This window comes from Notechis scutatus, chromosome 2, assembly GCF_049901735.1.
Source record: "Notechis scutatus isolate UNSWTSFEM ecotype Mainland chromosome 2, rNotScu1.2, whole genome shotgun sequence".
Classification (NCBI taxonomy): Eukaryota; Metazoa; Chordata; class Lepidosauria; order Squamata; family Elapidae; genus Notechis; species Notechis scutatus.
The window spans coordinates 78248134-78392312 of record NC_142010.1 but is presented as its reverse complement, the minus strand read 5'-3'; the positions used below and the strand labels follow the sequence as shown (position 1 = coordinate 78392312).

The 144179-nt window shown below is 37.2% G+C and overlaps 2 protein-coding genes across 8 annotated transcripts; both read right to left on the bottom strand.

Annotated features, from left to right (window-relative positions):
* Positions 1-50142: 50142 nt before the first annotated feature.
* Positions 50143-95456, bottom strand: MAPK9 (mitogen-activated protein kinase 9). 7 transcript variants are annotated; one of them, XM_087955247.1, is made up of 14 exons: positions 95315-95445; positions 85123-85237; positions 76330-76500; positions 74163-74292; positions 71922-71980; positions 69683-69821; positions 68212-68377; positions 66729-66800; positions 61930-62112; positions 61228-61352; positions 60583-60646; positions 60094-60165; positions 54717-58331; positions 50143-54363 (listed from the first exon to the last, which is right to left on the bottom strand). In XM_087955247.1, exons 3-13 carry the CDS (start codon positions 76449-76451, stop codon positions 58189-58191), a joined length of 1275 nt encoding a protein of 424 aa, XP_087811373.1. In that variant the 5' UTR covers positions 76452-76500; positions 85123-85237; positions 95315-95445; the 3' UTR covers positions 50143-54363; positions 54717-58188. The 7 variants fall into 7 exon arrangements, with proteins under 7 accessions (XP_087811373.1, XP_026542406.1, XP_087811369.1 ...); XM_026686621.2 differs by lacking the exon at positions 66729-66800 and adding an exon at positions 66318-66389 and having other exon boundaries at positions 54717-58336; positions 95315-95444; XM_087955243.1 differs by lacking the exon at positions 66729-66800 and adding an exon at positions 66318-66389 and having other exon boundaries at positions 95315-95444.
* A 5117-nt stretch (positions 95457-100573) lies between these two features.
* Positions 100574-127224, bottom strand: GFPT2 (glutamine--fructose-6-phosphate transaminase 2). The gene is made up of 19 exons (XM_026686602.2): positions 126986-127224; positions 120634-120741; positions 118325-118423; positions 116885-117010; positions 115993-116051; positions 115222-115356; positions 114547-114608; positions 114307-114386; positions 113831-113948; positions 113102-113265; positions 111622-111717; positions 111417-111514; positions 110251-110371; positions 109529-109686; positions 108780-108894; positions 108085-108212; positions 107395-107562; positions 103189-103350; positions 100574-102460 (listed from the first exon to the last, which is right to left on the bottom strand). Exons 1-19 carry the CDS (start codon positions 126990-126992, stop codon positions 102416-102418), a joined length of 2049 nt encoding a protein of 682 aa, XP_026542387.1. The 5' UTR covers positions 126993-127224; the 3' UTR covers positions 100574-102415.
* Between the last annotated feature and the right edge of the window lie 16955 nt (positions 127225-144179).

Sequence of the window (144179 nt, the reverse complement as noted above, 5' to 3'; positions counted from 1 at the left end):
CTTTGTGACATGGAACTGAGAGTGAGTATGTCAAGAAAAATGTAAAAAGAAGTTGAATGCAGTGGAAATGGGGCACTCAAGAATCATGTTTGGTTAAAACAAAGAGAGGATCCTGTTAGATTGGGTAGATCGGTTCCCACAGAGACGCGAGACCAAAAGTGATCATTCAGCTCTTTATTGAGTATAAAGTCCAGTACAAGACCTGCGAGCCGCGGCAACCCTTCATATAGGAATTGCTCGCGGCTCAGCGGCCAATGACAGGGCTTTGAATCTCCCGCGATCGGCTCGGCCAATCGCAGTTGATTCTTAGCGGGGCGGCCGTTTAGTTGTCCAATCAGGTTGTGGTCCGTGTGGACCAATCAGGATTCAGGGTTTGGAGTATGCTAATATAGAACAGATCCAGAATGTGTGCATGGCGAAAAGCTCTCAATTCAATTCAATTCAATTCAATAGCTAGCCACTATCTTGATTTTTCTGACACCCATGTTGCTGGATGGAAAAAGGATACAGGGGTTGAGAGAAAGGGGAAGACTGAAAAATCCATGGTAGGCTGCAATTAATGAGATCCTCCAAAAATGAGAGATAGGAAGTTTAAAGAACAAAAAACAAGGCATAAAAAAATGTACTGATGTGGTAGAAGCAATGGTGGTTTGTAAGTTTCGAAAGGATCCGAGAGATGCAGTGAATGTTGATATAAATTAGATTTAGCTCCAATTTCTATTTCTCTTCTTTGCTTCCCTTTGTTTTGTTCCCTGCCTTTTTTCCTGCAGTATTTCCACAGTATTATTTTAATTTTGTACGCAGCCCACAATCCATTGCAAGAAAGCCTCTTCTCCTTTACCAGCCACCCTCTTTTCCACCACCCCAAATTATCTATAAGGCCACATTTGATTTGCCTTTCCTAATTTTGCCTCTCCCAAGGTTATCTCTCTTAATTTCCTGGATACTTCCCCACCACTCCACCCCCAATTAGTGCCTGATTTTAAGGGTGAGTTTAGGCAGTTGTCAACACCCACTCCTTCTGAGTCCTTATCCCAGTCAACATTAAGAAGAGTGCTTTCCATCAGTTGGTGATATTGACTGGGAGGGGGAGGAGGAAAAAATTGAGGGAATTCCCTAATTCTTTCCCTTAACATACCCCACTCCAAAGAAAAATAACATCATTTGATGACATCATGAACCATGGCAGGACAGGAGGCAGAACCAGTGGTGGGATTCAAAAAATTTTTAAACTACCAGTTCTGTGGGCGTGGCTTGGTGGGCGTGGCAGGGGAAGGATACTGTAAAATCTCCAGTCAGAGGTGGTATTTGCCGGTTCTCTGAACTACTCAAAATTTCCGCTACTGGTTCTCCAGAACTGGTCAGAACCTGCTGAATACCACCTCTGGCAGAACATGTAGTTTTCAGCTGGTTCCAAGATCAACCTTGGAGAAGATTCTGTGGAAAATTAAAAGGCTGAAGAACTGTAGAATAAGCTTTAATTTTCTAATGTGGTGAAGAAGCTTTCTGTTACTAGCTGGTAGTTATTTTGGAATGGCTGAGCCCTCTCCCATCTGAGCCATTTTATGAGAGGCCTCATTGTCTAGAATTTGTAATTCTATTTTAGGGGGGTTAGGGTTAGTCTATATAGTAGATAAAGATATCCAGATATGGAATTAGATTTGTGCCAGCTGAGGAAAAAATTCCTGTACATCATAAGCAGCTCCAAAGAAGCATAAAATCAGACTCTCAAGTATTTCTTTTGCAAAGAAAAGAAAAAGATGTTTCTGATCTCAATATTTCCTGCTTCTTTATGCATTTCTCCTGTTTCTTTATGCATTCTTGTTTTTAAAATAGATGCAATAGTCCTATATTGATATTATTTGGTTAACCTATCCCTTTAAGGTAGTTTCAAATTGTATCCTATGAGACAACTCAGCTATTCACTTGAGCTGAGCAGGAAAGTTGAGTTAATGGGCTCTGTCGGTGTTCAGTGGTCCCTCTGATGGGAATTTTGCCTCAGGTGCCAGTCTGAATTAATATGAACAGAAATGGCTTAAATAGGTGATTACCCATTAATCTTTAGGTCATTAAATGAGGACCATCAATGACTGCCTTGGCTGCTGAATAGCCTGTGTCCTAAGGAGAAAAGGCTTAACAGGCATGGAATGTTTAACAGGAGTTTATAATATCAAGGAGAGAAGGAACATAACAGAGTCAGTCTTGTGCACCAGAATTCAGAAGAATGGATTTGGATGAATTCAGAATAAGATAGATTAGAGATAGATTGGAATCTTGAGAAAAGATGGGAAATATTGCAAACAAGATACTAAAGATGCTATCTCAAACAAGACTTGCTAGGAGGGAAAAATGTGAGATATGTAAAAAGACTAGTATGGATTAAAACAGTGGGAAAAGAAACATGTTTAAGAAATAGGAGGGTCCTATAACCAAAGAAGGATGGAAGGAAGTTGTCAGAATTTTTTTTCCTACAATCTAAAAATAGGGTTAGCAGAGAAATGTCCAAAGCAACTACAGCAACAAAAATCATTGTACATTATGGTCAAAAGGCAAAGGAAAGAGGCTGTAGGTCCATGGTGTGAGAAGAAGGCTGATTGATAGCAACTGCTGATGAGAAGACCAAAGTGTTTTAATTCACAAGTTAGGGCTGTCTTCTTTCTGGAAGGGATAGGAAGTTGTATCTGGCCAGCCTTATGCCACTTGTGCAAGTGCCATTTGTAAAAAAATAAAGTTGCAAGTGAAGAGAGTAAAAGAAGCACATAGCCAATTTAGAGCAAGCCAGGCCTCCAGGAACCTTTGAATAACATTTTAAGATACCAAAGAAGTATCACAAAAATGACCACTGTGTTCTTTGAGAAAACCAGGAGGGTTCCAGAAGTCTGGCATGTTGTTGTTATTTTTGGAAAAGGAAGGAGGAGGATCTGGCAAATTATAGCTTGATCTCTGTATTGGATAATATCCCTGAGCAGCGTATTAAACAGAATGTGTGTGACTGCTTGGATGGGAATGCAACAATTAACTAGTATCAGCATGGGTTTGTCACAAACAAATCATCCAGATTAACTTTATCTGCTTGTTTGACAAAAGTTCCTAGCTTAGCAGAACAGTGTATGGATATAGCATAGCTTCATCTCAGTAAAGCTTTCAACAAGGTGTCTCATGAGCTTCTGCTTAATGCAAATGTGGACCTGATGACAGAAGTATAAGATGGATTCATAGCCAGATAAATGACTGTATCTAGGGAGTGTTCACAAATTCATAAAGACCTGAAGGAATGGAAGATGGAGGAGGCCATGTTTGGCAATAATAAATGCAAAAGAAAGCTAAATAATCATAACTTAAAAACAGAACACATGTGATGCAGCTGCTAAAAAAATCAATTGCTTTTTCGGGCTGCATTAATAGCAATAGAGACCCCAAATTATGGGGAGTAATTGTCCCACTCTAGTCTGCCTTTGGAGGACACATTCTGTCTGGTTCGGGAGCCTGCTGTGTAAAAAGGACATTAACAAGCATGAGTTCAAAGTGGGGGGGACTGGAAAATCCTTAAGAAACAATTAAAGGAACTGGGTATGTTTAGCTTGCAGAAGAGAAGAGTGAAAGGAAATATAACATAAGTCTCCAGATATCAATAGATGAAGGAGTAGATTTGTCTTCAGTCATCCCAGAGGGGAGAAGAAGGATGAATGGGTTGAAACTACAGGGAAGCAGATTAGATTTTAGGAAGAATCTCCTGAGGATAAGGATTGTCAATGAATGAAAAAAATTGCTTCATGAAATGGTTAGTTCCCTTCACTGGAAGGAGGCTGGGTAGTCATCTGTTGAAAAGGTTTAGAGGTTTCTGCACTTAGAACAGGAGCTATAAAATATATCTCCATTTCTATGATTGTAAGTATCTGCCACCAGGGATTATTATAATAAGTCTAGTTTAGTATTTAGGACCATATTATGTACTATAATGTTTCAACCCTATAACTTAAGAGAGAACAAAAGCCAATTTTAAAGAAAAAAATAGTATGATGTTTTGGCAGAAGAAGGCTAAGACCAGATTTCATTTGTTTTCAAGTGCCGGATGCTAAATAATTATAAGGAGGCAGATTCTAAGGGAAAGTTAAGAGGAAGGGGAAAAAACCCCTTTATTTTAGTAAGACTATTATTAGAGGATATAATAAGATAAATTTATTGTCATTGTGCTCAGGAACCTGAGAACAACGAAATAAGGTGCTCTTTCAACTAAACAACACCAAACTAAACAACACCAAAAGATGTATACAAATAACAATATAAAACAAATTAAAACAAATAACAATTTAAAAACTGTACAACCAGGATATATGTGTTAAGACCACCAGATTCATAACTCTGCATTTAACCTGATCACAGCACTTGGGTAAAAGCTATGTTGAAATCTACTTGTATATAATACATATAATAATACCCTTACTAGAATGAAGGTATTTTTGATCATGGAACCAATTCCTCAGAAAGGCTTCCCATCTGCCTCAGATGCTTTACTTTGATTTCCTGTGCTAAGTAACAGTTTAATTTTATGATTACAGCGTCCATTTCTGTTTCTTGGGATTCCTAGAACCATGAATACCAAAGTGAATTGTGCAGAAGATAGAAAAGCCTTTTATCCACAAAGCAAAATGTAAATGTGGAGTGGCACACATTTATATATCATCTATCTATTAAATTTATATACCATCCACTTAGCTGTTTGGGATGATTCTGTTGGTTCCCCTTCCATGTCTTCTTACACAAGTGGGAGTCCTGAGCTACTGTGAGAAAAATAGAGTTTCCAGTAAAGTATCTTAAGTACAGAAAAAAAAGAGACAGTTCTTGTACATATTTCTACAATAGATGAGGCTTCAGTCCCTGGAATTTTCTTAACTTGTAAGTTTTTTGTAACTTGTAAGTTTAATATCAAGTCAGAGGCTGGCTTATCAATCATGCCCCGACATATATTTGTTAACCATAGTTTATTAATTTTAAAAAACTGTTTAATTGGCACCACACAACATCCCATGAAGAAAACAAATTTGGTTTGGGTGTGATATATAAATACAGTCACTAATTGGGCTTGCCTCACAATTATAGTTATAATTGTGGAATATGATACTCTCACCACACGTCTGAATGCTACAAATGACTACAGATACTGATTTCCAACATAAATGTGTGTAGCCTGCAATAGATTGGAAAGTAGATGCAAGGGAGATAATTATCATCTGCAGCAGCTTGCCTTTGGCAGCTTCCCTGGACTTGGAGTACATATTTGGTTCATTTAGGTCGCCATCTTTTTTGTGTTGATTCCTGGTGAGTGCCAGGACATGTCCTTGCAGTTTTCTTGGCAAGATTTCAGAAATGGTTTGCCATTCTTCCTTCCTAATGGTGAGAGAAAATGAATGTACAAAGTGCCCATTTCATGCCTAAGGTGGGACTAGAACTCACGGTCTCCCAGCTTCCAGCTTGATGCCTTAAAGACAATCCCAAAGTGGCTCTCTCAAGTGACCACCAAGCCATCATCAGTTCAGATGATGGCCATGCTATAATTAGATGTAAGTAGTTTCTTGCTAGCAGAGGTTCCTTCAGCAACCTGTGATAATGTACAATGACAACACTTTCACAATTATGTAATTAAATAATTGCCACAATTATAGACTTGGATCCTAATGGCATTTGTATGTTTCTCACACGTGTGTTTCACCATTTCTCTTTTCACAAACACTGTCTCCTCTTCCATGTTCACTGTTCTCTGTTAGATAATTGCTACAGAATAAAAGGCACCAGGGAGAGATTTAAAAAAAAACTATTACAGAATAGAGACTGTAAAAGTAATATTCATTTTGTTAGTAAAATGTTGGTTGGAATTTACATTTCCCCCCTGTTGCATTTATGCCTTAAATTTTTAATTGCCATTATAAACCATGGATTATTGTTATATCCAAGTCTTAGACTGCATTAATGCCCTTTAGAGCATATGTTTAAACCAAAGGGATTCATAGCTAAGCAAAACCTAAATACAGTATTTTTGTGTCTTTCATTGCCTGCTCTGAAATTTTACTCAAGCTACTTGTATTTTCCAAACAAAGATCAAAGAGTGGAGCAGAATCTGTAATTACCTGGACTATAATGAAAACTTTGGAAAAAGCTAAACATGGTTTTAATGATTGGAAAATATTAGGTAATAAAAAGAAAGAAATTTTTTGTAACCATAGAATAAAAAATAATTATGCAAATCGTATTTGCTGCAGAAGAACCTGGAAGCTTCCATTTATTTCTTTTTATATTTTCTTTTTGCACCTTTATTCTTTCTTTCCTTCCTATTTCTTTCTTTTCCTTCTTTACTTTGTATTAGTTTTTATTAGTTTATAACTTTTTAAAACTTTAATAAAATTAATACATGGCTATGATTAAGACTTTAATTCACCAGTCATTTGTGTAATTGACAGTAATTAATTGTAATAAATTAAATACTAATAAGAATGTCTGATTTTCTTTGAACTTGAAACAGATTTAAACTAACTTACTCAGGCATAAACTGCTTTTATTAGACATTTAGAATACTGTCCTATTTGATGTTTTTACTATATTGAATTCAGCGGAAGCCAAAATGTCTTACCTTTGGCTGGCATATAACTTTTAATTTTACATGTTATAATGCAGAAAATGTACTCTGTAAGAGACGCTTGTATGGATATATATGTGAAAATAAATGCTGTAATTCCAAACACAGGAAGTTTTCAGTTCACTGTCATTCATTAGAAGCAGTTGCTTGATGAACGAAACAGACTTTTAATTGTCCTACTCTTCAAATGGTTGCACAAAGTTTGAAAATCCTCTCTCAGCATGCCTCCATTTTGTTTTTCTGTGTTACAAAGTGTCATCAAGTTTTGCAATATGTTACCTCTCCCAGGAATATTTATTTTCAAAGCTCAAGGGGCTTCAGGATGTACTTCTTCATTAAAGGAGCTCATCAAATTCCAGTAGCGGCTACTTCTAAAAATTCTGCACATCATCCAGCCAAAATGATTAACATTTTCATTGGATTTTAGCATATGTTTAAATTCCTCTTACACTAAATCTAAAAGTGCTCAAATGTATCTGGATCCTACTCTCTCTTTCTGTTTATTTTATTTAAATTTGGGTTATGTATTCCACCATTTATAAACCAATAATTCTTTCTGATTTCAAACTAGGTGGGCTGCCGAAGGCAAATTTGGTATTTAATCGTCTGTGCACTGATTTGTGGGCACAACTTCTATTCTTCCATATTTCATATTTCATATATCTATATCTATATCATCTATATCTATCTATCTATCTATCTATCTATCTATCTATCTATCTATCTATCTATCTATCTATCTATCTATCTATCTAAAACACTTTTAGGAGTTTATCTAACCATGTTATCCAGAGGCCAAGGTCAGCCTGCCATGCAACCATCCATATCTACTAAAAGATTTGAAAACTTAGTCTTTCACACTAAGAAAGGGCTCTTCACAAGTGAATCAAAAAGATAGAAATTGAATTAATTTCTGTATAATCTATTTTATAGGAACATAATGGCTAGGTTTGTGGAACATACTTTATTTGCTTACTCAGTTAAGCTGTTTTCTTAGTTCACACTGTGCTCTGAAACACCCAAATCAAGATAAGCAAGCTTTGCATACTTTGTGATGCAGTTATGTCTTTAACACACTTGATTAAGTGTATTGTGTGAACCTAGCCATAAACTATTCATTTAAATATATACACTCTTCTCTATTGCTCTGAAATCTTGTTAAGCCCAAGGGATAGCTTGAAATATTTTCCTTATTACTAGTCATTATCTGCACCAGTGACCTGGAGTGGAAGAAAATCCATATCTGTCTTACCATTGCTCTGGTTTCCTTTGTATTGCTGAGGAGACACAGTTTTCTATTTAGGTTTTTTTTTAGTATTTAGTATTTATTTGATTTGTCAATCGCTTACAAGATACAGGTATAAGAATAAACATGGTTTTGAATACATGAGATAGATACTTATAAGAAAAATAAAAAGAAACAATAGGACAGGGACGGTAGGCACGTTGGTCCGCTTATTCACGCCCCCTACAGGCCTCTTAGGAAGGGAGTGAAGCCAATAGTAGACAATCTAAGGTTAAATTTTTTGGGGTTTGGGGAAGAAACCACAGAGTCAGGTAGAGTATTCCAGACATTGACCACTCTGTTGCTGAAGTCATATTTTCTGCAGTCAAGTTTGGTGCAGTTAACCTTGAGTTTGCATCTATTTTGTGCTCTTGTATTGTTATGGTTGAAGCTGAAGTATTCATTGACAGGTAGGACATTGCAATGTATGATTTTATATACTATATTTATGTGTATATATATATGTGTGTGTGTGGGTGGGTGGGTGTGGGTGTTTATATTTACTATGCTAACGTATGAAAACATGGATGAACAATAACATTTTCAAGGGCTTCATGTAACTGTTTTAAATTGTTGTAATTTATCTGTCTCTCTCTCTCCCTCCCTCCTCTCTCTCCCCCCCAATTGATTTTAAGGAAGAAAGATTTCATCCATGTAGATCTGGATGTCAAGCTTCTAAGCTGAAATCCAATGGTTTTAGATAGGAGACACTTCAAATTTACTCACAAGGCACTTATCAGAATAACAGAGTTGGAAGGGCCCTTGACAATCTCCTAGTCCAACTGCCTGTTCAACCAAGAGATCCTACACCATTTTAGACAAATGGTGTCCAGTCCCTTCTTAAAACCTCCAGTGTTGGAGTATCCACAACTTTTGAAGGGAAATTGTTCCATTGGTTGATTGTTCTTACTGTCAGGAAATTTCTCCTAAGTTGTAGGTTATATCTCTCTTTGTTCAGTTGTCATCCATTGCCTCTTGTCGTGCCTGCTGGTGCTTTGGAAAATAGGTTGACACCCACCCACCCCTTCTTTAGGGCAGCCTCTAAAATATTGGAACACTGCTATCATGTCACCACTAGTCCATTTTTTTCACTAGACTAGACATACCCAATTCCTGTGACCATTCTTCATATGTTTAATCTTCACACACACACACACACACACACACACACACACCAATTATTTTTGTCACTCTTCTATATACACTTTCATATATGGAGCTTCCTCACCATTTTTGATTAACCATTTCTCATTTGTGGGCATTTTCTTCCTAGCAGTACACAATTATGTAATTACACAATTATTAATATATGGAAAACCAAAGAAATTACAGATTGCTGGGGAGAGACTGGTAGAAAAAAAATCTTCTTACATACTTATTGGCATCTTTTAGTTTACAAGAACAGCACCTTCTCTCTTGATTTAGCAAAAAATTTCTTCTCCTTTGACAGGTATTTCTAAAACAAATTGAAATTGAATTGTTTTTGTAAATCCCAGATTTTTCTCCATGCCATAAGATAAACAGTCTGATGTTTGGTGGTTTTTTGTTTTGCTTTTTCTGGAATCATTCAAGTATTTTTACATGAAGAAATTTGCCGGAATGGCTGTGGAACTCCAAAATGCTCAAAAAAAGAGAGACGAATCAACAATTAAATAACACTGACTAGGTGTCTATACAGTTGTTACTTAAAATTGGATTTATTCAAAGCAATATCAAAATGTTCAATTTATGATGGAAGTTGAAATTGAATAAGCAACTTCCCACCTGGAAAGAAATGTAGACTTGACATTGATATAAGCTTGAGTCCAAAGATTTAAGCAAGCATCCTAAAGAAACTCAGAATAATCCTGCCTTGATTTTTTTTTTTTAAATTATAAGATGGAACAGAGAAACTTTCATGATTGTCCCAAAGTTGTGCTTTTTCATGATTGTGAACTTTCATGATTGTCCCAAAGTTGTGCTTTTTCCAAAGAACAACTGGACTTTCTTGGGGGAGTTCTTGAAAAGGTTTCAATTCTCATCCAAGAAGCTTCTTCAGTTAGAATTAAAGAAACTTCTTCGATGAGTAGCGAAATGTTTTCAAAGAAAAAAACCCAATAAATTCCAGTTTGCTTTTGGAAAAAGCACCTTGGGACAATCATGACCTAGATGATTGAGAATCTCCATAAATTTTCAGGATTCTGTTATTATAACATATCATAATAAAGCAGCGTTCCAGGAACCCCTTTAATATTGTGAGCTGCCCAGAGTTACCATGTGGCAAGATAAATAAATAATATAAAATAAATAAACCCCATGGTGGCTGCCCCGTGACCTAGTCTAACTCATTGTGCTGATACTATCCCTTGTTTACACAGATATCAATATACATGATCCATCAGTGTAAACCTCTCAGTGGCCCAGTTGGAATTTTAAACAAAATAAGCACGAAGCAAAGAAAGTTAGAATAACTAAACAGAATTCTCTCTCTCTTTTTTCTCCCTTATCCCCACAAGATACTGTTATTTTTTTTTAATGATCTAAACATTGTTTGGAAGCAACAAACACTGTGTGTATGTCTGTGCATCTGTATGTGTGTGTTTTAAATGCTTACCTTGTAATTTCAAACACTGTGATGAAAAGCATGCCTTGCACAAAAGAAGATTTATTATACCTTGCACTCCACATTATAGCTGCTCTGCTAACCATAATACACAGGCTATGAAAAGCAATCATGTAGATAACGCTAAGAAGGAGGTGGGGGATTCCTTCTTCCATTTTAACTATTTTCACTTCACTTGATACTGATGACATTCTTTCTATAAAATAATATTTCTGGTTGGATCTCTTGTTTTTGAACAGCTTATTAAAATAAGGGCACAGCACAAGCCAACCATATGCTTGTATTCAGGGGTAACTAGCCTTCCTTATATTGAGAATGGCCAATTTCCATTATGCCATCAGTATGTGATGGGATATTGATTTGCAAATGAATGCACTTAATCTCAAATTCCTGCCTTACCTTTGTGAAAAGGCTCAGAGTGCACGATGGACGATGGACGCTATGGCTACCGTGGCAAGATTTGCAGTGATCATGGCAGACATAACAAACGTGCTTTTAAATACAGATAGTCCTTGACTTATAGCCCTTCATTTAGTGACTGTTTGAACATGCAAAAGCACTGGAAAAAGTGTCTTATGAACAGTCCTTCCTTGCACTTACAACCATTGCCACATCGCCATGATCAAAATTTGGGCACTTGGCAACCAGCATATATTTATGCTGATGGGCAGCATATAAGTTTAATCTTAAAAATAAATAAAAATAAGTGTGATCACCATTTGCAACCTTCCTAATTGGCTTGTGACAAGCAAGATCGGTGGGAGAAGCTGGACCTTGTGATTCACTTAACAACTGCAGTGATTTGCTTAACAACTGTTAGGGTAATAAATACAGGAAAGAAATAAAAAATATTATAGAGAGAGAGTAGAGAGTTACTCTATAGGCATGTCTTATCTTGATGTTAGGCAGTTGTTTTCTTATATATGTAGTATTTATCTCTATAGGCATTTCTTATCTTGCTGTTGTAGAAAATATTTCTTTAACTTTTCACTGGTGTTGTAAAACTAATAATAATACATGCCTGCAATTAGTTACATCTTTCTCATATGAAGACACATGATTATCCCATCTAAATCAATCTGAATGGAACTACTCCCTGGGAACGTAACGCCCAACATCTGGAGCAATATACACCTTTTGAAGTATGTTGTTAATAGCCCTCTTAAATGGTCAGTTATGATCGATTAACAGACAATAGGAGAAAGGATACTGAAAAATAAACAAGTGCCAGGAGGACATTTGTCTTTTTGCAGGAAAGATGTAAATCTAACTTAGAGTGTTTTACAATGCAATTACTCTACTTCTAAAAGAATCTTAAGATATAAGAAGAGTTACTTTCGCCTATATGCTTTGTAACTTTCCTCACATATCTGTGTATATGAGAGGAGAGGTCTTACCCTTTTATTGATCAATAAAAGTTAGATTTTGTTCTTCAAAGCCTCTGCTTAAGTTCATTTTTGGCACAGCGTGATCTTAAGTTATAGCTGAACTTTACACAACCATGGTAAAAAAAAAAGTTTACCATAAGAGAATGACTTCCACCTTCTGGATTCATTGCACGACAGCAGGCACAGTGAAGCTTTGCTCCTTTGCCACTCCCTGTCACAGAACCTGATGATCCACTCTTAAAGTTTTCAATGGGGAGGAGAACATTTCTTCCTTCACTTCCTCCTCCCTTTCACCCAATCAACTGGAGAAAAGGTGCCCGCAATGAATTGTTGGAATTGCAAATTACAGAGGTTGAGGCAGCAGAGATGACCAGGAGGCTTTTGGAGGCTTTCTGTACATTACTTCATCTTTAACCTCCTCTAATTTTAGCTCTTCTCAAATATATTAATACATTTTTGCAATGTCAGACATGTGTTCACAAATGAAGAAAAGCATGGAGCACATTTTATTCTTTTTCTCTCTCAATAGAATAAAGGCATGCTGATTTAGTAACAGAAAGCCTGAAAAAATGATAAAAATGAATAAAATAAAAATAAAAATGAGAAGAGGAGGAGGAGGGGGAGTGAGAGGAGGAGTGAGAGGAGGAGGAGGGAAAGAAGAGGAGGGGAGGAGGAGGAGCAGGAGGGGGAAGGGGGAAGAGGAGAAGGAGAGGAAGACATCCTATATTTGGTTGGGATTGTCCTACTAAATATACTCAGCACTACTAGGCATCTTGTAAGGGACTAAGTGATCATTCTGTCACTTTTTTGTGTGAACAATTCACACAAAAATAATTTTGTGTGAATCAAGTGTGAATAATTTTTAAGTACTCTGGCCAGGCAGCCAATGGCTAAAGCAAAGAACTAAGCTAGAAATGCCCTTAATTGATTTCCACAGAGAGGAAGCATTTCAGCACCTTGGATATTAAACTAAAAGGACAAGTGGTCATTAAAAATAATTATGCTACAGTTAAAGAAAAAAAGAATCTAAGCAGCCACTTACTACTTTATTCTTATGAAGTGAGACCCTCCATATAAAAATTATTACTCTTTGGAAGCTGAATAGCTTTGTAAGAGTTTTATGTTTTATTTTATCACATATACAAAGGCATAACCAAGAAAAACATAGAAAAGGAAATGTAAAGGAGCAAAAAAGAAATAGAAAAGAATTCTTATTTCATTTTATACAAATGAATAATAATTTTCAAAGGATTATTAGATTAATACTGTGTATAAAGCTGTTCTACAATTAATTTAGTACTTGAACATCATTGTTAAAATCAAATCAATAATTAGCAAAAGATAGACAATATAATAAGAATCCTGAACCAGATTAAAAAAATTAAGAGGAGTTTCTATCTAAGCAGAGAAAATCTGCCCTTATTAAGACACTTGAAGCAAAATATGATATTTTAAAGTCTTGTGTTAAGAAAAACCTAATTTTTCAATGTGGCACAGTCCATAAATGGTTTCCAGGTTAAATTAAATTCAGGATCAGACCTTTTCATATTGAGACATGCTCCCACAGTTTAGGAAGGAATTATATTTCAAGTAAGTAATTTCAAGTAAGAAACATTAGGTATCCTAGCAACAATTAATATATACAGAGTCCACAATGCATACTGTAGAGGCATATGAGGTTTAGTGATGCTCAACAGAAAAACAGCAAGATGGAAAAGTCAATATTTGAAATTAGTTTCAATCTATGGAACTTCAGGAAACGAAGCAGCATACAAGATGCCTAGAGTGCCAGCGGAGGAAGATGAAGAGTGACTTTAATGGAGCACAAGTAAAGAGGCTTTATTGAGAGTACCTTGTGGCATAAAGGCAATAAAAAATGTTTATTTTTCCATTCTTATTGGGCCTTCCATTCTTATGACCCCTGGCATCTCTCTTTTGAATGACGATGTCCCTCCCTGGCATTCAAAAGAACCTTTGCAGATCTGCTGTGGGGATTATTCAAAGTATCTATTGGCTTTGGGTTCACTTAGAGTTAAACACCGGTTGTGCTGGTTTTATGATGTAATGGTATATGGGAAATGACCTTGGGAGTAAAACATAAATAAATTAAAACCAAGGATTAAAATCGAGGGACATGTGGGGAAGACGGGGATGGAATATGGGGAGGTGGGAACTGTTGTGACTTGATCAATCACCACCACTGGGTTGTCCCCTCAACCAACTGGCAAAGGAAAGTCTTTAGGCCAAGGATCTTCAAACTTGGCAAGTTTAAAACCTGTGAACTTCAACTCCCAGAATTCCTCAGGCAGCCATGCTGACTGTGGAATTCTGGGAGTTGAAGTCCACAAGCTTTAAAGTCACCAAATTTGGAGACCCTTGCTTTAGGCCAAGGGTCTTCAAACTTGGCAAGTTTAAGACTTGTGGACTTCAACTCCCAGAATTCCTGAGCTGACATGACTGGAGGAGGAATTCTGGGGAAGTCCACAAGTCTTAAAGCTGTCAAGTTTAAAGACCCCTGCTTTAGGCCCTTACAAAAGGATAGGAGAGTTATATATATTCTGTATTCATGCGAAAAAAATTCAAACTGCAATTCATCTTCTAAATTGTGAGCATAAAACCCATTCCAAATCATCAAAAGCTTTCTCCAGATCAAGAAATCATAGCTGTTTTCTTATTTTTCTATTACTATTATATTTTCAATAGCATTCAAGGTATATCCAATATTGTCCCTCATATATCTCTTTGTGACAAACCTGATCTGATCAGAATGAATTCGAGCAGCTAGAAAGCCATGTAACTTCCTTACAAGTATAGCTATAAAAAAGATTATAATCTACATTCAATAAAGGGATATGCCTTTATGATTCTGGACAAGTTGGAACATTCTCCTCTTTATAAATCAAAGCCAATAAAAGCCTTTTGCCACAAAGAAGGAAAGATTTGATATTGTTATATCTCATCTATTATCTGGGCCAACAGTTTTATCAGCATTTCTTTTAAAGTCTTATAATTTATTGCAGAAAAACCATTAAGGTCTGGGATTCATTCCATTTTACTTTTGTATTGTTTTTATTGTTTTATCTTTTGTAGCTGGCTTATTTAGAGCCTCCTTTTATTGATCTGTAAATTCCATATTCTGTGTTGCATTTGAATATTCTGTAATCTTCTACAGACTTGGTGTCTGTTTTCTGTATTGTTAAGAATAATATTTAACAACTTGAATCATTATTCTGGAGATAAGACTGAAATAATCCTTCCTTCCTTCTTTCCTCCCTCCCTCCCTCTGTTGGTAAGCTAACAATTTGTCTGATCTATTACTTTTCTCATTTTTTTCCTATTTCATGAAATTCATCTTCCTGATATACATTCATCTTTTTTCACTTGCTCCATTAAAACTGGAAGTGGTGTGAGTTTGAAACAAGCTCTTTAATTCAAATTGACACTTCAATTTAATATTAATATTATTAAAATAATAAGCAATTCAATCTCTACCTTTTTGAACTAAAGGGTCCCCAGTTCAGTCTTACAATTACTAATGGATTATGATCTGCATAAATAAGAGCTGCAACTTCCATATTTGTAAGAATAGTTAACAATGAGTTAGTTATCCAACACATGCCTATTGTGGAGCAAGAATTGTGAGCAGAAGAAAGGTATATTATTTTTCCAAAGGATATTTCAAACTTCATCTAAGGAGGAAAGTAATAATATACACTGTAGAACTGTATATTTGAAAGGCTTCAGAATTTCCTTTGTATAAACTACATTTGGTTGGGGTTGATTGACAGATTTGTTTTAATGCTGTAAACTGTCCAAAGTCATTTATGAGATGGGCAGCCATATAAATTATATAAATAAATTTATCGAGTTTTATGCACATTTGGAAAGTCAAGCAAAGATTGTCAGTTCCTCTGGGTCAGAGTTGCAAATGCTTATACAAGCAGAAGGCAATGACAACATGTCAGAAATCAGATGGTTGTCTTGAACAAGGAAATTTGGGTCAGGGTTGCCTCTTAAATCAGGCTGCAGCCAGCTGTCCTTAATTAAAGCAAGGACTCTCACTAAATGTCTTTGCTCTGGTCTCCAACCGACTTACTGAATCTGAGGTCTTGGTACATCATCATCTGACTGCTCCATCTGTTCTGACAGTGCCAGTGTTTGATTTCTGTCTTGGGGGTCTCCTGAGGTGGACATTCCACTAGTTCTCTAAAGCAATGAACAATGACACAGGGCATTACTTGGGTAACTCCTGGTGGAAATGTAGAACTGGGTATCATCTCCATAATGTTGGATGACCTTGGATCATGCTGTTGAATGATCTTAACCAGTGACTTTGTGTAGATGTTAAATAGGAGAGCTTCGTGCCTTGTTGGGACCCACAGAGTAGGGCCTTGGGCTAGATATTTTCCTCCAATCAACACCAATTGGGTGACTTTGAACCTATTTCAGACTAACTCATCTCACAGGACTGTTGCTGGGGAGAAAATAAGAGGAGGGAGGAGTATGAGGTATGTTTGCCACCTTCAATTATTTATAAAAAATAAAGGCAGAATAAGTAAGTCTAAAAAACATTATAAACTTATACCGGCTTAGATGAAGGTGAAGAATCAGTGTATAACTGTCAGTCCCACCCCAGAGCTGTTCCAGGATACCATGATTAATGGTATTAAAACTGCTGAGGAATCAGCGAGAACCAGGATGGATGAACCACTTCTATCCTGTTCCTGCCAAGGTCATCCGTAAGCACAATCAATGCCATTTCATTTTCCTATCCAGGTCTGAAAGCCAACTGAAAAGGTCCAGGTAATTTGTTTCCTTCAAGATTTTCTGAAGTTGCAGTGCAACTATCTTCTCAACAACTTTCCCTAAAAAGAGAAAGTTGGAGATGGGATAAAAATTATCCAGAATAGTTGGCTTCAGCAATGACTTCTTAAGGAGGAGGTAAAAATATCACCTTTTAAGCATTATAGAACCACCCTCTCTCTCAAAAATGAATTCGAGAGTCAGTCAAATATATGCTGCCCAGAGTCACTTTTGATAGCTAGAGGGGTGGTATATAAAATTAATAATAAAAAAATTAATAATAAAAATATTCTGGAAAGCCTTAACTAATCAGGAGAGATATGGGTCCAACATACAAATGGCTGAGCTAATAGTTCCAAGAATCCTGTGTACATCATTAGCACAAAGAGGATCAAATGCATCCCAGATCTCTGTAATCACCCTGGAATCTGCTTCAAGACTGTGGTCCAACTTAGACCAAGTTCAAGTGTTCTTCTCCAATATAAGTCTTGGCCAATCCCTTATAGGGGAGCTGGAATAAACACTTGCAACTCAACCTTTCCTAGAAAGAGTCAAGTCACTCCAAGCAGACCCACTCTACAGTTCTTTGCAGAAGGCAATAAAGGTGGAAAACTTTTGATGTTTCAGTGTTAACCATGGTTTTCATTCATGTTTGGTCAGGTTCACTTCCTTGTCATTTTCCAAAGGTGGTGTGGGTGTCTGCTTCATCTCCCTCAGGATATGCAAAAGAAGAAGGACTATATGGGAGCAATACAATCCATAGTCCCAGCCATCCTCTCATTCCAAACAGTGACAAAAGTTTTGGTCAGGTCATGGACCAGATTTTCATGAAGACCCCTAAGTTCCCTTTGAAACCCAGTGGAGTCCATCAGTTACCATCCCATTTTTCCAGGTTCAATTGCAAGTTTATGAAGTTTATGCTCCATTTTTTCTCTCTATCAGAGGCCAAATTATTTTACCTAAATGCATTCTAAAATGCTAGCCTAATCTTTTAAAATATATGTCTTCTGAATTATTTATTTGCATTTTCCCTTTTTTAATTTGAAAACGATCTTTTTCTTTTTCTAAATACAGTACCACATTTAGTCCATTAATGTTTGTTAAGAATATTCTGATTTGATCCAGGATGTCAGTTATCAATGTAATTTATGAAAAATAGAGCTGCTGTTTGATCTACTTTTGATCACCTGTCTTTTCTGGATCTTTTGGGGCTTGTTCTGTTGCTATCAATGATTCAAGCACTTTAATAGTGTCCTCTACTTTGCCACCATCCATAAAAACCTTGAGATGAAATGGAATGGCCCATGGGTATTTGATCTTTCTATCATGGAGACAAGATGTCAAAAATCTCACATCTCTTTGCTTTTAAAATATATCCAGAGGGGCCTCTGGCAAAATCTCTATTCTTCTATCTCCAAGCTGATCAGAATACATGCCTTTTTAATTGCAGTACGGAATTATTTGCCTTTAAATATTTAAACCTGACAAATAAGTTCTGTAGTAAGTTTCTTCTACTTGCTATCCAAGAGCTCACTCTGTAGTCAGTCCAAGCAGAATATTTTTGTTTTTCACTGAATCTAATTGAGTTTTCAAATTTTAAAGACGACCCAATTCAAGCAATGTGATTCTTGGCTGCCTACAACAAAAATAAACAGTAATGAAACAAACCCATCTCATTAAAGCAATCCTCCCAAATATAAAATGGTAAACCAAAGGGGATAATTGAAGAACTAAGAGGGACTTCCGTGCCTAAGGAAAAAGCCAAGTTTTAATAGCTTTTTCTACAGGCAAAGGTCCTGGGGGATCGCCGTGTATCAAGGATGGGTATTTAAAAAAATACACTACTTTGGCCCTGTAAGATGACAACGGTTAAATGAAAAAAAAAAAGTAACATGCTCTATCTGTGGAAGCATATGGTCTGAAAGATGTTCAAAAGAGAAGGTGGTACATTGAATAACCCAGGCGTATACCATGTAGGGCTTTAAAAGTGAATTATCTATTCTAAACAGTCTAGCTGTATTAATAAGTAATTTCCAAATGAGCTTATAAAATGAAGTATTCTTTTATAGGTATTGACCACAGTTGGAGCAAATGGCTATTCCCTCAACTCCCAGTGCACAAAACCCATTGAAGAGCACTGTAGTGCAGTCTTCTTGTGAGGAACAACTGCCTAGAGCAGTTGTGGGCGATCTCTGATCCTCTTTCATTCACCAGCTCTTTATTCTTCACCACAATCAACTACACTTTTCTTGGACCCATCTTCAGTTTGCCCTTTCTTCCTCCAGATAGTTTTTAAGGGCAGTTAGTTTTCCAGATAGTTTTCAGCATGTAGAACCTTGCTGTAATCCAATCAGGAGGGGACTAAAGTGTGAATGCTAATATGGAAGGCCTCCTGATCTGAGATTAGATGCAATTGGCATCTATAGTAGTACAAAGGATCCTTTGACCACTGTTGTCACCCTGCTGTTTAAGCATGGATTAAGTTCATAAGGACCTCCAGATTGTCCACCAAATCTGGACACTCTCTAGTTCCCTTATCCAGGGGACCTAAAACATGGACTTATTCTGTTCGCATGGAAATAAATCTCTAATCTTTTGACAGACCAACAAATGAATCAACTACTCTTTCTCCATTCTGCCATCTCTTACTCGTTTTTAACCAATGGCAAATTGAATATGTTGGCAAAAGATTTTATCCTTGGAAATGATGGCATATGATTTTAGCCTTGAAAAAAAAAGCCTTTTCTCTAAACAAGCTCAAAAAAGGTTATTAACTTGTTAAAAGCAAGGTAACCTTTAAGGATTCTACTTCATCATTTAATGCTCATTCCTTCACATCAAATATTTTTTTGGGGGGAAATAATCTTTTTATAATATAGTTGGATAGTTTCAAAGAGTTCTGCAATATTGATTTTAGTTAATGGAACATATTCATTATGAACTCAGGTATATGAAAGTCAAGACATAAATTCACTAGTCTGCATCTCACTGATTTGTCAGCATTTAATTAATTGGAGACCAACAGAGCAGATTATTTTAGTCCACCCCTCAAAAACTTATAGACAGAACATTAATTGGTGCCATAAATGCTCTAGTGCATTAGCATCATGCTGTTAGAATGTGGAAATGTGTGGCCACAGGGAACATAACAGAATGCAATTTGATGTTTCCTCCCTTTAGGTTTATTCCAGCCACATTTTATTATATAGTCATGTAACCTTTTCTTAGCTAGTGAAAGACTAGCCTAAGATAAGAGGGATGTGATTTTGTACCTAAGCTTTCCTAATCTTGAATACAATACAATAGAATTCTTTATTAGCCAAGTGTGATTGGACACACAAGGAATTTGTCTTGGTGCAAATGCTCTCAGTGTACATAAAAGAAAAGATACATTTGTCAAGAGTCAAGAATCATCAGGTACAACACTTAATAATAGTCATAGGGTACAATAAGCAATCAAATCATATTAGGAAACAATCCATATAAATCGTAAGGATACAAGCGACAAAGTTACAGTCCTACAATCACAGGTGGGTGGGGATGGGTAATAAGGAGTGATGAGAAGGTTAATAGTAATAGTAGTGCAGACTTTGTAAATAGTTGGACAGTGTTGAGGGAATTTGTTTAGCAGAGTGATGGCGTTCGGGGGGAAACTGTTGTTGTGTCTAGTTGTTCTGGTGTGCAGTGCTCTATAGCGTCATTTTGAGGGAAGGAGTTGAAACAATTTATGTCCAGGATGTGAGGGGTCTGTAAATATTTTCACAGCCCTCTTTTTGACTCGTGCAGTATACAGGTCCTCAATGGAAGGGAGGTTGGTAGTAATTGTTTTTTCTGCAGTCCTAATTATCCTCTGAAGACTGTGTCTGTCAGATAGCATATACCACTGAGGCTTTGGAAATATGTAAATATTTGCTTAGGAGTCGAGGAATGGGTGGGGTCACCGTAAACATCAGATAAAAATAAAAGAAAATTCCACAAAAAGTTGTTTCAAAGCATCTCTACAAGGCTTGGGGAACTACAGGTAGTCCTCGGCTTATAATAATTCTTTAGTGACCTTCAAAGTTACAATAGCGCTGAAAAATGTGATTTATGACTGTTTTTATACTTATGATCATTGCAGCTTTTCCGTGTCACATGGATCTTTTGGCAACTGGCATATATTTATGATGGCTGTCGTGTCCTGAGCTCATGGGATCACCTTTTTTTGGCCTTCTGACAAGTAAAGTAAATGGAAAAGCCAGATTCACTTAACAATTGTGTTACCAACTTAACAATTGCAGTGGTTCACTTAACTGCAGCGTGGCAAACATTGTAAAATTGTCAAATGGGGGCAAAATTCACCTAACAACTGTCTTTCTTAGCAACAGACATTTTGGGTTCAATTATGTTCCAAATCAAGGACTGCCTGTACTTCTTTACACAATAGGTAGGAATGTTTGCAGTCCATATTTTCAAAGAACCTGAATGACTTCATGGAAAATGGAGATAGTATCAACCAGATCTGCTGACATGTTGAATTGGAGATCTTCTGCTGTCAAAGAATAGCCAACTCACTGTGGGACAATTCAATGCTGTATTAATCATTCCATTCCGGTACTTTTATTATTGGTGACCACATTTTTGTCAAAATTATTGTAACTCCTGTATTTCTGGATTGACTTTCCTTATTTTATTATTATTGGCCACAGTTCTATCAAAATTAATTCAACTTTTGTATTTGTTGAATTGTCCCACAGCAAGTCGTCCCATGGTGAGTTGGCCATGGCGTGTTAGCTGTAGCGAGTTGTCCCATTCCCCCTTGAAGCACTGTCAACCCTATTCCATTGGTCATTAAAGAGAATCTGATAATACTGGCCAGGAAGTAAGAAAAATAACATTTCTTGCTGACTTGCTTAGATCCAATATTTTTTACCATCTGTTGTTTATCAGCTAGATTTGAACTTGTTAATTCCACCTGAGTCTCTAGCAGCCAAATAAATAATTCTACTATTGATAGGACAAGTGCTTTAAACCACAGCCTACATAACAGTTTTCCCATCTGGACATTTTTTTCCCTTTGAACTGTAAGACATCTTGAACAGACAAGCCACTAGTAGACAAAATTCATTTTAAGTAATAACAACAGAAGCTGTTTGTTTCTCTGCGGTACAAAAAGTTGACACTGACAATCAATTTATCTTGAGTTGATTTTCAGAATAACACTCTGGCTTTGGTACCAGATTAGTTGTGCAAAGGTCTGATTAAAGCCCACAACAAGATCGCATTTTAGTACCTACACAATGTGAGTCTTCACCACTTCATCACCCAGGTCATCCTCCTTTGACGGGAGATGGAGCATTTTTATGGTTGCCTGGCAACCTATCGTGCAAGAAAATCACTTGCTGGATTTCTATTCTTGCTGTACTATTGCTGGGCTGTTTCCCTTTGGTGTTCAGGATGAGATTTCTCCTGGGGGTTGAGCTTCTCTAGAAACAAGCAGTGGAGGGAGAAGACTTAATCAACCAAATATTGAACATCTGTTATAATCCCTTGCTCTCTACACCACTGTGCTAAGTCACTAAGTAAGGGAGAACAGTAACAAGGGGAGTAGGGGAAGCAGATGCTGATTAGGATGTGAAAAGATTTGAAAATAAAGTCTCACCAATCAAGCTGACTATATTACCACCTATATCCACATGGTTTTCCTGATTGTCCTGTATGTAGTTTCCTACTGCCTCCTTCTGGGTTGTTGTTTTTTTCCTTTGTCAACTGACTACCATCTGGTGTTTCCTCATTCAACTGCTAACTGAACCTTGAATTGAATCCAGAAGCAGACTGGCAACCAATGCAGGTAGTATAGCAGAAATGTAATGTGTGCATTCTAGGAGCATCAATAATTGCCCATACCATATTTTGCACCAATTGAAGCTTCCAGATACTCTTCAAGGGCAGCCTCGTGTAGATACACTCACCAAAACCTTTGATAGTTTCTCCTTTACAAATAGGGGTTTCTATTTAAAATCTGTTTGTAGATATATTTGTTTCCAAGAGCAGAAGGGGAAGGGATGAAAACTGAAAATATTTCTCCTTTGTCCCATGGAAAACTGAATTTACATTTCTGTTGGACATCACTTTCATATATCCAACAAAATTTAGCATTGTTCTCCTCCATTTTTCTGCTCAACCTGGCACCCTCTGGTTGTCTTGATTGCTTCACCCCAGAAAAAAAGAAGCTGGGTAGAAGACCAGTATGAGGTTTGAAAAATGCAAGTCAGAAGTGACATTTGTTGAGATTTTTAAAAACAAAATAAAGCTATGCGGACAGTTAGATTACATTACACTGATTCTCAAAAAGGCTTTATGGATATCATCATGTTGAAAGGTAGGAAAGTGGCAGAGCCTGATTAACTTTCTCTCATATTTGAATATTTATATGATCTTCCAGATTTGCTACTGTTCAAGAACCAACCAGTTCTTCCCTTTCCCTTAAAATGGGGTGGAGAGAGAGCAATACTTCATCCAAGATAGAGAAAACAAAATTAATCGTCCCACCATGTTCACTATTTCAGAAGAATGAATTAAAGTGCATACCTCATATGAGGGTGATGTATAAATTTGGCTTCTGTTGATGGAGGAAGAAACATGTTTAATCATTATCAAGAGGAATCATATGTTCATGAAAAATGATATTGGCATGGCTTATAAGCTTATTTGGGCAATTCTGTGAGATTAGACAATAGTATTTGTTATGTCTGCATGTCTGTGTGTGTATATGTGTGTGCCTGCGCACACGATACTCATAGCTCCCTTTGTGAGCCTTCATGGGGATTTTAAGATAGGTGTCTCCATGTCTCATACTGAGTTATTAATTTGACTCACTTTATGAAATGGCAGATGAATACAATGAAAGAAAAGCTAGTTTGCTAAGACTGAAAAGCATGGAGAAGAATGGTGAATGGTGTTGACTGTATTTAGCTACATTTCTTCCCTGTCTTCATCTTATTCCTTTGATTTATTTGGCTTGGTGATGAGCTGGCTCTCCATTATAGTGTGCATGCAATCAGACACCTAAACAAACTCTGTGTTAATTCTCTGTAATAGGCTTTGCTGATAAGGACTTGGAAATAAGATGACTGTTTAGATTCTCATGCAACATGATGTCCATCAGAGAAGGGAGGGGCAGCACAGAAGCAGAGTTGGCAAAAGAAGAGACATCTGACACTAGGATGGTGCTAGAAATCAAAGAAAATTCTGAAAAGGAGCAGGGGATGGAATGTAGCTAAAGGTGCTACCATGGCAACAGTGACCTGAGCCATTTCTAGTGGCTATGTTAAGCATAGCCTGTTGAGCTTAATCTGTAGAAGAAATGGTAGTGATCCCAAAATGAATTAAGCAGTTTTTTGTCCTTCTGAAGGCTCATTTGTTCATGTCTGGCATGAAGTCTATGATTTGCCTGAGGGTGAGACCAAGAAAACACCATGAGATCCATCGTAACAATGCAGATAGCATGGAGGCTGTGCCAAAAGACAGACAGGAAGAACATGGTCAAAGTTGTACCTGTCAGAAGGTTATTAATAAATTCCAAAACAACTGCTAATTCATCTGACTGAAAGATATGGAAAGTTTACCACTAAATTCTGTAAGCCTGTGTGTTAAATCTACAATATATAAGACTAGCTCTAGTATTTAGAAACCTAAAGAATTGTGTTGATCCTGGGTACATGCATAACATAACTTGCAAATATGAGCTTACTTAGAGTTGCTCCAAGGCTATAAGTGGTCTGGCACTTTTGTATTAGGCTGAGAGAGAAAAGCACTTCCAAAGGAATGCAAAATAATTAATGAATCAGAAAAGTGTCTTGACTAAGCCTGGAAATTGCTTTTTACTGTTTTTTAAGTAAATAAAAATGGGCCCCAAACAAGTAACAAAACTCCGGAAGTTATGTGGTCTCACCTCTTTCAATCAGATTTCCTGAATTTGTAGACATATCCCATTAGAGTATTATTTTTTCCTAATCCCTTTTCTGAGTTTTGTGTAATACTGAAAATCCTATAAAAGCAATTGTATGATGTGTATTTATGTATGCACAGTGTTACTTTAGAACACATGAAACATCTATTATCATTTAGTGTTTGTGAATTAATATACCATGGCTTGTTCCTGCTCTAAAAATTCCATCTTATTGCCACTTGTGAACCCAGCATTAAATGCTTAATTAATTCTTGGGTTTGTATGAGACTTATGTTCTGTCACAATTTTTACTCAAAGGTTAATCAGTCCAAACATGAACTAAGAACAGTGATTCCACCACCAGGGACATGACAAATTTTCCAATTCTTTACTTGGAAACAAAAGGAATTTGGTGTATGTATTCAGTGTTCATTTACGGTAATTAAAACACTTATATACCAATCCCTCTTAAAACAACTCTGGATAGGTTACAACCACTAAAACAATATGAAATAGTGTAAAATTAAGAGCAAACACCAACACCACCCCAAAACAGGAAAAAAACAGGAAAGAAACACCTGGTGCCACAGCCACACTAGGTATCCAATAAACTTAATGAACCTGGAAATCTCAGATATGCAAAAATTGAGGTGAAAGTGCATTCCTCTCCCTACTTCCCTAGCCTTTTTCTATTATCATCACATCATCTCTGAAAAAAAGGGGGAATCCATTGCAAGTTACAATTGGTCTAAGGTTTGGCAGGAGTATTACACAGAAGGCCACCAGGCCGATGTGATAGATTAAGAGTGCAGAAAACCAATGGTCTAGTTTTTTGGAAGTTCTTTGGAAGGTATAGCGCATAAGAGATGATCTTGGCAAAAATACGCAAGAACTGTTACAATAGGCAAAAGGGGGGTGAAGCATTAAAAAAAATAATCCAGAAAACTGAGTCAACATTCAGACATAGCTCAGGAAGATGTCATCCCAATTCACTTGTCTTTTTGGAAGCTGATACAGCATTGAAAATATTGTTCCAGGATACTATTTGTTGCTTCTCGCTATCAAACTGAGGGATGACAGATGGACTCTTAGATTTTGGATTAAAATTCTTCTGAACTGGGTAGTGAAGGCATGATCCTGAGACCAGATGTTCACGTAATCCATGAAGCCAAAGCAAATGACATAGGAACACTTGAGATGATTCTCTGATTGTGAATAACGACAAACAAGGAATGGAATGTACCAATTTTGAGAAGGTTTTGATGATCACCATGATTGTGGTTGCTCCCTTAGACTTGGATAGATAAGTAAGGGTGGTAGTGATTATAGTTTTTAACAATGGCAGCAGGAATCCTGAAAACTGAATCACTAGTATCAATCAATCAAAGTCACATTGATTGCCAGAAAATATTAGTAACTTCTCAACCAGGAAAGCTGTCTCAGCCTCCAAATGGCAAACCAAATGTCAAAATGTTTAATTCATCTGACCTCGAACTGAAAAACAATTTACACAGAGATTTTCACAATAAATGAATTGTTCATTCCTTAATTATTTTAATTGAAAACCACTAAGGAATGCAAACGACATTTCCTGAAAGTTAATTCGAATAGTATAAGGCATTGATGGCCAAGTGGAGTAAAAAGACTGACCTATTAAACCAGTACCTTCTATGGTTCTTGGAAGGTGGGTTTCAATGCATCTGAATTGACTTAAATTTTCTTGTTCAAGTCGTATGTTAGTATTCATTCCTTTTGCACTATCATGTTTGTTTATTTTTGTTTTTTTTTCAGATTTGGAGTCATTCGTTGTTCCTGTTCACTGATTCATTGTTTTAAATTTTTCTTTTGCATCTTATTTATACCTCCAACAGAATATCTATTGAAAACAAGGAATATGTAAAACGAAATAGACCTCATATAACTTTGAGCAATAATAACCTGAGCATATTGTTAGGTTACTATCATCAGTGTTATATTTCAACGCTGAATCCACAAAGCCAAAAGAAAAAAACAAAACCCAAACCCAAACCTAAATCCAAACCACATTATGGCTGAATACAAAGTGTGGGGAGGAGAGCTGGACAGGCATCTCAAGAGGAAGGGTTCCTTCAGGTCGGTAGCAATGACTTTTTTTGTTTAGCTCACGATAGGAATCAGGTTAACCACTATCTGCATGGAATTAATTCTTGAGCATTAAAAACAATATCCGCTTGTCCTCAAGTAGGGACGAGGGCAATAGTGGATGGAAGCAAATGTTACTACATGATAGCAAGGGAAGAAGCCGGCACATCAGGCTCATTTAGACCACTTTCAGTTAAAGGCATCTGGTCAGATTGTCCAGCCTATAGATCAGGTTGGTTAGACTATAATTCATGAGAAGAACAGCAGCATATATTCTTCATGGAATCAAATATTGTGGCCCTTTAAATGGTTTCTAGTTTAGACTGATAATACCTCATTCAGAGTAGCAGAATAACAAAGTTGGAAGGGACCTTAGAAGTCTTCTAGTCCAACCTGCTCAACCAGGAAGGCCTATACCATTTCAGACAAGAAACAAAACATACAAAACAAACCATGATCAAAACACTAAAAATTCAGAGCCACTTCAGTTACAGAAAATATTACTGGAATCTGATCAGCGTCTTCCAGTACTTAGAATGAGATCTTTCTTTAAGGACTCATTAAACTAATGGCACGTACAAGGCATTCAGAAAGTATTCAGACCCCTTTCACGTTTGTCAATTTTGTTATGCTGCAGGCATTTCTAAATTCCATTTTCACTTTGTCATTATGGGGTACTGAGCAGTGGTGGGATTCAAAAAAAATTATTACTGGTTCTGTGGGTGTGGCTTGGTGGGCGTAGCAGGGAAGGTTACTGCAAAATCCCCATCCCCACCCCACCCCACTAACCAGCTTTCCAGCTCCGTTCTCCTATGCAGGGCAACCAAAGGAGACCCAGCCGATCAACTGGGACTCGGGAGGCAGAGAATAGATGGGGGCGGGGCCAATCAGAGGTGGTATTTGTTGGTTCTCTGAACTACTCAAAATTTCCACTGCTGGTTCTCCAGAACTGGTCAGAACCTGCTGAATGCCACCTCTGGTACTGAGTGTAGATTAATGATGGCAAAAAATGAATTTCAACAACTGTAGACTCAGGTTTCAGCATAACAAAATTGATAACAAAATTGAAGGTGGTCTGAATACTTTCTGAATGCACTGTAGCTTCAGGAGTCTTAACAGAGCCTCTTTGCAATAGGGTTTTTTCTCCAACTACTCTTAAGTTTCCACTGATTCCATTCAGAATACTGATTGGAACAAAATAGCAAGAGAGATCATGAACCCCAGCTCAATACATTCAGTTTTGTGTGTTATTTGTTTAATCAGAATCAGTTTCACTGTTGATAGGACTTAGATGAAGCTCCAATTACACTGTAGATCCAACATGGTAAGATTATGGATAATTTTAAAGGGTTTCCATTTTTGTTTTCATTGCTGCATTTAATTTCAGTCCAACTGAGTCTGGCAACATTTATTTTTGAGTCTCTGTGCTGCCCTTATTTTATAACTGTTTTTTTTTTACATGTAGGTATTAATACAGTATTTTACAACAAGGTACCCCACCTCATAAATATATATTACTTGGAACAACTTGCCTCCAGAAGTTGTAAATGTTCCAACGCTGAAAGTTTTTAAGAAGAGATGGGATAACCATTTGTCTGAAGTGGTATAGCGTTTCCTGCCTAAGCAGGGGGTTAGACTAGAAGACCTCAAAGATCCCTTCAACTCTGCTATTTTAATTCTAATACTTGTAAAACTAATTCGATTTCTGTAAATGTCTAAAATTCACTACAACTCAGACTTGTAAGCTATGATCACTATCTACAACAGGGGTGTCAAACTGGTGGCCCGCATGCAGGCCACGTCCACCCCAGCTCTGTGAATGGGGAAAAGGTTTCGAAACATCATGGGATGGCAACGTGACGGGGCGAGTTTGACCCCTGTAATCTACAACTATAGGCAATACATTTCACAGGGAGATTTTTTTTTTCAAAAAATAGTTGTGGTAGTAATACTCTTTTCTTTATATGGAATAAATGGTCATATAATCCCTTTTTCTCAGTGCCGTTTTAACTTTAAATGGTCACTAAGTGAACTGTTGTAAGTCAAGGACTAGCTGTATTAAATACTATGGGTAAGCATACTTCTATGGCTACTCTCGTTATTGTTTGTTTATTTATTAAATTTGTATGCAGCCAAACCTTTTATACTTACAGTGGCTTGCAGTACCGTAGAAGCACGATGAAATAAATGTCCATTGTAAAATAATAATGGACTAAATTGGACTAAAATAACAAATGTGGACTACAATTTCACAAATCAACACAAAATAGATACAATGTATAATACCAAATAAATAACTGATTGATATAATTTTGTTCCAGATGGTGCATTCCCCCTTTAGACCTCCCAGAACAGCATGAAAGTCTATCGGTAAAACTGTTGTTTTCTCATTTTTTTAATGACCGAGATGAAGCACTTTTGAACTCCCGCTCTGACATCTGCTACATGAAGGTGATGGAAATGTAGCCTTTTCTCGGGTGATGCACTATTTAAATCAACTATTTTATTTCTCCAACACATTCAAGGTCTCTCCTTATTGCTGAAAAGATACTCAGATCATGCATTGTCTGGATGTGAATTATTCAGCAACGACTGCCAGCAAGATTAGAGCAGAAGCTCCACTAATTACAGATAAAAGAAAACAATTTTAAGTATTTGGTAAGTCTTTATAAGTAATTAACCTATTCACCTTGCCCCCTAATCTTCCCCTGAATGAGAAGTGTCAGCCTCTCTTTTCGGTATCACTAAGAGCTGCTTTGTAATGAAATCACTAGACATTCAATACTCTCTGTCCAAACTAATTAACCCAACAGGTCCAGAACAATGGAACTAAATCTATATTTTAAAAAAGAAATATTTCTTTCTATCCTTTGTCCTCCACATTTTTATCCACTTTATTGTTTATTATTGTTCACATCCTCGACTTTTTTCCTCTAATTTTAACTCTAACTAAATCACTGTGGATGCAATAAAGTTTAACTTAAATATTTTTATTTCCTATGGATTTCATTATTTTCCCCCTCCACTTAAATGAACAAATGTAGAAGAACCTAAATGTTTGTTTGTTGATGATGTTTCATATCTTCCCCACCTTTGTTTCCAGTACCTATATGTTGAAATCCCTCTTTTCTTTCCAGATCAATTCCAGATCAATTTCCCCACCACTTCTGGATTTTTTTCCAGATTCTAGCTGCTTCTTTTACTTGTCTGAAGAGTAGGGATGTCCACAGAGAAACCCTGGTTGTGGGATACTTGATGCTCTCTTGCTAACTGCTGCTGATGTTACCTAGTTTGATAATGAAATATCTGCAAGAAAACCACCAAGCGCAAAGCCCACTAAGGACCCCAAAGTTCAACTGTGAGTTATAAATATTCTCTTCTGCTGGAATACTTGGTTTCTTGATGTTTCACCAGTAACTGTGACTGGCACCTTCACCATCATTAAACTATGAAGTCCAACGCTGTCTGACCTGAGGTTTGGAGATGAGTTGATGAGCAGCACAATGGTGGACTCAAAATTCTAAACTATTATAAATTAGTTACTGTATTCTCTTAGATGTTTCTGAATTTGCTTTTTTCCTCATATGTTATTTGATACAATTTTTTATCATTTACTGCTGCTTTTTTATATTAGCTTCCTTTCTTTATAGTGACCCTGTCTGTGTATTATTTGAGTGTGTGTGTGAGAGAGAGGGGGGGAGAGAGGGAGGGAGAGAGAGAGACAGAGACAGAGACAGGGGAGAGGGAGAGAGAGAGACGGAGAGACACAGAGAGAGAGAGACAGACAGAGACAGAGACAGGGGGAGGGGAGGGAGAGGAGAGAGACAGAGACAGAGACAGGGGGAGAGGGAGAGGGAGAGAGGGAGGGAGGGAGAGAGGCAGAGACAGAGACAGGGGGAGGGGGAGAGGGAGAGAGGGAGGGAGAGAGAGAGACAGAGACAGAGACAGGGGGAGGGGGAGAGGGAGAGAGGGAGGGAGGGAGAGAGAAAAAGAGAGAGACAGAAACAGGGGGAGAGGGAGAGAGGGAGAACAAGATTTCCATATTCCGTATAGGTTTATTTATTTATAGCCACCTTTATTATTTTACAAATAACTCAAGGCAGCAAACATATCCAATAAACCTTACTTCTATTTTCTCTGCCACAACCCTGTGAGGTAGGCTGGGTAACTGGCCCAAGGTCACACAGCTGACTTTCATGGCTAAGGCAGGACTTGAACTCACAGTCTCCTGCTTTCTAGCCCATCGCCTTAACCACCAAACCAAATTGGGTCTCTCTCTCTATAGAAGGATTTTTCTTCTTTTCCATAACAAAAACATACCAATTATTACGTCATGGTGAAACTAGAAAAACACATTTAGCCAAGGCATATTCTACAAATAATTTTAAAAACTGTACTGTTGTTAGCAGTGGTGGGATTCAAAAAATTTTACTGCCGGTTCTGTGGGCATGGCTTGGTGGGCATGGCAGGGGAAGGATACTGCAAAATCCCCATTCCCTCCCCGCCCCACCAACCTGCTTTCCAGCTCCATTCTCCTGTACAGGGCAACAACAACAAAAAAAAAAGACCCAGCCAATCAGCTGTGACTCAGGAGGCAGAGAATAGATGGGGCGGAGCCAATCAGAGGTGGCATTTGCCAGTTCTCTGAACTACTCAAATTTCCGCTACCGGTTCTCCAGAACTGGTCAGAACCTTCTGAGTAACACCTCTGCCCTGATCACAGGGCTAGAAGCAGGGAGAACCTGGAATAGGACACCACAGGAATACAGACTGGAAGCTGAAGTGTAATTTCCAACAAGAAGCGGGATCTGGAGCACAGTCAAAACCCCTGCCCTGCTGCTGCTGCTGGGCCACTTTAACATTCTCCCAAGGACAGGCTACAACTCCTTACCTATTGGAGTTAGTCACCAATTGCACTAAGTCAATCACATCACTTGGAGGAGGTCGCTGACTGTCTGTTGCATCTTGAACTGCTGGTGGAGTCTGTTTGTTCTTCCTCTTCAGCATTGCAATCAGAGAAATCCCTAACAACCAGAGGTGGTATTCAGCAGGTTCTGACCAGTTCTGGAGAACCGGTAGGGGAAACTTTGAGTAGTTCGGAGAACTGGCAAATACCACCTCTGACTGGCCCCGCCCCCATCTATTCTCTACCTTCTGAATCCTGGCTGATTGGCTGGGTCTTTTTTTGTTGCCCTGCACGGGAGAACGGAACTGGAAAGCTGGTTAGTGGGGTGGGGAGGGAATGGGGATTTTGCAGTAACCTTCCCCTGCCACACCCACCAAGCCACACCCACCAAGCCACACCCACAGAACTGGTAGCAAAAAAAATTGAATTCCACCACTGCTAGCAACAGTACATTTTTTTAAAATTATTGTTAGAATATGCCTTGGCTAAATGTGTTTTTCTAGTTTACTGATTGGATCACAGCAGGGGTGGGATCCGACAGGGTTAACTATCAGTTCGGTGATTTACGAGGTTTGGTGATTTGCGATGTGCTTTCCTGCACTCTGCCAGCACGCACCTGTAAATCGTCATCAGCAAGCTGCCGTGCAGAGAAGCAGCCTTTGAAAAATATCTTTTTTCCTGCTTTTTAAACTGCAGCTGTGCCTTGCACAGCAGCTGAAGTTGAAAAAGCAGGAAATAAAAGTCAGGTAAGAGCCCGGGTGAGTGGATGGGCAAAAAGATCAGCAGACATAGAACCAGTTCTATGTCTGCTGCTCAGACATAGAACCAGTTCTATGTCTGCTGCTCTTCAGAGCTACTGGAACTTCCATTACTAAGTGATGCAGTCATTAAGTGAGTCGTGCCTAATTTTGCACCTTTTTTGTCATCATTGTTAAGTAAACCACTGTGTTCACCTTGCTTCTCCCATTGACCTTACTTGCCGGAAGACCCCTGGGAAGGTTTCAAATTGGGATGACATGACCCTGGGATGTTGCGACTGTAATAAATACATGCCGGTTGCCAAATTTTTATCGTATGATTGCCAGGACACTGCAATGATCATAAGTGTGAGGACCTTTTTCAATATTATCGTAACTTTGAACTATTTTTAAAGAAATGGTTGTAAGTAAGGACAACCTGTAAAATTACGTAGCCCAATTCACTACCCAGTGTTAACGCAAATGCGTTGGGTTAACGCAAAAACACAAAAGCTCTTGTCTTCTCTGAAACAAATTGCTTGTCTTTGGCTTCATCCAGCTGTCCAAGATAGTCACAAACTGGACGGCTTGCAATAGCAATAAGACTTATATACCACTTCACATTGTTTTACAGACCTCTCTAAGCGGTTTACAACAATCTGGATCCTCCTTTTACTGACCTCAGAAGGATGGAAGGCTGAGTCAATCTTGAACCATTCAGAATCAAACTCCTGGAGTGAACATTGAGTTAGCCTGAAATTCTGCATTCTAATCACTGCGCCACCACATCTCAATGGCAATAACTTGCTTTCTCTTGATCATCCAATCCAGGAAAGAAAGTTTGCCACTAGCCTTTTGCTGTTTATGTCATTGGGCACCAGCTCTCTTTTCTTTTTTTCTTTTTTTGTAAATTTTATTTGAGTTTTCACAAAGAGAAAAAAAATACAAATAAAACATCTTTTTTGAAAGCAGCATAATCCCGGGTTACATTTCTTTGTACAGACACAAATTCAGGTTCATGCTTATTTTTATATTCTATTCCATATCTTATTACTATTTTACATTTTCTGCATAGCTTCTCCCCTCTTTTAATTTTCTCAATTTTATTTTAATTATCTCATCTCAATTCAAATCATTGTATTTATATTTTTTGTCTGTCCTGTTTCAATTATCTATTATCTTTTTTCATTAAACACAATTTCTCCTGTAGTTACTGATTGGAGTATGACGCCTTTATATCTTTTCCCTAAAGTTGTAACATTCAATATAATACATAACTTCCATTCGGATTCTGCTTGGTACATTCTTAAAATACACACTGTATTCTTAAAAAAAGAAAAAAATTATAAATGTATATAATTAAAACAACATTCCATTCCAATTCAATTCTATCATTAATATTAATATTCATTAAAGTCTTAACATCTTTAACATTACTTTTCAATTAAATATCATACTTCTATGGGAACAATTATAAGCTTTCCATAATTAATTCCCACCCCCTCTTCACTTATATTTTATAAAACATTAACTAATTAAAAGGTTCCCATTCCTTCCTAATTCAATTTTCTCATTTATTTTATTTCACAAACATTTCACTAAATTACACTAACTATTTTATCCCTCATTTTAATCATACGTTGTTTCCAATTTTCTAAAGTTATTTCTATTACTAATATAACAATACAATCTTATGTACCTTTACAGAATCCCTTTTTCAGTTAGATTTTCACCCATTATCTCTAAATAGGTCCTGTTTCTCTATATCTTGCTCCGGTCCTTTGTAACTTCTTTTCCTTTCCTTCTTCCCTCTCTTCTTCTCTCTCCCCTTTTTACCCCCTTGTATCTCTACCTCTATTTCTCTCTTCTTTATTCCCCTTTTCTGTTGCTTTCCAGTATTATACTTATTTTTTGAATTATTTTTCTTTTCTTTTCTTTGGTTGTTTTTTAAGTCTTAAATTCTCCATTCTCTTTCCCCCCTTTCCTTTTTCTTCCCCACATAGAATTACTTGTTCATCAAAGATGGCTTCTTCTTTGTCCCAGTCTTCTTGTTTTCCCTTCTTGTGCATCTTCTTTGTACTTTTTAAGTTCCATTTTCAATTCATCCAGAAGTGGTGCCATTGTATAAATTTTTAAACAACCACCCGATTGATTTTAGTCATTCAAATATCATAACCAAAAATCCAAAAATCACCAAATAATCCAAATACACGCAAGCTGTTTCTTTTTTGCTCTTTTTTTTTCCACTTTCTCTTCCTGGGGTTACTATTTAGTTGCAAAGTTTCAGTTAAAATGTATCTTTTAGAAGTCTTGTTGAAGTTTTACTTTAGATTCTTTTTAATTCCAGGCAGTCTCCTCCCTCTCCCAGATCCTGTCCTTATTCTTTTTCTCTCCCCTCCTGCTTATGAAAAAGAAAATTTTTAATGTCCAGAAATCTTTATTATCCCTTTGGCATTTTGTTTTATTTTCAGCTTAATTGCCTATTGATGTCAAAGCGGATTTTTCCAAGTTCTTATTTAAGTCTCTTAGTTGTCAGTATAGGGAAGGAGAGAGAAGAAAAAAAAAACCAAACCTTTCCCTTTTCGCTTTCCTTCGCTGCTTCTGACTTTTCTTTGGGAGCGATGTTATTTTTTGTAAGTTTAAATTCCAGGGTACCTTGGTTGTTGCTTTTACAATTTAACCCAGTCAGCCAAAACTTTCACTTCTTATCTTCCTCCTGCACATTCTTTTCCGGTCGAGTTCTCCTTTGTGGTGGCCATTTCTGACCACCGCTGCAACCGCCTTTGGGAAAGGGAGTAATGGCCAGCTGAAGAGGAGAGATGCAGCTCTCCTCGACTCTGCTGGTGGTCTGCCCCCTCTTCACCACCTCTACAGGTTGGCTTAGCCCCGAAACCAGCCGGCTTGGGGCGCTCCAGCGGCGAGTCCAGGCAGAAACAGCGCACGATCGCAGATTTCTGTCTGTCGCCGAAGCCCTTCCAACCGGAAGCCCCCACCAGCTCTCTTTTCTTTAGTACTTTGAAACTTGCTAGGTTGTCACGGCAACCATGAAACCCTGCATTTCTTTAAGATAGAGCAGCAGATGTTGAAGTCCTTCAGGGCTATCACTGTGGGAATCTTCAACACTAAATCTGAGACAACCTTAAGCATGTCAGGCAACAAAACTCCTGGGCAGCAGAAGGAGCTGTAGAACCCCAGCCTGCCCTGAATTTCAAACACAAAGTATAAAACTTCCAAATTTGTATTTGTCCACACCAGCATCCAAGAGATGCCAGAAAAGAAGATGGAAATATTATGGATAGTAGTGACCTATATACCTGATTCAATATACCACCAATGTCCTAGGTCAGTGGTGGATAACCTTTTTCGGCTCCCATGCAAATAATTGCACGCTTGCTCACTTGTGCATGCTTGCGTGCCAGCGCCCAGAAGGCAATTGTCAGCTTCTGTTGAAATACAATGAAACTTTACCAATAAACCACTTTACTCACACCTGTCTCTTTCCTGGCATGGCCAGCTGGATGGAGTTCCGGCTTATCAGCTAATCAGCTTCGTGCCTTTCATTTTCGGGTTGTCGGCTCTCTTAGACTGGTGCTGGTGGTGCACACTGTGGGGTGGGGTGACACCTGGGGAATATTGTAAACAGGCCTGAAAGTCCAGTCAGCTGGCCGCGCTGAGAGGGAGAGAGAAAGACACTGTGCCTGGAACCGTCAACCTTCCCCGAAACCAGCTTGGCTCGAGATCGCCCAGACTGGACTGTTCGCCCATGGTATGAAAACGTGTTGGGCTTCACTTTGTCGCGCAGTGAAGCATTCATGGCAGCGCCAATGAAGCCCGATAGCAATGAATGCTGGCCCCTCCATGCCCCTGCGCATGCATGCAACCCCCCTCATACACTGTGCATCTGCGCATGTGTGCGTGACTCCCCCCTTGTGCACCATGCATCTTTGCGCATGTAAATGCGATTCTCCCTCGTGCATGTGTCTGTGCATGCACGCGCATCTCCTGCACAACTCCCTCTGCCCCCTGCGCATGCACGCCAGATACCTGACCATACCTGACCAGCTGTTGGGTGTCGGTGCAAGCGCACATGTGCAGTGGGGCTCTTCCGGGCGACCTCTCGCGTGCCGGGAAAAATGGCTCTGCGTGCCACTTCTGGCATGCGTGGTATAGGTTCGTCCTAGGTGCTTTTTGGGGTGCTGTGCACAGTTCTTTCTATCACATTCTCTCATGCATTTAAATCAACATTCAATTCTTATTCACCAGGGTATTTTTACCTAGTTATTTGCAGAGCAGTGACTGAATCCCTCTAATCTTTATTCATGCCATCATGCATATTTATTAAACCTAGAACTAAAAACAAGAGATAAATATATGTATATATAAATATAAATAAATATGCTAAATAAATAAAAAGAAAGATCCCCAAAGGTAAATTCTGACCAATATGAATGGACCAAATATGAATTAGATCTGCCTTGTGAAAGTGCCTAACTTAAAATATATCAGCTCAGTAGTTAAAATGAACTGTCTTGCTACCATATTTAACTTATGTCTTGGAAGAGTGCCATGGTATTTTATTGTTTTATTCTTTGCTGGTAAAAATATTTTGGAATTTAAATAGGGAATAGCAGTGAGAAAGACTTAAGTGATTCCAAAGCACACCTCTGCCAATTTGTATCCATTTTAACATGATCCTCTTCACTGAATAGATATAACTGCTCTGGAAAGGTGAGAAGAAATGAATAATTGTAATTATTGCACTATGTGCAGTGTATTGTAAATATCTTCATCGAAGAGGCAGTTTATCTGTGTTCTGGGCTGCAAATCCTGTTCAATTTTCCCTGCTCATATAAGAAGCAGGAGACATAGGACTTGCCTGGTGTTTTAAGGCTTTGGAAGTCCAGCGTAAGCAGATTTTTTACATCATCATAAAATCCCCAAACAACTGCATCTGTCAAAGAAGCAGTTGCTTTAAATCTCATCCTTACTGAAAAGAAATGATAGCTGACCTATTTGACTTTGAGTATTAAGCATATCCAAAGAATCCAAGTAGCAGTTTTGGAGTTTGATTTATGTAACATATGGAATATGAAATTATGTCCATCCAGTGCTGCATATTATACAAGTAGACTTTAAATTATGATTGAGCCTACCCATCACAACCATACTTATGAGGGTAATAAAATGGTCAATAGCTCAATTTTTCAACTTTTTTTTTTTTTGCAGTGGTCATTAAACAAACCAATGGTTTGGCTGAAAACTGGAAATAAAAGCTGGTTTTCAGCAAAAACATTGTAAAACACAGTCACATGACATATGCTCCAAAAGGCCGTAAATGCAGCCTGGTTGCCAAGTGCCCCAAGTGCAGTAATGTGTCTGTGTGGTAGAAACCAACAGAACTTCAAATGTGGGTCTACTTGGAAACCGTTTCTGGACTTTGTGCTTGAGGTGAAAAAAATTAAACTTTGATTTTGGAGTTTACAGATTAAATAGGTTTGTTGTTATAGAAATGGCTAGGTTATATTATTATGTAAAACTAAAAAGTTGAGGTTTGATGCTATTTTCTTATTCCACTGCTCCTTTTCTTCCTTTTTTCCTTTTGCCCTATACCAAGGGTCTTCAAACTTGGCAAGTTTAAAACTTGTGGACTTCAACTCCCAGAATTCCTGAGCTAACATGACCAGAGGAGAAATTCTGGGAGTTGAAGTCCACAAGTCTTAAAGCTGTCAAGTTTGAAGACCCCTGCCCATACTTTTCCCTTCCCATTTCCATCCTTTATTTTTCTACTATTTTCTTTTGTATTTTGTATTATAAACTATAAATAATAATATTAAAAAAGAACTTAAAATGTGGGTCATAAATACCTACCAAGTAGGTCTGTCAGGATATCAGTTACTAAGCAACCAGTTGTAAGTCAACGACTACCTGTATTGGAAGTTACAGCTGCTGAACATCATCATATTCTTTTAATGATCCCATAATGTCTTGCGGGATGGAGTCTGCGCAACTGAATGGAGCTGAGTGTTTACTGGCCGGCTGCCCTTCCTGTCACCAATGCGGAGCCTTGTTCAGCAGATATATTCTCATGGTGCCCAGAGACAGAAATATATGCCTCTACCTCTACTCCACTCGAAGTTACAAATTACAGATAGTCTAGTTAAAAATATAACACTATTGGAATCTAAGAAAACATTTATTTTCTTTACTTTGAGTTTAGGTTAACATTTCCTGAGTTCCCCCTCAACAATCTTTTAACTCACACATCAAATGTATTGGTATAAAACACAGACCAACAAAAGGAAAAAAATAACATTATAAGTACAGAAATTCTATTAAAAATATGCATGTCTTTCAGAAATAGTTGTCCATTGTGTTTGATCAAAAATTAGGAAGAGGCAAGATCCATTTTGGTCAGCCATTAGATGAGACCACTACCTACTGACCACTCCACTTAGATCAGTTGACATTTGGCATAGCTTTTCCTTTAGTAATCCCTTCTACCTCTGCTGAGGCCCTCACTGAAATCAGAGCACAAAGTGAATGGAGCTACAAACATTGCTCAGATTGTTTTTAAGGTGGGCAGCCAGATAAATCTTTAAAGAAATAAATGGGTGATTCAGCATGCAGACCCCATGGAGACATTCTCATACTAGAAGTAAGAGTAAATTCAGTTATGGAATAACTGGCATGTAACACTGATTGGAGAAAGAATTACAATATTAGTTTAAAAAGGTTAGCTTGGTTACAATCTGCCAGGCAGGTTAAAAATGTAAACAAATAAATGAGATTAAAACAGGCCACCCATTTTTGTTTTGTTTTGTTTTGGGCAGTGTGGATTTCAACTTCAATAGGTTCTCTCCAAAATATTGCATTAGAGCAGGGATCCCCAACCTTTTCGACGCCGCGGCCCGGTTCCGGCATCAGCTGGGCGCCGCGCCGGTGCCGGCGTCAACTGGGCGCCGCCATCTTTATGACGAAAAAGCGCTTACGGTGGCGTCACCGGAGCGCTTTTCATCAAAAGAGGCGGCGTAGCGCTTCGGTGAGCTTTTCGGGTAGAAATGGCTTTCTACCCGGAAAAGCTCACCGAAGCTAGCGCCGCCATCTTTTTGACGAAGCGCTTCCGGTGAGCTTTCTACCGGAAAAGCTCACCGGAAGCGCTTTTTACCAAAAAGATGGCGGCGCCCAGCAACCCAGCGGCCCGGTAAGGCCTGTTCTGCGGCCCGGTACCGGTCCGCGGACCGGCGGTTGGGGACCCCTGCATTAGAGCAACCCTACAAACTCATCATAATGAAAACTGTAAGCCCCAAAGGTGCATTTCCAAAAGACAATGAAAACTTGAAAACATTTTGCTTCTCATCCTAGAAGCTTCTTCAGATCTCAGCTTCTTGGATGAAAAGCAAAAAAAAAAAAAAAAAAAAAAAATCAAGGAAAAAAACCCCAAGAAAGTCCAGTTGCCTTTTGGAAAAGCACCTTTGGGACAACTATGACCTGGATGATTGAGAATCTCCGTAGACAAAACTGTAAGCCAGTGTTACTCTTAGACTTGCATATTTCATCCTGAATAATTTAATATTTAAGCTCTCACAATGGACAAGAATGTCTTTGCTAAATGTCGTAAGAGAAATCACACAGATGTTTATTCTGAAAATCCATAGGTTCAGGTCTCTCTAAGTTTCTCCTCAAGACCAAACCACTGAAATCTAGTAGTTAAATGCCAAGCACATCTTGCTCTAGGAAGGACATGGGCTAAGATTTTTACAGACCTCCAGTACATACAAAACAAGCCATCCATCTCAATATATATTGGGCGGATGTGCAAAAGGTGCTGCACAATTCAGGAAAGGAAGGATGGACCAGCATGGTTCAGGGAAAAGCACCGGAGAGCAATGGGAAAGGTACTTCATGGGATGGGGAAAGTGCTCAGACATGGCACAGGTTGAGGGAGCATGGGGGGTGGGGTGTGTGTGGCATGGGCCAGGAAGGGTACTTCCCTTCTCTCTCTCTTTCCTCTGAGTGGATTCCTAAAATAACTCTGTAATTAACTTTCCCTTTGTTGGCATTCTGTCTATGGACTCCATTTTGTGACATGCTGTAAATAGCAGAGATTCTCCTATTTGTTATTTGAATCTTTCTTCACTTCACTCTTGAGATCCTACCTTTGTTTCTGGATGGTAGAAATGGGACATTTTTGTTTACACATACATAACTAAAAGTGTCACAGATCAAGCTTTAAAGGGTTTAAGACAGAAAAGACCAAGTAATGATATGAAATGTTTTTTTTAATAAAGAGAGCAAGTATTGATTTCTTGTCCTTCAGTTTCAATTTTGAAAATAAACTCCAGTAGTGACACCTAGTGGCCACTCCCTAGCCATACAGTTTTCATAGGTTTTGATTTCAAGGTTTTAACAAATTGAAATGGCCGACAAATTGGTTCTTCTGGAGTTTTAGCTGAATGGCATGGTATGAAAGTGTACGTGCCTATTTCATGCTTCTCTGTTGACATTGCATTTCTAGGTTCTTCTTGCCATAAATTGCAAAGGTTTAACTGTGATTCATTTTGCAATAGGTTTCATGTACCATACATTTACAAGGGAGGGAGCAGGATTACATTTTGTGCTCTGCTGAATTCCTGTTTCCCCAGAGATTGAATGAAATGGACATATTTAGCCCTGGGAAGAGAAAAAACTGAGAGGGAAATGATAGCATTCTTCAAATATCTGAAAGAATGTCACACCAAACAAGGTCAAAACTTGTTCCCTATCATTCCAAAATACAAGCTATGGAATAAAAGCCAGGGTATTTAATTTTATAGGAAGACAGATTATAATTATAATTGAGTGTTAGGAGAAATATCCTAACAGTAAGAACAGTGAGTGAACTGATGTATGTGGCAAAATAGAGGCTAGAGGAGCTTTAATCTGGATTAATCTGCTAGGAGAGCTTTAATCTGGATTCTTCCATTAAGCAGAATATTGTGCATAGTAGTCTAATGTCTCCCTCCAACTTCTGTTATTCTATTTTATGTTGATGTATATTTTTCTCTCTGTTGGAGGGCCTATTTGAATCAATAAACAGAAATGTGTGAGGGAACCCAAGGTATTTAAATGATTTGTTGAATTATAGTTCAATCAAGACATCATTTCAATCATGTAACCCCTTTTTGTGAGTCTAAGTACATGTGTACATATACACCAGTGATGGGATTAAAAAAAAATTACTGCCGGTTCTGTGGGTGTGGCTTGGTGGGCGTGGTGTGGCTTGGTGAGCGTGGCAGAAGGATGCTGCAAAATCTCCATTCCCACCCTACTAACCTGCTTTCCAGCTCCATTCTCCTGTGCAGGGCAACAAAAGACCCAGCTGAGACTTGGGAGGCAGAGAATAGATGGGGGCAGAGGTGGTATTTGCCGTCAGTATATGTGTGTGGTATTTGCTCTCAGTATATGTGTGTGTATATCAGAGGTGGTATTTGCCGGTTCTCCGAACTACTCAAAATTTCCGCTACCGGTTCTCCAGAACCGGTCAGAACCTGCTGAATACCACTTCTGATATACACACACATAAACACACATTACCTGTATATATTAAATCTTCAACCTGTTTTTCCTTAAACAAAATACTATTTAGAGTTATTTAATTGGCAATGTAGCCACAGTGGATATTTTTGAGTGTGCTTTCCACAAGCTCTCAAATTTCCAAACATGTCCCTTGCTCAAAAAAGATGCTTCTCCTATTCTTGTCAGGAGCCCACCTATTGGTGCTAATAGACTACAGAAGTACTTTTGAAGGAAGTGATTATTTTTCAGTCTAATTATATTTTAATAGCTAGTTGATACTCCATTTCCTGAAGGTGAAGACTAGAACCTAGCTCCCTTGAGACACAATTCTGATGATCGTAGAAAGATTGGACAAAGTGAAAACCCAGCCATCTGTTTGACTTTGTAACATATTCATTCTATGCATCTGAGAGCACACTAATCTAAACGTTTTGGCCACTGCTCACACTCAGATTTACCCTAATTCCCTTCATCAGCAAGAACAAGAGAGGAAATGTATTATGCAGCACATTAATTTCATATTTCTAATATCTGAGTTAGGGATTATGACCTGGTAATATGCTGGTGTGTATTGCTCATGCACTTGTGCACAGATTCACAAGTTGATTCATAAATTGATGAGCTGAATTCCTCCCAAGCCTTTTGCCTCCAAAACTTTAATTCATTGTTGCCAGCCTGTGAGGATGATATGCCAAAGCCAAACTCTCTGAGTTTGAGGATACCAAATTCACTAAGGATCCAGGGAGTGGCTACCATTAATAATAATTAATAATTAAGTCCAGAAATATTTCACAAGAAGAGTTCTCCACTCTTCTACTCGTTGCAGAATACCTTATGCCACCAGACTTGAAATTCTAGAACTAGAAAACCTTGAATTACGCCGTCTTCGGTCTGACTTAAGCATGGTATATAAAATCATACATTGCAATGTCCTACCTGTCAATGAATACTTCAGCTTCAACCATAACAACACAAGAGCACACAATAGATACAAACTCAAAGTAAACCGCACCAAACTTGATTGCAGGAAATACGACTTCAGCAATAGAGTGGTCAATGTCTGAATCTCTACCCGACTCTGTAGTCTCTTCCCCAAACCCCAAAAACTTTAACCTTAGACTGTCTATTATTGACCTCACCCCTTTCCTAGAGAGGTCTGTGAGAATGATCATAAGCGCACCAACGTGCCTACCGGTCCCTGTCCTGTTGTTTCTTATTCTTTTATTTTTCTTATATGTACCCATTTCATGTATTCACAACTATGTATACACTTATACTTATTATCTTGTAAACAATTGGCAAATCAAATAAATAAATAAATAAATAAATAAATAAATTAACAGTATCAGAGATATAATACTGATTTCATTATATGTACAACTCTAGAATATGTTCAATCTTGTTCTTTATGTGGACAATATGGTTCTATTTCCTAATACCCCAAATATTGCAGTTGCCAGAAGGACGCCTATTCTGCTTGGTTCAAAAATGACATATTGCACATTTGTCTCTTTCAAGATTCAGTGGATAACATTCACCCATCATTGCATATACACAACAAGGGAAAGATAATAAAAGGACAGCCTCACTGCTGGTACAAATCATGATTGTTTGGTGTGTGGCTTCAGGACACAGAATTCATTTCAGGAGTACATTCCGATTCCACCTTCTTTGCATCTTTTAGGCTCCCAAAAAGCACAATACCCAAATAAGCTGAATGAGGTACTGATGCATTAATACAAATTGTTACATTTATGTACACATACCTGTCTGTGTGTACATCTCTGTGCACCCACATACACAAAACTCAGCAAACGTGAAGTTTACATTGGAGCCGGAAAATATTCACTGAAGAGTAAAAATAGGAGACCTCTTACATTTCTCTAGTTTCAATTCTTGATTGGCTGGTATAAGATTCTCCAGTTTTGTTCAAGTGGGAAAGGAAAGAATACTATAGTGAATGATTTACCATAATATTCCTGTTAGCTTGCTAATTACAGGAAAATATAACAAACCTATTTCTTCAATAAACGCTATTTTGCTTAAATGAGCAAAACACAGATGGCAAACCGGCAGGCAGGCATGGAACAGTAACAGGTATTTCTTGAGTTTGAAAAAAACACGTATCAAAGTACTTTATTTGTATTACTTGGTATTAAACAGATGAGTTATGTGAACTGAGTCTTCCAATAACTTAATAAAGAACAAACTTAATAAAAATAGTGAGAAACAAACTTCATCCTATCGTATATTGCTTTCCCTACCTTAATGACCTTTAATTGTATTCTCTAAATTTGTTTATCATCTCAACTACCCTGATGGGAATTGTCATGTAATGATGGCATCAGGTTAGAAATGTTGTGTTGATATCAGCCATTGTACTGACATCACTATCTCCCCCCCCCGCCCCCAGCATTATTTAGGTTGTTATACCAGTGAATCTAAAGCAGGCTAGATATATTTCTATTGCCTATGTAAAAGGCACAAGGGAACTTGTACACTCCAGTTGTGCTGCTGCTGCTTCACAGCCAAGAATAGCTTGGCAGATATCTGAACAGTAACAATTCATTAGAGTTCCACCCACCAATGTTGGTCACGCTGCATATGAGAAAACAGGGAGGGTAATAAAAGGGTGGTGGCAAATAGACTTAAGCCCTTATTGCAAGAGGATATGGGAAGCGTGGCAATGTGAGGTGTTTCCCACCCAATCCTAACCCTTATCCAGAACAAAGTCAGGAGTGAAACAAGATCCAGGACCCCATAAAAGTGGATTATTATTTCCAAGCATCTGAGAAGCTTCAGACAGCTGCAGCTGGGGTATGACTTCCATGTCCAGCGTCAAACCGGAAAACAGACAAAATTAAAGGCGACTTCTCACCTAGAAGAAAGCTTCTTGCACTTTTCAAAGAAGCTTAAAGACTATCAACAATATTGCTGAGATCTAATCAAATAATTACCTAGATGATACGAAGCTTGGATTAAAACTAAGGTTTTTGGGTTGTTTTTTTAACCAGGCATAAGCATAAAGAAGAATTTCCAGGGGCTAATAAGACAACAACAAACATTTGAGGGATTGTTGACAGCTTGGAACAAGGCCAGATGAACAACTGTAGCAAGTGCTCCATTTCACACAAAGATGTTTCCACATGTCAAAGTTTCTTGCGGTGCCACTTGGCCCATCTAAAGAAGCAGATGGCCCAACAGAGGGCAGAATATGAAGCTATTGTTTTAAGGTAAATATTCAAGTCCACAATACGTCAACAACTGGGGCTTGGCTTGTATTTATTTATTTATTACATTTATACGACTGCCCATCTCACACAAAACAATTCTCGGCAGCATACAGTAACATGCATTTGGATGGTTTGTGTGTTGCTATTGTCAGAAACGCAGCAAAAATATTGGTTTATGGGAACATTTATAGATTGGTTGGAACAAATAATGATAAATTAGATTAAAATTACCAATATTTGTCCCATATTTTATATACCTCTAGCAATGCATTTTGAAAGACCAGTTAATATGGTTGCTCTTTGCATAGTAAGCAGCAAGCTGCAAACAGAAAAATAAATCATGTATAATTTGTATGTATTGAGCGATCACCCTAATTCACATTTCACAGGGCAGTTTTGTTTTGTTTTGTTGCCATTTTATTGAACTACAAGTCTAATTGTCAGTACAATGCTTGGGCTATTAGTGTCAGATTCATTTTCTTCCAGTGAATTAGTGAAAATAGTGATTTCAACATATGAGAGTGATAAAGGAGACAAAGATGTGATTAATAGTCTGAGATGTTGTTTTTTAGACCAAATCATTACAAGAATGCCTGAGCATCCTTCTTTACCTTGTGGCTCTTGATTTGTATTACTGAGAGTCTGGTATAAAACCTTTCAAGTATTTTCTACTTTTGAAGTGAACATAACTCAGGATAAGCCAAGGAAATGAAGCACTTGTGAAATGCAAAACCACACTGTTTTTATGCCAACAGCCTGGAGCAACAGAATAAAGAAAGGGACATGGAAGTTAAGGATCTACATTCAAAATTGGATCAGCAACGGCAGTGGCATCGTTTAGTAGAAACTAAAATATGCAATGCAGAGAGGGCACGCAAGGATGCAGAGAGGAAAAATGAAACTCTTCAGAGAGAAATGGAAGAGTTTTTTTGTACTTTTGGAAAACTAACAAGCGAAGAAAAGCTGCCGGAGCAAATTCATCAAAGTTTTTAGATGCTATCTGATCCTAACTTCATCTGACGGGAAAAAAAACTACACATGAACTCATGCTCCAAGTACTTAAAAGGTAAAAATACAAATGAAGTTCCTCTCTGTTGTATTTTTTAAAATATTAAATGTTTAGTAAGGTTTTGTTGGAAGAGAATTACATTTTTAAAACCGGTCTGGAATGATTTAAGTACTGGAAGAATAATCTAGAGTATGCGTTTATTAAGAATAGAAAAAAGAATTTCTATAGCAAGCCCCATTCTTGCATCCACTGCAAGATAAAAAACGAAAGACTGAGAGTTGCTTTGAATTGGGGAATCCAGTTTGGGATCCTGCAATGAATCCAAACATCTCTCAAGATTCAACTGTGTTGTTAAAATTACTGTTAGACTATAATTATAGGTGGTTTGACTTCCATTCAAAAAGATAGAAACACCTTGGTGAAAGTAACAATAGATCTTAGTACAGGGCAACCAACACTTAGGAGGAGGAGGAGGAGGAGGAGGAGGAGGAGGAGGAGGAGGAGGAGGAGGAGGAGGAGGAGGAGGAGGAGGAGGAGGAGGAGGAGGAGGAGGAGGAGGAGGAGGAGGAAGAGGAGGAGGAGGAGGAGAAGAAGAAGAAGAAGAAGAAGAAGAAGAAGAAGAAGAAGAAGAAGAAGAAGAAGAAGAAGAAGAAGAAGAAGAAGAAGAAGAAGAAGAAGAAGAAGAAGAAGAAGAAGAAGAAGAAGTTGTTATTGAGAGGAGTTAGATTCAGAAAGAGGTCTACTAACATATTTTCTTTTATTCTAGTACTGAAAGTTAGATGTTTTAACGGGAGGATCCTCAAATTTGTACAATTTAGTTAATTTGATACACAAGATTCAATCAGCCATAGTTTTGCTGAAAAGTAGCTGGAAAGTTTGGCTGCTTTTTTGTGTGTAAGATATTTCCTCTCCCACCATGCATTTTACAAGTACAGTTATGGTATCTACTGCGTTATATATTTTGCATCTTGGTAAATGTCTTAAGAAATGTCAAGGTTCAAGGATCAAGACATTGAGGCTCACTCGTAGGAGTCATCATACAATCATGTGGAAAATTTTGAATGAGCCTATTTTTCCAGAACAATTTTCCATTTTGTAATAAAGTCCATCAGCTTGATGTCTTTGTAATAGGAAATCTTGGCATAGCAACAAAAAGAGGAAGAAAAAGAAATGTTCTTTTTCTATTATTATTTGAAATACAGATGTTTAATTTTAATGAACATTACCAAAAATATTTATTTTTGAAGTTTCTTTCTGTAGCTTCAGGCCAACAATGTACTTACCTTGGAATCTGTAAATGCATTAAAGTATGTAGATCAAACAGCGCATTCCTTGAAATCATGGAGATGCATGTCAATGTCCCTAATCAATAACCACACTACCAGGTGCTTGTTAACCTTAGCAACCTTAACAGATTGGTGCAATCTGTTTGAGGTTTTTATAATTTTTGTTTTAAGACCAAGGAAGTACTAATACCACTCTATAACGCCTTAGTAAGACCACTCCTAGAGTACTGCATCCAGTTTTGTTCACCACATTATAAAAAAGATGTTGGGACTCTAGAAAAAGTACAGAGAAGAGCAACCAGGATGATTAGGGGACTGGAGACTAAAACATATGAAGAACGGTTACAGGAACTGGGCCTGGCTAGTCTAGAGAAGAGAAGGACCAGGGGAGACAGGATAGCAGTCTTCCAGTATTTGAGGGGCTGCCATAGGGAGGAAGGGGTCAAGCTATTTTCTAAAGCACCTGTAGGCCAGACAAGGAATAATGGATGTAAACTGAACAAGGAGAGATTTAACCTGGAAACAAGGAGAAACTTTCTGACAGTGAGAACAATCAAGCAATGGAACAGCTTGCCCTTGGAAGTTGTGGGACCGTCATCACTTGAGACTTTCAAGGAGAGATTGGACTGCCATTTGTCAGAGATGGTGTAGGGTCTCCCGCTTGGGCGGGGGGTTGGACTAGACGACCTACAAGGTCCCTTCCAACTCTGATTATCTGTTAACAGATCTGTTAACATTTTTAATGCTGATTTTCATTTTTTAATGTTTTTATATATGTATTCATTTCTGATTATTCTGTATCATCCAGAGACATTTCTTGTGAGATGAGTGGCTATGTAAGTCTGATTAATAAATAGATTACAGCAAGAAGTGCATTGTATTATTAAATATAGTGTCTTGCTGTTTTGTAGGGGATGTGCTTTGAAAATTATTCAGGGGAGATATTTTGGAACATGTGGCTGCAATACCACTTTAAAAGAGTCCCATTTTTTCAAGATTCCATGAGATGTTGCAAAATGATGTGACTGTTTTAATAAGCCGCAGCAGACTCATTAAACCTGCAGAACCTTTTCTCAGACTAGAGCAGAAACCTGAAAAAGTATAGTAACACTTTACTGTAGAGTGAACGTTTTGCAGGTTCTGAAGCACCTTTTTCAAATTATTGTCAAAACATTCCCAACTCTAACAGAATGCCTTAGTCTGCTTTAATTTCCCTAGAAATAGAATAAAGGGTACAAATTTAAATAAAATAATGGAAAATAATTGTATGATCCCCACCCATTCCAACAATACAGGGTATTTATTTCAAGAGTCAGGGACAGATGATATGCATCTTTCATCAACACTTAATTTTTATAGTGGTTTTAAAATTGAATTGAATTCAGTGTGACAAGATTATGGGGAGTGGAGGCAGAAATCCAGTTTAAATATATATTACCAGCTAACAATTTGACGTCTTTGCCAAAAGTTGAGTTGTGCTTCATCCTTTTGAACTTACCAGAATTCACTTCATTTCTACTTCCCAGCAATTATTTCCTCTTGAAAAAAATCTCACCTAAACATTAAAATGTTTTATTTACCTGTTTCTATATAAAAGTATAGTGCAGTTTCCCATTGTAAGATATACTGTGAAAGAACCATTGCTCCCAATGTGCCCTGCAAGAGCAGTGACATGTGACCATTGGGTATATACTTCACCTTAAAGGAGAAAGAACTAAGGCTCTCCTTCATTTATATTTCAGTCTATGGCACACCATGCAACAGTAGGGTTCTATAAGCAAAATCATTTCTCTTAATTAAGAGAGCAAGATTATTAGCAATGATTAGAAGTAGCGCAATGGCTCAGAGGTTAAAGATGCCAAGCTTCTCAGCTGGAAAGTTGACAGCCTGGGTTTGAGGACAGAGTGCCGCTTGACAGGGTAAGCTCCTGTTACTTGCCTCAGCTCCTGCCCACCTGACAGTTCAAAAGCATGCAAATGCAATTAGATAAACAGGTACCACTTTGCTGGGAAGGCAACTATAAATAAAGTACACCATAAATAAATAAAATAATTATATATAGTATTATAGTGCACTATGTTTATATTATAAATACTAATGCTGGTGTCTTTAAATCTAAGCAGAAAGGTGCACTTAGGTCTCTCTGAAATCAACTTAACCAATCTTTAAGTGGAAATCGATTTCAAGAAAAAAAATACCTCACTCACAGAACTTTAAACATATGCATTTTTAAAGTTACTGCTCCACTCCTAGGCCGTAATTCTGAAGTCATAATGAAAAACTGAAAACTTAGTAATTTTCTAACTGAAGTTAGTGGAAAACAAATTCATTTTTTAAACTAGGACCTCATGTGACCACCATCCCGATCATGACCACGTGACCACAGAAATGCTACACTGACAGATAATCAGGATTACCATTCATTCAGCACCATCATGTTTGATCAGTCACTAAATGTGCAGTTGTTAAATGAGGACCAACTGTATGTGCAACCATATATAAATTCTGAAAATAAGGAAAATATGACTTTTATGCACAGGTGTCCGTAAGAACTGGGGCTATAGTTGTACTGCATCAATTGGATTGCATCAATTTAAACTGTAATATGCAAAATGGTATATATGTTTTATCAATAAAGACAAGAGGCATGGAAACACTGAGAAGAATTAACATGCTTAAATTTTTTAGAAAAATTACTGGAGTGCAAAAATTGAACAGTAGCATGACAACATGAACATTAAGATTTTAAATAACACAATGTAAACCTTAAACTCATTTTAAACATGTATTTCTTGGCGTTTGAAAGAATTCATTTCTTAATTTTAGAACCAATTAAACTTGGGGTTTAATTAAATGTTACTACTTTCAAAGCATTACTTTATTTTTTTTTTAAATTGTGTAAGTATTGAAATATAGGACCCAAGCTTATCTACAATATCCACAATGAGTTAGTGGCAGTGAAATTCACAATCAGAATTACAATTATAAAAATAAAATATAATTTTATAATTCAAAAATGAGAATGATTTTGTTTTGTTTTGTACATATAAGGAGTAGATGGCTTGCAATTCTTCAATACAAAGTTCTTATCATGAACAGTGCATATAACATGAGATTTGTTACATAATGGCATTAAAAAAGATTCTAAGCAAATTATTTAAATATTTGGCAAATTTTCATGTCCCAACATATAAAATACGACCTCAGAAGTATACATAATGGAAGAAAGACATAAAAAATCAGGGAGTCTTCTGAGATAAATTAATTTGGGGCTCAAGTACTAGACCTGGGAGTCTGTGAAACATATACGAGCTTCAATTAAGTTCCACAAATACATTCATCAACAGGAAGAAATTCCGCTCCAACAGAATTACTAAATGTATATGCCCTGATTAGTTTTATTACAAATTATTTATTTCAACCAGCTTTACAGGCACTATTGATTTTAGATTCATAAAATGTAATCAAGGTTCTTAACATACATTTCTTCACTTCTAGATTTTGTAGTTCGCCTATTATACATAGACCTCATTCCTGCAAAATGTATCTGCACTTGGAAAAAAGTATTTGGCCATTTTAGCAAATAAATAATTTTCAAACTAAAAGGGTCACCAATTCTGTTTTGAAATTGAGAATCTCTAGAGATTCAGACATCATTAACTTGGCAACTTGCAGTACAGCTAGCACGAATTTGTAGACTGCATACATGATTTCCTCCCCTAATTCATGGAGTGCTACATAATGGCCCAAAGATACAGATCAATACTATTATATCCTATTACTTTACCCTTAATCCAAAAAACCTTATACTTAATTCCATACATCAAAAGAGCTTTCAAAATAACTTCCCAAGTCCAGCAGTTAGCAAGCATCTTGTGAAGCTAACAGAGGTCAAAAAAGATATTTGTGATATGACCTGTGACCTGCCATTCAAAGGAAAAAGAGAGTCAAGGCACACTGGGCACATCCAGGCCTAAATTAGAAATATGATCTAAGCCCTTCTCTCTAAATTTATGTTTTTTTAAAATAAAAATAACCATGTAAACATGATGTAACAGCAACAAAAGACTTCAGCATACCGCGTTGCAGAAAAGGTTTGAGATAGAATGGATCAATGAAGGTGCTACAGGTGTTACAGTTTTTAAACCACCTCTGAACCATAATGTAAACAGACACAGAAGTCATCTGAAAAGTAAACATTTGGATGCATAAATATCCCCTTACAATTACATTTAATTAATGTAGTCTCAATTTCTGACAATTTAATCTAAACTAAAACAGCTTTCTTTAAGCCTTTGGCACCCATTACTGGAAGCAGCAGGAAGCACTACTGCCTTCACTTTTAAACCGTGCTGCAGTATTAACAAAAGGCCATTTCATCCATTTTCCTAGTAAGACACACTTTTTGCTTCCTTTGTTGCTGCATCATGAAATGTACCTCTTGGCTTTTTTAAAAAAAAAAAAAAAAGATCTGCACAGACATGTGCCTCTCTTCATATAATTTCATCATAAATATGCAAGTTTGTGTAAAGTCATTTCCTTAAAGCATTTTCCAAACAATCTAGACTCTAATGTTTCTGAACAAAGAAGAGGGCACATACAAAAATAACTTGTAAAACCATTCTATCTCTGCAATGCCATTCACTACTCAGTATATTTAAAATAATATGTAGAGGACAGAAATTGAACATTTACTAGCCAATTTGCTTCATTCTCCTTTTTTTTCAGGTGAGCAGTTAAGTACAGGAAGTACACACATTATGCCTATTAAAACATTTCACAGTAATGTCAGAGCATGCTATAGTAGACAAGTTCATGACAGGATTTTTACAAAAAGACTTGCACATTTACAAATACACACTTAGATTTTGGAAAAGTGACACTGAACTGATTTGAACACATCAAACTACAGGTGACCAAAAGTAGTAATTATATACTATTTGATCTAAATTAGTAAGAAATGACTCTACTGAAATGTAGGATTCACCATCAAAATTATAAGCAAAACACGGGAAACTATCCATGTAACATCCTACTTACATTCTTTTATAGAAAAAAAACCAGTTGTGCAAATGTATGCTTCAGGTTTAGAACTCTGTCTTTATACTTAAAATATTCACTAGTTTTATCTTTTCAACTCAATGAATAAATATTAGAACAGAGTCATACTTAGTCTGGTGATGATATAATGCTAGCCAAACATTAGTTAAGATATGGAAAATGGCCATTGAATCATAATGTCCAATTCATTGTTCCTTCCCTCTCATATTTGGAGTTGTCCATGCTTTTCTTAACAAATTAATGCCATACCCATTGCTCAAAACAATGTTATCAACTGATTTATAACATTATCTAGAGTGGCAGAAAATGTTGAATCCACCTTCATTTGCCATGTCCTCCAAACAGTTTATAATCTGTTATAAAGCTGTATTGAGCAATGTAGAAGAAAAATATAGCCAAGTGGGGTTAAATGTTTCTATCACTTAAATTGTGTGTGTGTGTGTATCATTAACAGGGCAGTGATTATTATTAATTCTATGCCATGATTTTTGCAAAGCGTGAAAGTAGCTCAACAATAACATTAATGTTTTATGGCTGCTATAAAAGTTGCACTTAACTGGTTGTCCCAGTGCAACTACAATATATGTACATACAACCACATTTTTCTGTCTCCTCAGATATATAAAACAAAAAAGCTATAACATATAATTAGAGCAAACATTGTTCCCTGTTAGATAATAATCCACTCATTTATGCTTTACCCTTTCTTTAGCACATTCTCTCCAAATAAGGATTTAGCCAATGATTATTCTCAGTTTAGTTATAGCCTAGATACTCACTATTCTAATGCCTTCAGAATTCAGAAACAGCTGAGTTGTTTCATGGGATATCGCTTTTCAAAAAAAAAAAAAAAAAGTTTTGAAGTGAAGAAAAATCAAAGGAAATTTTTCAAGATGGAAAGCATAGAAATTTGAGGACTAATTAATCTATCTAATCTGAACTGGCCTCAAACTATTACAGTACAAACGTTAAAGTCCTATGCATTCATACCATAGAAACAATGGGTATTTCAATTCCAAACCACTCTTTTCTTCTCTAAAAGGAAAATATCCTATATGTGATATGTCTATACCAGCGCTTAAGAAATAAGCATCATTATGTCAAGAGTGTGTAAATGCCATTTTTTACTGCTGCTGAACAATATATTGCAGAGGCAGACACATTTTTAATATTCAGTGTTCCTATAGATGATGAATACCCATATTTACAAAAAATAGTCCAAACACAGGATTATTTTCACAGTACTTCTGAAAGTACAATGCAAACTCTTAAAGAGTTGCATCATGTAACCTTACATTGTTTAGCTTTATTTAAAGTTACATAATTATTATACAATTTCATAATTTCAAACCGATTAAAGCTCTTTTTGAAGGAAAGTAATTTTACAGCAATACATAGGAAAAACCTATATTGTCAGGCATTTCAGCTTGACAGTTGAAAAGATGCACGAATGTATCACCTCTACCTCCTCCAATCCCATTGTGGAATGACAAAGGCTGCAGAGAAATTCTGATCATCCAGAGAACTTCAGCTAAACTCCCTAACCCCAAATAATTTTCTATGAATGATGTGGTAGTATTTTACATTTGCTGAAAATAGAAAAGGCTATGAAAACAAAGCAATTAGCATGAAGTACTAATAGCTGAAGGGGTCATGCCACACAGCCTGAATGTCTCAAGATTGTGTATGTGTCCCCTAGTCTTTCTTGGCAACATTTTGGAAATGGTTTACCACTGCCTGCTTCCTAGGGCTGAAAGTTAGTGCTGGCCCAAAGTCACTTAGCTGGCTTTGTACTTAAGCTGAAACTACCGTGTTTCTCATATAATAAGGCTGGGTCTTATTTATTTTTTTTGAGCCCCCAAAATGGCTAGGCCATCTTTTCAGGGGTGACTTAATTCCCCCCTGCATCTTCGGGTGGGCGGCGACGGCTTGGATGTTGACCTCGGTGTTGGTGGGGCACTTCAGATCGGGGTCAACGCAGGCAGCACCATATCTGGGTGTGCAACAAAAGTACTTCCTAATGGCAAGCCCCCACCATTCCCCCATTTCGCATGTTTTAATATAGGCCTTAATTTGGGGGAGGGGCTTAATTTCATTTCATGCCTATAAAACATGCTGGGACTTCCTATTGGGGAGGCCGTATTGTTGGAGAAACAGGGTAGAACTTACAGTCTCCTGATTTCTAGCCTAGTGCATTAACCACTACTATACCAACTGGCTTTCTTTATGAAAATTAGCTTGAATTTAAACATTTCAATTATAACTGACTTCTTCTTTCTTTTCTTTCCTTCTTTGTAACTCTTCCCACCAACCAATCTCTAATCATTTTGTTCCCATCCTTTCTCTTTTTTTTCCATTCTTACTTACTCCCTTCATCTTATTCTATATCCATCTTATTCTATTGTTGGCTTCTGATGGAATAAAAGGGAAAAATGCATCTGTATAGTTGGATGATTCTGCATGCAATGGGGGGCAGGTTGTATGGATCAGCGAATGTTGGTATATGAAGTTGGAGATCAATTAATGTTGTTAACGAGGAACCTAATTTTTACAGGCAATGAGTTTTCATTAGTAGTTATAACTTCAATCAATATACATTTATGTCTTGTCAAACTCCTATCCTTGTCTTCTTTTTGGTTAAATAAAGTACCAACTGGGATCTTGATCCCAAGTGAATTGCAGAGTTTAATCACCCCAACATAGCTTAAGAAAAACATAACCGTGGCTTTATGGTTGTTTGGCAGAATGGGATGAATTCAAAAGCAATCTATCTTTTTAAAATGGGCTAAATGTGATTAAGCCTACAGGGGAAAACTGATTGCTTTGGGGCACAATATTACATTTCAAAATAGATAGCATTTCCAAATTTCATGCAGGTAAATCAAATGGGTTTTGTGCAAAAGAAGGGGCTACAGAGTTATTTCAAAATAGTTTGATGGAATGCTTAACAACTTTATGAATTAAGCTTTGTTGGATATGTTCTTTGTTGGATATGTTCTTTCACTTCAGTCTTTCGTTTGTTTCCTATGTTTACTTTAATTAGCAATGAAATATGTTTTATTTTACTCATTAATATTGTCTTCTGAAATACCTTATTAGTGCAAATAATAGATTGTGTCTATACATCATACATTAAGGATAAATATGAACACGGATTATTCTGTTAATTGCTAACATATAAGCTCTCACAGGCATTTCATGTGATCTCATATCTCAAGCAGAATGTTTAAGGAAGGCAATTAATATGTTCAGTTGCAACTTAGTAATTAAATTTTATCAAGTGATAAAATTGTATGAATATCTTATAGCCAGAAGATCTGATAGCAAATTCTATCTGGAGAAATCAGGAGTGTGGGGCTCATTCTGATAGTGTGTTTTGAAGAACCTATTGCTAAAAAATGTTATTTTTAAAAACAATGAATTTATGCTGTGATCCTATATCACACTTATTAAACTTAATAGGACTTATTCCCAGTCATATGTTTGCCCTGCTAGTAAAGTGCTGGTGCCCAAAGAAAAAGGCAATAATACACAATAAGCCTTTCCCAATATCTTCTAAGGGAAACTCCCCTCCCACAGCCTGGAAATCTGTAATAACTGTAACATCTGGCTTTGATTCACAACTTTGTTCCATCCACCATACCTTCCCTAAAACACAATGCTCATCTGCCAACCCACCCACATAGTCACATAAATATTTTCCTGTTAAATCAACTTTGCTCATGTTCAGAGTAGGAAGAAATTGAAGCAAAGCAAATTTCACTCAAGATTGGGCATTTTTTTTTAAAAAACCCCCACCCTTACATATTTCATACATTACTATAAGTAGTCCTCACATAATGACTATTCAAGATTACACTGTCACTAAATGAATCATAATTATAGTGCAACGTTATGGCTGCTCTGGCACCCCGTCAACTCTGAAGCTGACCTGGTTGAAGCCATTTTCCTCCTGCCTCATACTTGCCGTAAACTTTGAAAGGGGGAAGGGAGGGAGGAAGTAGATAAACCAGCTACCCATCAAAACAAGAACCAAGATGACCTGTGGGAACCAAGGTCATCCCAGTAAATGGCAGAGGAGTGGCCTAGCAACCTCCCAGCTACCTTCATTGGATAATGTGACTGGTGACACCTGGGGAGGGAATATTTGCTCTTTTAATTAGGGGAAAAACCATAGGAACTTTTAGAGTTGGGTTTGACTAGCTGTGTCGATATGGTGTGTCCAATAAACATGTTCTTTGGGGAATCTACCTGCCTCGGAGTTCTGCATTACTCAGAACCCTGTCACCCCCCACAATCATGTGATCAAAATTCAGGCATTTGGCAGCCAACCACATTTATGACTGCACGGTGTCTTGTCAGCCGGAGGTGTCTTGTCAGCCGGAAGATGGCGGAGGTCAACCATGGGTCATGAGGAATAAGTGGCAGTGGTGGAATGCAAGACAGCCAAAAGAGCCTAGATAAGTGGGTGAGGGGAGTTGAAGCAGAGATTAGCATGGCAGGGCAGGAGAAGTGAGAATTCCTTGCCTAACACATGCAAGTGAGACTACCAGAACTGCCGTCACTAAATGGTGGAGCCATGTCATGTTTTGCCTAATGACTGCTTCCCTGACCAATGGAAAGCCCAGTCCCAGTTAGTGTTGCTAAGTGAGGATTATCTCTAATTCTTACCTCTGTGTTTTAGCTCTAAAAATGATTCCTTTCACTTTTTATAATGTATTTCAATTTTTCCCATATATGAATTTTTGAAAGTAATTATAAGCTATGTAGTGGTCCCTTAAAACATACCTAAAGCAACTAAAAGTGTTAAGAGGCTCAAAGTAACCTCCAATATGATGTCAACATCAGATTCTCCATGTTAATACCAGGAAAAGGCAATGAAGATAAAGGTCCTACAAGTGTTTAGTCACTTCTTAAAAACAGGTGCCAACGTTGCTATTTGAAAAAACAAACCCTAACTCTGATAAGTATTAAGACTTATCTTTACTTATCCCACCTACTCTTTAAAGAAAAGCACTGAAATAATACATTCAAAAACACATTTAGATGTAAAATGTGAAGCAAAAATTCACAAATTTGCTTCTTCTATGAGAAGGAGTACAATATTATTTGGTGATGGAGAGAAAAAGGCCTCAAGAAAAGAGTGCTATACAGAAAAACAATTGTGTCTATATTATACAGTATTGAGAATACCAGCAAGGTATATTAAGAATGGCATATGACTGCAATTGAATAGTTAAGAAACAGAATATACATTCAACAAGATTTACATCTTCCTTCTTTCCTTCCTTCCTTTCCTCCCCCCCTTTCTCAAACACACACACATTTCTTTTATAAACATGTTTTTCAAAGATATCTGTGAGAATGCCCATGGATTTGTTTGATCTTGTTATTTTAACTGCTCACCTGATATAGATCAAAACGTATTATATTAATGTTTATATTTCATTTGCCTTGACATACAAAGTTGCTTTCACTCTACAATATTAAGCAGACAGTTTTACTGCAACTGAGTAAAATCACAGGCATTATTTTAGAGGAACATGCAGAACATGAAGTTTTCTATTTGGCTCCATGAACTTACAAGCAAGAGGCCCAACAGAAGCAAAGATTCTTTGCTAATCTTAATCTTCAAAGCTGATCACCGACATCCTTCAAGTGTTCCTGTCAAAGCATCAAGGCTGCTGTCCGTGTCTGAAGCCAATGTTTGTTCTGTTGACATGGATGAAATGTCGTTGACTGATGATGACTGAGAAGGGCTGGTATTGCTATTCACTGCTGCATCTGTGCTAAGTAAACCAAGCATAAGAAAATCTGAGGCAAGACATGGTTGAAAGCATAGGTGTTTTATGTGGCATAAAGATATGCGCACCTAAAAACATATGCATGGAAAAGCAATGCCAATTTGAAAATTTTCCCCTTGAAGCTAGTCTGTAAGGTAACAAAACCAGGCAGAATGAAGGGAAGACACACAGTCAATACAGAAACTCATGCACTTTTAATAAATCTTTTGTGAAAGTTTAAAAAAATGAATTTTAAAACAGGTTCACTTATTATCTATATCCTGTCAAAAATCAGCTTTTACTGCCCCTGAAATTATTCCTAGCACTATCTTCTTGACAAGGGATGGTATTCACAGTCTTGAATACCTCAGATGTGTCCTTTCACCTGCATTTTCCCAAACCCTCTCTCCATATCTGCTCTTCCTAAAAATATAACTAGGAAGAGGGTGCCATTCTCTGATTAGCAGTTTCACGCCATGCAATTCCTGCATATACTGTATAATGCTTATTTATAGTAAATAAAACTAGAAGAGGTAGATTATGTGCAGAATGTGTGGAAAGAACAGATTTCAGTTCTGTACGAATAATAAACTTATTCTACAAGGAATGTTTTCAAATATCTAGTTTCATATTAACAGCTCCATTCTCTATGCTTAATTTTCACAAGAAAAATGAAGAGCTATAGCTATCTACAATGTTGCAAGAAAATCACATTTAGGGCAGTGGAGGGATTCAAATATTGTTGCCACCAGTTCGGTGGGCGTGGCTTGGTGGGCACGCTTTGTGCACGTGCACACACTTTGTGTACACGCACGTGCCAAACGCGCATTTTGCAGGTGCAGAGGGGTTTGCACAGGCACAGAGGTGTTCTAACTCGCCTCCTGCAAGCCTGCAAGATCCCGGTCGCTTCAGCAGCTGCCGCGCAGCACTATTGCGTGCCGCGCAAAGCAGCTGCGCTTCAAATTCAGCGGATAAAGGTGAGTATGGGAGCCTGGGCAGGCAGGTGGGCCCAACAGCAGAGGCAGCAGAGCAGCGGAGAGAACCGGTTTGGTCTCCGCTGCTCATCGCTCCTACCAGCTCTCCAGAACCAGGCAGAACCGGTTGAATACCACCACTGATTTAGCATCATGAATAGATAATACTTTTGGTAACACTGTCTGCCAGGACACAGGCCTGTGATTTTCTCAGGACAAGTAATAGCTTGGATAATAATAAGACTTTGCATTTCCAAAATTGATAGAAATAACTATTTTGATTTGTTCCTGAAAGCTAGGTGCAAACTGACACCGATAACACTTAACACCCTCCCTTGGAGTGCAAATCAGGCAGTGTTTTTATTCATCTCTGTCATATACTACAGTTAAGAGAGATTACAGTGGTAAACAGAAAGCAAAGTATTGTTTCCCATCAAAAGCAATGAATCTGCCCTTTCCCCCCAGGAAACTATTTCTGAATAAAGCAGAATTCCCAGCCACCAAGCATACATCAAGAAAAATTGTTTCAAAGAGAAATAATGTATCTCTCCATCCATATAAAAGTCTTTAACTCTTTACAGCCTTTTTTTTTTTTTTTTGGTAATCAAAAAGCTACTGTTCGTTGTCCATATGCTTTTTATCTTGTTTTTAGTCAAGTGTGCATATCATCCATTGCAAGATGTATAATTTATTTGGTACATATCCTTTATTAGCAACCATGGATAAAATAAACTACCATAAAAAATTGTAAATGAAAAAAAAACCCAATCTATTACATCAATGACTAACCTGAAGGCTGTTCTTTTACCAAACCATTCTTATTTCTTTCTTCCCAATCCATTACTTCCTTATATATTAACTCTGCATACAAAGAAGAGAAATATGGACATAAGATATAATAATACACTTGTTTCTTATATATCACCATCATTTTAGCCATTGTCTATCCACTGCAGGATGAAGGCCTCTTCTGCATGTTTCTAACCTACAGTATATGGTCCTGAGCTCTAGAGCTTGTGCAAAATCATTAAAGTTCTAAATTTTATTGCAGATGAAAATGTTTTCATTGTTGATGATGAAAATGACTTGTGACATTTAAATTAAAACAACCCAATCTTAAATATCAATACTGATTGAATAGAATATAAATTTGCTTAGCAGGAACAGACACTGATTTACACAAAAGGGTATATCACTTTATTTCTATTCCAGTTACTTAGGGGATATCTGCAAAATATTTTTATCAAAGTTCCTTAATATATTGCAAGTTTTACTTACCTTTCCATTCTTCAATGGCATGTTCTCTTTCTTCCAATTGTGCATCATAGATTTGGGGGGGTGGCTATAAACGAAAAAACAGTGCTGCTTTATCTTTTGATGAATACAACTGCAAATATTACAGTTAAAAATGAAACCATTGCTTATGGAGCTGGGAACAGTATTTTGGTGCACTCTTGAGGTAGTGGTAGTGACTGTGATGATGATATGCCTATATGTTGTCATCTGAACTGAAATCTATTAAATTTTCAAGTCCAATTCAAGTATTGGAATTAATATTTTTAACAGAGGACTGAAGTCTATCTATAAATGCCCTATATGCAGAACCCTTACCAAATGACTTATCAATGACTTATGAATGTGAAATGCAAGCATCATCTATTTTAATTGGCTTTTCCAATATTAAAATCTTGTAGTGAATTTTAAATTCTTAGCATGAATACTATCTTCAGATGATTTATATGTCATGTAAATTGTAGTAAAATGTTAAATTTATTTATTTGTTATTTTTATATACCGTATTTGCCGGCGTATAAGATGACTTTTTTGCCCTGAAAAAAGTGGAAATGTTGGAGGCGTCTTATCGCCGGGTCTACCCCCCATACCGGCTCATACAAAAAATAAAAGACCTTCAGGTATACTTACTGCTTCTGCTTCAGCTGGGTCATACCAAACTGTGATATAAGGATGTCGCAAAGCTTCATCTACTGAAATTCGTTTGTCTGGATCTACTACTAGCATTTTTGATAGTAAATCTCTAGCTTGACTTGCTGGAAAACAGGAATTAAAAAACATCTTATAATTAAAATTTTGATGCATAAAGATAAAATTCTGTCTGTCCATCTATCTAACATATTAAAGGCATTTCATTGTTAAAGTTAATTTATTCTTTGGTTTGTTTATTAATATAGGTAATAAGAAATATCAGAACTTGGAATATTCATAATATCACTGTGAATATTCACAATATTCACTGATATGAGCACTACTTGTAAATATAATCAGATAATTAAAACCAGATGACCACAATTTCTTACAGCAACTGGTTGAGATGTATCAACTAGAATAAGTAGTGTACTTTTCTTCAACACTTAAACTATCATTCAAAATGCTAAATTTCAAAGTTTGATCTTGGAGCTTGATACCTGAATTTCCATAATTAAATTAATTCATTGGAACTTCAGGCTGATTTAGTTGAAAAAAATGAAATAATAAACCAACAATCTCCATTATAAAATCAAATTAGTTTGTTAATTTTTTATTATAAACAAAAAAAAAAAAAATACAAAATGTAGCAACAGGACATAAATCCTAAATCTTTACTGAAACATATATACATAAACTTACTTTTTAGTTTATCACGGTCAGACTCTGATGGAAATATCCAGTCTGGAAAGAGTTCTTCAAATTTGATACCTGGATATTTCGGCCTGTTTTCTACATAATTTCGTACAGTGGGCTGTAGTTTTTTCATGAAATCTGCTGATGGTGTACCTAATTGTTCAATAACTTTATTCCACTGATCAATATCTGCAAAAATTTCATTTAGGAAAATAACATATTTTTTCCTCCAACTTTATATTGTAAATATGTGGAACTTTGCAAAAATTAGCTGCTATTTTAAAAAAATATCTTTATTTCACAAAATAGATTCTTACAGAAATTGTGATAACAAAACAAAATCTCAAGAACCATTAATTTGGAGGAACAAAGTTCACAAGACTGACTGTGAATAATGCTGCTAAAATTAATAGGGTAAATGAACTATGTTTCTTTTTAGTTTCTGTTTCACTCTGAACCCATGCTCTTCAATAGTAGTTCATGATACACTGAATATTTTTAAAACACCTGAAGATCAAACAGTTAAAGCAAACCAAATTATTTACACTCTCTGTCAACATTGAAATACATTTACAAAAATTTCTAACCTAACTGCATTTATTCACAGAATACAGCCTAGTGTTTTTAATAACTGAATAAGGGGTTAAGTATTTATAATGAGTGTTCTGAAATTAGTTCTCTTTTAAATACTTTTGTGAATAATCTCTAATTCACGTAACAAAATACTTCAAGAGTGCTGTGAAGTGGCTGAAGCATAGTTCTAACTATATGCACTTATGCATTTGCAGATACTTCCCTTGGCATCCAACACTCTTAATGTTCTACACTTATGATACAAAAATGATTTTAATTGGAACAAAATTAAATATAACAGGCAAATATAGGATTTTTTAAATCTTCCCAATACCTTTTTATACTTTCTAAAAGTAAATGGGTGGATATTTCAGGACTTCGCGTCCCTACCTTGAAAGAAGCTTTGTGTGAGTATCCACAGTCTGTTCCAAAATTCCAAATCTACCCCTCTACCCTTCATTATAGAGCCTCTTCTTTAAGCAGCACAGCCCAACTGACAAGGAGAACACAATAGCTTTCATGTGCAGTTTAATGTCACTATTTTGGAGAAAAATATATTGAGATTTGTATTTTCTAGAAGGAAAAGTACAGGTAGTCCTCACTTAACCATTCATTTAGTGGCTGTTAAAAGTTATGAGAGCAATGAAAAAAGTGGCAGAAGTTAACAGTTGGTCCTCACATTTATGACCATTGCAGTGACCCTATAGTCATATGATCTGGACGCTTGGCAACCAGCTGGTACTTGCAAAAGTTGCAGGATACTGCAGCATTCGTAATTGCTGTTTGTGATTTTCCTAGCCAGCTTTCAACAAGCAAAGTCAATGGGAAGCCGGAAGAAGATTGCAAGTTGCAGTCACATGACGTCTCACTTAATGACTACAAGTGATTCACTTGTGGCAAAAGGGCTGTAAAATTGGGCATCATCGTATGTTGCCTCACTTATCAACTGCACTCCTTAACAATAAATTTTCCACTCCCTGCTATGATCCTAAGTCAAGGACTACTTGTAAGACAATGCTGACAGCTACTTGAAAATTACAATACGCTGTGCCTTTTATATTTTTATATGTGTGTGTTTGTGTATGTGTGTGTATGTGTGTATTGGAGCTTTCAGTGCATTTGTACAACTAGCTTTACTAATGCTGTTAACTATTCTGATAATTTATTTAATATACTATCAGAGTGGCATATATGGTTTCTTCCATCTTCCCTTAAGCAGAAAGGTAGAGAGACAGATGTCATGCTTCCATGACTTTCAATCTCTTTGTTTTTCTCTAAAATTTCTCTATTTTCATATTTTATGACCCGGGTGGTATGTTCAGCCACACTGACCACCAGGAGGCAGTAGGTGACCAGTTTCATCCTTATTGGGAACTGTCAGATATAAGCAAGCAGATCTTTCTTTATGGGATTCAAACCTTCTACTGGGATCAGAATTCATAGCCCATTGCACTTTAGATGACTATATATACAAAGCATTAGCTTTAAAAGCTAGCCACATCCTATTTAGCACCAGTGTTTCAGAAAGAGATGGGTAGCTATTTAAATCAGCTAGAAAGCTAGACAGAAGATAAAAATATAGACTCTATCAGATTGGCATGTATAATTCACCTTCTCTGTAGCTATTAATATACTATATATAGGATAAGATCTGGCTACATACAACTGAAGATTCTTAGTAGGAATGAAACCAATTACATGTTGCCTCCTGGTAGTTAATATATTTCATATATTGTATATCCTTTCTGCCTCTAGCTACCCTAAACATGTGACAATTTTATAAATATAAGATTGTCAGCTTAACAGCTCAAAACGAAGGTTCCTTCTCTGACACATGGTCAGAGTCCCCTTTGGGGAAGGAGACAGGTGGCTATATATATTTTATAAACAAAACCTAGTACTATAAAATATCAAAACAATCAGATGCTAAATTATGCAAATAAAGACAGTTTTTCCTCTATAGGTAAATATTTTTATTAAAAAATTTGATCAGTCTGGAGCAAAAAATGTGTATTTGTGTGTATAAACATATTTAAAATATTAATACATTAATTCTTCATTTTCTTGGCTCTACCCAAGACTATAAAAAAGTTCTGTTCAATGATCAATATGAACATAGATACTCACCACTAACATAATTATATCAGCCCCTGCAAGGAATCAATAGGACAGGTAAGGAAATCATTACATCAACTGGACAACCCAACAGAGAAAAAGTACTTAGAAAGTATATTGAAGAAGCATGGATGCAGAGCAAGACGTATAAAGGGGAGGGGAATAAACACAATATAGCAGGCTCACATTATAAAGATAACAATTTTCAACATAAATATGGAAGGAAACTGTTGTATATTTCAAAGGTAATGCTAATTTTTAGAAATCTGTGCCTTTCATGCTGGAGATATGAAGTTATCAAGATAATCTTTCTGAGCTTTTATATTCCATCCATTGATGGGACTAATCCCATGCCTTTCTCTCTAGGAATAGTATTTCATGATACCTTGAATATTTTTAAAAACACCTGAAGTTTTTATACTTCTGAAGAACATCAGATTAGGGAATTAACAGCACAGTTAAAGTTAAATTGAAGATTCTTCTAGATGATAGGAAGGGGAAAGGACACAAATTTGGAGCCACTCTTCTGAATTTAGGTGAGCATTGTAACAATATACTTCCTAGGACAATATACATCCTTCCCCTGCCAAATATAACAAAGGCAAAAAAAAATCAGTCACACCTCTTTTAATGACATCACTGCATCCTCCATATATGACCCTCTCGATCAGGACTGTCAAACTCCTGGACCATGGCCAGATGCATCATGCGCTCACCATGCCCGGTTTAGCAAAGAGATAAAAAGTCCTGATATGTCACGTGATGCCGCCGTGACGACATGAGCTTGACACCCCTGCTCTAGATCAAGAAGGCTAAGTTACAGCCTCCACCCTAAAATGTTATCCACTCTTGACCTAAAACACTAACACATGAAGACCACTGCTTTCTCATCTGTTCCTGTTCAATCAAAAACAGAAACAACACTTCTGAAGAAACTGCAATTATTTCTGCAAATTACGTTCAATCCAATACAACTTCAGAAATACAAAGTAACAATATGGGTAATAGGTCAGCAAGATTCTCATAACTAAGATATATTTATTGCAGAGTTCTACTAAGCATGAAAGACACATATATGAAGACAGCAAATACGAAAATCAGCATTAACATGAAATCCACAGGAGACACAGCATTCATGAAGAATTGTGTTAGGTTGGTCATAAGGCTTTAGAGAATAAAAGAATACACAGGGTAGAAATTCAAAAAAATGAAAATCAATCTTCCTCTCTTTTATTGAGTTAATAGGTTAATACATAATCAACCATTAAAATACCTAAAATTAAGCATTTGTAATTATACTTTTCTAACCTTCATGCCTTCTTTAGGTATGTAGCAGAATAAGAAGTGACAAGACAAAACCATAGTTGAGTCCATTTCCATCGTGCAGAAAAATGAAAAAAGCAATCATTTAAATTTTGAGCAACAGTTTGCAGAATTTTCAGTTTAAATAAGTTTGTTGCGTTATTAAAACTGCAAAAATATAAAACTCCTGTAATGGACAACTAATGTTCAAAAATTAAAGTTAATGCAATCAATATGAAAATAAAAGTTTAGCTGTTTGTTAAAACAACAAATTTCACAAATTTGGTTCATACAAGAAAGAACTGTTCCACTGAGTATATGGGATTAGCATCTTTTACACCCATAAATCAAATAACTTGTTGCTAAATATGAATTAGGATTCAAAGATTATTAGGGAAGGATACGATCAGTGCCTTGGAATATCACACAACCTTTCACCAATTCTCCCATGATGCAACCAACTGACCAGATATCAACTGAAAGTAAAAGTGAAATGATAAAATTATGAAGTGTTATGAACTAAAGCAGAAAACGAAAAAACATTTTTACATTTAAAACATAACAATGCATAAAGTAAAACAGCTAACATGTTTTGGAACAATATGGACAGGAATAATGATCTAATTACAAATTTAAAATACCAGAACATCATTAAAAGTAAATCTTATGTATATCCATATATATCCACATATAAAATGGACATACAAGAAATTTGCTTTACACATACACACGCACAAACAACACACATACACACACACACACACAAAGGCTTATTTTGAATAATCTGAACTCCCTGAAAGAGCTGCAAAGGATACAATCTCTTCCAGGAAACACGACCTTATGGAGGACCATTTCGGCCATTATGCACCCAACAGACCAGATATCCACTATTAAATGTTAAGTGTAACGGGGGATAAAAATTAAACATTTTTAAAAAATCTATACATATATTTTCATAAAATAATTGCACTGTGGAGTCATTGACAAATGTACTTCATATATTTGGGAATCAGCCAAGAATTTTAAATATCAAAAAACACCCAAAGATTTGAGTTTTGGTTTTCTGCAACTATACATGGTAATAATTTTTTAAAGTACCCATATATCCTATATAAATCTATCAATAAAGCCAACCAATCATGGATAAGCTGTATTTTCAACCAAAATAATGTGAAAGATCCACCACCTGTGGGTAAGTCAATTGTGAAAATTAAAAAACACTTGGCTTATTTGCAGGTAGCATATTTTATCATTAAAATTCCAATTGCCATGTAGCAATTCAGGGAATCAATTTTATCATTAACTTACATTCTGTACTCATGAAGATACTGCAGAAAGTTTCTGTCAACTATCATGTATAGAGTAATCAAGGACAGAAGTCTTACTTTTACTGTAAGCAATCAGCAGGTACTTTTCAGAAAGTGCTGAGAACTAAAGTTGCATAAATGAGCAGCTGGGTCAAGTGTGGAACTGCTACTCACTAAAACATTATCCCCTGTTACTAAAGCTACTTCCTAGACTAGGCCAAAACATGAGATCCTCTTCATTTCAAGAGGCTATTTGGTATTGATGGCTGAGTTAGTTACAGGGGTGGGATTCTACAAGTTCGCACTTATTCTCTAGAACCGGCTGTTAACATTCTAAGCAGTTTGGAGAACCGGTTGTTAGAAGAAATTACTGGCCTAATCCTGTAAGGAAGGCAGGAAGGAAACATTCTGATGTTGCTTACAGAAACTGCCTCTCCGTTAACCTTTATTACATTCTTGGCAGGACTAGACTTCCTGTCTCAGGAACATCTCTGGAGTATTTTTCCCCTCCTTTGCTGGTATTTTGCTTGTGTGGAGTGACCATTCAAAGTTACAATGGCACTGAAAAAAGTGACTTATGACCATTTTCCACACTTACGACTGTTGCAGCATCTCCAGTCATGAGAGGCCGGGCGAGGAGATGCGTGCCTCAATGCGAGTGGTGTTGAGCTGGCCACACCCAGCCAGTCACATGACCAGCAAGCCACGCCCACCAACTAAGCCACACCCACAGAACCAGTTGTTAAAAAATTTGAATCGCACCCCTGGTTAGTTATATCACTTGATATTACATTATGCCATCTCCATCTTCAAAAGAAAGACCCCTTCTCTGAATAAGCCTAGCCAAACTGACTGAGGTAGTTACCTCACTCGGCAAGAAAACTAAATTACAGTCTGAAACCAGTAAGCTTGTGGTAAGACAGTGAAAAAACAGAAAAATTGAACCATTGATCAAGTACTCCAAACATGTCACTTCTATTCTGTAACTTACCATTCTCTTTGTATCCCATGCCAAGAATAACTTCTGGTGCTCTATAATATCGTGTTACTACATATGGGGTCATCATGAAATTAGTACATGCTGTTCTTGCAAGTCCAAAGTCAAGGATTTTGAGAGTACAATCTGATTTTACTACTATATTGCTGGGTTTTAAATCCTAAGGACAAAAATGCATACAGTTAAATGCTGCAAAAGTAGTATAATCCTTAGAAGTCAGCACATTATTAGGCTGCCATACATGACAAGCAAACCAATTGATCAATTAATCACACTGAACAGATGCTGAAAGATTTCACGGATGCTTTCCAGCTGATTGAGAATTCCAATGAACCCTGTTCTCAATTACCTCTATTCAAAAGGTTATTTGGAACTGAAACTTTACTCCCATTTTGCCTTAGCGGTGGCATATTTTCGACAGCTGGAAAAGTGCTTAGACTTCTTTGTAAATTTATCTGGTGTTTATTGTTGACTAATAATACTGACAGTGTGGTCCACACTGAGGAACTCTCAAGTGAACACATTATTTTAAAAATAAATGTAAAAAGTAGAACATCTAGGTGGGCTATAGCCTTAAATTATTAACCCTAATTCTGAATAAAATGACAGGTAATAGTTAAGAACATGCAGTTTTGGGCAGAGGTTAATTTGAAGAAAAAAAAGACACTCTCTAAATTTCATCTTAAGAATTGGATGCCTTCAGAGAGATGGCTCCTACACCACTACAATCTAAAGGCACCACCATCCTTTTCTACTTAGTGGATTCCCCTTTTCTGGAAAAGAAAAAAAAAAATAACTTAAGGTGAGAAAATAGAGAGAGGGGTTGTAGCATATCAAAGACAATAATGTCTAGCTATCTGAACTTTTCTGTAAAGCATGGTAATCCCATAATATTAGCATTAAATGGTTATACAACCATTATGCATTTAAATGCAGGTATCTAACAATATCATGTTTACATTTCAAATATTTCCACTCCAGGGACATAATAGGAGGCTGGATATATATGACAATTAATGGGTCCTTAGGACACAAGGTGGTGGTGCTTGCCATGAAGGAGGAAACAGTACAGACTCTCCTTAAAAAGCAAATAATTTGATTCTCATTATATATTTTAATATTATTCCTATAAGCTGTAGAGAGCTCCTTTGGTTTGCAGTGGAACAGAATAAATAAATTGTGCAAAACACCTGTGCATTCTTCATGTCAAAATCCACAGACGAGTATCAAAGCAACAGTATAGCTCTAAAAAAATCTTACCCAATTATGTATTTTGATAAAACCATGACAGGTAAGATTCTTAGTAACAGTGCATCTAAGTAATCCATTAAAATTAATGTCATTATATACACATTTATTTTTTGCTGAGGTAGATAAATGAACTAGAGAAAGATTTACAGAAGATGTAGATACAACAATGCAAAATAAAAGTCAATGAATAGTGTGATATAACAGCACTACCTACTCTGTGGATGATACCAGCTGAATGAAGATGTTTGATCCCACACAACATCTGGTATAAAAGATAGGACATTCGTTCATGATCCAGCTCCATATGAATAACTTGGCATAAATTAGCATCCATCAATTCCATAACCAAATACCTGAAATATTTTTTAAAAAGTAATTAACATTTATTCTATTTCATGCATACACAGTTCAAGTCATCAGTGTATTTTCTTCAATATAAAATAACTCCAGTACAATAAGTGAGATAACACAGGCTTAAAACTATAGTACAAGTAGTCCTTGCTTAATTAACCATTGGGACTAGCAACTCAATCGCTAAATTATGTGGTCACTAATCACATGACCATGATGGATTTCTGACATCATTTCCCATTCAGTCATTAACACATGACCACAACTTGCAACTTTACTGTTGGCTTCTCCATTCACTTTCCTTATTGGAAACTGGCTTTGAAGCATACAAATTGCAAAAACATGACTGGAAAACACTCTGACTTCGTAAGCCCCTGCTGATTCTGCAGTGCGTAAATCTTCATCATATGACTACAGGGACCTTGTGATGGTTGTAAGTGTGAGGATTGGTTGTAGAGTTACTTTTTCAGCAGCATAGTAACTTTGAATAGTTGCTCTACAGGATCGTCATTAAGCAAGGAATACCTGCATGTTTATGCAGAAATCATTTTAATCAAGGATTGTCACAGTGTTTAACAGCCATATATGCACCTTTTTATTTTATTTTAAAGTCAAATAGAAAGTGCTTAGTATAAATGGAACAAAGAACAGAAAATTACAATTAAAATTAAATAATTGATTAAAGTGTTAAACTTGAAACATTTAAAAGAATTATTAAAATTTTCCCCATGGCAACTCTGAGGTCAGGTGGGTCAAGAAAGACTAGCCAAAGTCAAACTCAGGCTTGAGAGTAGACTAGCAGCTGGATCTTCCCAGTGCCTATCCAATGTCTTAAATATATGACTCCAGCGCAAAATTTAAAAAACCAGGAAAACAAATTGGCAATAAAAGACAGTATTTGTAGCTCAGAGTTGAACGGGGTCCTTGGTGATCTCTGAGCATGGTTGTTTTCTTGTAGTCCAAAACTAAGTAACAACCTTCTTCTTCTCTGGAGAACGTTGAGATAATTATTGGAGAGGTGCTGTCTGCTGTTACAGATAAATTTATCATTCTTAGTTTCTGTTATATTTGTTCGCATTTTATTGTGGATTTTTATTTTTTATTAATAACTGAGAGTTCTTTGGATTACAACTACAGAAGATCGATCGACCAATTGATCGATTGGCCGGCAGGCAGGCAGGCAGGCTGGCAAGCAGGCTGGCCATCCAACCGACAGACTCTTTAAAATGGCATGTTGTCCACAACAAAGTAGAATATAGTTAAAACAAGAATGTGAACTATATACCAAACAGGTTATTGTACCCCAAAAATCATTTCCAATATGCACTTTAATGGGAAAATAACTTGTCTTACTACTATTCTTAGCTGAAATTTATATAGACAGTGAAGAAATCTGGGATACCGCACTTTTTGCTCCATAAGACGTTCCTGACCATAAGACGCAACCTAGGTTTAGAGGAGGAAAACAAGAAAAAAAAAATCTGCCTCTGCCTCCCAGCACCCATCTGGTATTCATCTGGCTAGTGTCCTTGCAGCAAACAGCCTGCCTCCTCCATGGCTGCTGCTTCTGCAGGAACGCTGGAGCCTTCACCTCCAAGCAGCTGATCGGCAGTTGGATCAGCCTCCCGGAATACCGCCGATCAGCTGTTCCAGGAGGCAGGGATTGCTGCTGCTGTTCACCACTGCTGCCTGTCACACATATTTGCTCCATAAGATGCACAGATATTTCTACCCACTTTTGGGAGCAAAAAAGTGCATCTTATGGAGCAAAAAAATAACAGTATATGGAAAGGCTAAAATATTTCATTTTGCCCAGTCTATGTTAAAGAAAATTTCTTCAATGTCATTGCAACTTCAAATGGTCACTAAATGAATGGTTCTAAGTCAAAAACTATTTGTATCTTTAACAATTAGGTTTGTTTAGTAAAGATTAAAAATGAACAAATTAGGGAGAGAGAGACAGAGATCTATATATATATACATTTCTCATACTTACTGAAAGATTATTAATGATACATTTGGAAGCATCATATGTTCAGCTTACTGTTGGTCAAAATATATACTTATGAAAAAAAACAATAAATAAAAAAAAATAAACTTACACATCTTGAAATTCTTCTAATGACTTCTGTGGTGTAAATACATTTAATAGACTAATTATCTGTAAAACCAGAAGTCAGATAAAAATAAACAAAATTAGCACAACCACAAAATTGCACAATGATGATATAATAATCAGATCATCCAGTAATTGTTAATATGAAGCATTCTGGGAGTGCTAAGATCAAAGAATATACAGTACAAAGATTCTAAAATGCTACTGTAAAAATGCAATAATGCAGTAAAACCAAGTCTTATTAGTTTGGAGGAGGTCACAAAACCATAAAGAGCAGTCAAGATGTTATTGTCTAAGCCATTTTAATAAATTTATAGAAATATCGGTTGCAATTTATAATGCAAGCCAGTGAACCATCATTCCACCTTCAGCAATGTTTGGCAACATTAATATATATGGTAAATAGATGTTTATGAAAAATCTGAAACTTTTTTAGTTTTTTCTAATAAGAGATCTGTGTTTCAACAATATTATCTCAATTTCTTATATACAGTTTTATATGGCTGCACTGAGCATATAATTATATCTGACATTTTACGGTTGAAGTATATATTAAAGAAAAAAACCCTTTCAAACAGCCTTCAGAGTAGATTTAGTACAAAATGAAACAAAAGCTAATGTAAATAAAAGTATTTTCAGAACAATATATTCTACACATTTCCCACCTTATAGAAAGCAATTTTTATAATTATCATAATTGGTGAAAAGTTTTAATGCAAATTATAAAGATTTGCTACATGACATTATCTTAGACTGTAATGACAACCGACAGATACATTTACTCCAAAACTGTTATGTAAATGTTTCCAGATATTCTATTAATACTCAAATCTACTAATATTATTAATCATTAAAGTTTTCTGCTCCCCACCCGCTTTTTTTGTGCTTTCAGATAACAGATAATCAGAGTTGGAAGGGACCTTATATAGGTCATCTGGTCCAACCCTCCCCCCAAGTGGGAGACCCTACATCATTTCTGACAAATGGCAGCCGAATCTCTTCTTGAAAGTCTCAAGTGATGATGCTCCCACAACTTCCGAGGGCAAGCTGTTCCATTGGTTAATTGTTCTCACTGTCAGAAAGTTTCTCCTTATTTCCAAGTTAAATCTCTCCTTGTTCAGTTTCCATCCATTATTTCTTGTCTGGCCTTCAGGCGCTTTAGAAAATAACTTGACCCCCTCTCTGTGGCAGCCCCTCAAATATTGGAACACTGCTGTCATATCTCCCCTGGTCCTTCTCTTCACTAGACTAGCCATGCCCAGTTCCTGTAACCATTCTTCATATATGTTAGTCTCCAGTCCCCTAATCATCCTGGTTGCTCTTCTCTGTACTTTTTCTAGAGTCTCAACATCTTTTTTTATAATGTGGTGACCAAAACTGGATGCAGTACTCTAGGAGTGGTCTTACTAAGGCGTTATAGAGTGGTATTAGTACCTCACTTGATCTTGATTGTATCCCTCTGTTAATGCAATTTAGGACTGCATTAGCTTTTTTGGCTGCTGCTGCACACTGCTGGCTCATATTTAGCTGGTTGTTCACTAAGATTCCAAGATCCCTCTCACAGTTGCTGCTATTGAGCCTGGTTTCACCCAGTCTATATGTGTACTTTTGGTTTTTCTTAAATGTAGGACTTTACTTTTCTCTACATTGAGTTTCATTTTGTTGATACGGCCCAGTGTTCTAGTCTGTCAAGATACATCTGGATGTTGAGCCTATCTTCTTGGGTTTCATGTCAGAGTTAACTCCTAGCAACTGCATAGACAATCCCTGCAGTTTTTCAAGCAAGATTTCAGAAGTGGTTTGCCATTGTTTGTTTCTATAGTTGAGAGAGAATGACTGGCTCAAGCATTTTATTTTATTAGCCACATATAAAAGCTTGCTTGTATAATTTTACACCTCAGTGTAAGCAATCTTTGCAAAGGTACAATAAACTATATGCTATTAAAATGTTAAAATTAATGAAATTAGCAACAATGTAATAGAAGCTGCTGTGCTAATACGTCATATCAATAATTATACTAAATAAGCCTAATGCAAGAAATGGTTGAAAATTCCACAATAAAAACATACGAATATGTTTTTATTGACATTTTTGTTAAGTATTTCTCACATTCCTAGATTCTCCCCCCCTCCCCCTCCATCCACCCATCCATCTCATGATTTGATAGTCATTTTGTTTCAATATACAATACATATTTTCAATATATGCTACATTAAATTTACTCACATTTTTGTGATTCACACACTTTAGCAGCACTAGTTCTCTGTAAGCTCGCTTTGCATGGGTTTGATTCTGGAAAGGGCGACTCAGCTTCTTTACAGCAACATTTATTCCAAGGACAGTATCAAATGCAGCACTGAAACATTGAAGCAGAAACATTCTAGTTCAGGTTCTTTGAAAACAAGACTAGTGTGTGCTGAAAGCAATGGCAACTTGAGCTAACTAGCATTCTGCTCTGAGCAGTGCACATAAAACTCCTGCTTTCCCAACAACTAGGATCATGGCCAGCATACTGTACTGCTAAGCTGAGTGAATGGGCATAGGAGTGAGGAAAGATAAGATTAGCATCCAATGTGTATGCAAAGGGAATTCTACAGGGGTAGGGAGACAAACAAGCATCAATGCAGTTACTGTACAATGATTGACTGGAGCTCCAGAACGAAGCAAGGATTCCCTCCAATGATTGCCCCTATGAATTTTAGAAGTATACCAAGAACTTTCTGGCAAAGGGTTAAACAGTCCCAGATGAGATGGGAACCCTGGATATCCAGTCCCAGAAAACCCATGTACCTATAGCAACTCTTCAACAATAACATTAAAATGTAAGGTGGCAATATATGTCAGATTTTGAAGAGCTATTCATTGATCCATACATTTCTGCACCCCTGACGCAATGCTATCTGTTCCCTAATCTAAATTCATCTAACAGATAACCAGTGTCTGGAAGAGGTCATCTAGTCCAACCCTCCGCCCAAGTGGGAGATCCTACACCATTTCTGACAAATGGTAGTCCAATCTCTTCTTGAAGGTCTCAAGTGATGGCTCTCCCACAACTTCTGGGGGCAAGCTGTTCCATTGGTTGACTGTTCTCACTGTCAGAAAGTTTCTCCTTATTTCCAGATTAAATCTCTCCTTGTTCAGTTTCTATCCGTTATTCCTTGTCTGGCCTACAGGCGCTTTAGAAAATAGATTGACCCCTTCCTGTCTGTGGCAGCCCCTCAGATATTGGAAGACCGATATCATGTCTCCCCTGGTCCTTCTCTTTACTAGACTAGCCAAGCCCAGTTCCTGCAATCATTCATTGTATGTTTTAGGCTCCAGTCCCCTAATCATCCTGGTTGCTCTTCTCTGTACTTTTTCTAGAGTACTATGTTGTTTGTTACCATCTTTAATTTGCTCAAACACCTGAGCTATTATATAAGTCATCTAGCTGTTCCTTAAAGTGAATGCCAAGAGTTAGGATGCTGTTTTGGCTGAGTTATTAAAATATAGTTCTTGCTTAATGACCAGATGCTTAGCAATTGCACAAAATTACAACTGATCTTTCCAGAACTATTACAGCCTGTTTTCAAAGTACCAACAGCCACACACAGCTCACAGTTGCATGATCATATTTTGGGTACTTGGCAACCAGCTCATATTTACAACTGTTTGTGGTGTCCATGGACACATGGTTGATTTTCAGATATTTTTGCTGGTTGCTGGTGTTTACTCCCAGTTTCCAACAAAAAAAATCCACTGGAGAAAATGGACTTGCTTAACTACTATAGCATTCACTTAATGACTGTCGCAAATAAGATTGTAAAATCAGGTATAGTCACATAGTGACCTGCTTAAGCCACAACTTAAAGATCATAATTCCTAATTCAATTAGAGCTGTAAATTGAGGTTTATCTGTACAGTACTGTACAATTTGGAAATGTTTATTTTGGTAGCCTCATAAACATCAGTCATACTTTCCCCATATCTCTTTAGGCTGAATGACTGTCGTGGCTGGAGGCAGGGAGAGGAGGTTGGCTCTGGGAAGACCCAGCCACTAACCATCTAACAATTCTTATATATGAAGTATTTAAAATTTGGGTAATTTTAACACTTTACTATTTTACTGTTCCTAGAGGTAGACTGTTTTTTAGCAGTTTATATTAGTGTTTGCAAATAAAAGATGAAGACTCTCAAGTCAAGCTTGTTTCCTGAGATTTGATGAACACACTGTAGCAGCTTGCTTGTTAGCAATATCTAACTGTTTTGCCATTGTCAACTGCCAGGTTATTTTTTAAATAATTTAGCCTACTGTCCTAGGATTCCTTGGGGGCTCCCCATACAAATAATCCTACTAAATTTCTTTGGGATTAACCAAGAAAAGTTAGGTGCTGCTATTTGTTTGCCTACTCACCAAACAATGCCTTGAGCCCCAGAGCCTATAGGTTTCAATTGCTGGTAGCGTTTTAGTACAGTGAATGTTGAATCCGCAACTTGAACACTGTAAAACTGTGTGTCACATTTATTCTCGCTCATGTTGTTGTGTCATGTAGTCTTTGTCTCAGAATTTGGCAGTTTTCAGGATCTGTGTGAAAATAATTTTTGAAATGTGAAATGTTTTTTAAGATAGATAACCTTTATTGTGACTTTTTACTGTGACCACACTGGCACACATTAAAAATGAAATTCTGTTGCTGTTCTCAAAAGAAAGTATACATCGACCCATACCCATACATAATACAGATATACAAAAGAAAGTATACATCTACCCATACCTATACATAATACAGATATATACATGCTAGAGACATACATACCTACATACATACATCTACACCTGTCCATTTTGAATCCATAGCAGAAGGAGGAAACTTAAGATTCTTCCAAAGGTGCTTTTTCAAGAGGCAGCTGAGAGCTGAAGAAGTTTCTTGGATGAGAAGTGAAACGTCTTCAAAGAAAAACCAAAAAGTCCAGTTGCCTCTTGAAAAAGCACCTTTGGGACAACTATGACCTGAATGACTGAGAATCTCCACAGACAGGAAACTTGGGAGTTCACAAGGTTGATACTATATGGAACAAAACTGTGACTGAATCTGGATGTTCTGCTTCAGATACCATGAAGCCTCCTCCCAGAAGGTAAGGAAAACAGGTCATGAAGAGGATGTGTAGTGTGCCAAACAATACTATGGACCCTGCTATGTCCTGGATAGAAGGAAGTGAACTACCAATTACCTTTTCTGCCATCCTCACCATTTTCTGAACTGCCTTCCTGTCCGAAGCAGTAATGCTTCCAAACCAGGCAGTAATGCCATATGACAAGATGCTCTCAATTGTCCCTCTATAGAAAGCGGGAAGGACAGGTGTTTTGTTTTTTTCTTGGCAGAATAGATGAACCTTACTGTAATTGTTATACTGTACTATCTTATAGTACCTAAGCTCTTCCCTCATTCTATAAATTATAAAACACTACATTATATTGCAGCAAATCATTTGGAGCGCTATAATAATGCACTATATGTGTTTTCCTCAGTCAAAACAGTATGCAGAACAGAAACAGAGCCCAGTGAGTGGACAGAAGGTAGTAATCTCCCAGCACACACCTAGTGGCCCAATTGGAGTTACGAGATTGCTGATCTGAAACACGTTATCTTAAATTGCCTGTTCCACATAACCTACATTAACAGCATGGAATGGCTTGTTCTAGTACAGTATGTAAAAACATCCCTGTCAAACGAGACCTGTGATAGCAAACCTATGTCATGCGTGCCGGAAGTGGCACACAGAGCCACTTCTGCTGGCATGTGAGAGGTCACCTGAAAGACCCCCACTGCGCATATGCATGTGCCCCCACCAGCCAGCTGATTGTCGAGTATCTGCCATGCATGCGCAGGGAAAAACACGCACTTGGGAGATGTGCACAAAGGAGTGCGGTGCAAGGGGGTACAGAGGCACATGGTGCGCACGCAGGTCACATGTGCATGCACAGGGGGGCGTGGGGAGTCATGTGTCCATTGCATCATGGGTACAGGCACACAAGCATGCACGCACACTTTTGGTACGCAACGTGCAAACGGTTTGCCATCACGGCACTAGACTATCTAAACTTATTTTCAGGCTGTCTTATAGTATTCCTACAATGAAACAGAAGTAGTCATGATGATATGCTCAAGGCAAATAGTAAGTAGGGCAACTTTGTTCCAGGGTAAGAAGTCTATGTGGATGGATGTCTTGCTCCCTAGGCCAAATTACAGTAACTGGTCCAAATGCTGAACAGCTTCCTGTAATTTCAATGGTAGACTTCAAGAAATAACTAATGTAGCTTCAAGAAATGTTTGATGTAGTTACAAAGTATCATAAGTGCCTTAAATTCTATTCTATTGTACTGTAATACACATATTATATGCCAGATATAAGATAAAATAAGATATTATAGCTAGATATAATTTGTAGCTAGATGTAATATTTGTTACAGTTGTGAAAATCACTGAAGTGGTTTACTTAAACAAGCTTTTTTTAGTTGAATTGTGTCATTCTTAAAAAAGAACAGATAATGAAGAATGTTTAATAAAGTACCATATGGTCTGTTTTTAACAATGCAGTAAATGAATTTAAAGAATTTGTGCATAAAAATAAATAATAATGACAGAGAAAAGAAGCAAAAATGAAAAAGGTAGAAGTAGCCCTAAAAAGAACAGAGTATAGAATTAATTTATTTTATTTTCAATTACACAAACAAAAAACATCTGTATCATGACTTCTGATTGCTAAAATGTAGTACGAAAAGAACGTTTACAGTTCAGCTTTTTACTCTGAATATTATGCTTTTACTACCAAAAGAAATCTAGAGCTGTAATTATTTTGATAGCTGAAGTATGCAAAAGAGAAAAAAGGTTTTATCATCATTGAAATTTTAGGGCTCTTCATTCAAAAATAATTTTAATTTGTAGAAACAATAGTTATAAAATATAACCCCTCATCAAGCAGCATTAAGAGCTTGATTTTTGAATGAAAAAAATAAATATCTGTATTAAATATTTGTAGTTAAAATAACATCTATACTTATAAAGGTAATCCTCTGATCTTATATTAACAAGCCTGGAAACCAAGAGCAATCACTGAATCAATTCTTATTGTTCATTGCCATTATTGTTAAGAAAAATGGGTAATAAACCAACATCAAGATTAGTTAATGAAATATTGTTTGGTGATTTTCCTCATTCCTTGAAGAACTTTCAAGCAAAAAAACAATGCCAAATTCTAATTCAGAATTCTCTCCAAAGATGGTAATACATGAAATACAGTGTGGAAACTTTATAATCAGTATGGTCTAATTTTAGTATAGTATAACTGTAGTTCTCAAGTTCCTTTATGAATAATTTAGTATAACATTGAAATATTTTAAAAATGATTATGACAAAAAAGTTCTAATAATATTTATAAATTTTAAATCTCATATTCTTATCCCGAATCTAAGTATTTCCTTGTATTAGAAAATTTTAATATTTTCTAATGGTTAACATTCCCCAATACTCTAGGAAGCCAATTTAGGACAGAAATCCAATATTATCAACAATTTTTATAAGGATAATTTCACATTATTTTATCACAAACAGAAATGCATGATAAATTAATTGAAAATGAATCTATACTTCATTGCTTTTAGGACCATCCAGATTTCTCATATTTCTAGAGAACCTCTTGCTATGGCTCCTAAATAAAACTTGTAAAGTTATTGCTTTGATCTGAAAGCATACTTGTCCTGAATTACAGTAAATATTAGCAATAAATAAATAAAAGCAATTCTCTAAACAGCAATGCCTCATTAACCTAACCTTTCCAGTTATGTGCTTTATAAACAATATGTAGCAATAATTAACAGAATTTAAAGTAACCATTATATTAAAGCTCAGGTCCAAACTGTCAAAGCATTTTATTAGGGCAAATAGAACTGCTAGTATTTTTTAATATTAATTATTGCCTTACCAGCACACTGTTCTACAAATGTGTTTCCAATCTCTGGATGCAACATTCTGTTTTTCTCCCAAGTGATGAAAATATTTACAGGAAAAACTGCATGTGAAGAATGTACATATTTCCACTTCTCCTGCACATCTCAGATTTATTCCACAGAATGCAAGAGAGAGGATTGAGAAAACTGATCTGCCAGCAATGTCTGTAAACTTGATGGATGGACACAACTGGCTATAAAGGAAGTTTTTCCTTCATAAATAAGTAAGGTTCAGATATATTAAATGAGCAGGAAGAGACTTCTGGGTCTCTACTCTGTTGACAATATTTGCACTGTATGCTATCGTCTAGATCAGGATGGAGAACATTTGAATATACAAATCAAATTACATATACAATTCAATCCCCCAACCTTGCAGAAGAACCCTATAAAGTTATCCAATGGTGTAGCAGTATCATTGAGGTGGGATTTATTTACTTTTTCAGTAATCTTTTCGGGGTTCTATTGCTTTATTTATTATGAATCTTTTTATGCAGATTTGGTTTTTCCACTCTAAACAACATACAAGTTGGGGGGAGGGGGAATCAACAATACAGAAACAATAACATTTCATTTGACTATAATTTGGGCAATTAAAGAATATTAAAACTTTGCAATTTCTACTTATTTGAGTTTGGGAAAGCCCCCGCAAGCCAAAACGTTGACTACTCTTGACACCAAATTTTGATTGTACAATGTTATAACTGGAGGTTACAAGTGCAATAACAGTTCGTGTAGTGACCAAAATTACAATGACACTGGAAAAAGTGACTTATGACATCTGTGTGACTTTTCACACTTATGATTGTTGCAGTCTCTTCTCAATGTTCAAAATTTGCACAGTTGGCAATTGTCTCATATTTATGATGGTTGCAGTGTCCTGGGGTTATATCATCACCTTTTGCAACCTTCTGACAAGTAATGTCAATGGGGAAGCCAGATTCACTTAACAACTGCAATTATTCGTTTAACAATGGTGTCAAAAAAGGTCTTAATGGGACAAAACTTACTTAACAACTGTCAAACAGAAGCAACAGAAGCAACTGTCAAACAGAAGCAATAGAAATTTTGGGCTTGACAGTGGTCGCAAATCAAGGACTACCTGTATGATCCATAGGTGCAGAAATCCCATGCACTAGTAAAGACAATCTTAGAAGCACTGATGATTTATAGCATCATGCTCTCATTCCATCACTAGAGGTGTTATTATAAGCTGCCCATTCCTGATTTAAACTCAAATTCAGAACCAACTGTCCTTAGAAAGCCACTGAATCACAAGGAATACTTTTTAAATATGTTGCTAGCCATAGACCAATTTTTTGTTCTGTAGTAAAGACAATATCTGTATGGTTGGTTGCCAGGTGAGGAAAGAGAAGAGCTCCTTTGATGTAACTTTGCAACTCTGAACTGGCATCCACTCAGGCAAAAGAGGTAGCTTTCCACTGATCCTCCTGAATTCATGGATGTGTTCCTTGATGGGTCGTCCTCCCTGCTTTAGGTTGGTGAGCTCATCTTCCACGTAGAGATCCTCCTTTGCCTTCTCAAATCTTGCCTCAAGCAGTCGTAGGGAGTCATCTACATCCTACAGTTGTGGGGGGGCCTTCTCTTGTGGAGGGTTGCTAGCCATCCTCTTGCTTCTCCCACTAGCCCCTCAGAAATAGTATTCACCATGGCTCTGGGGGATAGGTAGAGGTGTCCATAGCGTTCTAGGTGGATCTCAGTTTAATCAAGGAATAGAGCTAGCTGGTCTGGGTCCCCATCAAATTTCTCCCTGAACCGGGGCAGTTCATTGAGTACTGGTCTTCCCTCCTCCTGTCGCCTTCTGTAAGCCTGCACTTGAGGTGGCTGGCCTTCTTCCTCAGCTCTAGTTTGCACAGGGGAGGGGACTGCGTGTGGAGGAGGCACTGGCTGCAGCTTTGGACTCCTTTTTCTTCTGCTGGGTGGAGAAGGAGGGCTGTGGTCTCGCCTGCTTCTCCTCACTTCAAAGGGCTCTGTAAAAACTCCCCTCTGTTTTGGGCAGCATGATGGGCCGTCATCCCGAATGGTGGCTCAGTCAAATTCCTCCCTCAGTTGCTCCATGGGTCTCCCCTGGGATTCCGTCAGGGACTTTGGGGCCCTGGTCTGTGCCCAGTCCCACATCCAATCCACTCTTCCCAGTTCACTCAAGGGCCTTCTCCCTTTTTGGGCCTGGGGTGGGGAAATTCAGCCTCAGAGGCTTTAGGAATTTTCTTTTTCCACCAGTACTTATCTGGTTTTCTTTCCTCCGTTGGAGCAGGTTTCTCTGCTTCAGAATTCAAGGGGGCTGACCTCCAGCTTTAATTATGCTATCAGCTTCTGTTTGCTTCAGGCTGGAGGTCAAGTCTGTTTCTCCTTCTGATAGCCTGCCCTCTGCCATGGCTGCCTGAGTTTCTCTCCACACACCCCAGATGTTGGGGAGCGATTGAAGAAGCCTGGCCCCAGGGCCCCAGTAATACTGACTTATTATGAGAGTTGGCATGCTGTCAGGATTCCAGCAATCACCCTAATTAAATCATGATTCTCGAGCCAAACTTCAAAAAAACTTCAAAGGATTTATTAGAAGCGACATACTGGCATTGCCCTGTATGAAGCCAATTCTGGCATATGTAATTTATAGTCACCTGTGACACTGTTTCCCCCCTCCCCTATGGGTGCCTCATAAACCAGATTCTCCAATTAAGCATGTTCACGGCCTGGGTGTCATCAATCACGTTCTCTAATTAAATATATTCACAGGCAAAAGCTCTGGTAATTCAGTTACAATCTTTTAAAGATAAGTGTTGGAATGATTTCAAACTGCTGCACTGCTCTTCTAGATTTCCTTCCCCCCCTCCTTTTTTATGGAAACTATGAAAACAGGCATAGGAATGTTTTATGAGTTAACAGCAACCATTGTGTTGAAACAACTGTTTTGCAAGCCTTCAATGGTATTCTATGCACATTGGCAGAAGACAATTCTTTGAAATTATGTATTCAGGCAAAGGAAAGTAGTCTACCTTCATGCTTAGATTGGACTACTGAAGTACAGCAACTTGCTGTTCTGTGACGTACTACTTTCCTCCAGTTATCAATTTATGTAGCTCCATAAACCAAAATATTGTCAAAGAAATCTTATATACCGTATTTGCCGGCGTATAAGACGACTGGGCGTATAAGACGAGCCCCCAACATTTCCACTCAAAATATAGTTTTTGTTATATACTCGCAGTATAAGACGACCCCCCACTTGGAGGCATGCTTTTCAAGGCAAAAAGTCGTCTCATACGCCGGCAATACGGTAAGTTGTAACACTTGGGGTATTCTGGATATAATTCTTGATTGACACCCCCAACCCCTTTCCCCCAAACTTACAAAGCCACCAAAATGCTTTAGAGAGGCAGCTTCGCCTTTCTCAGGCTGGCACTCATTCCTCTCCTTTCTTTGTGACAGCCCCACGTGCGTGCCATCGGGACTCCAAGGGTGGGGATGGACAGCTGCCAACTCTCTCTCTCTCTGTGTGTGTGTGTGTGTGTGTGTGTGTGTGTGGTGTGGAGGGTAATTCGGCTATCTCTGGCCTCCGCTCGGTTTTAAAGTCGCTTGGCCGGTTCCCAAGTCGCAGCGCGCTGGCCGGGAGACGCGGCGCCGGGTGGAAGCTCGGTGCAGGGGAGGCAGATCTTTTCTCTTAAGCGGGGAGGGGAGGAGGGGACAAGAGGAGGGACGGGACGGGACAGGGGGGGAGGAGGGCGCCGCTTCTTCCACCGCCCACCGGACCCTTTTCTTCCCAAGGGACCCTGGAAAGCAGCTCGGGAGCCGGGTGGCCCTGCCCAGCGGGGTCCCATCAGGAACTTCCTGAGGACACCCCCTGCCCCAAGCACAGCCCTCCCGGTCTTTCAAAGAGGGAGGGAGAAGCGGAGGAGCAAATTGCCGCCCCCGCCCGCTGCCCAGAAGGAGGGCGCCACAGTCCACCCCCACCACCTTCTCCCCCCCTCCCGGGCCATTACGCGGCTCGGGGCTGGCTGGGCGACGGCCCCGCCAGAGACCCTCCCAGCTCCACCCCACCCCACCTCCAGATTGGCCTCCGCAAGCGCCCCGAGCCGGGCGGAGGGTGGGTGGGTGGGTGGGAGGAGGAGGAAGAGAGACTTCGGCTGGGCTTGAAGGGGCTTCGCAAGTTGCGGAGCTCCGCCCCGTCGCTTCTTGCACCGAGTGACAATGTATTTACCGGCGTATAAGACGCACCCCCACTTGGAGGCATGTTTTTAGGGCAAAAAGTCGCCTATACCCCCCCCCCCAACGGTAACACAAAGAAATGTTATAAATACTAATATAAAAATAGAAAGTTTTATTTCATATACCATGTAAAGTCTTAATGGCTGTATTTTCTAGGGTACTAACAAATGTGTGTATTTAAAAGTCTAATTAGCAATGAAATGTTTGGTAAGCAAGTCAACTAATATTTTAAGAGGGAATATGCTTACAGATATGCAGAAAGCAAGAGAGATATTGCATGGACTCAAGCAATGGTAAAGGAACTCAATGCTTTAAAAATTATTGTTTTCAAACTAATGGCTAGTTTGAAATAACAGACTAGTTACTGTAATTGGGCATATCTACAAAAGGATGCTTTGCTTCAGGTGTCAAGTTTCAAGAAAAACACCCCCTTGGACCTGCTTTGCTAAGCAACAGGAACCCTTCATTTTTAAGAGAAGAGAAAAGCAGCCTTCCTCAGTATTCTCTAGCACTTGCAAAATTAAAAAAAGCCTTCTACAAACAACTGCAAGAAAGCCTTTTCTGGATTGGGTGAGCGATACAGGCTCCTGCTTTTGAATATACTGGAGAATGCTAACAGTAGGTAAGCTGCAAAAAACCCCTTTCCTTTTAGCAGTTAGCTGTGCTAGATGAAAAGATTACTATGCTTTATTTCACAGATGTTGCAACTTTGCAGAAGAAAAAAGCATAAAGAAATTTTAAGATGCTAAGAAGTATTCCAAGGTAAAAATTACTTCTTTCTTATCTTGCTAGAATCATCTTTCCTTTGCGGCATGAAACAGTTTATTGACATAAATATGTATATCATGTATATATCCATGTATTATAGTTCAGAGCACTAATTTTTTTAATAGAGAGGATGTTTTAGAACCTAAAAGTAGTTAATTATGTGCATTCTACCTCTTTGAAAATGTGTATTACAGGGCATATGCTTACCACTTCTTCTTTTTTTTTTGTTGCTATTTTGAATATTAGGCCTGAAATTGTGATGGTCAAGCTTCAAGAATTCAGGTCTGTAATTTCCAAGCATCCAAAGCTGAAACAGGTAGCTCTGAAAGAACCAAGAAGAAAATTGAAAACAAGGGAATAAATGTGCGAGCAAACAGCTATTTTTAAATGTGATTTTCCCCTAACCATCAGCATGCTCCATCTGTCAATATCAAGAACATATCGTGTGTATTGTTTTCTATGCAATGAACAGATGCCAAGATACTATTTGTATTCCTTCCTGTTTTCCATCAACCAGCTTCCTGTATATGCTGTACACTTTTCTAGTACAATTGAATATGGACAACTAATTTTTTAATATCACTGACGTGAATTTGAATTGTATACATAACTACATCGTATCAACCTCAGAAATTTTGTGATTCCATTTTTCTCACTTTAAAAATTACATTTTAATATTTTTGGCAATTCAAAAGTATAGTGTGTAAAGAAATTAAATCAAGAAGCATGTCTTATATTAACAGGACATAATATCAGTATGCAATTCATATTATTTTTGTTAAATAGTCTAGGAAACTTCAAAGCAAAATCTTCTAATAGTGACTAACACCAAACTACAGCTGGTCATGTATTAATCAAATAATGACTAAATCAAAAGTAAAGTACTGTTCCACTGCAAATGTATCAAATAGCTACTGTCACAAATCTATTGTGAAAACAACAGACTGTTAGAAGTTTATTTTATGAAATATAATAAAAATCTTTATATGTTGATATGTACATTTACCTAGTAAAAACAACTTTTCTATTTTATGGGAAAATCTTTCCCAAATAGCAAAACATATTGAAGCCTATTTAAAAGACTGAAATCTTTCAATTTATAGTGTATAAGAAGTAAAACAATGTGAGAATGATGAATATATGCATAGAGCTTGCTGTATTCCTTTTTGGGAATATGGGAAACCAAGGAACGGAACAAGAAATAATCAGCAAAATAAATTAAAGGCAAAAACTAATACATAAGAGAAATATAGTCCAAAGTTTACATGCTATTTATAATTTCCCCAAATTTTTCCAATCTAACAGATCATCCTTGCTCCATCATGTTCATACACAACTTCATACCTTATCATAGTTAAGCTTATCATCAACATTCGTTTCCTCTCTGTAAGCCTTTTCCTTCATATATTTGTTTTACAATTTGATTCTCATTGATCAATCTACTTCAATTTACTTCTGTACGTGATACAGTTTTGTATTTGATTTACAACAGTATTTAAAATTTGTGTGGTAATGTTAGCTTTACCACACAAAAATTCCAAGCACTCTATTCTACTACATTCAACTCAGCTTTATATTTCTCCTGAGATAACTACACTGACACACCCAATACAGAATGGACAAAACCAGGTTTTTTTTTGTACATAGACACTTTTGCTACTTTTGACAAATATTCTTCACAACAAATTATATACAATCTATTTATAAATATCAGCATTGTACACATAAATTATATCTGCAGCCCTATCCCCATCTTTAATTTCCATTTTCTATGAAGGTACACAAATTCATCTACTTGCTCTAGTTTTCATATGTATATATCTTAAAAGTATCCACTCCTCTTTAATTGTTATATCTATCATGATCTTCTATATGTAAATTTCAGATCCAAATTCTTCATATTACTATGCCCTCTGCCTAATGTATATAACCTCCTCATTTAGCAACTGCATTCCATTCCAATGATTGTTGTTCAGTGATCACTAAGTGAATCAAAATACTGTTTATTCAATAAATGACCAGCAAAGTTTGAAAAAAAATACATCAAAGTAAAATAAAATAGATGAGATAAAATATTAGTGTAACAAAGATAAAATAACAAAAATATAGCATACACTACTAAAAATAAGCCTAAGTGACAATAAAAGAGAAGTTGTCATTTCTGAGACAGTTATGTTTATTTTAATCAGGGCAACATGGAATTTGACTGCTACACATGAGAAAATGTCCTGGAAATGTAGATATTAAAGGCAGAATATAAGCAAACCTGACACTCCTGTGGAATTTACAATGTAATAACACAGGTGATCAAAATGGTTTTGATCTTCTTGTCACCACAGGGGCAGTCAAATGCTCAGTTAACAGGATTTTGGAATATCTGCCTCGCAGCAGTACAGATGGTAAAATGTTATTCTGGCATTGAAAAATGCTATCCTCAGCTTGGGAAAAAAGTTAGACTTTGCTGATTCTTAAATGCCCTCATTAATCTAATTTCTGCCATGTTGGAGCAACCTATTAAGTCCAGCCTGAAATCCATATTCCTGATCACTGAGAGAAAAAGAGAGATACTGTGAAGAACACCGGTTGCTGCCATCTCATTCAGATAAAGATACATTATCCTATGCCTGAACTCTTTTGTTTCCTCACGGAATAGACATGATAGCTTGTTTAAGCTCTCATTTTCCTGAGCTGTTCCCCCTCACATAGGGAGTATAGCACTTAAAAAATGCTATTCTTTAGAAGTTCAGTTCTATGCCTTAATGAGTTGATTAGACACCTTAGTTTTTTGATGATGATGCCAGAAGCTGACCAGACCTTAAATAGCTTTACACTGAAGGCTTTTGTTATAAGGGGCATAAAATTTGCTCTTAATTTGCATCAGTTGGAAAATTATTTTTTACCATCATATTTTTGAATGGTCTGTAACCAAGGTGGTCACTAAATGAGGAGTGGATATACTGCAAATTATTCACATACAAAAGTGTTCACACATTCATATCTACAGAAAACATATCTCCTTACTCAATGTTGAACTATGTATTGTGCATTTTATTCCATTTCATCACATACTTTACTTCTATCATTCATGTCTTATTGCATTCAACAACCAACTTTCAAACTGCATTCACATTATATAGCTGAAGCCAACATGCACTTTTCCTATATCAACAAACATACAACAAACTTTTTCATAACTATACATTTTTCAGTGCTATGTATTACCCCTTTTAGGAACAATAAGAACAAAAATACAAGGCCACATTATTAACAATTGTCTGCCTCTAATGCAGAGAATATTAACCTTGATATTAGCAGTCTACAGTATATTCTTACAGTATCAAATCAGTATTTTAATCTTACTTTCTATTAAAATTAGAAAAAAAACCTGTTAACATTACTAGATGTTGAACTGAGTTGTAAATCTAGGCTTAATTTTTTAATATTCATATGGCAGATAGTTCTCAACTTACAACTAGTCATTTAATGACTTCAAAGTCATGAGAATTTAAAAATCTACTTAGAACATATCCTCGAAGTTACGCTGGCACAGAATCACGTGGTCACATGTCAGGCACTAGACAACTGGTTGCAATGTCCCATGCTCATGTGACTATGATTTGCAAAGTTTCTTTTTTGCCAATTTCAGTGACTAAGAACAGAAGAAAAAGTATAATAAACTTTAAAAGTAGCAAGTCTATAAGATCATAGAAGATAAGGATGCTTCAGATCTCTGCTCTGATGCAATAGTACCTAATTAGACCTTTTCTGTTGCTCTGCCTGACCTTTAAAATAATGATGATCCTCTTAGTTTTCTGTAGAGCTTTAAAGATCTGGCTTTTCCCCTCCAATGAATCCGTACTGTGAACATGTTTTCCCCCCATTTTATTGTTCTTTTTCTGATATTTAGAATATCAGAGTCATCAACTTAAATAAATGACTCCAACAAATAAAAAAATAGAAGATAAAAATCTCTGTTACATAATTAATCTTACTTCCAACTGAACTATTTAACATATCAATAGTCTATACTAATTTAAAAGACAGCTATAAATCTCACACAAGTGACTCCAAATATTGCCAGGCAGAGCCTATTGCATTAAACAATTAATACAGCTTCAATGGTTAATTCCTAACCTTTTTCTATTGATATGTATTTTAAATAACACTTCATAGGCACAAAAGAGAGATGGGATAGTGGCTACACAAAAGAAAGTTAGGCAGAAGTTTTCTTGAAAGTTAAGCCTGTCAAAATTAATTAATTTCCTAAATGAATACGTGGGGGAGTCTGTCACCGAATAGTGAGATTTATCTCATTATACACTGCTCAAAAAAATAAAGGGAACACAAAAATAAGACATCCTAGATCTGAATGAAATATTCTTATTAAATACTTTGTTCATTACAAAGTTGAATGTGCTGACAACAAAATCACACAAAAATTATCAATGAAAATCAAATTTAGCAACCCATGGAGGTCTGGATTTGGAGTTACACTCAAAATTAAAGTGGAAAAAAACACTACAGGCTGATCCAACTTTGATGTAATGTCCTTAAAACAAGTCAAAATGAGGCTCAGTAGTGTGTGGCCTCCACGTACCTGTATGACCTCCCTACAACACCTGGGCATGCTCCTGATGAGGTGGTGGATGGTCTCCTGAGGGATCTCCTCCCACACCTGGACTAAAGCATCCCCCAACTCCTGGACAGTCTGTGGTGCAACGTGGTGTTGGTGGATGGAGCGACATGATGTCCCAGATGTGCTCAATTGGATTCAGGTCTGGGGAACGGACGGGCCAGTCCATAGCATCAATGCCTTCGTCTTGCAGGAACTGCTGACACACTCCAGCCACATGAGGTCTAGCATCGTCTTGCATTAGGAGGAACCCAGGGCCAACCATACCAGCATATGGTCTCACAAGGGGTCTGAGGATCTCATCTTGGTACCTAATGGCAGTCAGGCTACCTCTGGCGAGCACATGGAGGGATGTGAGGCCCCCTAAAGAAATGCCACCCCACACCATTACTGACCCACTGCCAAACCGGTCATGCTGGAGGATGTTGCAGGCAGCAGAACGTTCTCCATGGCGTCTCCAGACCCTGTCACATGTGCTCAGTGTGAAGAGCGAATTTGCCAATATTGGTGTTCTCTGGCAAATGCCAAACATGCTGCACGCTGTTGGGCTGTAAGCACAAGCCCCAGCTGTGGACGTCGGGCCCTCATACCAACCTCATGGAGTCTGTTTCTGACCATTTGAGCAGCCACATACACATTTGTGGCCCACTGGAAGTCATTTTGCAGGGCTCTGGCAGTGCTCCTCCTGTCCCTCCTTGCACAACAGCAGAGGTAGCGGTCCTGATGCTGGGTTGTTGCCTTCCTACGGCCTCCTCCATGTCTCCTGATGTACTGGCCTGTCTCCTGGTAGCACCTCCATGCTCTGGACACTACGTTGACAGACACAGCAAACCTTCTTGCCACAGCTCGCATTGATGTGCCACCCTGGATGAGCTGCACTACCTGAGCCACTTGTGTGGGTTGTAGACTCCGTCTCATGCTACCACTAGAGTGAAAGCACTGCCAGCATTCAAAAGTGACCAAACCATCAACCAGAAAGCATAGGAACTGAGAAGTGGTCTGTGGTCACCACCTGCAGAACCACTCCTTTATTGGGGATGTCTTGCTAACTGCCTATGCTTTCCACCTGTTGTCTATTCCATTTGCACAACAGCATGTGAAATTGATTGTCAATCAGTGTTGCTACCTAAGTGGACAGTTTGATTTCACAGAAGTGTGATTGACATTGTGTTGTTTAAGTGTTCCCTTTATTTTTTTGAGCAGTGTAGTATAGCATAAATAATACTTTATTAATGAACTAACATTTAATATAAAACAGCACTTCAAGATAAAGTAGATTAATATATTTTTGATCCAAGAATACTGAAAAAGATGCTAGTATTCTTTTGTTTTTGTGAGGGATTTTGTATGTTTTTATATGAATGGAAAGCCCTTGCACATAACTGGAAGCATGGAAATATATCAGCTTACATTGTTTTTTCACATTTTTAAAAAAATAGTACTCTAGAGAAATAAAAATAATTGTGATATGTCTATACTGCATGCCCAAAGGCTCTCGGCATATTTTCTTTTCTTTTATATCCCCAATGTTTTACACTATTCTTGTTTTTCAAAAGTATTTGTTTGGCCTGCTCTTTGATTCTGAAAGGGCTCTTTACAAAGCAGGAAAATGAGAGCTCTTCCTCTCTCTCCTCTGTGCCAAACTAGAGAGGACACTGAATACACAGGTATTTGAAAAGGCTATTTAATACTGCCCCTTTTATTAGAAAGGAAACCCAGTGGTGAGAAGAGGTAATCAAATAATAATTAGCAATTGTTCCTCCTTTCCTCTGTCCCACAGCTGATGCTGAAAGAAAACAAGAAACCAGGAAGTCTCCAGCTCCTCCCCTCATATAACAGTTTGTTAGTGAAAATGAAAAAGAAGTGTGGAAACAAGAGAGGGCAGCACCAGCTTTTATTCTTTCTTTCTTCCTTGGCCTCTGTGGGTAGTGCAGGGAGGAAAGGAATCTGCTTAGTGAGAAAAGGACAAAAATCTCAGGCCACCATCACCCTCCATGCTAAGCAGCAGAGAGGGCTTGAATATATTAGAAATATGCCTTATACTGAGTCAGAGTATTGGTCCAATTAATTCCAACACTGAACACATCAACTGAGAGCAATTTTTAGTGGTTTAAAGGAGTACTTTTCATCTTACCTGACTGAAAATGTTCCAATGTAGTTAACATAGTCAACAACTGAACTATTATCCCCACGCCACCCAACTCAGTATAATTGAGCATTGCAGCCTAAGTTGCTTGCCTCCCCTGATGTTACCACATGTTTCTTCAACAATATCAGAAATTCCGAACCAGTATCAGAAAATATAGCAAATTGGCTCAGCCTGGACTAAATCCATTGCAAGACTTGCATGGTTCTTCACCTTCTATTTGCCCTTCCCAAGGAAGGCAAACCTCACTGGTTGGTTTTGGTGTGAACCAGTCACCAATGCCCGACTTTTCCTTTTAGCAATTACTCCCGCCTCAATAGCTCCTGTTTCTTTTGATTCCCCCAAAATGTGTACAAACAAACGACTTTACTTCCCCTTCACAATTATCTTCTCTGACATTAACACAGACACTTCTTTTTTCTTCTTCTTATAGTATCATCATAACTCTGAGGATACAATTCAGTTAGTCCTCGCTTATGACCATAACTGGGACCAGTAACTCCCTTGCAAGCAATGCGGTCATTATGTGAGATATTACATGACTGTGACTTGTGATTTTACTGCTGTCTTCTCCACTGACTCTGCTTGTAATCGTAAATGCTCACCAGATGTGAAGCACTCGAATCTTGATCATCGGACCATGGGGATGAGTTTATAAAATTCATAAAATTACTTTTTCAGCACTATAATTTTGAATGGTCACTAAACAGAGCAATCAAAGCAATAGAGAAGTTGGTTTTCTTTCATTCCTATCTTTCTCAGTAAGATAATAGAAACTCTATCAGGAAACAATGCACGGTTCAGCTTCACAACATTAAAGCAGCTCATTCCTTGGATGCAATTTAATTGGGGGATAAAGAGAGGGAAAAATAAATAAATAAAATAACAACAGGGTGTGTCAAATATATATTGGAAATGTAATCAATGTGAAGATACTTTTTACCATCTTTGGTGGACATGCAAGACAGCTATGAAATATAGGTTCAGATATATATTAAGAGAATTCTTAAAATAAATGTACAATTGAAATCAGAGGGATTTTTTGTAGGTTTGATAGATAAATAGAAATGGGATTTTGTTTTTATACATGACAACAACAGCAAGACTTTTGTATGCAGAGTGATAGAAAGACTTGCAAATTCCCACAATAGAAGAATGAACGATAAGGTTAATGGAGTTGGCAGAGATGGAAAAACTGATTGCTTTCATTAAAGAAGATTTAGTCTAACTTTGTTTTTACTTGAAAACCTCTTGGATTTTTTGCTTGAAACAGAAATAAATAATTATAAGATGTAGAAGTATAAGACGTAAAAGGGGGGGGGCGCTCAATTTTTTAAAAGAGCTTTAGATAGGAAGGTACATTATGGGACTTTCACCTTTACTTTAAGGACACCAAAAGCAAGAAAAGCAACTACACCCACATTATTAACCTAAATAATACTCTGATCCTCAAATAAGATTGGGTTCAATCAAGTGAATCCTTCATAAAATCTAGGTTGCTCTTAAAATCAGATATAATACATTCTTATTGTTGCATTGGCCAAGTCATAGAATGCAAAGTAGCATACTATATAAAGAAGAAAAGCTGAAGGATTGCATAGAAGAAGTGACAACAGCTTTAACACATATTTCTCCTGAATAGCATAGTTTTGGGAATGAGTGTTAAGAAAAGCATGTTAATTACAGGAAAAAAAATATCTTATCCTACCAATTCCTCATGCTCATGTTTTCTGGGTTCTGTTCCTTCAGATAACAGCAATATCAGTATATTTTGTTCACCCACTCACCGTTCCTCTTATTAATGGGTGAAGCAACAAGATTGTGACAGGAACACCATTCTCTACCACATAAATCTAGACTCCTACTCTTCTGGGTAGCAAAATGGTACAGCTACTGTCAGTAAACTGAATTTTCTCGGAGGGCAAGTAACTTGTCAGAGGCCTGTAATCTACCAATTTCCTGAGATTTTCTGGACAGGAAAAGCTATGTAATCATGGTTGCTGCTGTCTAATTTCTCGCTTGCCAACTTAGCTTCACATTTTGGGCAATATATGCAGATGTTTAAAAGGGACACTGAGACTGAGTCAACCAAAAAAATAAGGTAACTGTCCAGTTTCCTTAATATGCAGAACAAAGAAGAAAGAGCAAACAAATAAGAGAGGCGTTATCAAGAGAAGACTTTATTTGGAGGAGGAACTGTCAACCTTCTTTCCCTTGGTGATAATGGACCCCTGAAGTGATTAAGTGTAATCTTCCCAACACCATTCAAAATGATCTGAATATATAGATAGTAAGTGACACCATCCTTCTGAGATTTCCCTGTATGCTGTCTAGGTAAAGAGAGAAACGACAACTGCTCTTGCTTTCTCAATGGGCAGAACTGAGGTCAGCCCTCCTTTTCCTGTTATAACCAAAGCTGCACCCTTTAAAAGACAGGAACAGGAGTTACTGCTGCTTTTGCTTACCTATTTCTTAATTCTTAGAAACAATAAAATGTTTGGGAAAACTAAAAAAAAAAAAATCTCACCTTGGAGAGAGAGGACATTATGGGGAGGATTTCCTGCCAAGAAGTCCCTCATCCTGCCGTTTGTTTCTACTATCGAAAATTTTAAAAGGAAATAAGATGAGATTCTATTCACTGTGTACATCTCTCTCTTTTATGATTGGTTCAGAGGGGAAGAGATGATGACTGAAATATGTTTGACCTCTCATGTAGTTCAGTTATCAGTTTATTTTTATTTTTCTCTAAGGTGACCCTTGGCAGAATAGAAACCTGTCAGTTCAAAAGCATGGCTTCTTGATATGATATAAATAAAACTATCCCCAACTCAAGACTTGGAAATGATTTACCTCGCTATGCCTTTTCTGCACAAGATCCTGCTCTGTGAGGCTGAAAAAGGTTAACAGAAAAACATGGGTGCAAAGGAATGACTTTCCCTGCTTTGCCCTCACGATTCTGAAATCATTTGCCCCTAAAAGTTGTTCAACCCCCCTGTAATGCCTCTGAGGGTAGATCGGAGTGATCTACCCTCCGATCAATCACTCCAATTGACAGACAGAGCAGCAGCAGCCACCAACACCCCTCGGACGAGCTGCCAATAGTAAAAGGAAAGGACACAGCGCCAAGGGAGAGGCAGGGATGTAGACTGAACCGGGCGTTAACATATGCTCGTCCGTAGCGAGACAAGGGCTCGGGTCCAGTCGGCCCGACGATGCCTGACGGCTCCTTCAGACGGCCAGGACTGGGGCTCTGTCCCCACGGACCGAGTACCCGAGTTTGCTTCACCCGCGACGGGCTCTGCGCAAGGGCGACCGAGGGCCCCCTTTCCAGACACCAGAGCGCAGAAGAGGCGCGCCGCGGCAACAGGGCGGGGGGAGCGCAAGGACAGGAAGCCGCCTTGGGGAGCCCCAAGCGGAGCCTCTGCGGTACCCGCGCCCAGCCAGGAGGCCGAAGGGGCGACGCGATGCCGGGAAAACTTTCCAGGCAAACCGCCGGGTGGGGGATGGGGGGCGCTAAAGCCCTAGAGGGGCGCTGCTCCTGCCGCTGTCATCGCCAAACCCCCTCGGCCGCCCCGCCTGCCCGCCCCGCGGAGAGCCTCACCCCTCCGCTCCCGCCTCACCTCCTCTGGTGCCCCCGGGCGAGCCGCTTCGCGTCTTTATCGAGCTCTCGTTCACTCTCGAGCCGCAATGGCCTCCCTCAGCGCCTCACAGGCCGCACCAGAACCAGGCATGCTGACGATTGGCCGTGCCACCCAATCGGCGCGGAGGTTCGGCGGGTGTCTACCAACCAGCTTTCGGAGGCGAGTCCGAAGACCACTATATAAAGTAGGCGCGACAGGCGCCTTCCTCTGAAGAGGGGCGGGGGTTTGATCCTGAGAGCCGAGGTGATTTGAGACTGGGAGGCTGAAATGCCACAATGTCTTGTGCGTGACTTTGGCGAAGACGAGTTTTCTGATTCGGTTGCTCAGTTTGAAAGTACATCGTGACTAATGTCCGATCCCCGGTAATCGTCCACTTTTCACAACAACAGAAACGGTACATATCAACATAAGAGTACACGAAAAATTGCTCTGTTCTTAATGCACTAATTTAGCTTAATTATGGCATGAGGTAGGTAGGGTAAATGCCAGTAGGATGGGCAGAAATAGCTATTGTGAACTACTGTATTTACCTGTAGTTTTCTCATACCCCCTTTTCTGTTAAGATATAATACTTCTAAACTGATATACTCGGGTCAGGTTCACATAATAGTCTAGATTAAAATGTGATTGGAGATAGATAGATAGATAGATAGATAGATAGATAGATAGATAGATAGATAGATAGATAGATAGATGATATAGATAGATATATCCATTTCATGTATTCATAACCATGTTTATATATACCTGTTATCGAATAATCACTTGACAAATAAATACAAAATATTGTGATATAGTGTGCTACCTAATGACAGATGTGTCATTGAAAAATGTTGGCATATATACCTCTTTTTAGGAATTACCCAAATGTCCCTGAAGTGTTGCCCAATTAAGTATTTTGATCATTAGACATTCTTTTTATTTATTTATTTTCCCACTTATCTTACATACAATAATCCTGGGTGGTTTATAGCAAAAATTTAAAAAAGAAACATGAGTTCAAACAAAGGAGGGAGGATTTAGCCCATGCAACTATACAGCTGCCTTCAATTGAACTCCCATGTTTTTGCTTCAACGTTTGGCAAGAGTCTATTGTACCAAACCCACATCTTCAAAACCATGAGTACAAAATCAAGGCTGCCTTACTCGGAACATCACAAGAGGTATTTGCTGCAGGCACGCTTTATCTCCTTACCCGTCATTTATGTACAACAAAATACAAACTAAGAATGTAACTCCATGAGAAATTTATCCCCTTGGTATGCTTAATGCTACCTTTAAAAGCAAATAATAAAAGCATCTGATGTGCTACGGACAGTAGAGAGTGCTTTTTGCCAGCACTTGAAGCCCCTAGTTTCCCTCTGACAGTGCCACCTCTACATTTGGCTACCTGGCATTGGGCACAACATATTGGCAAGTAAGGCAATGGTTATTTGGTATCTTTTTCTTACCACAACAAGGACCTTCTGTCTGTACCACCCTGACCTCTCTACACAGGGCAAATGATTGGTCTTAGAAAGAACAGCTATCTCATCTGATTGTTCATCTGCTCATCCTATTGCTCACTCCCTAGAGAATAAACATTAGGTAATGGCTACTTCTCTCTTGAAATTCTCATTTGTCTTCTTTTGCTTCAGAACCTCTCCTTCTCTACAGACAAGGCAATGGAAACTATTGTGCCTCCCAGAACATGTTTGATGTGGGGAATAAAAGGTGGTCTCCCCTGACATGAGGCAGAAAGGGAAGGAATAAATGAAAATGAGCAAGTACAATATGGTTGCTCATTTGAATAACAGTCATAATCTCTTCTGATCCCATACCCTCTTCCTAGTTGGTATGAAGAATTAGGCTAGCTATTGCACTACTCTGAAACAGGTTGCTTAAGAGAGATAGGAATAACCACTTTCCTCAGTTATTCTAAGAAGCTGCAGGATTTAATAGATGAGAGGTGAGACTTCAGAAGATTCTTGCATTGGAAATCTCTGTGCCTTCCCCCTCCCCCAATTTAAGTTTCAGGGTTGGAAGAGGGATTGGTTTGTTTTAATTATGGGTATTTATTTGCCCAGTATCAAGGTGGCGCTGTTGTGTATGGTTTTTGAAATGTGGGTTGAAGTTTATACTCTTCATAGAAAAGTATAGATACCTACATTTTTATAAAAGGACTACTGAGATCCAAGAATGTCTTTGGGAAGATCTAGTGAAATGATAGAAAATACAAATTGGTGGTAAAGGAGATTCAGAGAAAGAATGATAGAGATCATACAGATACAAAACTGTTACATTGCTCTATTGTACTCTATTTAAAATACCTTCCTTCTTTCCTTCCTTCCTTCCCTCCCTCCTTCCTTCCTTTCCCAGAGGAAGTGATTGATTAAGATAGCATTTGGGCAGAAAGATTTTCAGCAGCTGTTTTAATGGCTTTTCAAAAACAATGATTGTCTAGTCCAAATATTTGAAACCGGACTGTTCTTTAGGCTGGTGGCATCATTTTTGTTAACAAGGAGAGAATGAATGGAAATGTCTGTGAGATATTCTTGTACAGTAAAAGTTGCCTCAGGGAACACTGTAAGAAAATCCTTAATCTTCCACTTACAAGTGTACTTTAATAGCTAGACTTTCGGGGTCTACTCCCCAGCTGCTTTACTTCCCACATATATGTTAATTTTTTTTTTTTTTTTTTAAAAGCAACCTACCTTCTGATTGGGGCTGTTAAGTTCTTGGTCTTGATTGTTGGTGCCTGCCAAGGTGTGCTTTTTATTATTTTATTTTTAAGGTGCATTTCTACAGGCTATGGAGGGTCATCTTTTCAAAGGCAAGGATGTTGCTCATCCTTGACTCAAAGCCAAATATGAAAATCTATCAAACTTTTCTGTTTTTCTATTGTAAATGATGAAAACAGTAGGCGGTTTGCAACCTAATGTCATGGGCACCAGTATATTCAGGAGTACTTCCTGCAGTCCCCACTACATATTGCAGAGAACTGTTGTTCTACGGTAGCCCAAAATTAGGAGATGCGTCATAGCACCTTTTCTGATTAACACATTTTTAACAGAATTACTAAGTTGCAAGGGACTTGGAGGTCTTCTAGTCCAACCCCTTCTAGTCCAAAGCCTATATTATTTCAGACAAATTTATTAAAAGGCATTGTTTCCACAAATTTTAGTTCACTTCATCAGATTTATGCAGTGGTTGATTTTAAAAGGATATCAACAAAACTTGGGAGAGAAATTGTGATTATACAGGTTACATGTGAGACACATTACAAGTATCACCTCTTTTACTTAAGACCTAATAGCCCAGGAAATAGACTTCAAGGTCAGTATTTAATAATAAAACTCATCAGCCTTATCCATGCTGGCAGGAATAGTCAATACCCCAGAAGATAGGCTGAAGATTACAGAAGGATCTTGACATACTTGAACACTGGGCTCTATCTAACAAAATGAAATTCAATAGTGAGGAAAGTAGTTACATTTAGACAAGAAAAACCAAATGCACAGGTATAAACAGGTGGCACCATGCTCAGTTGTAGTAACTGAGAGAGGGATCTTGGAGTCCTAGTGGACTCCAAATATGAGTCACTTAAATATGAATCAGCAATGTGCTGCAGCTGACAAAAAAACCAATGCAGTCCTAGGCTGCATTAACAGAGGCATAGAATCAAGATCATGTGAAGTGTTAATACCTCTTTATAATGCCTTGGTAAGACCACACTTGGAATACTGCATCCAGTTTTGGTTACGATATTAAGATGTTGAGACTAAGAGTGCAGAGAAGAGCAACAAAGATGATTAGGGAACTCGAGGCTAAAACATATGAAGAATGGTTGCAGGATGAGTTTGGCTAGTTTAATGAAAAGAAAGATTAGGGGTGATTCCAATATCTAAGGGGCTGCACCAAAGAAGACAGGGTCAACCTATCAAAAGCACCTGAAGGCAGGACAAGAAGCAATGGGTGGAAACTAATTAATGAGAGAACCAGCCTAGAACTAAGAAATTTCCTGACAATCAGGGGAACAAGTTGCCTCCAAAATTTGGGGGTTCTTCATCTACTGGGGATTTTTAATTAGAGATTGGACAAGTATTTATCTGAAATTGTATACTGATTCCTTGAGCAGGGGTTTGGAGTAGACCTTCAAGGTCCCTTCCAGCTGTGTTATGCTGCTATCTCAGGTCTTAACACAATGGGTTTTTAACAGATTATACATACTAATCAATGGGTATTTGCAATGCCTCTAGTGTGCAACCTGCATCTGTATCACCATTGTTTCTCTACCTACATGCTCCCGGTGCATACCTGTTTTTTAAACAAGAACCAGTTAGGTGTAGTCATTAAGATACTAAACTAGAAACTGGGAGACTGGGTGTTCTAGTCCTCCCCTATGCATCAAAGGCAGTCAGGTAATTTTGGGCCAGTCATTCTCTCTTAGCCCAACCTACCTCAAGGAGTTTTTGTGGGGGGAAATAGGATTTGTATGTTGCTTTGAATTGCGCAAAATAAAGATGGGATATAAATCTAATTAGCAATAAAGCTACATCAGTTCAACCACTCCAGACATTTGATTATGTCAGTTACAACTCGCTAAAGGGTATGTTAATGAAACGTGTGCATTGGAAAGGTACCAGACTCATTTTTAATCCCTATTAAATCCCCATAAAGACTTGTCCTAAAGTGGGAGGCTAATATGAAACAAACAAAAATGTCAGTCTCTAGCATCATCTATATTGCATTTATAAAGTATTTCAGCCTGAAACACATCCCTATATATATTTTTATATGATACAGTTTAAAATTGTGTTTACATGCCCAGATAGAACAGAAGGTAGGGCAATGGAAGCATCCTGGCAAGTCAAGAGCAACAGAAGGGATCAAAATAATCAATTCAACCTCTAATAAATGGGATTTTTCCACCTGACTAAATTAAAAGTATAGCAAGTCCTTACCACCACATGCATCTATGAGAATCTTCTCATTCTCTATTCTATGAACACCTGAAGGCCTATGTCCTTCCAAGACCCTTAGATACAGGACTCAGACCATCCTAACTAGAATCCTACTGGGGATTGGGGTTTGCGTTCTTTCCAACAGTTTCCCCAAATTTTTGCTTACAATCTGCCACTGACTCCAGATTTTAAAAATCAAATGTGATCCATTCTGCTTAGTCACAGAATATTGTAGACAGCTTTTATACGTAACAGTTCTAATAAAAAAAAAATCAGATGCAGCAAAATCAAGACGTTTCTGTAATCAACAATTTCTTTAATTTGCATAGCGTTTTGATGGTATGATAAGTAAAAACGTGCTCACAAAATATGCAGTAAATTTATAGGGTTAAATACAACTATTCAAGAAAATATAGTCTGAGGCACGTATAATGTATTTTATCTAAACACAACAGTTCAACAAAAATACAATCAACTTTAAATGATGTTTGAGAAGTTTTCATTAACAGCAGTACAGAAATATAAAAAGTCAGATAAATGCAATAGAAATTCAGTTAAAAATACAACTGCCCAAAGTAAAATAATTAATATACAAGTGACTGCATTCACATGTTATGTTTAAATCAGATTTATTTCTGCTTGGCTCACCTATAGCTTCCAACTCTGGTTCATAAGCAGGCAGAACATCAGATTTCCTGATTTAGTTATATTAACCAAACCACAGAATGGGATTTTATGGTTGTTTGAGCTGCTTTGGCAGGAGGTCAGGTGAGAGTGAGTGCATCATTTATTTTGTCTTAATGAGATGTGTAAATGTAACAAATTAATACACTTAATTAACAAGGATTAATTCATAGGCATTATCTACTAGTAGAGGTAACCCATATGCTAAATAACTTAAATGCTATACATGTGTATAAATACTTTGTATTTAAAAGTAAGACAACAATTGTATGTACATGTACCCAAAAGCAAATCTTACCAATTCCATAAGGACTTGGTTTGAGTAAACATGTATAGCATCAGGCTGCTTGTAGTGTTGATTTATTCACAGTAACTCAGGAAAAAAGCTATATACATATATTGCACAGTTGTAAAAAACACTATTCATTAAACATCTGTAAACAACAGTTTTTTCTTTCTTTGGCAATTTGATTATTTCAGTAATGCTACAAGCAAGAGCACTTAGTAAGGTATATAACAAATATTTAAAGGCACATTAAGCAGTTTTTTCCCAAAAAAGTAAGGACATCTTTCCAAATATTTTCTAGTTAACAATATGCTGGTTATTGGTTCATTTCTCTCATGTCAAAAAACTCACAGTAAAAAAAGTTACAGTTTGAAGTGAAGGGTCAGAATTATTAGAATACTTGCTTAAAACCCAATATCTCAGACAAAAAATAATCATGGGTTGTCCTGTGATTTCTTTCTCTACCATTTCCTAAGCATGCTATCACATAAAGGATGGGGCTGCCTGTAGCAATGGCAGATGTACACATATATTTTATATGGATGGTTGTGCCTTTATTTCTAAAGTTGTTTGCATGTTTTTTTGGTCTCTTTAATAATGTGTGCATTTTGCCTGTGTTCTTGTGGACAAACTTTCTGGAAAGAAGGATTGTATATGCTTTGCTTCTGGATTGCTCCATTTTTTAAAAAAAAAAAGTACATAAGATTTTGGGATTTTGGTTAAGGTGTTAAGGCTTTCCCTAATGATATTTTACTGAGCCTCATTAGTTTTCCTTCTGAGAAATTGCTATTGAGCTTTTAGGAAAATGAGATGCTTGGTCTCTGACTTACACACAAAGAACTCACCTTGGAAAGAAGAATGTTAACAGGAAAATTAAGGATTTGGAAAAGAAAAGCATTTATCCTGATGAATGGTATCTTTTAAAACTACTCTTAAATTGCACTGACAAAATTCAAAAATAAACCAAGAGTCCAAGTTTAGACATAACAAGTTGATTAAAATAAATCAGGATTTGAAAATCAATTTCCGATCATGGCTTCAAACTGCAAAGAAACAGCCATGATTTGTTACGTGGTGAATTTATTCACTGAAACCAGCCAAAGTTAGGTTAAACAAACCCTAACTTAGCATCATGAAATTATCATGCTATATTTTATAACATAATCCTTATTCTACAGTCACAGATTTAGCCAAATTTCTTGGGAAATCCACCTGGAAAAAGAAAAAAAAGATTATCATACCACAATAGAAATTATCCCATTTAAAAGGAACATAAAGGAAAATAAAATATCCTAATGGCACTATGCCTTCCCAAACTATGTAAATATATGTCAAAACTACTAATATCCTTAGGTAGCTGGTTTGACTTCTGCTTGATTCTAACTTTTCTTTGTTTCATTTCATTTGTACCATGATCCCAGACCCTACATTCTTTGTCATCGTTTCATGTGTTTGTAATCCTTTTACATGCTAAGAAAATGACAACATCTACAGCATGGGGTCAAACTCATGGCCCACAGCCCAGATGTGTCACATGGCTGGCCCGGCCCCGCCCAGTTTAGCGAAGGGGGAACAAGTCCCAATACATCACATGATGCTGCCATGATGATATGAGTTTGACACCCCTGATATACAGTATTTAACAGTGGTGATTCTGCAAATACTCTCATCATAATCACTGCTTGGCTCTTATTCCTACATTTTGGATAACAGGAATCACACACCAAGCAACATGGGTAGTTCTATCTTTAATGAAGTTTGGTTCAAGTTAAAAGATGCCTAAATACTAATCATTTCTTAATCCTTATAGAGACCACAATTATTAATGGCTATTTGTTTAAATCCTATCACTCATTCTTGTGACCAATTTGTGAAGAAACTAGGAAGTATCCAACTGTGCTTTGCTTTAATTAGAATGACTAAATATGGAAGTAACTTACATCATATCCTCTGAGAACAGCCAGGTGGAACGAAAGCAGCTGTAGAGGGATCACACTCAAGACTCCCTGTAGGCAATCAACTGTCTGTGGCAACTCAATTGTTTTGTAAGCAAATTTTGAGCTCTCCGTATCTTCTCTAGAACATAAAATAATAGGGCGGCCCTAAGAAACAAGTCAAGTAGTATGGATTAATATTAATGATTAACCAATTATTGATTATATATAGATTTGCTGTATTTTGCAAACATTTTCCAATATGCAGGTTATTTTTAGTATTTTATTTATTTATTTATTCATTTATTTATTTTTATGCTGCCCATCTCCCCTATAATATTTAAATTAGGTTTTTATCTTTGTAAGTCACTCAGAGTGAGTTGGCCATATACATTTTCATAAATAAATAAATGGAGCAAGAACATTAATAAAACAACATTGAAAATTCCATTGTATTCAACTAAAAGAATGCATATAGGTATTGATAATTTTGGCTTCAATCTAAAATGCAATAGTCTAAATGTTTTAGTATCATTACTGGTAAATGTTAGAGCTGCATTAGCCCGATATAATATTACATGTAGTCCTCATGCTATGACAGAAATTGGGACCCGGATTGCCATCCCTAGGTGATGCAATTCCCAAGTGCAATGTTGACTGCATCGATTAGTGATAGCAATCCTGACAGCCCCAAATGGCAAGATCCTCAGGTCAGGAGCTTGGGGTGCCACATTGGGATGGGGAAGGACGGGGAAGGCTTGGGAGGCCTCATGCAAATCAAAGAAGGCCAAGGAGAACTTAAAAGTCTCAGTGGAAGCTTCACAAGAGCTAAGGGGAAGCCGAAGCAATTTACCAGAATGACTTGAGATTTTTCTTGCCAGGTTCTCCATTTATTTTGTTTGTGGGAAGCTGGTAGGAAAAGTCCCAAATGGTAGTCACATGATCTTGGGATGTCATAATTTTGAGCTGGACACCCTAACACCTGGATTGCAATTACTTGATTGTTGGGGTGCTACAACAACTGAAACTTCAGACAATGCTTGTACATCCATTTTTTTTCAAGGTTTGTCGTAATTTTGAACAGTCATTGAATGAATGGACATAAGCCAAGGAGTGTATCACTACTTTAACAAACAGGAAACATTGTACTTTAAAAAAAAAAACTTTTTGTCTTCACTTGCCCCCAAGCTCCCAGCAAATTACAATTTTTAGAAAACTAAAAGCATGTATCTAGCAAATATGGCAAATTAAAACTGTATAATGGACCATATAATATATATATATATTGTTTGAGATCCTATGCAATTTGATCACAACAATGCCTAAAAAGGTTTGGGGGGGGGGAGTGGACAGGGGGAATAGAAAAGTGCAGAGATATAACATGCTCAATTTATTTAAAACTAGAACCTGGAGAAAAAAAGAGAATTCCCAGTAAACGCTACAAAATGCACTGCTACTGAAAGAACAAAAAAGGAGAATCATAACATTCAAGAAATGCAACATCTCACTTTTTCTAAGAGGAATAAATAAATTTAATGATGGAGCGGTAGAGTTTGAGATCTTCTTAACTATAACTTTATGGATAATACAGAGCAAATGGGAATATTTTCCCCATTTTCTCTTGTAACGCTAATTTGAAATCACTCATTCAGAACAGATAAAATCCTCATTCAATTGGCTACTTATGAAATGACCAAATATGCCAGCTAAGTCAGCTGACTTCAAAAAGAGATTGTATCCATTATCTATGAATTAATTATTACATTAATTATTAAAAACCATTTTAATAAAAACAATTTCACTGTGTCCACTATCAAAGGCATACCAGTCAAGGAAACAAGAAAAGCCCTTTGGCTAGTTCCAAACTCTGTAACTCTATCATGAAGAGAGATCAAATTAGCTTTACTTCTTTTTCTTCGACAGCTATTGACACACAACTTTGGTTGTTAGGATGCCCTTAAGAGGTATCTCCTTTGACTAAAATTCTGTTCTTGGTAAGTTCATCGATATATCTATCTACATAGTTCCCTGAAACAATATACAAGTAGTTTGCTATTGTCTTTTTGAGAATATTTTTTCAACTTTTTGATTGTTAACAGCACTGAAATCCCCAGATTCTAGCTAATTGTAGATGACCGAAAAAATAACAAAGAAAAGGGTGGGTTTTTTCTTCTAATGGGGGTTTATCTTGTTTTTATATTACAAGAGTGGTAAAGAGAATAATTAGTTTTTTTATACTTCTGTTATAAAAATATAAATTCCTGGAAAAACAGCATCAGAATACACTGCTAGCAACTCCTTGCCAGTTAGAACTAATTAGCATTTGAAGATTTTATGGATTTAAGAGTCGATAATATGTCTTCTTCAAAAGATAGTTTTTACAAAATTGTCTTTTCTCTCCCACTCTTACCTCTAAGCTCTAAGCAGTTTACCTAGCTTTGAAGAATCTATTTCAGCTGAAAATTACACATTCCCAGTGATCTCCCAGATCACAATAGTATGACATAATTATACTGTTCTTAATATATTATTAAATTATTAATATTGTACACATTGGGTCTCATAACCTTAGTGACTCAAATAATGTTTATAAAATTAAAACATGTAAGAAGGCTTGACAGGATTAATTCTATACCTGAAATAGCAAACTCTGAACTCACAAACCCTCTATTTGCTTTGTCTCAATTAATTTTAGTAAAAATTTACTTTGTCTGCTTTTGGAGTCAAATATGTTATACCCTGAAATTTAGACAAAACTCAAGTCCAGAAACTTTGGCTTTTAAATCCTAAGACTGCTAAACCAGGGTTTTGATAAATGAGGAATTTTTGTACAATACTCTATCAGACGTTTACAATGTTTATACTTATGCAGTGTTTAATCTCCCCTAGTTGCCAGAACGGTATATAGTTCAGGCCTTCAGTAATACATTTTATTTAAAATATAAAGTTTTTTCTGAGAACTAAGAAGATTTACAGTGTAGTCAGGGGTGGGATTCAAATTTCTTAACAACCAGTTCTGTGGCCTAATTTGTGGGTGTGCCTTGGTGATCGTGTGACTGGGTGGCATGGCTTGCTGACTGGGCACGGCTTGGTGGTCATTTGACTGGATGAGCATGGCTTGTACATAATTATTATAAATATTTATGTAAACATTGATTTTTTTATGAAAAAAGAGCAACTTTTAAATTGAGTTGCTCACAGAATCACAGATTAACTTAGATATTATCTATCTGCAATTGGCTATCTGAGTCTGCACTGAAAAGCTACAGTCCTAAGGAAGGTTTGGCTCTGCTTTTAGATTAGCTAGAAAGCAAGAAATCAAAGGATTTCCTGCTTTCTATCTAATCTAAATCTCCTGGCAGAGCAGAACAGCTGATGGTTGGGGCGGGGAGGAAAAATAGCAACTTACCAAACCAGGTAAGTTGGATGGCTCACATGCCAGGTAAGGAGTGAGTGGGCGCGGAGGGGCAGGGCCAGCCAGTGGTGTGATTTGCCAGTTCTCTGAACTGCGGACAATCGTGTGTGTAAGTGTTTGCAAGAAATCATCAGCTGTGCTGCCTGGACAGCTGACAAGTGGTGCGCTCAGGTGCGCAGCGTTTGAAAATCCTTGTTTCCTGCTTTTTAAACCTCAGCTCTGCCGCGCAAAGCAGCTGAGGAGGGAAAAGCAGGGAATAAAGGACAGCCTAGGCGGGTGGGCCAGTTTGGTGTCAGCTGCTCTTCGAAGCTACAGGTTCTATAGAACCGGGTCAAACCGGTAGCATCCCATCCCTGAGTGTAGAATAGTTTGATGCAAGTATTAAGGTTTGTAATGCTTCATTCTTCAAATAATCTTTCAAATTTCAAATGATGAGCTTTATTTCAGTCTATAGATATTCCCCGATGATCTTGTTCATGTAAGTTTAATATTATTTAGGTCTTTGCTTAGAGCAAATTCTCATCTAGGAAGCTTTACAAGTCTCAGTAGACTTCTTAAGAATTCTAGAATTTCTTAATAATTGATAATACAACATCTTAATAATTCCAGAGTTGACATCTGTTAGAGGCAAGCAAAAGCATTCCTGTTTAGAGAGGCTTTTGACCCTGCATGTTATTCCTGCTGAAATATGATACATAAATAATATACTTCATTAATATATATTCTTTATTGTATTTTATTCTTTCAACAAATGTACACATTAATCATAAAAATGAAATGCAAATTACAGTGTTTACCTGTCGGGCAGTGACCTGTTGTAAAGCATTCTGGCACTTGGTAAAGCAGGGATCCTTCATAATTATCATAATAACAGGCATTTGTTTATCTATAAGAGCCAATGGTCCATGCTTCAGTTCCCCAGCCAGGATGCCTTCAGAATGCATATATGTAATCTCTTTGATTTTCTGCAAACCAAATGAAAGACAATCACAAAGGACAAAATAATAATGCATTCTGTTGCTGATAACAATTAAACACACATAAATGACACCAAAGTCCGAACCCCAAAGCTGCTTTTTGCATGCCCAAATTTTAATTAGTGATCATTGCTATGATATGCAATTTTTGGAATTGCCTAGGTACTGTACATTCTTATTCTTAAATTCAAGCTAACATCAAATATGTGTTGAGTCTAAAATGGAGAATCCCAAGTAATAACCATCCATTAAAACATTAATGATGTATCCTTTCAGTACACTTTAAAATTTACTCCAAGGATTTCTCTCTATATTTCAAGTTTAACGAACAGACTTTGCAAAGCATCAATAGTTTTGTATAAATTGGGGCTGTAGATATGTAGGTGAGCAAATAATTCCTGACCTGAAACACATATCAATCTTTTTATTTTCTCCAAAGCACTATTTAGAAATATTCTTTACATATAAGTTAGTTGTACTTTTGAAAAACTCAAAGTTAAAGATTCATACCAGTGCTCCTTCCAAGCAAGTGGCATAATTATATCCACGACCCATAACCAAAAGTGATCGTTGTTTATATAGTTCAAGCGCCAGATCGTGTATTTTCTCATCCAAAGACAGTACTTCTTTAATCATCTCTGCCAACAAATTAAAACTGAGAATTAATTTCATTCTTGCAATACTATCAAATTTCAAAATATTTCAAAATACTAAAATTGAAGATTTAGACAGACTACATCAATTAATTCATCTGCTTTACAGTATAAAACTTACTATTTTACCCTTTGATAGCACCTAATATTTTTTCCTGAAATTTTATATTGATACTAGTTTTAACAGCTCTTTATCCTGAACCCTTGAATAGTTTTTAATCTTCACTAAAGACTCACATTTGAAAAAAAAGAGAGATTAATTTAAAAAGCAGAACTCCTAGCTTAATGTACATAAATGTAAATTTCCCTTCTATTAACAGTACATCCCACATTTACCTTCAAAGCATGATTCTATTTTTTACGACTGAAATCCAGTTTTGTTCTCTTATCTTTTTCTCAACAGAGAAATTAAGTGCAAGCAAATAATAAGAATCCTATACCTTTCAAATACCTTTTGAAATACCTTTTAAAATTACAAAACCAAAAATTGATTTACAAGTTCATGACTTTTTACCTTTTCACAACAAATTTTAATTCCCCGTTTGAACATACCAGGTAATGACTTCAAACTACTTATGATCTCCTGTCTTCTTTTTTGCAAGGATATCCTGTCTTCTGACATCATCAGACCAAACAGCATGAGAGAAATGAACTGGCTGGTATAAGCCTGAAGATTTAAAAAAAAAACACCTTTATTTGGTTGTGTAGTGTATGATCCTGTTAGTATCTGCTTTGGTGAAACAAGAAGGACAACGGTACAACACTATGGATATCAGATCCTGGCTCAGTCACTCATATCCATAGGTAAAGCTGCAGAAGGGATGCTTTGAAATCCCGGATAGTCTCTATACAGGGGTGTCAAACTCAAGGCCAGTGAGGTGCTTAGATCTGGTCTATGGGGCTGCCCTGGAAAAAGCAAAGGACAGTTCCGTGGTGGCTCTGCCAGCAAAAACAGAACTTGGGGGGAATCACACGCGCCCCCACAAGCTCAGTTTTCTCTGGTAGAGGACTGCAGGAGGCCGTTGAGGCTAAACATGGGCAGGCTGAGTGACATCAAGCTGGCCATGCCTACTCTTGCCACAACCACCCTGGCCACATACACCCAACCCTGAGGTCAAGCACAACCCTGATGCAGCCCTCAATGAAATAGAGTTTGACACCCCTGCTCTATAGTATAGATAGTATTGACAGTTTCTTGCAACACAATGCTTTCTTAACAAGGTAGATACTTTACTGCTGTTCCAGGCAATACCAAGGCTATGATCCAAAAGAGAAGGTCAAATACAAAAAAAGAAACTCACTTTTGTACTTGCAACGCCAATTTCAGGTCCTGCATTGATATGTACACCACAATCTGTATCTCTGGATATTGAACTTCCCACCGTGTTTGTGATGCCAACGGTCAAAGCTCGACGATTCTTACAATACCGTAAAGCCATCAGTGTATCAGCAGTTTCTCCTTTAACACATTATGACAATGACATTATTACAGATTAAGAACGGCAGTTGAATTTAGAATGGTCTGACCTGCTCTATTCATCATGATACTGAATAACTTTCCTGTCTTGTGAACTTGCCAAAGTGTTATGTTTCTTGGCTGTTTTAAACAGGAAGTAAGAATTATCCTCAAAATATTTAAAAATGACTGCCATCCATCTGTTTAGCTTTAGTAGGATATAAAATATCAGAGAATATTCCTCAAGTCAGAAGATTTGTGTTTTAGAGTGCAAAATCAAATCTTAAATTGGCTCCAGAAATAGTAGTAGTATTTTCTTTAAAATACAAACACAGTTTTGAAAAACTGCCAGATGCAGTTTCTGAGACACTCAGTGGAAAGCCCATTACACCAATAATAAAAATCAACGTGAATTATAGTAACAAGATCTTCCTCTTGCATGTAATGTAAATACAATTAAAAGCTTGCAATCAGGAATCTTGGTATAAATTAAGGTAATAATATATACGAAAAAGCACATTTGTCAAATTCCCAATATTTCCCAAATTAAAATGTAAGGCAATTTACCTGACTGGCTGATAAAAAAGCACACATCATCTCGAAATACAGGGGTATTCCGATCCAGAAAATCACTAGCCAGTTCCACCATGACAGGTAGCTCAGTCAGTTCTTCCAATACTTGTCGTGTCTGAATAAACATAAAAACAACGTATCTGGCTTTAATTCTTTTTTGACATCATGTGAGATTGGCACATTAGCCGAGTGAAGCAAATTAATTAGTTTTGAGGAATAATGCAAATTACTATTTTAATTCACACTACAGTGTTCACGATGGAACAGACTCATCCCAGGTTGGCAAACAAGTGAGATAGGCCTATATACATACACTCTGCTTATTTATTCAACTATATGCTGAATATATTCCCTGGGTTATGACAGCAATTTGGATCATTAGTCAAGAAATATAACACAGACCAGCATTTTAGAACACCCTTGAAGCATTATATATCCAAGATGTGGCTGCACCTACAAAGATCAGAATCATGTAGATTTGTAACAGTTTATGGAAACAATATTTGCATTTTGAAGATGCAGAATGGTAAGAGTTTCAACACTTTTGAACTCTGAAGGTGAGGAAGACTCCTGGGAATACCACAGGTAGGCAAGAAAACAAACAAAAGGCCAAATCAAATCAAGCCAGAGTTTTCACTCAAGATACAAATGGCCAGGTATAAAATTATCATACTTGTGACACTTTATGCAAAGACATCATTCTCTAGAGAAGTTTACAATAAGGGTTCCTTGGTGCTTTCTAAGCTTGGTTGTTTTCTTGCAGATGTTTCATTATCCAAACCTCAATGCTAGACTAGTTTAGATGTTACCTAGTTTAGGTAATGAAACTTCTCCAAGAAAACTACCAAGCTCAGAGAGCACCCAGGACTCCTGAGCTACAAATATTCTCCTTTATGAAGTTTACAATGCTGGAAAAGATGGAATGAAAGAGAAAGAGGACAACGGATAACAGGTGGATAGATTCAATTGCACCGGTGATATAATTGTGCACTATTGGAAAATCTGAAGGACTAAGCTGGAATCAACATCAACCCAATCAAAGAGATGCATAGTTCTCTTGAGTAATATCCCTCCAAAAGGTTGCTCTTTAAAAGATAGAAAACTCCTATAAACATACAATGAAGAAATGTATTACATATGTTGAAATATTTTAAACTTACAGCCACAGCAGCATGATAACTGGTTCCACATCCAATAATTATTAATCGACGACATCTTTTGATTTCTTTCAAGTGATCTTTCAAGCCACCTAAAATAACTATAATTTCCACAAAACAGAAATGATATGAAGACTTTAGTTCCGGGCAAATTCCTATCAGACATTAATGGTAACATTAACAGAACTAGAATTTTCCTCGAATTTACCTTTGTTGGTTTCAAAGTTCACTCGTCCTCTCATAGTATTGAAAACAGATTCTGGTTGTTCAAATATTTCCTTCTGCATGAAAGCACTGAAATTTCCTGTTGTTGTCATTTGAATAAAAAGGGTCTGTTAATGTTACTATTTAGTCAAGGATGGTATTTACAGCAAAATATGGCAGTTTCAGTCATAAGCCAAATTGCTTACACTTGGTTAAAGGAATGCCTATGTGATTGATGAGAGTCCTCTTTGGGCCCCTTTTGGCTATTATATTACCAAACAAAAGCTGTACTCCCAAGGATTAGATTTTTACTAACGTTTAATTTTCAGGACCAGTTAAAGAGGGTTTTGTTCATTAATAATGTAGATCAGATAAAGAAGACTGAAAATATTTTTTAAAATGTATTCTACTTACAAGCTTAATAGAGCCTGGAATTTCCATTATATATCATGACAGTCAAACTACCCAAGTGAGCAGCCCCATTTTATGATATATGATATATTTTGTGGCAGTCGTAAATGCCAGTTTATAGCAAAAAAAGCCATAAATCATAGCCTTATGACTGTGGGACACTGCAAACAGCTCTAAATACAGGCGGGTTGCTGAACATCTTAAATACAAACATTCTATAGTGGGGGCAGGTCTGTTGTAACTTCAAATTCAGATCATAAGTACCTTTTGGAGAATTCGTTGTAATTTCATTGCAGACTCACTAAGTGACTGATGATAAGTCAAGGATCTATCTCTAGCACTACCATGGCTTACCTCATTTTATGGCATTTCAAAATGATATTGTTTATATTTAAACATGACCTTGTATGTATAAAAAGGTCTTATAAAATACTGTATAGCCTTTTTTTAGTTTTATAATAGCAATACATAGACTATATTGGTGTTCCTATAAATCTCCAATGCCAGATAGGTAGAATATAAATGGTTTCAATGTTTATTTTTTATATTTATATACTGTTCAACCCCAACAGATTCCAGATGATACACAGAAGCCTTAATAACTTTACAACAAATATTAACACGAAACAGTACCTAGGAGGTCTTCCAGAATAACTCCCAATGGAAGAAGGTCCGTGAAAAAAAAAATCTTTTAAGCCCTTCTAAAAATGGGAAGGGTAGTGGAAAGTGTATTTCCTGAAGGATGAATTATACAGTTGGCGCTAACTCCATAAAGTCCATCCTTCTAACTTCTCACACCCTCCTCGTGTAGATGAAATCCTTAACAGACCTGTTCTAGGTTGCTCTAGACAGGCATGGCAGAATTATGTTGTAAAGGCAAGATGTTAACTTATTATTATATTTGTTAAATTTATTTGCCAACTATTTCGTCATGGAGCTATAGACCTTGATAAGTCACAACTAACACTTTCAATACTTTCCCCCAATCAGTCAATTCTTTTTTTTGTGGCTAAATCTGCACCTGAACTCTCATGGAAAAAGATTAAGTTGACACTAGGAACTGCTGGGCTTACCCTTCATGATCTGCTGCAGCTCCATTTGCAAAGTTTGAATAGCTCGAGATGGGTCATCGGTAGCAGCACGTTTTAGCCGATGAATGGAAAGCTTTCCATCAGCCGCTGCTGCAATGTCATCATCTTCCAGAAAAATAACTCTGTTTGTGTGCTCAATTATGGCACTGCCAAAAAAAAATAAAATCCAGGTAAGGTGTGAACATTCAAGTGCAACAAAGCTTTGTTCTGCAGGTGTAGATAAGAGCTATAAATAACCAGAAACATGAATTATGCATCATCCAGTCCTTGACTGCAGCACATGCATGTCAAGTCATAGATCATCTGCACAATCTAAAGAATCTGGAATCTGCATACAGCTACCAGGAACAGTTGTATTCATTATTATTATATTATTGACATTCCCATATACTATGTATGACCATGCTGAACACACTTTTATGAATTACCATTTAGATTTAGAACCAAAAGCTATTTCTCCTTGGATATGAGCCAGAAGCATTTTACCAGTTTTTCCAGAATTATTTTGTACCACTGGCTAACTAAGAATCAGAACCTACAGCAGCTTTACAAAACAGCTTTAAAATTATTTATTGTTGACAAACAATTGGCTTGAGCTAAGGACCCCTCCTCAAACAATGAAAATACCCTTATCGCCCAGAGGAATGAGCATCATTGGGTTGGCGTGCTTTGCACAATCCTGCTAAAGCTACACATCATTATGTCTGTTACCTTGCATCCGAAGCAAAGAAAAATTCAACCGCTTTATCACCCACAGCATGAAGGCAGGTTGAACTGTCCAGTCTTTTCATTTGAGTTTTGCATATGTTCTTTACATTTTCTATATTACCTGTCAATGAAAAACATGCACATGTAACATCTTTAAATCAGCAGAGTACCCAAATTCATCAGAGCTGAAATCAAATTATTGAACTTCATGAATTATACCAGAATCATGACTACCTTATTAAAATTACTAAGAAAATGAGGCAAGAATGTTATGCATACACACACCATTTTAATTTTAATGTATAAATTTAACATTTTGCAAAATTTTGAAGTAAGGGTTTATTTAATATATATAATATTTTAGTATCATGGATTTGTAGTTAATGGACTGATAAGAATGAATTCTGGCCAATATAATCAGTTCTTTCTCCCCCACAACCCTCCCAAAATACCAGGATGGTAGTACTATAGCAACTTACATGTTCGATATAAAATGGGAATTTGTTCTGTGGAGAGCTTAGATTCACTACGAACTCCAATAAGCAGAGGACTCCCCCTCCTGACAAGTGATAAAACAACAGTGAAAGTGGTTATATTCATTTTAAGAAATATATTCAAGTATTTTTGCTTCAATGAAGGACCTAAATCTTGGGTGTAAGCTCTGTGCTGATATATATTTATCAAGCATCATAGCTTAATTTATAGTTCAATTTACTTACCTGGTAGCAACAGCTTCCCCTGGATAATGGATACTTTTGAATACCAGCGCAAATGCACCTTCCTACATAAGAGGAACATTAATATTAAAAAAGGAATGAAGGGGATGCATATCAAAATTATCTAAAGAATGAGTAAGATAATATATTAGTCAAAATTCCCTTTTCATATATTTCATGATCCCTAATAAAGGAGTAAATTAAAAAAGTAGCAAATACACTTCATTCATGTTGGCATATATGTAGGGGGATAATTCCCAATTAACTCCATCAGATATATATCTAATGATGAACATATTAGCTTCCTGATTTATCAGTGGGAATACTTGTAATTTTAATTCATATCCAGCTGTAGAATCCATATATTGAGCTCTGTTAGGTGGTTATTTCAAGACTGCAGCCTGACCCTTGATATCAGATTGGTAATTCTAAACGAAAACAATTGTAGGTTCTAGGAATGCATCTGGAATTCATTTGAGTTTATGTCTCCCTTTTCACCTATGTTCTGGACAAGTAAATGTTTTTGTGAAAAAGAAAATATAGCAAGGCATTTTGAAAAGGATCATCTCTTTCAAAACACACCCAACAACTTCATTTTGTCAAACTCGGTAGGTGAAGGATAATTCAATACTATGTAAACATTACCAATGCTAGGAAATAAGAGAATCTCCCACTCACCAACTGTTGAATGACTCTCTCAACCAAGACAGAAAAATTCACATCTTCAGTTTCTTTATTATCATATACATATTTGATTAATTTTGCAATTGTCTCAGTATCTGTTTCAGATTCAAATTCATAACCTTTTGTCTCCTAGAATGTTTAAAACAAGCATTAGATCCGAGTTTCCTACCTCAGGCTATTTTCATTCATATGCAATAGCATCAAGGGACATCTAATGCCTTGATCACTACTGCTCTAGCTCCAACTCCCCAGTATGATCACATTCACAAGCCAGATTTTATTTATTTAGATTTTTATTTATTAGGACTTTATTAAACATGCCATGGAAACAGCATGAAATTAATGTTGTCTCATAACAATATAGAATCACAAGATTAATTCCTGCCAGAAACAACACTGTTATTCTCTAGCCCAGTGTTAGCCATTTTAACATCTTTAACATCTCACACTTAGCCATTTTAACATCTGAGCTGGGGGATTCTGTGATCTGAACTCCACACATCTTAAAAGTTGCCACGGTTGAGATATTCTGCTCTAGCTGATATCCATACTGGCCCGTGCTAACACTGGGATCACATAGGAAGGGAGAGAAAAAACTGAAAACAAACCATTCTCTTTCTAAGGGGGCACTGAATCTGTAACTCATCATCTGGCATTAAATATAATAGTAGGCAAGGACAGATCTCTCTAAAGAACTAAAGCTTTACTTCTACATATAAAAATAAGTTTGGAGTGACACAGTTTTATGATATGCTGTCAGCTTACCAAAAACTTCCGAAGGTCTTTGTAATTTGTAATGATTCCATTATGGATAACAACAAATTCTGAAAGGAATATATATGGAAATAAATAAGTAAGAGCAAACAATGAGACTTTAATTCAAAAAGTGGATTGAAGCTGTATATTTATTAAATTGGCACTTGTAAAATAGAAATCTAGTTTTCTGTTCTTTCAGGCAACACATCATGGCCAGTTTGGTCTCTGTCAAAGAGACAATGAACAGCCAGTTCCCAGAGTTGCCAGATGAACTGCTGAGCAGCTGCAGGGAGAGGCAGCTGCAATACCCAGTAACCAGGTCTCATAAAATGAGTCTGAGCTGCTACCCTCTCCTAGGCCAAGGGCTTGTCATGCGATGAGCAGAGCAAAGGCATTCTGCAAGGCTCCTTGCCCTTCTAAATGAGAAACACTGGACTGCTTTCGACTTGGGACTCTCTCACGGCATGGTTGCTTGACTTTGGGTGATTTTTCTAGTGTGCATGCATCTGTGTGTGTATGCGCATTTGCACTCACATTTCTTTTCCTGCTCATTTGCTTCAGAAACTTCTGCATAAAGTCTGCAACCACCTTTCTGTGTTTGTGAATGCACAGCTTGAGATAGATCACAATGGGTGTCAAGTGGTATAACTAAACCAGTAAAGTTTTGGTTTAAAAATTAGAGGATATTGGTTGTTTGGAGAATATTGTTTAGAGAATATTGGATATTCTAATGCCAGCAGATTTGACTCCTTTTCTTTCATGTGTCAGGAATATTACACATGCAAAATTAGTTTATGAATCACCTATCTCATTTAACATACACTAATATGTGATAGTGATTGGTTGGTTTCAACAACTACATCTAAGGAATTCTGTTTTTCCCCCCCCAGAAGTTACCTACCATTACTTCTATCTGATCGTTGGGGATGACTGTTGACAGCATTTGGTTCTCCGTGAGTAGCCCACCGAGTGTGAGCAATGCCAAAATGTGTGTCAAAATCTGCCTTTAAATCCAAGCCTTCTTGCTCTGTACAGGACAAATGTATAATAATTTATATTCAAAATGATACGCAATTCTAAATTTCCAGCTTTTCAATAATGGTTTGTGGCTACAAAGTTGGGGTTTTTTGCATTACGACCATCATCAAGCCCAGAATTACAGTTGTAAGTCATTGTGGTAGTTAAGTAGGTACTATGTGTTTGCACCCAATTTTCTGACCTTTTTCGTGATGGTCATTAAACACTGTGGCCATCAAGCAAACACAGTAGTTGTTAAGCAAATCCATTTTATCCAATGGGCAGGTTTTGCCAGAAACCATAAGTAAATGCCAGAAACTGGCAAAAAAAGATAAAAATTGTTGTCACATGGTCATAGGCCATTACAAATGGCCCTTGAACTGGTTGCCAAACATCCAAAATCCAATCATGTGACTGCGGTGTGTGAATGTGTGCAGTTGCCGGAACTTTAAAATTGGGTCATAAGTATCTTTTGGGGGAGGGTCAATTGTTATTTTGAACAGTCAATAAGTGACTGGTTATTAAGTGAGGACTAGAAGCATAGAAGTATGTTTTAAAAGTATCACAAACACTACTTTAAACATATTCGATGCAGAAATCATCATACACAAACACACACACAGTTAATTTCTCAGCACAAAATACATCACTTCCAACGTTGAGCAAATTCAAAATCCAGATGAAAATATCTAACACTGCATGAAAGTCAGTAATCATTTTTGATTTGTTTATATTTTGATGAAAGAATCCAAGACCTTTTATTAAATTATAGCCAAAAATGATTTAATGTTTTGTTAACGACATACATAACTTGAATTGCTTGGTTTTTTTTTCTTATGACTTCTGTTACAGTTAATTAGATCTCAAATGAAAATATTATTTACATCATCCTCATGTAATAACTGGTAGATTTACCTCACAAAGTAGAAAGTCTTTCCTAGGATATTCTTACACCTATCAGAGGTTAGATTCAACATGACATTGAAATATTAGTGAAAGGCTTGGCTTGTGGGATGTACTACTGCATGTACACATAATTCATATTGAATATTGATCCACAATCTCATATTGTATCATAACTACCATTATATACACATGAATAAAACTTATAGAGGAAAGGTAGTAAAAATGTTCAGAAATCATTTGAGAGTAAAATGTAGAATTAAGACAGATGTAATTTTTGTTTAAGAAAATGTAATTGTAATCCCATCAATTGGTGATTGATTAATAGTACTTCTTAGTACTATTAGTACTTCTAAATAAACATGCTATATTAAAGATTGGCCATAAATATAACAAAATGCAGATGTTGTGTTATACTTACTTTGCAATTCCTCATCAAGAGCCTTTACTTTTCCTTTTTTTTTCACCAATTTGATGTACCGTTCTTTATCTTTATTATTATTCCCATCAATTGCAATACCTGTAATATAGAATATATCTTATTGTATACTATTCCTGATTATTTAAATTACTGTGCACATTTGCTTAAGCAGAATATCAGGATTTTTTTTTCAGCAGATGAGATATTTTGATTTATATTTTAATGAGAGGTTTAGTCTTGAAAATCCTTTTATAAAAAGATAACCATAAAAGTATTTAACATTTTGCTAAGGTTTCAAAACTTGCCTTGCCTGGTTTTCCTTTTATATCTGATTAAAATTGCTATTGATTGATCATGCAAGTTAGTGTTGACTCATAGCGTTTCTATTAATTATGTGTAAATCATTTTCAATTTAAGTCACCACATACAGTTTTTCTCCGTAATGATCTATTCCTAGCCTGTTCTTTCAAGTCTCAGCTCATCACTACTGTTGCTGAGTCTGTCCATCTTGCTCCTATGCATCCTCTTCCTTTCTTTCCTTCCACTTTTCCCAGCATTGCAGTCTTTTTCACAGAGCTGGGTCTTTGCATAATACGTCAGAAACAGGAAAGCCTGATCATTTACACTTCTAGTGAAAGCACTAGGTTGATTTATTTGATGATCCATCAGTTTGTTGTCTTGGGTGTTCATAGTATTTTCTAACACCAAACTTCAAAGGTGTTTGTACTATTTCTATCCCGTTTCTTTTTATCCTTTTTCTTCAAGCCTAACTTCCACTTTCGTGGAGGATCATGGGGAATGTCAGACTTGCACATCATGGCATTTGAATATCTTTTCCATTATCGCTACTCTACCAAATGTATTTCTTGACTGTCTGTTCCTTTACTACAAAGATATCCTTTGATAGCTTCACTGATAATTCTAAAGCTAGTTGCCCTACCTTTTGCCATTTATAGTCTGCTTTATATTTAATTTTAGTCCCCATTTTTTTCATTGTGCTCTTTGACCTTAGTACTAAGGGCTTGCAGATTCTTTGCATTTTTGGCTATCAGGGTAGTGTCATCAACGTAGCACAAATTATTGATGTTTCTTTTCCTCCAGTTTTAAAACCATACGCTTATTCTTCCAATCCAGCTTTCCTTAGTATGTTGTCAGCGTTCCAAGTAATGCACCACTGAAAGCAGAACTCCGAGGCAGGTAGATTCCTCAAAGAACAATTTATTGGATACATCATATTGGCACAACTGGCAAAAACAGACTCTGAAAGTTCCCACGGTTTTCACTTAATTAAAAAGTAAAAGTTCCCCCTTCCGCCCAGGTCACATTGTCCAATAGTGGTGATGGCAGGTTGCCTGGTTACTCTGCTCCTCCTCTTCTCAGCCACCTATTGGAATGATCTTGGTTCCCACAAGAAAACTTATTTTGACGGCAAAGCCGAGCTATCTACTTTTCCCCCTCCCTTTCTCCCCCTCTGCCTTGTGGCAAAACCATGAAGCCTCAAAGATGGCCTCAGCCAAGTTCGCTTCAGGGTTGACATATGTATTCCATATATAGATTGAAAAAATAAGGGGAGAGAGTGCAGCTCTGTCACACACTCCTCTGCCAAATTAGGCCCAGCCTATTTCATCATGTTCTCTCCACACTGTGGTTTCCTGACTTGTAAGTTGACTGAACCTGTTTTAAGTGACCCTATAGGTTGAAGTTATTACAAAAAAAATAAAATACAATTCTATTTAAGATTGTCTTGTAAGTTTATTTGTATCTCACGTCAGTGGTTCAGCAGTATATTTTTAAACATTGTCCAAGAACCAAAGATATCTCACAAAATGAAACTAACATTGATTTGCCTATTACAAGTCTCTGCTTGCTTTAATTATAAACTCCTGCAGGAAGAGAAAAGTGAAAGTGCATGTAACTCATTGTAAGAATTCTTCAGAAATCTGACTCTGTGTGACACAAACACAGCTCATGTACGCTTCCACTTCTTCAATTATTAAATTAATATTAAATGAGGATAGAATTCTTCCTATGGAAAAGACGGAAATGATTTGTCTTCCTTACAGTGGGCGTCACACACTGAAATAACACATGGCTTGTTTTTAACACTGTTAAATAAGCCGCAATAAGTTCACACATCACAATAAACTACAAGCTACAGTATGTAAGACATTGTGGCTGGGTTAATTACAATATGGAGGCCCTGTCAATATCTAGTCTATTCAGAGACTACTTCTAACATGCTTTTCGAAAAGCAATAGAAGCAATATAAGACAACAATTGTCAGGGTCCATGTAAGACATTTTACGCACCTGCAGAATCATACCCTCTGTATTCCAGCCTTTGCAATCCTTTTATCAGCGTTTCAAATATCTCTTTCCTTGTCCGAGGTACTTTGTAGTTCAAATAAGCAAAGATACCTGTTTGAAGAGAGAAGCAGTGAAAAAAACACACTTAATGCTAATGTTTTGCCATTCATAAGTTTGATATAATTTCCGTCTTGCCCCATTATCCCAGTTTATAGTACAAGTAGTCCTTGACTTATGACCCCATTTGATTCCCAAATTTCCATAGCAAAGCAAGACACTTAAGTGGGTTTTGACCCAGTTTGCCATTTTTTCTTGCTGCACTTGTTAAGCAAATCGTGGCAGTTGTTAAGTTAGTTGTTAAATGAATCAGGCTTTCCCATTGACTTTGCTTGTCAGAAGGCCTCGAAAGGTGATCACATGAACTCCAGGACACTGCAACTTTCATAAGTAGTTGCCAAGTTATCTCTCTCTCTCCCCCCCCCCTTCCCTCCCACCCACCCCACCCCCCATGTGAACAAGTTTACCAACTGAGATAAAACCTTATTGGTTATTTTATCATGATGGTGTTTCTTGCAAAGATAGCTTTATGACTTACTTGCTGTACATAGTTTTACTAATAAAAAGAATAATTAAAATACTGTTGCCTGATAATTTTAGCTATTTAAATGTTGACAATTATTTGATTATAGTTGACCAATTTATTTTGGTTGACTGCTTATTTCTGATTTAGCTCATTTAAAATAAGAGAACATGACTCTTTTACTAATCAGGTTTTGAGCTACAGATGGCAAAATGTATTATCTAGCACCATAAAGCTGTATTTTTGGAACCACAGTTAAGCAGCTATTATTCTCTGCCTTCCCAAAAATAAGATTTACAAATCTAAGTCAGAATTTAGCCAAGAACTGATCGGGACAACTCTAGATTATAGCTAGTATTTCACAAATCTACTAAGGAGACTTCTATTAAAACTTATTAAATGCTGTTTGTGGCATGAATCACAACAGAAACAGTTGCCCCCATCCAGCACGAAAAATCTCCTGAGGCTAGGGCTGTTAATAATTTTCTCATGGACTCAGCTCAAGTTATTTTCTATTTTTCCAGAGCAATATTTAAAATATTTCTAACATTTTTGCACAGTCTCAGTATTTATAAATCAGCAGTTTATATCCTCAAAAGACAGACATGTACATATATACATACATGCATATGTACACATATAAAAGATCTAACAGCGTCCTCATTTGAGGCAATATTTTTATGCTTTGGTCGCTCCAGGAAAGGCCTTTTTGAGGGATCTATCCACAATGGAGGCAGTGTGCTGAGCTCGGTAAAGATTCCTTGTTTATACTGAATTCTAGCAATGCTCCTATTTAAGCATACAAAGAGACTCAGAGGCCACTAGAGACTTTTCATTGAAAATGATAGCAACAGTCTAGACTGCCAAAGAACATATTAGAGCTATTTGAGCTTAAGGAAAGAAAGTTTAGTTTCAACATATACATCCTGTCATACCTCCCATTAACCACATTGACTGTTCACTTTCAAAATATAAAGGCCACAATCCAACACAAAGTTAAAATTCAGACCACAGGACTTATAAGTTCTTAAGTCCATGGTTCAATAGTAGGTGTGATCAATAGCATTCCCCTTCTCATTTTCCTCCTATAAACAAATGGGCCTCTCTTGTTTTAGTGCTGCTCAGGCTGGTTTAGAAATAGCTTGGATTGTACAATAAATCCAAGAGATAAAATTGGATAGCTTGGATCGTACAATGAAATTCCAAGAGATAAAAAAAACCACAACCTGAACAGTATAAATTCACAAGGAATAAACTTCTGTATTATATTTTGCATTTTTCCTTACTGAAATGAAAGTCACAAATGTTAATCATAGTTGAAAATACCCTATTGTCTTCCCTAACACAAATGATCTTTTTTCTTGCAATTTTATTTGGAAATTGATATGCTGTGTCAATTTTTTGTTTAGTTTTAAGCACCTTTTAAATGCTATTATTTTTATAAGCAATAACATTAGAAACGCTTAAAAATAAACACTTTTAAAAGATATACAGTTTTAAATAAATGTGCAGACTAGAAAAAAATTCTAAAAATCTTTGTGGCAGTGTAAATAGGTATCATTTTACTGTGACACAAACTAGCTATGGCAAATGCACAAACATGAATAACATATAGTACAAACATTATCCAATCGATAAACTTCTATTGTTAACTAGACCACTTCCCCTTTGACCTTATAATCTTTTCTCTTCAGCATGTTATTTTCATTATTCAAGAGATAAGAAAAGGCTTTAAGTACTTCTGCTTACAAAAGACCTAATCATTGGGCTTGATAAAAACCAAAATGAACAGAGTTGTTTTAAAATGATTGCACAGAAATAATGTCACAGGAAAGGCCCTTAGACTCCAGAAATGAATGAAGCACCTCTGCTGTGACACTTTAAAAAATAGTTCAAGCAGGGAGTTTAGCTAGGAGTTATACAAGCTAACCTTTGTTTTTGTGATTCCCTTTAATATCCTAAAAAGACTTTGAAGCTCTTGGTTCCTTTTTCAGGAATGCAACTGGTTGGTAACTGAGTGGGGAAATTCCACAAGAATGTCAATGCTTATTTAACCCAAATCAAGCTAGGATTTTTATATTTTATTCATAACAAGTAAGCTCAGCACCCCTTCCCTTATCTTTGTTGCTTGGGTACGTACTGAAGCTTTTTCAAACAAATTGCCTTTCAGATGTGTTATGGACTGAAACTCTCAGAATTTCTCAAGTATTGTCTATACTGATTAGGAATCTTAGGTGTTTTAATCCAAGCTAATCTAGGACATGCCATATTAGGGGAAAATTATGCATTACTCACTATGTTAAAGTTTACCTTGTCACCAAGAAATCTACTTTCCACGACGAAGACAATATGCTAAGTGGATTCATCTCTGGCTATAATTAACTTTCATTGTAACTATTTTGCTTCCTCTTTCCTCTTAAGAAATATTCCATTTTTAAAATGAATTTCCTCCTCTATTCTACAGTGATCCTATATTCACATGCAGTTAACTAGTCAAATTCCTCAACCTCCAAATGTGAAATGTACCTATTGATCATCTTTAGGCACTTGACAGAAAAATATCCTTTAAAACAGTTGAAAGACACCATAAAAAGAATCCGTCCCAACTATAATTGGTCAAGAAGGCACTCTTCTCCTTCAAAGGTGTACAAGGTTGGAAATGGAGGGCCATGCTCAGCACCTTGAACTTTTGGAGGAAGTTCAGGATATACATCTAATAAATAATTTAATAGCGGCCAACTTTGTAACCCTAGGTACTGATAAATTGCTATCAGCTATGCACATTGATTAGAGTAGCTGGGAATAATAGCATTATAGGGCAACCACATCTAGGGATCCTGTTGATGTGGAATTCTGGAAGTGGTAGCTCCAAAACATCTAGGGATCCTTTGGTCAAAGAAGATTGTACCAGCATTAAACTTTAAGGTTTTTTGCTTAACTGAGCACTATAGTTCTAATGTGCTAGAAATCCCTCCATTTAAAATAATGTACTTAGAAACCTAAGCTTTTTTCTCAATGACCTCACAGGTAAAGATAATTAAACTCACTGGTATTTCTACATATGGAGTAAAAGATTGGCACAAAAATGGTCAGCCTGGCTTATTATTTATGATGCTAATTATACACAACTAGATTGCTATGTATAACAACATATGAAAAAGTGAAACACCAGATATATTTTACATTTTTTAACATAGCTTTTGTTTGGGTGGAGATATTTTAAAGAGATTTTCATCCCAAAGTAGGAAGCTTCCTTTCACCACTTCCGGCAACATTTTTAGAACAGAGTTCTGATTTATATCTTATTTTATCTCACCAAACTTTTCTACAACATCAATAATGGAAAGTGCTTTGAAATCACATCAAACCTTGACCTAGTATTCTGACTCAGCCATATAATATCTTGATTAGCATTTGGTTGAGCAATGGAACATTCCTAATTCTGAGTTAAAGCACAGATGTCTCACTTTAGATAAAGTGATTTCAGTATGTTTGTTGATGTCTTAAATGAGTAACCAAGGGTATCACAAGATATTCCTTATCAGCTTGAACACAATAAACTAATTCTGAACAATTTAGAGGAACTGGGTTTTCTGGAACAAAATAATCTTTTAGAACTTAAAAGTGATTACTTGCCCACCTTGCAAAGAAAATACATGGCTTAATTGTTTGGAAAGAAGCTGATTTCCTGTTCTAATATACAAATTTAAAACAAGTTTCATTTGATTTTTCTCCATCCAAAACCTTATTTATGGTTCAGTTGTATAATCCATACCTACTCACTGTCAAACAATCCATTTTATTATATTTATGGACACTGGTCCTGTTTTTCTCTATATTATGCCACTGTCATAGCTTTGTCTTTTTTGGATGTTTAAAAGTGCACTGCAAGGAATTGGGACACCACCACTCCATCCCAGCTTAATAAATGCAGAGAAACTGCACGTGGGAACAGCTTTATCTGCACTTATAGAAACCACACACATAGGCATGTGTAGGTCAAACACTGTTTTCAAATTTGAAAAGGGCTTATACTGTTGTTTCTGGTAAAATGCAATTTGAGTGAAAGTTAACTTATCTCAGCCTGAGGACCTATTTGCCATTAATACACTGCAGTCCAGAAAGGAAACTACATACTTGAACGGTCCCAACAAGCAATACTGTCCCAATAATTCCTGAAACTAAACTCTCATGGTAGTAGTTTTACTTCCTTATTGTGCAAGAATAATTTTAAATGTGTACTTTGCTGATGATCCAATACAAAGCTTTTTTTTTTAAATAAGTAGAAGTATTCACCAAGTATGGCATATGGTAAATAAATCAATAATTCACCAAGTAGTATTCCCCAAGTATGGAATGTTGGAAGAAATATCCTTCTGGGTTCAGTTCCAAGTGGGGAAAAAGGCACTGGAAACATGGAGGCTGTTTGGAAAGATGGTTTAATGGTGGACAGGACCACATTGCTTGGAGCTCCAAAGTGAAAAGGATGGTCACATGCTTCAAGGTGAAGGAAAAGAGAAGGAAGGGCTGAGATGCTGAGAGTGCCTGGTTTTATACCCTTTGTTGAGATTTGAATTTGAACTTGTATTCTGATTGGTTGTCAGACTCCCATGGGGCCATGCAGGGGCAACTCTGTAAGGCTGTCCTGAGTTCCAGGCTTGGTTGCAGTTTGCTGGGTGATGATGTAATAAAAAAGGGCTTTGGGTAATTGCTAGAGGTTTACCTGGAGATCTTTGTTATGTAAAAAAATCTGGTCCAGGTCTTAATGGCCCACCCATTAACAAAGGTGGGGTGAGCTTCTACTTCTGAGGTGAGTTTCTGCTTCTGAGTTTCTACTCTTTTTAGGGGAAATATTCTGCCTTTTTAATATTTCTTAGGATATTTCAATTTTCTAAGAGAGATGTGCTAACTTCCTACAGGAACTTGGAGAAGGAAAAGTAAAAAAGAACCTTGAATGAAAATTTTAACAGCTAGCAAATAGCCCTGAAGGAGCCCTTTTGCTTGTCAACATTCGCTTTCATTAAAGATTGATCCTGCTGATAATCAGCAGTTAGATTTTCTACAGTATCCATTGACTCAGTCACATTTCAGGCCATGACTACAAGAAAGCAGCTCCTTCTTATCCCGACTTGTTTTCATGCCCTCACCATGTATCTCTCTCTCTCTCCCCTTGAGAAGATGCCTCAACCCAATGAGCTATGAGGCCAAACTTGAGTTTGACTTAAAACTGCGGTTCTCCATCCAAAACTAAAGGGAGGAGGTGGATGCTGGAGGAGCGAAGCTAAGCAAGCACGTGGTCAGGTCGTCCCATTCCAATGGCCACCCGCGGGAAGGAGGGGCAGTGGAAGGAAGAAAGAAAGGAAAAGGGGAAGGGGAAAAGGAATAGAGATGGAAGCGTGACTTAGAAGCACGTCTCCTCCTGTGCCTTTTTAAGGGCGGTGGGGAGGGAGAAAGAGTTGGAGGGGGATAAAGCATTCAGCTTCCATGTCCTTCCCGAGCTGCCGGGCAAAAGGCAGCAGTGTTTCCCCCTAAATAAGAAGAATTGATCTTACTCTTGGTTTGGAACCGCGGGCCTTTTTCAGGGCAGACGTTCTTCCGCTCCTTCTCCGCCTCCCTCTCCTTTCCCCCCTACAAGTGTAGGACAACTACACTCCTCCTGCTTTGGGCCCGCATGTGCAACCCCGCACCCTTCGGCCGCTCGAACTGCGCGGAGAAGCTGGCACCCAGCCAACACGGCTCCCTCCCCTCCCCTCCCTCCTCTCCTCCCTCACTCACCGCACATGGTTAGTCCCCGATCCCGCACGCAGCCCCGTCCTGTCGCCCGGGATGCCTGGAAGCCCCGCACGGGTCCCTGTCACCTCCTCTTTCTCTCTCGCCTGCCGCTTTAATAACGTGTCTTGGACCCAACCCCCTTGGGTGGTGGTTCATTGGCTGAGAGAGGGAGCGCGGGGAGATGGGGCGGGGGTGGGAGGAAGGCTGCTTCCCATCTTCTTGCTGACTTCAGCCGTCAGCCTGACTCACGAGGTGGAACCAAGACGGGTGGGTGGGAACGAGACTGGGAGGTCGAAGGAAAGGAGGGGATTTTTAAAAATTTTTATTTATTTATTTTGTCCCCGAGAGGAGCCGCCTACGTCCCGGGATGGGGGGTGGGGGCCTCCGGTTTGCCTCCAGATGTTCCTGAACTCCAACTCCCAGCAACCCACAACCAGCGTGGTCAACGAGAGGTGGAGTTTTGGCATATCTAGAGGTTCCTCCTCCCTAATTAGGGTCTGAAGTGTAGCAAATGGTCTTCATCTTCTTCTTCTTCATCCTCATCATCATCTCCACCCCGATGAATCGATCGGCTTCATAATAAGCATTGTCCATCCTTCGGCTCCCACAATACTTCTGGGCGTGGAGTGGGGGTGAAGTGGGAGGGGGGGAGAAGGGGTATTAAAGTCCAATGCATCAGGAGGAAAACTTTTTTTATCTTTCTTCCAAGAGATTATGTGCTACTGTTTATCAAAACAATCCAATAGGGCGAATTATAGAAAGCTTTGAAATCTAATCAGACCATTGTTCCAGCTCAGTGGATTTCAAAGGGTGTTGTTTTCCCAACCGAATTGATGGAAGACAGAAATGACACCTGTGGGCAAAGGTATGGGCCTCTTTTTTCATAGAAAACCCATTAGCTTCTGGCACCAAGAAAAGACAAAAGATTTAAAGATGCAAGTACTGTTGCGTAACTTTTGTGGACTACAGACATGATCACAAGCATGGGGTAACGACCTACCCGAACAAGGGGAGGAATAATAATAGGAAAAGTCAAGAGAGAAAAACAGCATAATGGTCATTCTAGTATTGGGTGTGACTTAACATTTTTTTTTTTGCGTGTGGGTGAGCTAATACCAGATGTGCAATCAAAAATATTGCCTCTGTTTAACGCTTGAAAAACTTGTTGGGTCTTCAGGTGTCACAAGAATTTCTGTGATCCTTTTTTTGTCTTTTGGGATGTTCACTGCCCAGACAACTTGGAAGCAATGTCCGCTGATCCTATTTAGCTGACTGCTGGAACATTCAATCTACTTAAACTCTACCTAATTATGCAGGAAACTATATACCCATTGCATTTTGAAACATTTCTTTTGAGAGCAAATAAGAGTTCAAAGGATTTCCACTTCAAGCCTAGAATATCTGTCTTCATGATGATTTCATTCAAGTAAGTTTCATGAATTCCTGCAGGAGCATTTCTACAGGCATATTCTATTTATGGTATTTCTAACTGACCAAATTCTTGAATCACTCATAAAAATGAGAGAAACTGCATGTTTAATATTCGTTTTACATATCAGCAATATTGCTTTTCTGATTCTCAAAAGACAATTTGCTACCTCAGCATAAAGGGATGGCCTTCCACTTGGATAAAGTCCTAAATGCATAATTTATTTAATTATATTTTTGTTTATATTGATATTTTTATCTATTCCTGTCCACTCGCTTCTGCAAGATATACTATAATTTGAATTTATTAATGGACGATAGGCAATCATTTTAGGCATCAGCAAATTGAAAGGGACTGGACTGAACACTTTCAATCAGAAAATCATATTATATTCAGGATATGAAATTATGAAGAAGTAATACCATCGCATTAATAGTCAGGAAAGATGCAGTATAAAAAAGCCAGTACTTGGGTACAATATGGTCAATAACTAAATAAGTTTAAATATACTTTGTAGATAATCTTCAAATGTGACATTTATCTAAGTTCATATGTTCCAATCACCGATGCAGAAAAAGAAGAGGTTGATGAGTTTTATTTGAGCATTCACAAACAGCAGATCTTGTTTGCACATTTTGCTGGTATCAACAAAATGTGCAAGCAAGATGTGCTGTTTGTGAATAAAGATTCAAATGCCAAAGTTAAAAATAGTAAGGAGGAAAATGTCATTGGATTGTATGACCTAGGAAAAGGGGGCCCTAACCCCAGGGCTTTCAGACCAGTACTGGTCGGTGGCCTGAACTAGGCCGTGCAAATGATAGAAGCCCCATCTGCACATACATGGGATGCAGACATGCATACCCATCTGTGGAAAACATGCTCTCCATGAAACCTGGCTCCCAAAAGGTTGGCAGCCACTGGCCTAGGAAACAGGAATGAAGCTGGAGAATTTCAGGAGAACCTCTCTAGTACTAAAAAAATGAAGCCAGAAATCAATACTCCAATTATTAGTGTGTTGGAAGGTTACCAAAATCAATGGGACAACTACAGAAACATGGGAAACAGTGTTAGAAAATCAGAAGGATCAGGTTGGGAACAGATCATTCTGGAAAAGATTTATCTATGTAGATATTTATTTAATCATATTCGTATAGTTGCCCTTCTCACATAGTGACACTAGGGGACATACACTATGATCAAAATATATAAAAACCATTAAAACAACCAATTTAAATTAAAATATAAACAAGTAAAAAGTAGAAAAAGGAAATGATGGCAAAATAGAGTGTATTCTATTAATTATACGTTCATCTAACAGACCCTATTCCATCATGGGACTCCCCAGCTAGTTGAAAAGACCATTTTAAGGGCCCACATGATTGGGACCAGCCTCAACTCCCAGGAAATGATTTTACCATAGAGAGACCATAACAGAAAGACTTTCTTCCTATGCCCTGCCCAACAAACTCTAAGGCTGATAGGACCCAGAATATGATTCTCCAACTGTATAACCACCTGATAGCACATCATTAATCAAAATCACTCCCAAAACCCTATTGCATCTGTTTCAAGTTACTGGGAATAATATTGTGAATAAGCCAAAGAGTATAGACAAGGTAATTCACTTTCTCCTATGGCTTTCCCTTCATCTCTTTTCAGTGGACAAACATCTTCTAGTCAAGATACTCTAGCACGAATGGGAGTAGCATGATTTCTGTGCACCTGGTTCCATCCCATAGAGTTGGAAAACTGAAATTGACAGATGAACAGCAAAAGCCTGTTATTTTCTGGTCACAGCATCATCAAAGGTCAGGTTGCTGCCTCTAAAAGTAAACAGACCCACAGATAACATTACAGAATACAACTGAAAAAGCATTTAAAAACAATATTGCATTATGAAGTCCCCTCTTTTTAATCTATTAATTTATTTACATAATATATGTTCCCTATCTCCCAGGACTCTGAACAGTTTTCAGTAATAAAAAGTTAATGAGTATGAAAAATAAAATTAGAATATTGCTTTCCGCCCTTTTACCTTAAAAGGTAAAAAGGGTCTAAAAATATGGAGTGTGGAAGTTGATACCATAGGAAACTCAGAAAACAAAAGTGCTGAATGAGAGGACAAAGACTCAGAGAAATACATACAATACACATTTCTCAAAACCCTCCTAGCAATTACCTTGTTGCTTCCAAGGAAATGGATGATAAAGATTTTACAAACATTGATTGTGTTAGATAGCGTAGGTTAAGAGGGAAAATATTGTTTTTATTATCAGTATATTTTATATTTAATAAATTTGGGATTGTCAACGTATGACTATCCTGTAATAAATTGTAAGTAAGAACAAGAGCAGTATAATATCATGTTTGGGGACAATATGAGTTGCTAATGGATTTTGCATATGCATCTGGTTGACCATTGTAGATTCAGTCAGAATGTCTGGATCAATGGGCTTTTTGTCCTGATCCAACTTTATTCATCTTGCATTCTCTGAATAGTCTTCAATGAAAGAACATCCGGTGTGTGTGTGTCAGTATATTGCAGATAGCTCTTAACTAATGGGATGCAGGCAACAGTATGTTGGCAGTCTCTAGATTGGAGATCCTATCTTGCATAGACATTTATAGGGTTGCTAAGTGAATGACTTGGCTTTGGCTGGGCTTATGGCATACTGGTCAAAAATTGGCCAAACTGGAGATATTGTTATTACTGTTAGCAGGAAACGTTGCATCTGGCATTGGTATGACTAGGGCTAGTATCTATTTTACTAAAAAGGGATGTATGAAAGCCTCAATTGTCCAGAGCCATGTCTTTTCGGTTGATATTTTTTAGTTTGCGTTTTTGTACACATTTTTTAACATTGTAGAAACAGTGCTTTTTTCTTTTCTTTCTACAATTGCATGGCTATTATACTAATAATAGTAATAAAAATGACAATGAATGTTATTTTGGATGTTAGACAATAGAAACTGGGAACATATACTTTGCCAGGGATATGTATGAAAATAGAAATCAACAAATTGATCGTAACTGCATGTTATGCTTCAGGGAATAGTGGTAATCAAAGGACCAGAGGTGCATTTTAGGTAAAATGGTACAACCAATTGTCAATGCACAAGAAAACAATATTCTGCCTGCCACTTATTGTGGGGAGGGGGAACAAAGGGGGCTGTGGACTTTAAGGAAAACTGTATCACTGCTCTCCATTTTAGTATATTCCCAAGGACTCTTACCTCCTGGGAGGAAGAAACCTTCCTCATTGACCATTAGTGCCTCCCAGCTAACCCAAACATGCCAGTGGGTATCCAAGTCCCTTACTCATTCTTCCCTCACAAGTCACTGGCATTAAGAGATTTCAAATTTTGGCCCCAGCTCCAAGGCCCTTACCCAATTGGAAACAGAAACCAGAGGGAAGTGGGAAAGGGGATAGGGATCTGTCCTTGCAATCTTCCCTTCTGCGACGCAATGTGTAAGTTTCTGGAAGTGTGGTGGTGTTGAGGCGGCCACATCTTTGCCAAATTTTAATCCAACAGGACTCATGGGCCTCAGATTTTGGATGCATTCTGTCAATCAACCCATTTGAGGTGTGTTGATTCAAAAATTGTTGCTCTGTGATGCACTATTTCACACAATTGAGCTACAAAGTTTTAAACAAGGCACAACAGTTTTTGAAGTATATAGATAGAGTAACTATATGCACTTCTCCAGTATTCTAAAGGGGATGTTTGAAAAATAAAGCTTAGTAGAATGATGAAACTACAGAATCTATGGATAAAGGGGAAAAAATGGCTTTCAAAGGAATGGTTACTGTAGAAAGAAAGGCTAAGATATTGTATGAGAGGCATAGAAAGAAAAAAAAAGCTGAAAAGAATGTAGTCCAAGAGAACAAGGAACAGTTAGATTAAAAACGAGAAAGAAAATGAATTACGATGGAAATAAATAGTTGCTGAGGAGAGGGGTGAAGAAGGTTAACCAAGCAAATGGAAATGAGCAAATGGAAATGAAAAATAACAGTTATGAAATTATTTGGAATGAAAGTGAAGTGAGGGATTGCTGAAATGAGCTTTTTGGTGATTGAAACGGGAATGATAGTGATATGTTGAAATGAAATGAACTGAAATGAATGCTATAAATGCTGGTGTCCAAAAAAAAATAGATGAAAGGGAAGTAAGAAATTATAATATTGAAAAAATGTGAGTATGCATTGTAGATTATGTTACTGAATAATTGTTAAAATATAGGCTGTGATATGCTTATGGGTGGCTATGCAATTTATTTAAAATGAATGTGAAGATTGCCTCTGGGCCTGTCAATTGAATAAACATTATTCTTCCTCTGTACAAAAGGACAAGAACAAAAAAATGAAAGGAGGTTATATGCACAGGAATTCAATCAAATGCTTATTGAAAGGGTAATAGCTATGATCAAAATGTTGGAAGCTATCAGGCTTCTCTCAATAACATTAAAAACAGAAGCAAGCATTATCAGGCATTCAAGGATGCAAATGTCTTATAAGATTTATGATAACAACACTAATGAAGCCATTATGGAAGAATTCTAGCAATTGCTATCTATTAAAAATGAGCTCTATTAATAATGAAATCAAGGTTCAGTTTCTGCCTATTTTTGTGCTCTTGTGAATGATGCAAAAGGCTTGAAAATCACTTTTATTTGAGGAATGGACTTACCTGGTTTCAAACATTTTGCCTCTAATGCTGTGAAACCTGGTTCTCACAGCAGTTTTCTGCCAGACAGTGGATGTGCTCACCAATTGTTAAGAGTCACTGAGAACTGTATTAATGTTGAATAGGGAAATGTTTTAAGTGTAGGATAAAATTAATTGGCTTCAGTTCTGGAATGTTTTACAGAAATATGAACTAAAACTTGAGTATACAATGAAAGTAAAGCATATCTGCTGTTTGAATGATTTTTTTTTAAAGGACTATCAATTGCAAGAGGAATGGAATTCCCATGATTAACGTCTAAGCCTAAATGAGGAAAGAAAAATAGCAGATTATGAGTACCACATCCCACTCTCTCTGTAAATTTCCAGAAAACTCTTGGTTGGAATTTTTAAAGAGAAAGGAGGGTGATCTGTGTAGAAAGTATTGGATTCAGATTTATTATCTGTTTCTTCTTAGTCTTTCTATTATTCCTGGGAATGGTAGTGCCAGTCAGGTAATAACTTGATTTAGCATAATATGTATTTAGCATAACATGTATTTAGCATATAATGTATTCAAATTTAGCATAATATGTATTTAGCATATAATATAGGTCTAGGATGTAGTGGGAAATATTTCATTGCCTTTTTCTTACATAAGTTGGAGAGAATATTCTCTAAGACCCCACCTTTTTAAGGGTTCTCCTTTTTCTGCATTCATATTGATAAAATCAAAATTACTTAAAATGTAGCATGTAACTAATTTTAAGAATCTTCTACTAAAACATTAATTACATAGAGTTAAGGTCTTAATGAAACATTTGGTAGTTTTTATTATATAGTTTTTAAGTAAAGAAAAAACTGACCCATCTGTTCATGATCTCTTATAAAAGGAAGTAATTTTTTAAATGTTACCTTTCATTATTTAAAACATTTAAAATTACATTGGATTAAGGAATTACCTTGCAAATAGTTTATTTTCTTAATTACAGAAGTAAGATTGTGTTTGATAAGTAGCTAATATAATGGAAACAACACTTTCATGTTAAAATAAATTTTAATCATTTCGTTTCAATGCCTTCTAAAACAAAAGGACTAAAATGGCGACTTCATTACCAAAACATAGTATCATGACATAACAACATAATATGGGAGCCACTTTGGTCTAGTGCAGTGATGGCTAACCTTTTTGTTGTTGCGTGCCGAAAGTGTGTGCACTCATAATTCAATGCATGTGTGACCCTCCCCCTGTGAGCCCTGTGCCTCTGCTCATGCATGTGCATCTCCGGCGTGCATCCCGCCCTCCCGTGCATGCACGGCAGATACCCAACAATCAGCAGGCTGGTGGGAGGTGCGCGCGCATGCGCAATGGACCTGATCTGGGGTGAGGGCTCACATGCTGGCATTTCTGGCACACGTGTCATAGGTTTGCCATCACAGGCCTAGTGGGTAAGGCACCAGGCTAGAAACCAGGAAACCGAATTCTAGTCCCACCTTAGCATGTCAGCCTGATGGGTGGTTTTGAGCCAATTATACTCTCTCAACCCAATTCACCTCATAAGAGTGTTGTTGTGGAGAAAATAGGAGAAAAAAATATTTTGTGTGTTTACCACCTTGAATTATTTATTAAAATAAAGGTGGAAAATAAATAAATAAATCTGATTTATGCAGAAGCAATACAATACTGCATGCAAATCTTTTTAACACAGTAATTTTTACTGCCCTTGCTCTACAACACTCTTTTATTGTTGGTGTCACAAGTAATAACTGGTTAAGAGAAACAGATTTTGAAGATGGCTGAAGAATTATAATAATTTTGGTTTATAATTTATCTTTGCCTGAAATAAAAACAGTATTAAAATAAGCAATAAAGAGATAAATTTAAACATGTTTAAAGGATAAATAACATTACACATTACTTGCACACAAAATAATCATAAAACTTGTGAAAAATTCTAAAAGCTAAACTGGAAATAAATATATTAATGATTTTTGGGGGGAACAACATAAGATAAGTCCTTTTTGCTTACAAAAAGCAGTCCTCTGGAAGTGAGATCATCTTAAGGTGTAAATAATTCTATAACATATTCTATATGTATAATTCTATAATATATCAGACAGTGTCTCAGATAGCTGAGTATTCAACTGTCAAATGTGTTTAAATCTTAACACTGACATCTTCAGCTGAACTCAGAAAGCATAGACAGGCAACACTCACTGGTTCAGCAATACTCTGCTGCATCTCTGAGGAAAATAGCAGTTTCACCTTGAAATGCTTCTAGTTATGATAAATTGATTCTGGAAATTACCAGACTGTCACTGAAATGTCATGGTTAGAAGGTTTGATATAGTCTAAAGAGCAAACTGCTATTGCATTTTTTTATTGCATGCTGTTCCCAAATTGGTGAACTTTTTACATCTTTCTCCAAAAAGAAAAAAGGCAATCAGATGAGTTCATAGTACCATGCATTGTGTAATTGCTACATTTTGCACCAATGATCTTAGGCTGTAAACAGAACGTGTATTATTGTTCTCATATTCAATTCATTCAGAAATAGCAACATAACATGACAAACAATGTAACATGACATACAATGTAACATAGCACACAATGTACCATAACATAAAATACAAGTAACGTAGCGTGGCGTAATGCAACAAACATAACATAAATATAAATATAAATAACTTTCCCCATTTATCAGCTGGTCACAGACCATTATTTATTCCTTTCCTGGAACAGCTAAGGAAGAAAATAGGAAGACTAATGGATTTCATGGGCAAGCCCTGTGAATGACATTCAACTGCTGCTTTATTAATGGAATGTAATAGCCTGCAATTTTAAATATTCATTGAAACAAATTGATATTTACCCTATGATTTCACTTTTATGTTTGTTTCTTTTAAAAAAAAACAACTTTTTTTTTTCAAAAACAGAGGTTAAAACATTGAACTTATATACTATGAAGCAATTTGGAATACTATTAATAATAATATGAAGAGCACTTTAATGTAATTTGAAAATACATATGCATATGTATTTCCAAATTCCAAATATACATATGATACACAAGAAATTAGTGTATAGTATAAAATAGTCTACCTAAGTAATAATATATATACAGTGCATACACATGCACACACATACAGTATATATGTACATACATACAGTACTACTTAGGTAAACTATTACTATACAGATAGTCCTCAGTTATTGATGGTAATCAGGATTGGAATTTCCATTGTTAAGCAATATAGTCATACAGGTCATTGTCACATGGCTGCATCACTTAGTGACAACAATCTCAGCAGTCCTTGCAACTTCCTACTAGTTTCCAACAAGCAAAGTCCATGGGAAGTTTTAAAGTGGCTTTCAGGCAAATAAGAATGGGTGGCTATAGAAATTGAATTAAGTAAATAAAAAGGAATAAGTGGCTGCAACAGGACAGGGTGTAGGGCATGTGAAAGTTCTGTCCAGAGCAGCCTGAGTGCAGAGGGGCTTGAGGTGGCTGCTGTGGGGTAGGGGAGGGTATGTGAGGGATCCATGCAATGCAAGTACAGCGAGGTGCCGCAAAGTGGGGGAAGGTGTGTGAGGGTACATGAGGGCTGTTGCAACATGAGCATCACTAAGCTTGGGTTGGCTTATGCTTATGCTGGGCGCAAGTGATCAACCTGAGCAGCTTGCAACTTTGTTGGCAGCTGCTTCCCCATTGACATTGCTTGCAGGAAGCCAGTAGGAAAGGTTGAAAACTTTTTCAGCACCATCATAAGTTTGAAAGCTTGCTGAACAAGTGATTGCTATCTGAGGACTGCTATCTGAGGACTCTAATACATTAGTCTGGAATGAATTAGAATTAAAATGGACTATAATAAGCATGGTTTTATGTGTTGGCACTACAGTTGTGTGGTTTTGCGCAATAATCATTAAACTGATGCCAACATTATGGTTCATCCTAAAAACAGTTAAGCCAATATAATTGCATGAAAATTCCTGAAGGCAAAAAGAAAAGAAAAAGATCTGCTAACCCTCTACTTCCATCATCCTTAAACAACATAACTTATGTCTGTGCTAGCTAGGAATTGTGGGAGTTAGCATATTATACAACTGCAGGATTAATTGGGAAAGACTATGGTAGTGAATAGGCATTGGAAGATACCCAGCCGGTTTGCCTGGCTATCACATATGTAAAACAAATTAAGATAAAACAGATTTAAGAATGATCTGCCAAAATGCAATGGTCAAAGGTGTCAGGCAGTCATCTATGTGCTAAGTTCTTTTCCAGTGACTTCCCTTAAAAGGATTCACACATTTCCTTACACATGATAACACTTGTGTAGTTTGCAGGGTATGTTAAAATGTGACAAATAATTTTCCTTGAGCAAAAGAGGCAAAACAAACAGTGATGGGTGTTATCTGCTAAAGATTCAATTCGCAGAAAACAACATTTATTAGGAAAGGTTAGGTAATGGTATAAATTGCCAACAGTAACTTTTTATCACTGGCACTAAATACTAGGCTTGATATCCATGTACCATGGATTACATGCTGTTTCTTTTATGAAATGTGGGATGAGGCAAGTATACGTTCCTTCCAACCCAAATAAATTTGCCAGATCTTCCATCATACAACCAATGGAATGATAGCCTAATTATTTGTAGTGGGGAAGGGAGAAGGTTCATATATTAGCTAACCTCTCTAGGAGTAAACAAGACTGATAATTAAACCTCTTCCTCCTCCCCATCAATACCATTGGCAAAACATCAGCATCTCTTTTGAAGGCCAAAGATGATGCACAGATATTCCTTAGCACATTTCCCCCTAAGCTTCTGCCATTTAATTGGCTCACTATACACCAGGGAATGGGAAAGGCAGATGACGGAAGAGGGTGGTGGTAATGGAAACATGAAGGAAGTAGTTGCTCCAGCTGCTGCCCTGCCAAAATGTTAAGCTTGTTGTTTGTCTATCAACAGCCTGCTTTGTTTTGAGAAGTATGAAAAACAACATGTTCTTATCATCTCCCCCCGCCCCCCAAGTTGGTTTCTAAAATGTCCTTTTAAAAAAACTAACTCTGGAGGAAATGCTTTGATTATTCCATCCCCACAGATTAATGCTTGTAAATGTACCTACCTACCTATATACATATACATATACATATACATATACATATACAGTATGTATGGATTGTGTAATTTACTTTCCAATCTTTGTTGTAGGGACCAAGTTCTTTTGCAACAACAGGTAGTCCTCACTTAGCGGCCACAACTGGGACTGGTAACTGTTGCTAAGCACCATGGTTGCTAAGTGAGACATTGCACGATCATGACAGACTCACCATGTCTCTGATCATTCAGAGGTTAAGTGAGTCACTATGGGTTTTTATTTAGTGAGATATCACATGGCCATGAATTACAATTTTGCTGACAGCTTCTACATTAACTTGGGTTGTCAGGAGCCAGTTGTGAATCATGAAAATGGCAATCATGTAACCACGGGGATGCTGTGACAATTGTAAACACCTACTGTTTGCAAAGAGCCTAGATGTCAATTATGTAATTGCAGGGATGCGGTGGCAGTCATAAATACAATGACTGCTCATTACTTTTCCAGGACAGTCATTAAATTAGGTCTACCTATACTCACTTATATTCAGAATGGAAATGCTATTATTTATTATACATATGCTACAGAAATTAACACAAAGCGGAAGCACAACACAAAACATGTGATATAAAATGGCTTCAACAACTTGAATTGAGTACATTTTAGATCCTGTCCATCTTAACAGAAGGAATGGTGGCCCTTAAAACACCTTACAGACAATATTACATACAGGTGAAACTTGAAAAATTAGAATATCGTGCAAAAGTTCATTTATTTCAGTAATGCAACTTAAAAGGTGAAACTAATATATGAGATAGACTCATTACATGCAAAGCAAGATAGTTCAAGCCGTGATTTGTCATAATTGAGATGTTTATGGCTTACATCTCATGAAAACCCCAAATCCACAATCTCAGAAAAGTAGAATATTGTGAAAAGGTTCAATATTCTAGGCTCAAAGTGTCCCACTCTAATCAGCTAATTAAGCCATAACACCTGCAAAAGGTTCCTGAGCCTTTAAATGGTCTCTCAGTCTGGTTCAGTAGGAATCACAATCATGGGAAAGACTACTGACCTGACAGTTGTGCAGAAAACCATCATTGACACCCTCCCTAAGGAGAGGAAAGCCTCAAAAGGTAATTGCAAAAGAAGTTGGATGTTCCTAAAGTGCTGTATCAAAGCACATTAATAGAAAGTTATGTGGAAGTGAAAAGTGTGGAAGAAAAAGGTGCACAAGCAGCAGAGATGACCGCAGCCTGGAGAGGATTGTCAGGAAAAGGCCATTCAAAAGTGTTGGGGACTTTCACAAGGAGTAGACTGAGGCTGGAGTCAGTGCATCAAGAGCCACCACACACAGACAGATCCTGGACATGGGCTTCAAATGTCATATTCCTCTTGTCAAGCTGCTCCTGAACAACAACGTCAGAAGCGTCTTACCTGGGCTAAAGAAAAACAGAACTGGTCTGTTGCTCATTGGTCCAAAGTCCTCTTTTCTGATGAGAGCAACTTTTGCATCTCATTTGGAAACCAAGGACCCAGAGTCTGGAGGAAGAATGGAGAGGCACACACTGCAAGATGCTTGAAGTCCAGTGTGAATTTTCCAGTCTGTGTTGATTTGGGGAGCCATGTCATCTGCTGGTGTTGGTCCACTGTGCTTCATTAAGTCCAGGGTCAACACAGCCATCTACCAGATTTTGGAGCACTTCATGCTTCCTTCCACAGATGAGCTTTATGGGGATGCTGACTTCATTTTCCAGCAGGACTTGGCACCTGCCCATTCTGCCAAAAGCATCAAAACCTGGTTCAATGACCATGGGATTACTGCGCTTGATTGTCCAGCAAACTCGCCTGACCTGAACCCCATAGAGAATCTATGGGCATTGCCAAGAGAAAGATGAGAGACATGAGATCGAACAATGCAGAAGAGCTGAAGGCCACTATTGAAGCATTCCTGGTCTTCCATAACACCTCAGCAGTGCCACAGGCTGATAGCTTCCATGCCATGTCGCATTGAAGCAGTAATTGCTGCAAAAGAGGCCCTTGCAAGTACTGAGTACATATGCATGCTTATACTTTTCAAAGGTCCGATATTGTTCTATGTACAATCCTTGTTTTATTGATTGCATGTAATATTCTAATTTTCTGAGATTGTGGATTTGGGGTTTTCATGAGCTGTAAGCCATCATCATCACAATTATGACAAATCACAGCTTGAACTATCTTGCTCTGCATGTAATGAGTCTATCTCATATATTAGTTTCACCTTTTAAGTTGCATTACTGAAATAAATGAACTTTTGCACGATATTCTAATTTTTCGAGTTTCACCTGTACATTACAGGTAGTCCTTGAGCTATGACCACAGAGGAGCCCAAAATTTCTATGGCTAAGCAAGACAGTTGTTACGTGAATTTTGCCCTATTTTGTGACCTACCTTGAGCCAGTAGTTAAGTGAATCACTACAGTTGTTAAGTTAGTAAAATGGTTCTTAAGTGATTCTGGATTCCCCATTGACTCTGCTTGTCAGAATGTCACAAAAGGTAATCACATGACCTTGGGAGACAGCAACTCTTATAAATGCATGCCACTTATCAAGCGTCTGAATTTTGATCATATGATCACAGGGACACGGCAATGGTCATACGTAGGAAAAATAGTCATGTCCCTTTTTTCAATGCTGTGATAACTTCAAGCAGTCACCAAATGAATTGTAGATAAATCGACTGTTGAAGAATGGATTTTGAAACTGACTGAATTAGCAGAGATGGCAAAAATTAATTGCTTTGATTAGTAGTAATGAACTAGACAGCTTTATAAGACTTTCTATGTGTTAAATAGAATAACAGATGGTTAACAGAGGGATTCGAAGATTAGCGTAATGTTTATCTTAACCTGTTGACTGCTGTTCCTTCTTTCTTTATAGCAATAGCACTTAGACTTATATACCACTTTATAGTGCTTTACAGCCCTCTCTAAGTGGTTTACAGAATCAGCATATTGCCCCCAACAATCTTGGTCCTCATTTTACCCATCTCGGAAGGATGGAAGGCTGAGTCAACCTTGAGCCTGGTGGGGTTCGATCTGCCAAATTGCAGTAGGAGTAGCTTGCGGTACTGCACTCTAACCACTGTGCCACCGAGACTCGTGTGTGTGTGTGTGTGTGTGTGTGTGTGTGTGTGTGTAAAAAAGGGGAAGAGAATTCACTGATTTTTCTTTTTTTTTCTCAGCGTCAGCCAGGGTGGATCCTACATGTTAAACGTTAAATTTATTTGATCACTATTTCCTCTTTTTTTGTACACTATTTTTTTCTTTTTGTTGTTGTTAGGGTTGAATGTATGCTTTTGTTTTGTTTTGTTTTGGTTGGTTGGTTTTGTTCTTTTTCTTCCTAATCCTTGCATTACTCTGAAAATTATGCAGTGTATTTATTCATTAACAAAATGTCAAATATTCTCTTGATGAAACATGCTGTACTTCCTGCAGAAGTAACTTCCAAGTGAGTACAAAGGAATTCATGCTGACACACAAAAGTATTGCTTTATCTTAGCATTAAATGAACATATAATGAACATATAGGGGGCGTGCATAAGCGCACCAACGTGCCTACCGTCCCTGTCCTATTGTTTCTCTTATTCTTTTATTTTTCTTATATGTACCCATTTCATATATTCACAACTATGTATACACTTGTACTTATTATCTTGTAAACAATTGACAAATCAAATAAATAAAATAAATAAAATAAATCATTAAAGATTTTCTCTGATATTAGTTGAGCCCTTATTCTAATGACATTGTGCTACCCTCACTGATAGACTAGTACCCCAAAAACTTTAACCTTAGATTGTCTACTATTGACCTCACCCCTTTCCTAAGAGGTCTGTAGGGGCGTGCATAAGCGCACCAATGTGCCTACCGTCCCTGTCCTATTGTTTCTCTTATTCTTCTTTTATTTTTCTTATATGTACCCATTTCATGTATTCACAACTATGTATACACTTATACTTATTATCTTGTAAACAATTGGCAAATCAAATAAATAAATAAATAAATAAATAAAACAATTGGGGGATACTTCAGAGAGAGTTTCCTAATCCATATTTTCTGAAACAGAATTCCTAACAACATCAAGCCCAGCTGTAATTTTACATGCCAGAATTGCTTCTCCCTCATCTTATTAAATCAATTTCTTTTAGAGTGGTCAATTTTGAATGCCAAATTTTCTCCAGCCATAGCGCTAAAGAAAACAAAAGCAAAATTCCTTCTAAGATAAAACCCTCCCCCAAAAAGCAAACAGCAAAGAAGCCATTTGGGGCCATGTTTTTACTTAAAAAAAAGATAGGCTGATATGCCTGTTTTTAAGATATGAGTTCTGACAAATGTATCTTTTTCCACTGGCAGCATTCAGCTATAACACCAAACACCTCTTTCTATATTCTTTCCCTTATACTTGCAGCCTGCTGCCTCACTTTAGTTTACCTTGAAAAGATTTGTAATGCTTAACAGCAGATTATCTTGATGAATGACAGACATGCACAGACCAAACTCTCTTGACTAATTCAAAGATTCTGGGTCTGCCTTTTCTGCTATTGTGTCTACCCTCTGGAATATTATTCCCCAAAGGTTTGGAAGATCCTCACCTTTCTGTTCATTGGTGGAGACTTATAAAATCTGGTTCTTCCCCCAGGCGATTGGTTCAGATTATGGGATGGCTATGTGTAGAATTAAAAACCTAGATTGAATTATATTTGGGGTGGCCTTGGTTAATTATTTTCCTGTTGTTACTTATATTACCTCATATCCTCATATTCTATTATTCATTTTTCTGTCTGGAATGTTTATTACATTGTATTTTATCTTTATTCTATTTGGAATTCCTTGTCTTCATGTTTCTATAAACTATAAGTTGCTCAGAGTTGCTTAGTGAGTTATTACTGCATGTCTCTTCTATCCCATGATTATGGTAACGTAGTAATATGAGTTACTTCCAAGGTTACTTCAAAACCAGTAAGCAGCAAGGCATTTATTGGACATTTGAGTTGAAAACTCAATTCAATTATCAAGCAATACACTTTAAAATTTGTCAAGGAAGCTATATTTCTGGAACAATCCCCTGGGACACTATAATATTGTAGTAATAGCTGATTCTTCCTTATAACAGAATGTTCTGTAACTCCCGTCGTGCTGATTTATTACACTGGGTCCCAACTGTTATTATCTTGAATTATTATACAAGGAGATCTTCTCTGAAAATACAGAATTAAATTAATAGAAGAAAAACTTACCGGATAAAACTATTTTAATGCCTGTTCATTTTCAGTAAATGAGATCTGTGAACCTCCTCCACATTTGCTTGAACTACTTCTTCCAAGTAAGCTTAAGGATTTAAAAACAAATCTGCTAATGGACTCCAGAGCCTTGAACTCTTCAAACAGCTGTATTTTCTAAAGGCTCTCTTGCAAATGGAGTCCAGCTGTATGAATAAAATAATACGGACACAACTGTGATTACTGTATGTTTATTCAGTTTACAATGTATGAAGTAAAGGGACAAATGCAACAGTTAAATGATCTAATGAGAATGTGTAAGAGGTAATTAAACCAAAATCTGTATTATGGTTATAGACTAGAATAATAAAAATAAAATGCAAACAATAATTCTAGAAACTAAGAAATATAAAATACAAATAACAGTAAAAAAAACTTTTAAAAAACTAGCACAGAGAGAGACACACAACCAAATAAAATAACCTATACAAAGGGATAAAAACATTAAATACAAAAGGACCTTATAAAATCTAAGGCATGGCTAACTAATATATCATAGTGCAAACATTCTTAGCTAATAAGTTAAATACTTGATAAGACTGGCTTGTATCAGAAATATTTCTTCTTCTCATAATACAAGTTAATTGTGACAACTGCATTTCCCCCCTCAAATGTATATCAATTAATTTAAAATCATGATTCTATTAATTATTACTAATAATGCTATAACATTAGTAAAT

Bases quoted from the DNA above. Each gene is read 5' to 3' on its own strand.
- MAPK9 (XM_087955245.1), bottom strand. From the start codon at position 76,451: ATGAGCGAGAATAAATGTGACACACAGTTTTACAGTGTTCAAGTTGCG. The intron at 68,378-69,682 runs GTAGGTAGTGCT...TTTTGTCCTTAG, and splicing joins CAGCTGGTATCATCCACAGA to GATTTAAAACCCAGCAATAT. The intron at 60,647-61,227 runs GTAAGTATACCT...TTTCGTTTATAG, and splicing joins ACCCAGCTGAAGCAGAAGCA to CCACCCCCCCAAATCTATGA.
- GFPT2 (XM_026686602.2), bottom strand. The intron at 118,424-120,633 runs GTGCGTAAAATG...TCTATATTACAG, and splicing joins CAGAGGGTATGATTCTGCAG to GTATTGCAATTGATGGGAAT. The intron at 107,563-108,084 runs GTATGAATCTTT...TTTGGTTTGCAG, and splicing joins CTTGCTTGGAAGGAGCACTG to AAAATCAAAGAGATTACATA.